Below are 138,581 nucleotides of genomic sequence, written 5' to 3' on the forward strand. Positions count from 1 at the left end.
GCAGCGCGTCTCCTCCCCCTCCCTCTCTCAACCCAGCAGAACGCCCTCTTCCCTCTCCCGCAACCGCAATCGACCCAAAAACCACCAAACCCGCAACCGCAAACGACTACGAATCCCCCAAAACAGACACGATTTCGGCCACAAATGGCCGAAATCCGCCGGTTAAGGCCACTCGGCCCTAAAACCGGCCGATTTCGGCCATTTGTGGCCGTTTTGGGGAAGGAGGGTTTTGGGTTTGGTGGTTTTTGGGGGCGAAGCGGTTGCGGGAAATGGAGAGGGAGGGTTCAGGTGGGTTAGGGGTGCGACGGCGTCTCCGGTAGTAGGTTCAGGGAGGTCAGTGGTGGGTTGGGGGGAGGGCAGTGGTGGCGCTGAGGTGGTGGCTGTGAGGTTTTTATTATTTTTTTTTAAAATTATTTTTTTTAAAACAAATAAAATGGTGACATGTGTCACCGTGGACCACACTTAACGGAATTTCTAAACGGAATCCGTTAAGTGGTGGTAATCCCCATTTTTTGTAACTTTATTTGGTCTTAAAATCATTTTTTTATGGGGGTGTTAAAAACAATTTTCAGGTTTTTATGAGGTGTTAAAATCTAAAAAATCCAATATTTAATAATTGCATTAAGTTAAATAATAATAATTGTAATTAGTAGCACTAAAACTTCATTTAACAAAAACATAATTAATAATAATTTGGTGATGTGTAAGAGAGAGAAATGTTGGTGGGGTATGTGAAAAAGTAGGAGAGAGATTGATGAGCATTTTTTTTTATCACTAGTGGGATAAAATTTGTTCACAAAAAATGCTCATGGTTGGGAAGAGAGAGAAAGTGGCTAGAGAGAGAATGAGCAAATTTTTTTTTTGCTCACTAGTGTGAGTGCTCTAACGAGGGGGGGTGAAATTTAATGGAAACCGTTAGGGTTTCCGTTAAAAGGTAGTGTTTTTTAAGAAAATTTAAGATAAAGGTAGTTTGCAGAAAAAAAAAAAAAAAAAAAAAAAAAAAGAAAAAAAAAAAGGTAGTTGTTTTCAAAAAAGTGTAAGAAAAGGTAGTTGTTCGGAAATTTTCCTATTTGTTTTGTAATATTCATTATTTGTATTATATTTCAATCATTTACTAAGTGGGTCGGACTGGCCTGAAAGCCTAGAGCCCCAGTGTGGCCCGTTTTAGAATGCCTTTGGCCTTGGCACAACACAGCCGTGTAAGTAAAGCCTAGTCCGGCCCGTGTCCGCCTCATTGAACAGGTCTAGTTGTGATACCTCCCAAATGGGTTATTAGTTCGTTCATGCATGCTTATAACTACAATCACACATACAAGTAATTCTAGCTAGAGCAATGCAAATTGAGTTTAAAAAGAGACCATATTGAATTCCAGATCAAACTTCAAAAATTCATCGTTGCACGACTCCACCATATTTACCAAGCTTTTCAAGTTCTTCACGGGGTTACCATTCACAGCAAGAACCTAACATAAATAAAAACAACAAAATTAAAAAATTAAAATAAAAAAAAAAAAAGTTTCACAAAGAAATGAAACCAAGATAAGCCAAGGAAATTCATTCAGTTGAACAATTACATCAAAATAAGGTATAATGGAATGCTAATACATAAATACCTGAGCATTAGAAAGATCTTCATATCCGATGTTGATATCAGGCACAAGAACCTATAGATATATATATATACATAAAGATACATACATATTCATGAAGTCGTGTTCAAATTGTTAGATTATAATTCAGAGAAGGAAGATACTAAACCTGAGATATGACAAGAAGCTCTTCATGTTTTGAATTTGCCATCGAATAGTGAAGTTTGTACACATGCTCAAAGGAATATTAGCCTATCAGTTCATACAGAAATAAACACTTTGTATTAATCATCAAATGCAAGCTAGGCAGTCTCTACACACAGTGCAAAATTGAATGAAGAAAACATACTGAGACCTCTGATTTAAAGTAAGGGACCGAGGCGATAGTAAAAACAAATCCAGCAAGTATGTAATATGATGGAGGTCCATCCTCAATACACACTGGAATGAGATCCTTGTCATTATCAAGTTTGATGTTAAATCCGTGCACCATTGAATCACGGAGTATCTTAATCCTTGCATTATCTCCTGTGTACTTCTGGGATACAAGGTAACTATAGTTTATACGCTCTCCTTGCCTGAAAGGAACTGCAAAAGGAATTCATAGGATTAATTGTGGATGCAATGTTTCATAAATCATTCACTATAAACACTTTCCAAGTAATAAAAAAAGTTGAAATTTGATGTAAAAAAATATACTACCTTCGTTAACTATTATGTGCAACAAATGAATATTTTATAAAATTGAAAACCCTGGGAAGAATACATTTCTTATTAGCTTGCATTAAAGTCGAATTAATCCCTCTGTACTGTCTCAAAATAGAGTGTTTGTTTTCCTTTATATTATAATGAGAAACGAGCATTTAATTTTGGGACATATGGAGTAGATATAATCTATTCATGGCTAAACTAGTCAGTTGTACCATACCTACTCTTAACATTTCTTGCAAATATCCTACATATATACATACATTATTTATTAGGTATTATGATATGTATGTCATCATCTTTTCTTGTTTGGGTAACTTGGTTTATAAAAATAGCCACTTCAAGATCTACCATACTTTCCCTCAAATTTAAACATGAAGTTTTAACTACAATATAGTTATATCATACTATGTACTTTCATATTTGATGTCACTGCTGCTTCTTGCTCGGTCGCGTCTACGATTCGCCGTTGCTATTTGACAGATAGAGGTAAGCTAAGCTACTTATTACCAGGACAACTATATATATAGTTCTGTCCAATGCATATACGTTACATACCAACTGGTTGCATTGACTTCTTTAATAGTGGATGGACATGTTTTGCTGAGTTTCATGGATGAATTTTCGAGATACTATCAAAAAATAAACATGCTCCCATACGTCAAAAGTAAGTTATTTAATCAACTCCATGTTTCCAAGCTTTTTCTTTGTATGTTTATCTCTGAAACTTTCTCCAATCTTTGATTTTATTTGAAGGGTTTGAAATGTGAATTTTATCAGTAATAAGATAGTTTTATGAGTTCCATTTCTCTTTTAATATTACAAGGGGAAATGGGTTTAAATTAAGGATGCATCGTTAATTCTTTATTCATATTTATCTCCTTTGTACGTCTATATCTGAAAAGACTTTAGCTTCTTTTGTGGCCAGATGGGATACTAGAGGTTACTCCCTCCATGTTTTTTTAAGTGTTACACTTTGATCGACACATAATTTTAGACAATTTAATTGACTTAAATAAAATAAGAGGTTAGTGGGGTAGTTGGAGTATTAAAAATTTGAAAAAGAAAAATAGTGGGATTAATAGTTTATTGAAAAGTAATGAATGTGAGAGGAGAAATATAATAAAAATACTATTAGGGGGCGTTTGGTTCGCGGATTATAGGTATGAGGTATGGGTTTAGAATGACCAAAACCCATACCATATGTTTGGTTGTCAAAAATATGATTTTTAAACCCATACCTCAAACCCATGAGGTATGGGGTTTAGAAACCTTGTGGGGGAGGTGGGTTTGGCTCATTCCATTCCCTTAGGTATCAAATACATGAAATTTAGGGATGATATTTCATTCTAAAATTGAACCAAACACATGGTATTAAGTATCAAGTTCCAACCCGATACCACCTTAACCCTATTCCTGATTCCAAACCTATACCACTCTGCGAACCAAACGCCCCCTTAGTGGGTTTGGGTGGGGATCATGAGAGGAGAGAGATATAATATTTTAATGTAGCTTTTTGCCAAAAAAGGAAGTGTAACACTTATTAAAACACGACCGGATTTGGTAAGTGTAACACTTAAAAAACACAGAGGGAGGATGATAAGTTTGTAAGTTTTGGTCTGATCTGTTCTCCCAAGGCCTATTGTCTTTGGCGGATATTGATCTTTATTAATATATTCCCGAGCCATTTCAAAAAAAAAAAAAAAGGCACCAACCTAATCAATCAATTGGCTTCTTGGAAAACACCAGGGCCGGCCCGCAGGGGTAGGCCTCGACTGCGACCGCCTAGTGCCCACGTCAGAAAGGGGCCCAAAAATTTAAAAAAAAATAAAATCAGTTTGCACAGCTGTAGAATTTTAGTTTTTACTCGTTAAAAAAAAACTACTTTTTAAAAAGATAATTACTGCATTTAGTTAGCAATTAACATTAAATTACTTAGATGTCAATTAGGTGGAGACTGAAATCTCATTGCATATTCAAACTTATCTCCCTCGGGAGACTGACAAATAATACCATCACCACATCCGGTCGTTGTGGCACTTCCATCCACAAAATGCAATATAGCCTCTTCACTTCTTCTTCTAAACTTCCGGTTTCTATGAGTATTTGCTCCAAAATATTAATCTTTTCAATTACACCGTTTCATATTTATTCAATTACCGAAAATATTATGCAAACTCTCCATTATTGTGTATGGAGACTTACTATTCAAATAATATAAGCTATTTTCATTGTCTTTATTTAAAGCTATTGCGTGTAAAAAAAAAAAAAATTGTTACGTAAAGGGCCCTTTTTTGACATTATGCCCAGGGCCCATAAATTTCTAGGAATGGGGCTGAAAAACACATACTTGGATAAGAATATACCCCTGATTATATGTAGCTCTACATATACATCAACTACATTGATTACATATATATGTATAGTGTATAGCTCTACTCCTAGCTAGCTAGCTTAATTCCTTGCTTGATTGGCTTATAAATATTTACATTTATTATTATTGACCATATGAGAAGAAATTTGCTAATTGATTACTTAGAAAAGATGACATCAAATACAAGGAACATAGTATGACATAACTATATTGTGGTTAAAAACTTCTTCATGTCTAAATTTGAGGTATAGAAGTAGATCTTAAAATGTGATGACTACCTAATCTGTAACACAATGAACTACCATAGTTAACATGTCACTACCTAATCTGTAATCGCCTAATAAATTATATCAGAACCACCAAAGGGCAGCACCGCTTTCCTGGTGGAGCATTAAGAAAAGCAGGTAGCGCCGCCCTTTAGTGGCCTTGATATATATAATCAATTAATCATGTATATATGGTCATGGAATGCCTAAATAAAATAAAAACACACATGTCTCATTGTTGACAACGCAGCGCTGGTGGCTAGCTAGTCGTCAAAACCGTTAGATCGAGGCTGGTTGTTGGTGACTTGGTGCAACGGTGGTTGGTGTTTCTAGATTTTCTAACAATTTTGGTGGCCATTGGAAGAATTTAAAGCTATTAACCATGTGGCCAAGCCTTGGCAAAAAAGAGATACTCTTTTTAGGGCTAAGGCACCAGACCAGATCAGGCCAGGACCAAGTTCAAGCAAAAAAAACAAAAGAAAAATGCCGCAATAAAACCTGCCCTTTCAAGCCAAATTCAAGGCATGCCAAAATTTTAACCAATTATTATGAGTTGTCCAAAATTCAAAAATAAAAGTAATTTAAGTTTTTCTTTTGACGGGAAAAGTAATTTAAGTTAAAAGAGTTCTATATTCCAACAAGTATTATTTTTAAATTAAATTCAATAGTAGCACAACTTCCTAGGCACAACCAATTTTGCATGGACTTACAGCTCGGACATGCGACCGCTTGGAGCATTTAAAGGTAATTTTCCACCCCTCTCCCCTTCCTAACCCTAAAATACCTCTACATAAGGGTTTTCGAGGGTGGATGTAAAAGGAGGGCGGGGGAGGGATTTTGGGGTTGGGTAAAGGGAGGTGGAGGGGTTTCAAGATTGTAGGTTGAGGAGTGGCAACAACTTGGGGGGGGGGGGGGGAGGCTTAAGAGATGAGGAATAAAAGCGAATACAATCTAAAATTCGAATTATTTAAATATAAGTGGGATTATTTAAAGAGAAAATGTGAAGGTTTGGACCATTTTTACCAAATTTTCCTTTTTAATTCTTACAATGCAAGCTTTGCTCAGTTAATTAAAACAAGAAATTTTACAAAATCAATTTGCTCAATTCATCACCAAATTACCACAGATTGTACAAACGAATGAAGGTGCTATTGTTTGTACGGTGCATGAGCTTGCCAAATAATATACTTTGGACAAAAAAAAATAATACGGAGCACTTATTTGTGATGATCTAATCTTTTTTTTTTTTCTTTTGAAGGAAGATGATCTAATCTTTTAGATGCAAAATTCAGATATATATATATATATATATGGTACATCATACGGAGTATAAACATGTAATTAATGATATGATACTTACAAAAATACATGTAGCTCATCACCCGATCACACTCAAAATTTTTTTAAAAAAACTAATAATAACAATAATAAAAAAAATTAAAGGAGGTAAAAATCAATATAATCAGTGATCACATCACAAAAATGTTTAAGGTCATGGTAAAAAAATTAAGCCCATATAGCTAAGACAGCCATAAAACCAGCACCAAGTAGCAAGGTAAGATTTGCTCCAAAGAAAAGTCTAGTGTTGTTTTGAACTTTAGGGTTCATAAAATCTTGAGCTAGAAGATCCACAAGTGCCATGTAAATCAAAATTCCGGCCGCCACCGCATCTAGCAACCCTTGAACAATAAGAGCAGTTGGACTACTTTCATCATAAACATTAGATATTCCGATTCCGATTGCAATTCCTACCGGAGTTGTAAGGGAGAAGAACAATGCCATGCACAAGGTAGATGCTGACTTGAAAGCTGCCTACATGATTACCAAGGATACATACATATATAGTATGCACAAATTAGAAAAATAATGTTCATTATGATATGATCATGCATACATTAGCATATTTAATTTATTACATAGATATAAGTGTTGTAAACATAATTTACCTGTACAATGCATCCACCAAGTCCTACACCCTCGAAGAATTGATGGAAACACAAAGCTGCCATGAGAGGTTTGATGGTGTCAAGGCTTTCAGAAGTACCTAGTGATATTCCTATGATTACTGAATGAACCACAATACCCATCTCCAACACCTGAACAATAATTCAACAGATAACATGATTTTAAAATTCGGTAGTAGATATAGGTGAGTAGATATAGCAACGGGTTAGGTATTGGCACATAGCGGATATATATTTTAGAAATATATAGGATGGTAAAATGTACAAATACAGCATAATAGGTGATAGGTGGTAGTTATTTTAGGAGAAAATAATCAAGAACAAAGGATGACAAAAAGTACCCACTATATACGACATTATAGCACACAAAAAATACTACTCGGATTAAGATAACTTATACTTTAATGGTACATTATATATACATAATAATACTCAAAATTGTACCACAGTAAAAATAAAAAATAAAAAATAAAATGTTAACATATAGGTGCTATGTTCCTTTCAATTGCCTATCTAACTCAACAGTACTAAAGACAAGTTGAAATTTATAATGTCCTTAAGTACTTTCGGCCTCTCTAATTTTATTGAGATATTATCGTATATTAGGAGATTTGATAGAATATTTCCTTATATTTATCTTTTATATTTTAGTTAATTCCTGATATCTTTGTAACTCTATATATTCCCATTGTTTTTCAATGAGAAGGCAAGCAATTCTATTCCAATTATTTTCTATTCTTCTCTATTTTATCATGGTATCAGAGCAAGACCCACGGTATGAGACCTCTAATGGTTTGAGTATATTGCCAGGCCCAAAGTTTAGGACCTTTAATGGCATCAAGTATTCTGGGCCAAAATTGAATTGGATCAAGTGATCCTTGAGTTAAAGAGACCTTACATGTGAGGGGGAGTGTTGAAGAATAAACCTCTCAAGTGTCCCACATTGGTTGAAGAAGAGAGAATTAAACACTTTATAAGGCTAAGGGGCTACTCCTCCTATTGCCATATGGTTTTGGGATGGAACCTCCTTGGACTTGTGAAGTGGACTCTCTCTCTTGGTTTGCGGGTGCGGCCCAGGCCCGCGTTTCTTCATGGTGACTTGGATGAAGAAGTTTACATGAAATTACCACCCGATTTTCAGAGTTCGGATCCTTCTTTGGTTTGCATATTGAAAAAGTCTCTTTATGGTTTGAAGCAAGCACCTCGATGTTGGTTTGCTAAACTCACCAAAGCCTTAAAACAGTATGGTTTCAAACAATCTTACTCTGATTATTCTTTATTCACTCATACTACTCGTGATACTCAGATTACAGTTTTAGTGTATGTTGATGATTTGATTATTTCTGGGAACGATTCCGCTGCATTGACTGTCTTTAAGGCCTACTTATGTGACTGTTTCAAGATGAAGGATCTAGGTCCTTTGAAATATTTTTCGGGGGATTGAAGTGGCTCGTAGCTCTGCAGGTTTATGCTTGTGTCAGCGAAAATATACTCTGGATATTATTTCTGAGACAGGCTTGTTAGGAGCAAAGCCTAGTGGTTTTCCCATGGAGCAAAATCACAAATTGGGATTGGCCACCGGCGAATTTCTTTCTGATCCAGAGTCCTATAGACGGCTTGTTGGTCAATTGATTTATCTTACTGTCACACACCCTGACTTGGCGTATTCAGTTCATATTTTGACTCAGTTTATGCAGCAACCTCGTAGTGAACACTGGGATGCTGCAATGAGGGTAGTTCGATACTTGAAAGGGACTCCTGGACAGGGTATTTTATTAAGCTCTGATTGTGATTTAACTCTGCAGGGTTGGTGTGATTCAGATTGGGCTGCTTGTCCTCTTACTCGACGTTCTTTATGTGGTTGGCTAGTTTTTCTTGGAAAATCTCCTATTTCATGGAAAACTAAGAAGCAACCAACAGTTTCTTTCTCTTCTTCGGAGGCCGAGTATAGGTCCATGTCTTCGTGTTCTAAAGAGCTAAAATGGGTGAAGGCTTTGTTATTGAGTCTTGGTGTGCAACATCCAAAGGCAATTAAGTTATTTTGTGATAATGAGGCAGCTCTGCACATTGCAAAGAATCCGGTTTTTCATGAACGTACAAAGCACATTGAGATCGATTGTCACTTTGTTCGTGATGCTATTACTGAGGGATGGCTATCTACTTCTCATGTTTCGACATCTTCACAGCTTGCTGACATTTTTACAAAGGCACTTGGGAAAACACAATTTGATTATCTTCTCTCCAAGTTGGGCATTTTTTATCCCCATGCTCCAACTTGAGGGGGGTATTGAGATATTATCGTATATTAGGAGATTTGATAGAATATTTCCTTATATTTATCTTTTATATTTTAGTTAATTTCTGATATCTTTGTAACTCTATATATTCCCAATGTTTTTCAATGAGAAGGCAAGCAATTCTATTCCAATTATTTTCTATTCTTCTCTATTTTATCAAATTTCCCTAAATGATTATACCCACTACCTAACTGACCCTATGCTATTGTATGACTACATAGTACGGAGTACATATTACGTCCTTATTTTATTTTACTTTTTTATAAAATAATTCGCTCCTCAATAATGCAATCACAAGAAAGTTCACTTCGATTTCATCAACAAGTCAACAACAAACTACGAGTCAATTATACAAATAATTATTTACACCATGAATCAACTTCGATAACTTATTACAAATAATTATTTACACTGAGTCAATTATAATTTCTACACTAAAAATCAATCAGAGTATTAATAGAGATAAATAATAATGATAATGATTTTTTTTTTTTTTTTTTTTTTTTTGAAACAAATGATAATGAATATTAATATTCATAACATCTCAATCAAATAAAAAACGACATGTATGAAAAAATATGGAATTATCAATTATATCCATCTTTTTTCAATAATTCTTTATAGAATCTGTAAAAAAAATCTTTATAGAAATTAAGTTGTTAGTTAGTAAATGGGTAATGCTATATGTAGCCCTAAGGGTTATAGATAAGCATTAAATATACTCTTGGAAATTGAATAAAATTAGGAATTCATGACAAAAACACGCGTAAATCAGTGTAATTAGTGTTTATATTTTCATGATTTCTTAACTTTTTACGAGTTTCAAGTGTAAATTTAATGCTTATATGTAGCCCTAAGGGCTATGTATAACATTTTCCTTAGTAAATTAACACACAATTAATCTCAACCATGTGCACAAAATATCATGTAATTTAAAATCTCATAGTTGCCGACTCCGATTCCTCCGTTCCCTGCAACTTTTGTGTGGACTTTAACCAACTAATAAAAACTCCTAATAAAACAACAAATTATTTTATTTACAAAAACATAAGCTAAAAAATAAAAGATTGCGGATAAATTAACATTAATTATACTGATCTGCGCGTAATTTTGTCATAAATTCTCAACTTATTTCTATTTTAAAAAGTATAATTAATGCTTATATATATTATTAAGCTTAAAAAAAAAAAAGTAAATTCAATTTTTTTTTTTTTGGTACGAAAAAAAAAAGTTTTAATATTATATATTATATAGATGGTATATTATATATTAAATAGATTCAACTTGATCTTAACCTACTGAAACACTAATTAATTAAATCAAAAACAATCACAAAAATATTATAATAATTTTACCTGTGAGGTAACTTTATATCTGATACGATCTAATTCGGTCAACCCTTCAGGGGTAGCACTTGGACCCGGACCATGGGCATGTCCATGAGTAGCATGAGTATGAAGATGTACATGCCCGGCATGATCACCACTAATCTCTTCATCCACGCTCGCCGCCACGGTCGGCTTCCCAAAGTGGACCCTACGATAGTGCCCGGTGGCGACCGCGTCAATCATCAAACTCCCTAGAGCCCCCGCCATGGCGGCGAGTCCGGTGAAGGGGAACTTCCCCCACGGACTCTCCTTAAGGCAAGGGCTAGTAAGACTTTCGAACGCGTCGGGTAACACGTGAATAAATCCCGTGGATAAAATTACCCCGGCCGCGAAGGTCTTTACTAGGAAAAATAAATTACTCTCGGGGTGTAACGCTGGGAAACTTTTTCCTACTATAGGGAGACATACTCCTAGGGCACTTGCCGCTAGTATAGCGGCAATTGCCCCGAGTTTATACTTTAAGGCCGCGTTTTTACTATTATTGCCCGTAACCTCGTCACGTTCACACGTACAATCACCCGCTACCAACGAAATTGGCAAAAGAAGGAGAAAAGAGATCAAAATAACGTTGTAAGATGTCTTGCTTAGTAACATTTTCGACTTTTTCGAATCTCGAATGAGGAACTGTGTGTTGTTGTGATTGTTTTTTGGTGTGTGAATGGAAGGTTTATTTGATTCGGATTTCACAACTTTTGTTTTGGGAGTTCTATGTTTCCTAAAAGTTGGTCAAAGAAGATACTAAAAAGTATTATATAGTATGGAGTATGTGTTTTTATATGAAATTCATCATTATTGTATGATGGACTATGACTTTTAATCGTACTTTTGGGATAGTGACATGAGTAAGCTTTTTGAGGTTTAATGGGACTGAGAAATCAATGGAAAAAGAAAAATAAAGGATAAATAAATACGGAGTTTAAGGGATTCTAAAACAGGAGTAGAAATAATGTTTTCAAATGTCGCCATTTACTCAATAAACAACCAGATTTTGTTGATTTTATAAGTAGAAATTCGATATCTTTTCTACTGGTCATCAAAAGTATGTCGACATTATGTGTTTATTATGTGATATAAGATTTTCTTTGTTTTGGAAACGAAAGTGGCTGTTAATTGATCAAAATATTCAATGCTATCCTTTGATTTGATAGTTTTTCTATACGTACTATCTTTTCATCAAGAATTCACCTTTTTTTTTTTTAAGGAAAATTTCTCTTTTTTTATTTATAGATTAAATAATAATATGAAGTACGTAGTTTGCTAGTTTAATGTGTTGCGAAAATAGAACAATGCTCGAACAACGCAAAAGCAATTTGATTTAAAAATTGGATTTTTTTTTAAAAAAGAAAAAAACCATTTAAAAATTAAGATAAAATAAAATAAAATTATTGCAAGGAGTATATCAGACGATTAGGTACATTTAGAGCTGTCAAAAGCTGACCCGATCCGAAATACCGACCCTAACCCGACCTATTAACCGACCCGTCTGAACCCAATGGTGACCCGAACCCGACCTAACCCTACCTGAAACCAACTCTAGACCCGAGTTGACCCGAGTATTTGAGACCCAAACCCGAACATTAACCGACCTAGAGACGACCCGACCCGAATGTAACCCGTAAATTATTGACCTGAACCGAACCCGACCTGAACCGAAATTTACCCAAACCCGTTTTAACCCGTCAAAACCCGAATTCAACCTGACTTGTTCCTAACCTGACCCGAATTCAACCCGACCTGTTCCTAACCCGACCCAAATTTAACCCGACCTGCTACAAACCCGAATCGAATTTCAACCTGACCTGTTACAAACCCGACCCGAATCAACCCGACTTGTTATTGATCCGACCCAAATTCAACCCGACTTGTTATTGAATCAATATGTATAGGTCGTTATCTCATGTTGGTATTGGAACGGAAATTGAATCCTAACTCTATTCCTTCAATATTTCACTTTGAATTTAAAGAGGTTAGTTTCACAACATGTTTTTAGGTACGAATTTCAGGGACGAAACATGTTTTCCGCAAATTATTGACTTGAACCAAACCCGACTCGAACCCGAGAATGACCCGACTTGGAAATGACCCGACTTGATTATAACCCGCAAATTATTGACTTGAACCGAACCCGACTTGAACCCGAGAATGACTCGACCTGATTATAACCCGTAAATAATTTACTTGAACCGAACTCGACTCAAACCCGAGAACGACCCTAACTCGTTTAAACCTGTAAAGACCTGAATTTAACCCGACCTATTTTTCACCCGGCCCGAATGTAACCGACCTTTTACTAACCCGACTAAACCCGACACAAACCCAATAAGATGTATGACCCGACGTGACCCGACTCAAGCATGACCCAACCCGAACCCGACCCGCATATGTTATGACATTAACCCGTATTGACCCGACCCGAGATGACTCGACTCACACTAACCCGACTCAAACCCGACCCATTTACCCAAATTGACAGCTCTAGGTACATTAGATCTCCTGTTTTCCGATAAAAAAAACTCCTCTTTTTCAAATGAAAAAACAAAACTAAAATTAAGGGTAATGCTATATGCAACCTTTAGGGCTGCATATAAGCATTTATTATACTTTCTTTTTTAGTACTAAGTTGGGAATTTATCAACAATTTACGAATAAATCAGTATAATAAGTGTTTATTTATTGTCAATTCTTTTCATTTTTAGCTTTTTTTGAGCTGCATATATCTTTTTCTTAAAATAAATCTTTCGCAATGTTTTAGAAAATATTGGAATGACATGTATCAACAATTAATACTTGTATATATATGAATAATGTTAAACCAAGAGGAGGCCAAAGCCCACCCTAACCCCCTTGGTTCCGCCCCCGGTTAGATTGCAAGGAGAGTGGTGACTTTGATGCATACTTGGGAAGAAAATTTGCAGATGAGAATTAATTACTAAAGCTAAGAAGAAAAATTACTTATGAGGAAACATGCAATGCAACTCCCTAGACATGCATAGCCCATGTTTTAGCCGACGTGATGGAAAGAAAAGGTCCGCTTGCAAGATTTCGATCGTCCCCGCTCTTATGGCTCTCCAAAAAAAAAAAAAAAAAAAAAAAAAATTCAAGGTAGCTCGTGTGTGTTCGTTAGTTTTGATTTCGATATGGAGGATGAGATGATTGCAATATACTCCGTACTTCCTTATGATAAGCTCGCTTTCATTTCATTATATCTAGTTGCAGTGTTGCACCCACGTTATACTATTAATACTAATTTGTTAAGAGAAGAAGAGACCATATTTTTACACTATTATTAAGTATCTATGCCGAGCCAATATAGAAAACGGTCAACACCGATCCCAACTAGAAAATAAATTTTTTAAAAATATACTGTTATTTAAAATAATTTTAAATAAGCCTAGGCAACCCGAACAAGAAGAAAGAAAGTTTGGTCCACAAACAAGGCTTAAAACCTTCCATACTAAAACCAATTGCAAATAATAGAAGGTACTCCTCTACCTTAAAAAGTGAAACATTCTCTCCTCTTTTTCTAATGTGGGACACTCACAAGTGGATAACAATGGGTTTCAACAAATAGGCATTTTTCTCAGCTCGAGATTAATTAAACTATTTTCATGTATATCTGTGGACGTAGGCACAAGCTAACTCATGTTTAATGAACCACATTAAATTCGTATTCTTGTCTTTTTTTTTTTTTACTTGCATCTGTTACAACTAGCATGTACTCCAAATTAAACATTAGTGGTATTTGCATCAAGAAAAAGAACAATATGTATAAAATTACCTGTGAAGTGACTCTATATCTGACTTGTTCCGCTTGACTTAGACCTTGAGGGACAAAACTAGTTGAACCATGAACATGGTGGTGAGCATCCTTAGCCTCCTCATCCGCGGCGTTGTGATCATCAAGGCCATGAGCTTTACGAAAATGGCGCATAGCAATGGAGTCCATCATCAAAGTCAGAATAGCCCCGGCCATGGCAGCGAGGCCAGTGATGGGAAAACTAGCCCATGGTGAATCTTCACCGAGACATGGGCTAGTTAGGTTCTCAAAGGCCTCGGGTAAGATATGGATGAACGCGGTACATAGGATGACACCTGCCGCAAATGCCTTAACTAGGAAGAATCCACCCTTATTAGGGTGAAGCGCTGGGATGTTTTTCCCCACTACAGGGAGAAAAACTCCCAGCGCACTCGCAACTAATATGACAACAATAGATCCAATTTTATAATGTAAGACACTTTTATCAACGACTTCTCCTGCATGCTCGTCTTTATCTTCTCTTATACAGGTGCATTCGCTTTTCTTCTCGGTGCTATGGCCAGCGACGAGGTTGAAGGTGCCGGAGAGCAAGAAGAGGGAGAGAATGATGAGAGCAATGTGAGATGGTTTTGACACCATGGTTAGTTGTTTGAGGAGTTTTTGAGATTTGTCAACGTTTGTACCTTTTTATTATGTTGAGATCAATGAGGGAAATAATGATTGTCATTTTGTCACCTTTATATATTGGATTTTGAATGAGGCAATGAGACATAAATTATGTTAATCTAAGTACTTGAATATGATAACATGTATTGTTTTATTTGTTTAATTATTTCCTCTCTTTCTATTTAGTTGACACGTTCAATTTTAGGCATACCTAATTAAGGAGGAGAGAGAATGATAAAACAAGTGATGTACGCTAGTAAATGCACACAAAGTATAAAACTTACTCAAAAAGGAAATGTGTCGATTAAAACTTCCTAAAAAGAAATACATATCAACTAAAAAAATAGAGATAAGAATTTTATAGGATACTAGGTTAAAATCTCGTGCAATTCATGATTGTTAAATATTTTTTATAATAATATAGGTTAATAGATAGATAGATAGGTAATCAATTAGCATAAATAAAAATAAAAGTAATAATAAAAAAAAAAAGCCTCACTATTGCAACTACATCTTATATGGCTTCAATTTAATTGTAATGTCGTTTTTATGTGTAAAATTGAATAACAACTACTCCACGCAAAGCTAAATATTCCTTAACTCAGAATATCTTAACAAATTCAGAAAATAGTACAACGCAATTGTTACTTTTTAAAGAAAGTCTGCAGGTGTCACCATGTCTTTATGCACCATTGATAGCAAACAACGAACATGATCACACGACTTTAGTTGTCATTGAAGCCACTTAATTTGTTATGTCACATGTAGTTTTCATGTAGGCATTATATTGTTAAGGATTAATTCGAAATGTTCTACCAAATTACTCTAGATCACCAATTACTCTTGTAGTCTTGTCCGATTCGCTTGCTATATGTCCAAATAACTTATAATGTTGGCACTTATTATCTTGTTTAATTATATGGACTTATGGATTATATACAGATTTTTCACCAAAATTAGCTTAAAATACTTCAAAAGTTTGATGATATATTTTTTAAGCATAAGCCATATTGGATTTAATTGTTCAAATCACTCGGAACTATTTTTATTCTAGTTAAATCATGTTATCGAATTATACTAGTTTTAAAATTAGATCGATTTTATTAGGAATAAAATAGGGGAATAGGGCTTTTAGCTTACTTTAAATCCATTTCCAAGGGAGAAAATTGAGTTAAAAACAAATTAAGGTCGTGGATTTTCAATTCATCAAAATTATTGAACCTTGTATCTTTAAGGAAAACACCACGTCATAAAACTTACAGTGATTGTTGACGGAGAAGAGTAATCTAGTGGCCTAGTAATAGTTAAACCATTAAATTCTTGCTTGATTTTTTTTTGCCATATATATTTAATTAATAATTTAGTACTCCGTATTCCGTATTCAAATAAAATTAGAGGTTTGGCCTGGTAACATTTAAAAGTTTGGTATTCAACTAAAAATAGAGAAACGGTACACAAAATCTGAATCACGCACATCTTAAATAATTTATTTTCGAAACTATATACTCCATACTTAATTTTTTTTTAATTAATTAAAGGCTTACGACATCTAGCATATAGTTCAAAATCTAACTTTCTGCGCGCAGATATAACTTTTTGTGCAGTTTTGATATACGAGTAGATCCAACTGAGTACTTGCTGATAAATGTACATTAATAATTACGAAATCATAAGGATGAAAGTCACACAAAGAAAGTAGGAGTATTAAATTGCGAGAAAGTACACGAGTACGCTTCTTACAAATCACGAAAAACCAGAAACCGGCAAAACCAAACATAGGAATTATGGAGTGGTCCATATTCTGCTGTGTATTCGACTACCCACAAGAGAGCTAGAGTGTCGAAAGAATGTCGTCATTTGATTATAATTAAACCAATTATTTTGATTTCCTTCAAAAAAAAAAAAAAAATATTTTGATTAAGCCGTCTAGTTAGCTTAGATCGATTATGGTTTTAATTCTTCGTTCTCATTTTATATAATACTAATACCGAGTACTACGTATAATGCAACAACACTCTAGCTAATTGATAATCTATATATTCAATAATCTCATACCCATTTTTCAAAAAGCTAGTTGTCTTGTATCATTATTTCTTAGTATTAAAAAAATGGTTGTTTTTGTTTTGTATTTATCCGTTTATATATGTATTGTCTATGTTATTTACTATATAGATGACTTTTTCTAAAAGCGACATAATCAACTGCATATGTACAACTAGCTAGTTATACAAGTAACTTAAATTAAAAAATAAAGACCGGCTTCTTCTTTTGATTGCAAAGTTATCATTTTCTTTTGCTTCTTTTACCTTTTGGGATTTCAATTTAAACCTTTTGCTATGGCAATTTTTAAATCAGCGACTTAAAGATTTTAACTTTAAGTGTTAACGAACAATTAAACTTACAAAATTTTACACATATCAATTATATCACATCTTAAAAAGTTCAATTTGCATGGTATACATATACCATGGATTAGGTAATGATTTGTTGATTTTTATAGTAATCATGGTACATCATCATTAATCTCCCTGGGATTTGCCTGACGTATTCCCTCTCTTTCCAAAAAGGGAAATACGATTAAGTTTTACTGTATGATAATCACAATTACAAGATGGGACGAGTCAAGTTTAATAGTTTGTCATAAATTAAAAAAATACATATGAGATAATACTGTTTCTATTTTTTTTTTTTTTTTTTTTTTTTTGAAGACATGAGATAATACTGTTTAATATCAACAAATTATATTAATAATAATTATAGATTGTTTTTAATCTGGCAAAGAATAAAATAAGTGGTCCAAAATTCGGAGTTTGACTAGCCAAAACAAGTGAAGTGTGTTTACATAATGTCGTCATTTCATCAATTAAACATGTATTTCTTCTTTATAATTACCTTATTTTCGATTTTATATTCGATAAGTCAACATATATGTCGATAGGATGACTTATAATTGTATATGTCAATGTTTGTCCTTGTGAATATTGTTGCAAACTAATAAAAGATTGAAAAATCCGTGTGAGCAAGCATTGAATGGTTAATAGTGTTATTTTTACAAAAACAATCATTGTTTATTTTTACAAAATTAATCATTGTTTAATTTTTTAAATTGGTGATTAGTGATAGGAATGTAGTTGTAATCTTGTTATAATATTGGTTTTCTTTTGCTTTTGAATCGTGCTATGCTATCTATCTACATAACTTCTCTTTTTGGTTCAGAAGAAATGTCTTTGTCTTATACAGCTGGTTATACGATTGACTCTCTCGTAATAGTGACAGAATCAAACACGCTAAGTCGCTAACAATCATCAAACTGAAGAATAATAATAAATAGTTATGTATGACTTTTTCTCAATAATTTGGAGACTTTTTTTTATGTGTTATAAGCCTGACTTTAAAATAAGTTTATAATATCTTATCAATACAATCAACTATTATCATTATCTTTTCTTGTTTGCGTGCTAGCTATTTAAAAAATAAAAACATAGCTATCTCCTAAACCTATAATAATCTTTTGATAGACTTTGCTAGGTAGATCTATACTTCAAAATCTACCCAATATTATCAATACTAAAAAGTAAACTCCTTGCTTTCTTTGCTTTCTTTTAAAACCTTCATGAACCCTCCCTAGCTTGGAGTGAAATCCATGGATTTCTTGTCATTTGAGGCTTCAAATCCTCTTTTAGACATGATGAACTGCTTCTTGCTCAGTTGTGTTCCGATTCGCCATTATTATTCGACAGAGGTAAGCTTTTTATTACAAGTAAAGCACATAATAAACACACCAAAAGAGTTTGATACTAACCTGGGTAAGATGCTATCATCCATCAGGAATCAGCTGAAAGAGTTTTTCTAGCATATGGCTTCACGCTCATTATTCACTATATTCCTTCCACCAAGTAGTAGAAGCAGAAGCTTCACGATCATCAAGCTTCAATCAAGAATGCTACTTAACTAACCTTAACAAGGTACCCTGTATGTCCCAAGGACTGCCACCCATTTCCGAGGATTGACCAACAGGTCGACTCCACTCGTGGACATACGTTGTTGAGCATTATGGACGCATTCTTAGAATATCATCGTGTAACTGAGAAAGCGATTCCCAAACTTTGATATTCCTTACCTCTCTGAAATTTACAATACTCAATTATGTTGCAGGAAACTACACCCACAAATTTTTATATATGGCTGGTCACACCGTGTGGTCAGGGTTATTCGAGTTACTCAACAAAAGTTACTCGAGTTACTCAGTCAGGGGTTACTCGAATTATTTGGTCAAGATTTACTTGAGGGGTACGGTTAGGGGTTTACTTGAGTGATTCGATCAAAGGTTACCCGGTCAGGGGTTACTTGAGGGGTTCATTAGGGTTACTCGGTCGAGGGTTACTTGAGGGGTTCATTAGGGGTTACTCGGTCAAGGGTTACTTGTGGGGTTATTCGATCAGGGATTACTTGGTTAGGGGTTACTTGAGGGGTTAATCGGTCAGGGGTTACTCGGGAGGGGTTACTTGAGAGGTTACTCAGTCAAGTAACTAGAGTAATCCCTGAACGAGTAACTCGAATAACCTCGGTCACACAATGTGGCCAACCACACAGAAAAATCCCTTTACTTGACTGGTGAAAATAGGCTATATGATGCATCATTGGTATTAATCTCTCACGTAGGCTTAGTTTTGGCACCAGTGGAATATAACCACTGAGGCACTGATCTCAATCGACCAGCTTCTTATTAAGTATATGCTCACTGTAAACTCTGGTCTCCAAATAAGTAGTAAAAGAGGGATTTTAAAAAACAGAGAATATGTTTCATATTTTCACTATAAAGTATAAACGGTTGGTTCTAACATATGTTGTACAAACTAGCTAGCGTAGATTAACGTTAATATCTCTTACAAATTACTTCATTCAAGTCTTCATCCAAAATTAATAGAAGAGGATAATAATGAATCCAACTATTACAAATGAACAAAACAGATGTGACAACTAATTTTGAATAGGAAGTAAATGTTTTTAGGATCGTTAATGGCAATCCATCTCATTGCTTATTAGTTATTAACCATTACACGAGGTGTAAATTATCAATGCCCACATGAAATTCAATGAAATGCTTGATTTGGACATATAGATAAAGAGCCTAGCTGCTTAGACCAAGAAAGGAAGAACTTCCTACCTCTCGGATAGTTATCATGTTGCTAAATTAATAGTTGTATTTACCATCAATGTGACAATCATAATATCGGACGCAAAAAAATACACAAAGCAATCAACTACAAAACTAGAATTCTAAATGAACACAATTTTCCAGTCAAGATAAACTTCACACAAATTAAGGGCGCATAAACAGTACTGATGGAATAATGTAAGCATGAACTGCTATAAGATACAGAGTACAAGCTTTTCCTAATAGAGTACTCCAGAAAAGTCGGTCCAACTGCCATCTGCAAGCACTGAAGTTCTCAATCTATATGTAAAACTTTGAGAATCCCTAAAATTGATTTCAATAGAACAGAAACCTACATTTTCTTTACATTGTAACAAAAACAAGATAAGTTATCTTGGTGATCTTCCTGTATCCATAAAGTGTTAAATTCACAACAGTATACCTCAAGAATTAGAATTATTTTTATACCCAGTATAAATATGTGCCTCAAATGACATACAACTCCCAGTTTCTAGTGCCGAATGTTTCATTCACAAAATTCAATAAATGAGATTTTCTTTCACCCTAAAATCATACTCCCTAGTATAAAAAATAATGGTGGAAGAAAGGAAAAGTTTAAACACAATAACAATGATAACCTAGTTTCCTATCCCTAGATCACTAATAATACACATAAGTGGGCAGAGAGGCTCTTATGATATATACCAGAATTGACTTTCACAAGCACCTAATCACGAATGCCAACGCTTGATACAACACGCTATTGGACACTGCATTATACGCGCCAAAATTGGTTCTTCAATGAATGAAGATAATGTAGCAGTACAGTCTTCACCTTGTGCGACTCTCACATCATAAATTGGTAGCAGCACTTCCACACGTTGCATGAAGAAACAAAAAAACAATCTGCCAATATGAGAAAGCAAAGGTCAGCCAGCCACATTTCAGACAAACAATGGTTTGGTGAGACGGTAATATACCGCCACCCCTAGAGGCAACAATTTGAAAAAAGATACAATAATGATGGATTTAAAGTATAAATGGAACAAAGACATATATAAGGACTTCTCACCAGGCACACCTTCATTAAACTGGAAGAAGTGCAAGCTCAATTTCCTGAAGTGATTTTCCCTTGGTTTCCAAAACATTCTTCTTGACATAAGCAAATCCTATCAAACAGCAGGTTGCGAAGAATGTGTACAAGAGCTTTGGCCCAAGTTGCTCAAGTAATCGCAAAAACAGAAGGCCAACAAAGAAATTTACCCCCTGCAGATGAATATATAAATGATTAGCGAAAAGGTTACATCCTTGCTAACCAAATCTGAGGAAAATATATAACAAATGAGCTACATTAAACATTAGTATAATGATTAATGGCAGATGACTAGGCCATTAAACTACATGATTTTATCCAGTCATGAGCATGAATCTGATCTTAGCAATGATCTTTATTTGATTATGCACAGGAATGACAGGAGTCACAGGACACATATGGCCACATACTTAAAATTCTTCAAACACAACTACGCGTACATAAGGAAGTTAATTGCCAAGAAGAAAACAGAACAAGAGATTAGAAAGCAAGCAAATTAAAGGTAGTACTAGTAGTCTAAAAGATTGGACACACAATATAAAGCACATTACCCAATGAACAGCCATGCAAAAAGCCATGGCTTTCGCCCTTATTCGATTTGGAAACATTTCTGACAAGACTAGGGACAGGACCAGCTCCAAGAGAAAAAGTCAGAACAACCCTGAAAATATAGTTAAAGCAAAATGAAAACCAGGTAATTGGACAACAAACTTCAGGCACATCTTGCCAACATTCTATTATATATTTTTGGAGAGATTTTCGGCTATTCGAACAGCATTTTATTGGGTCCATGAAATTGTTGAGTATCCAAGAAGAAAGATTCTTCTTATTAGTTGTGCCCCATTGCAAAAATGGAGTTCGGATCATCCCTCTTTTAGAAGGGTAAGTTTGAAGTGCCTTTATAATATAACTAATAGATCAACAGTTCAACACATGGTACAAATCACCAGTTCTTTATTTTCTTCTGAAACAACAGGCTGGCCCCTTTCAATGGGCAAGATAACCGAGGGATTTGGGCCACAACCCCATCACCAAAAGTAGAAACAAGAGAGGGACTACATCCTTTTCTTAAGCATACCATCTAAGTCACTAGCTTATTGATGTTTAACAATGTAATTACAGCAAGGGTGTACATGGTCGATGGCCCTGTAAGTGGAAACAGAACAAAATGCAAAGCACGTATAAAAAGTTATCAAATCAAACCATTAGTTTGTCTTCTACCTAACTTCCACTTTATGTATAGATGAATTTCATACTATTAGATGCTGCTTAGCCTAAAAATAATTATCATAGATAAGGTAATTCCTACTTGCTTTATAGAGCAAGAATTTTTGTCTTCGAAATTTCTTCTGGACAAGAAAATGAACAAAATAACAGTTGTGGTAGTCCATAAACTATACATACATAAGACCAAATCCAAATTGCACTAATCAATTCTCAGAGAATAATTTGATTTTCATAGATATATCATGCTTGTTTCTTTTAGAAAGCATTTTTTTTTATTTTGAAGGCAACATTAGCAATTTATAATTAAAAAATCATAAAAAATAAAACTTCCCTCGACAAAAAATTCCCATTTCTCTTGGGCACGTAGTCTTAGGAGGGCGTTGGTGGTGGAGTTTTGTATATTATACGTGAATCAAATATAATAGTGAGCATTTTTTACTGTTTATCAATTGAGGTGAGAAAGTGGGGTACATGATGCTTTAAGGGAGTAGAGAGAAAATCAATTTACAAAGATAATCAAAGAAAAAGAAATATTAATCATACATAGTATTATGTAGACTAAAGTCAAAGGAGTACTGGGAAGCTTTTTGTGGGACAAACAATAAGAGAGAAATGGGTTTTTTTTTATGTGGGACGGAGCATTATGATTATAAAACTTGGGATGAACCATTCTAGATAATTAAACAGTTTGCAAAATCAGAATGATTAAAAAAGATTAGTCGTTAAAGAAAGAAAGCAAAAGTTTTTTCACTTAAATTAAACTCAACTTAGGAAGGTATATTAGGAGTCTATTTACATAACTTGTTCCCCATTTTTGGTAGTATTCTTGTCCTAGGAGTAAGAGTAGAAGATCTTCTGTATTCTACTTGTTTAAGGAATGCTAGCAGTCCAGCACTATAAAAAGGTTAAAGGGGAGTTCTCTCATTTACTGATATATAAGCAGTCAGTTGATTTATGAAAAGTGAGATTTCTCTTAAAAATTTCTAGACCTTTAAATTCCTCAAAATAAGTTTCAGTAGATCTTTACTTCTCTTAGACACTTAGTGACATGCTAGTCATTCTAAACAAATTGAATCTAAGTGCTAAGTGGCCTTAGGTTTGGGTAGTGGTAAGTGATGATCAGTTTTCTTAATGCCCCAAGAACTTCATAAAATAATAGATGTGATGTGATATTGTAGTCATTACATTGAAAGTTAAAATTTTAAAAATTGAAAATAGTAGTAACCACATACTAAAAATTTGAATTTTATGTTCTTTTTACTATATGTTCTTTATTATAAATTGTATGATGATTAACGTTCTTTGATTTATTCTTTTACTTTGAACAGTAAGTTCTTTTTGAAGCATTGTCCCCATGGTGCATAAACAATTTATGGTTTATCAGTATTCATTATCAACCAGAATGATTGGAAAAGAAAATTTAAGCACCATATATCAAGCCTGCTTGCATGATCCTTAAACTTTTTCATAAAAAAGAAAAGGAAAAGGGCATTTTGAGACGGTTTTTCTCTCCAAAACCCCAGAATGGCTAATAAAAAAGGAATTTCATACTTTAAACTCGAAGAAAAAGTTGGGATTTATCTGGCTATAAACTTTCAGAGTTTCAGAGGATTTGGACTGCTGAGCGAATTCCAGGGATGAAAGTCAAATAACTGAGAAAGAAAGATCTTCCAACTTAGAAAATTCTTGAATCATGTTGCCTTATCCAACCCCGTCCTCTATTTATTACATTCTAACCTAACGAAGCCTTCCTACATAATTACTAAATTAATTTAAGGTAAAGTACTGGAAACTTACAGCAGCACGCCTCCAACAGACAGGTACACTGATGTCTCACGTGATACAAAGGAGCTTGCAGCAATTACTTGAAGAAACAATGACACGGCCTGAACACAAATAGACAAAGGTAATGGTCAAGGTCAGATTTAAATAGAACAAGCACTTCAGCAATTGGCAAAAACCCAAACACCCAAACTAATCAAGAAATCATCAATAGATATTTCAGTGATAGCAACAAAAAGCATGTATTTTAGTAATTCACCTCATTCCTGGTGATGGAAGCAAAAATGCGAACAACCAGAAATATTAGTCAGGCAAAACAAAAATATCTGAACTTCCTGATTTTAAACACATTATTTTTGAAACAAGGGTCTTATGCCTAAAGAGTTAAAGTGATGTTCAGGCTTGAAGGCAAATTCTTTCAATAAGATGTTGCTATGAGGTAGCAGAATTTACTAGCTTTGCAGATTACTAAAATCTTTACATAAATGCAATCCATTTGCCTGTTAATACATCGGCTTACCATGCCCAAAAAGCTACCAAGAAGCAGCAGCTTCCTTCCTAGTTTATCCATTAGTATTGTTGCAGTGCATGATCCTACAGCATAATTTTAAATATGTCAGTAAAATGTTGATAAATAACCAATCACATGAGTTTGCATGTGTATCTGGGAATCCAGATTTAAATTTTATTATCTCTTAGACAGCCCAACCCTCCACTCCCATAAAAACTAAAAAAATTTCAGACTATTATGGCAGATGAAAGATGAAACTAGCAATGAGAGCAGTGTCTACCTGATAAATTTACAACTGCCACAAACATGTTTGCTGTATCTGGTGGAACTCCAGCACTCTTAAAAACAGAAGATGAGAAATAGAACACAGCGTTGATACCAGACAGCTGCTGTAAAGCAAATAGGACAGACCCAATGAAAACAACTGCAAAATGAAGGAAAATATGAAATTTTGAACAAGTGAAATATTGACTGCATCAGCTTGTAGCAAATTTCTGTAAAAAGGTGATTTAATACAAAGGTCAACTACAAGTCTACAACTGTAAAAACCAAATAAAAAGCCTTACTCCTATGATGTCGACCATAAAATAGTTCTGAGAATTTGACCGTATCAGCCTCTTCCCCTCTATCTGACTTTGACAACTCAGCTATTGCAATCTTAACATGTAAACCTCCCAATAGCCTCTCAAACTCAGATTCAGCTTCAGCACTCCTTCCTTTCTGTGTCACACCAACAAAATATTGAATTCATAAGGGAAAGTCCCACAGGTTGAGTGTGAACATCAAACCACACTACAAAGAAACTTTACAGGTAACATCATTACAGTGAATCAAAAACACAAATATGGTTGTTGATATAAAGCTAAAGGATTTTCAGCCTCATAATCAGAATGAAGGAATGACAAACAAAAAGTTAGTGTGATGTATGAAGCATAAATAATATGCCACATAAGTTGCTAGTTCAAATTGGATTTTTAATTGCAAACCATACTCGAACATAAATGAAAGCAATTTTAGCATTTGAGTTATACAAGTATCTACTTAATTATTTCTTTCAAGAAGCTGCATCTTACTCCCAATACCACATACTGTCAAAACTCAAAAGGCTTTTTTTAACGATGGTGATTGAACCAGTAACGAAGTATTCTACCTTAAAGCATGCAACAACCCATATCATCTTAAAAAAATATTAAAAATAAAAATCGTTGCAAAAAAATAAAGAAATCAAAGCCATATAAGGCATTCTATTTCCAAGCATGACCCAAATTAGAAGGAAAGGGAGTTAGGAAACAGTAAAATCTTGAAAAGTCAGAGGTCATGAGGAAGCAAAACCTTGAAGAGCCAGTGAGGACTCTCTGCACAAAGTTCCATTGATAGAGCAAGTACTGCAGCAGGAATCACAGATACCCAGAAACAAACACGCCACCTGACAACAAAAGCAGACTTTAAATATGTACTGTTTTGTCCAAAACTAGCAGTGCAGAAAAACTGAAAACTCATATGAGCATGACTCAAAACTCTTCAGCTCTTCTTACCAATCCTTAGTATCCTTGGCAGGAATCCCAATAAAAAAGGACCCCATAAGTCCCAAGCATGTGGCAATTTGGGTGAAACTTCCAAACGTACCCCTAACATATGTTGGTGAAACCTGCAATTTACAAAACATGATTCAAACTGCTGGAAAATAATGGACCCATAGACTTGCTAAAGTGAAACATCTAATGCACCTCAGCCACATATAGAGCTGCAACAGCTGGGCCAAGTCCCATCCCAATTCCAACAAGAAACCTTCCAGTAAGCATGCCGGGCAAGCTACTTGTCATTGCACTGCACAATTGAGGACAAGGTTATATATGAGATTTCAAACAATGATACAGCTTAACAATTGTGTTAGTCAAAAAAAAAATCTTAAAAGAGGAATTTAACAATTGGAAGTAGTGTGGCCAACCATACAAAAACCACATTTTGTATTTAAAAAAAAAAAAGGCTAATCTCCTAAAAAAGCTAATTGATTTGGTAACATGCATATCTAATCTAATGTTTTCTCCCCAAACCATCCCAACGAGAGCAAGAAACAAGAAACCAGTAACGCTCATAAATTGATAATAGATGCATCCAAATTAGCAACCCATCAGGTGTCCCTATAATAATGGAGCCCTATTCAAGCAGAGAAATAAGCATCAGCACTAAAGTTAGTCAAAGACAAGAAAAGCTGGAGTATAACATCTCATCAATCGCACTGACCTCATTGAGGCCCCAACCATCAGAGGCAATGCACACAGTTGGAAGGACCTCCTTCGGCCAAAATAATCAGCTATTGATCCACTGAATAAAGATCCAAGAAATGCACCACCCAATGACATACTTACAACCAAACCTACAAGAAATAATTATAAAGTGTCAGTTAATTTTACACAAATCTTTAAGAAAGTTTATATAATGTATGCTGCCATGACTCCAATATCAACGATAAAAAACATTGTTCCTCAACTACCTAGAGATACAAGACCAACCAAACTGTATAAGAAAGGTAGTTGTAAGAAAAATTTAAAAAAAAAAAAAAACTGTGCCAAGAATATATGATTACCTTCAGCTAAGGTATTGCCACTAAAGCCAAGATCAATGGAAATACTTTCTAGTGTATCATTCACTACTCTGCATATGACAACAAACAAACAAAAAAAAAATAAGTTTCAGTAACACAAGAAGCACATTATATCTCATTATTATCATAATTTATTTGAATGATGCACTCAGTCATCAACCCATAAATCTACCAATAAACCCCTTCATCATACTCTTTCATGTTTCATCCTTCTAAAGAAGCTAGACTATGATAATATATGCAGTATATTTGATAGGCCATGTCCAAATATTTAACACCTCAACATTTTAAGAAGGCATACTAAGAATTTACAAATCAAAATAACTAAAACAATGCACAACGGATTACCCAATTGAAATTGGGGCTCACTACAAATCCTAACCCGATAACAAAACATCTTGAATTTCAAATTCGAGTCCAAATTGAATATAACGATGTTGAGAAAAAAACTTCAGAAAAAAATTGTGTTTTGAAGAAATCAAATGGTGACAAGTTGTAGACATAGACAATATGGATCTCTTTGCTGTTAAAATTAAGTATATGGAGAATTGGATTTGGATTAATAGAAAGAAAAAAAAAAAAAAAGGTTGAACAATTATCATTAAAAAAAGGTTTATTGAGAATTGGATTAAGATGCAACTACCAAAGTCCAAATTTTGAAAATTTTAACTTTCGTTCAATCAAATTGGAAAATATTTTACTAAAAAAGGTAATTCCATTCGGCTTGCTGACTTTGAACTTGATCCAGATTACTGACAACTACTATTGGAAAAACATTTTAAAAGGACATATAAAAAGTTCTTCTCACAAATTTTCTTGATCGAGCCTCAAGTTTCAGCACAACAATCACGACAGCTTCATCTCAGTAAAGAGATATGTCCTGAGGTGAAGATACTTAATGAGGTAAACTAGGCCATATAAGGTCAGATCTATAAAACTCATAGCAAGTCTTAAGAGAGTTTGATTTGATGCACCAAGCCCTTTCCTAGTTATCTAATATGGTTGTGTTCACTTCAAACATCTATCAGATGAATAGGTCTTGCTCATTATTTTTTAGTCAGAGATTTCCCCAAGACAATCACAGCATATATATATATGATCCTACCAAAACTCTCTTTGGGACTATAGTGCTCCACCCCAAACACCCCCCCCCCCCCAAAAAAAAAAAAAAAAAAAAGTTATAACATATGCTGTCACAGACACAAGTTTTAAAAATCACATACCCAAGGTGGTATCCAAACAGAAACGATGCGATTGTAGCAATGACAATATGAGGTAATGACTTTGACCATGGAGGATTTCCGCCTTCCTTCCCCAAACCTTGGAGACGGCCTACAATCAACAAAAAAAGCAATCAGGCAAAAGATGAGAAAATAACAGCAGGTCACACAACTCTATATCTACATTCTGAAGATGAAGGCTATTTATTCTCCTATCGCAAATGATTCATACTACCAGTTACCACCCCTCACCATTTCCCCCATTTCAAAATGTTAGGCTAAATATAGCTAACTTTAAGTATATACTCCGTAACTATTACTCCTTATGTAATAATATGCTTTTAATTATATTGCAAATAAAAATGATGCATATAAAGCTGAAAGTGAATATATTAAATTAAAAACTTAAAATGTTAAATGAAATATTAACTATACCAATCAATGCGTGATCTAGTGGTGCAATATCTATAAACTCGTTATCTCTTTTTATTTTTTACAATAATTAAGCCTCCAACAAACTCCGCTTACACAAAATTCTAACAAATTCAACTCTAACCACCTAAAACTCCATGTTACTCAAAGTGTTGCACTTTGAGGGAGTATAAACTTATGAAATGCACTAGATAATTATTCGGTGCATCGCGTACATTGGTACATGTATCATTTAATAGAAGTACAGTAAACATAAACTTTATCATAAGAGTAATGTATGTCAAATAACATCAATTTCTTCATAAAATTCATAAATTAACCAACTTGCAATATACAATTGCAATTTAAAACATAAAATATTGATCACAAACTACATATTTTGGCTTAGTATTAGGAATAAGAGTAACTAAACTAACCAGTAATCATTAGCAAGCAATTAGAATAATTATTAATAATTCAACATTCAAACATATAAACTTAATTAAAGTTACTTCGTATTAAGTACACTAACAAAATATAAACAATTCTCAAACAAAAACTTAACTGAAATGTAATTCATAATTAAAAATAAAAAATAAAAAGAAAAAGAAATTACCTTCATTAGTGTAATTACCATCTACATCTTTAGATGCAACACGTTTGTAAGTCGACAAAGCAGCATCTCCAACCGCTTGACGTCCTCGCATTTCCGCCGAAAATTGACGAAAATACCCTCACTAGATTCAGATTCAAAAATTACATACACTTTCTCTCTCCTTCTACTTCTAATCCACACTTGATCAACAAATTAAACAACCACATTCAATCAATCAACAATGTCGTACCTATAATTCGGCAAATAATGATGTAGACGAGATTTGATCCCGAGCACGAGAAGAGGAAAAAATGGATCGTGAGAAAGCTAGAGAAGTCGGTGTGAAGGGAGAGTGAAGAAAAGGTGAGAGATTTGGAGAGGTTTATGTTTTTTTTTTTTTTTTTTTTGGAGTTATATATACGCAAAGTAGAAATTAGCATAAATTGAATTTTTTTAAGAAAAAGAAAGATTAATAAGTGACAAAAAATGAGATTTGGAGGAGAGAGAAAATGGGAGTGATGTTGAGAACAGGGATGGGGGAGCGACTGACGCTTACGAAATCTAGAGCGGAAGATCTGTTGTGTAACTGAGGATTAACACGTGGAAGGGAGGTTTGATAGCGTTACATGAGGGTTATGGTTTTGGCAAGTTGTCAATTGATAGTTGGAGTGGAAGTGGGACTGTCACTGCACTTTTTCAAAGTGGACTTTCATGAAAAGTGGAGTTCTATCGTGAAACGCTAAACGTCGTCCTCAAATCTCTAACTAACATCCATATTGATAATCTAAAATTACGTTCTTACCCTTGTTATAAAAAAATTAACATGCTAACAATAACAATTATACTTATAACAAGTTTACAACGCCACCAACAATAACTAAAAAAAAATGATAACAATATCAGCAATAACAATAGCAACAAAACTAAGAACAACTATAATAATAATAATTCTATCAAAAAAAATAATTAATAATTAATAAAAAAAAAGTATACAGTAATCAACAACAACAACAATAGCAAAATTTTGGATAATGTGGGCTGGTAATCCTTGTTTGAAGTGATTCTTTGAATGTGGATAGGAAAATGCCAAATTCCAGTAAGATCTCGTGCTTCTTTACAAATTCATGTCGTATTTTTGTATCACAAGAACATATTACGCAAATACGAAATCAAAACTGATCGATTCAAATGCCAATTTTTTAGAAACACTATGGCAGAAAGGCCAGAAACGCCTAGATATTTCGAACCACCGCTGGGTGTTCGATATTTCTGGGCCGTTTCACCCTAAATGCCCAGAAATTTCGAACACCAGCTGTGGTTCGAAATATCTAGGCGTTTTTGCCTTTACTTATTAACGCCCAGAAATTGGAGATTCGAGGGTGATGCCATGCCTATGTTCCAAATTACCAGCGAGGCACAACCGCCATAATCTAGCATGAATTGTGGTGGGCTCAGTCGAGTCAGGCGGTGAGCTAGACGGCCTAGGGATAGAACCTACTATCTAAAAGTTAAGTACACTTTTAAGGGTTTGTTTAGTTCATCTTATTTTTTTCTTATTTGATTTGATCTAATTTGGTCTGATTTGATCTAATTTGTTTATCTAATTTGACCAAATTTTGACTTTATGTGTACAATTATCTATAAAGAAAAAATATATTAAGTGGTGTCTTATTGGATTCATAATAATGTGTATTTGTTTTAGCCTCGTGCAATGCAAAGATCCATAAAATAAGATTTAATAATTTATTAATAACGATAGTCAGTTAAAATAGAGTTAATTGAAATTAAATGGGTAATGTAACACTTTTTTTTTAAAGGGAAATTTGAATTTATTGAATGTCTAGTACACCTTTATAATTATAATTTTAAATTAATTTTAATGGAATTTTTTATATAAAAAAAATATAAATAGCTTTTTGGAGAGAAAATTTTTCACAAAATTATGCCAAGTGTCTAGATTACTTTAGTATTGTGTGTGTGTGTATAAATATATAACATTCATAATTTTTTTCATCACAAAATTAAAAAGATATTTGGTGATAAAAAACCGCACATAAAACAACAAAGTGTATTCTGTCAAAAAAGTTAAATAATTAAAGTTTGCCCAGCCCGTCTTGTGTGTTGCCGGCCACACCGTATGACCACTTATAAATAAACAAAGTAACCCCTATAACACTAACCAAGTATCTCTTGTAATACTGACTAAGGAAACCTATAACACTGTTCGAGTAACACTGACAAAATAACGAGTAAATCCAAGTTACTCAATATGAGTAACAATTGTGTTACTTAAGGGCTAAAATTGTCTTTTCACTTAATAATGTTTGGACAATAATGTAACTTTCTTTCTCTTTTCCCCTTTTCAGTTTTCACCATTTTCATCTAGTTTCTCACGCCTCTTTTTGCCAGTGCTCTGAAATTCTCCATTGAAGCATGGAGTTTGTTCTTCACAATTGAAATAACTTTAATTTTGAGGGTTAGCTTATGGTGACTTAGTCGGCCTTCCTTGTTAGCCTAATTTAGCTCGAACAAGGTTTCCATTTGCTTAGTCGGCCTTCCTTGCTAGCCTTTCATTGCAAAATTGTGCGTCGTTGCTTCGCCGTGCATGGTTGTCCAGTCGCTTTCGGTTGTAGGTTTAATGGAGGAGTAAAAGCTAATAAGAAAACTTTAAACACCTACCCTTATGGGTTAACCATGCCCTTTATTTCTCTATTTTTACCTAGGGTTTTCGTTGAATTTGACGGCGGAGTCGCCAGAAAGGGATGCTGGAAATAGTGGGGTTGGTTTGTTGTGGTGTTGGGTTGTTGTATGATTTCTTGTAGAGGTGATCAATAGGCGGGCCGGGCCAGGCCAAGGTCAAAAAAAACTTGCCCATTTCTAGGGTCGGGCCAAGCTTCGGGCAAGAAAACATGTGCCCAAACCCGCCCAAACTAGTCGGGCCATACAGGCTTTTAGGGCCAATTTTGGGCCAGACAAAAAAAACAACTAAAAATGCAAAAAATCCATTTCCCAAATTCGTCCAAACTTTTTTTAAAATCGGGCCGGGTCGGGCCCAACCCGATTTCGGGCGGAAAATTCTGTCCAAAACCCGCCCAAAATTGGGCCGGATCGGGCCGTGCTTAGTGTGATCAGCTCTAATTTCTTGGTGTAAATATGTCATTATAATCGAGAAAGGAGGGAGGAGGAAGGAGAGAGGAGGAAGGAGGGTGACTGGGTCAGCGACAAAATTAAAATAATAAAAATATTGTTAAATTTACTATTATTTACAATTTATGCAAATTGAGTAACAAAAATTGTTACATATATTGAGTAACCGGGGCTTCCCCCAAAGTAACCCCTTTAATACAAACCAAATAACCCCATTACACTAACGAAATAACTTTTATGATGACTGGCCGCACGGTATGGTTAGCCACATACGGAGTGTAAGAATTTGTGAAGATTGTTAGAACTTATTTTTTTTAACTGATTCAATCTTATATTTTCAGAAGTTGAAGTAGCCTAATATGCGATAAATGATTTTTGTTTATGTGAGTGATTAAACTTCAATAGCTTGACTGCTTGAATTTAGCTCAACTCAATAAATCAGAAAAGCCCTCAGCCCTGTTTCATCCGGACTCCCCTGGGCGACCGGCACTACTAGCCTACTATTCTCATTCAACCGCGGCTTCCCCCTCTCTCTCCTCTCTTTCATTTCATTCCACCCAAAAAACACCGACTTCATTGCCGTCGACAACGTACCACCACCTCTTCATTGCTTTCACCGCCACTCCCACCACTGACATTTGCTTTGGTGAGTTTATGCTTCGATTTTCGATCAGTTAGGTTTTCTAATTAGGGTTTATCGCTGTAACTTGAGTAATGTGTACTGTTGTTATGTAATGGGTTTTAATGATTATTTTTGAGCTTAGGGAACTACATTATTTGAGTTGCACACCAAGTGTTCGGTGAAATGCATGAATGAAAATGTTTTCATATTTTTGGGTTGTTGTCTACTTTTATTGATAGTAGAAGTAGAATTGTATATTTACGAACTGATTTCAGCTTAATTACACCTAAGTTTTACAAAAGATTGGTGCTTCAGTTTAAGACTTTCTGATTTTCCGGGGTTGAACCCTATAGTACATGAATTTAGGTCAAAAATTTGGATTGGAATTAGAGATTAGTCAATATGCATAATGTCATAGCTTTGTATATTGTATTGAATAGAAAACCGGGCTTTGCAGGAATTGGCTGAAGTATTCATTCTGTAGTGTAGCAAGTAAAGTGAGAATAGTGTTTCAAATTCTTACCATGTCATCCCCGAGAGTGCGGTTATTTGTACAATTTCATTTCCTGTTCATTTACAAAATCAAAATGAACCTAAGTGCATGTTTGTTATGAACAGAAAGGAAATATAATGGAAACAATTAAGAAGGTTTATAGTTGTTGCATGTTTGAGTTTGAAGTGAGTATTATGTGATGTTTTAAAACACTATATGATCGTTGTTGTCCTTGTTGAAGGATTTAAATATGGCGTCAACTGGTCAGCCACCATCATCGCTGAAGAAACGCGATTCTCCAGCCACAAGAGAAGGAGATCAACTTATTATAACCCCATTAGGCGCTGGAAGTGAAGTGGGACGATCTTGTGTTTATATGTCCTACAAAGGGAAGACTGTAATGGTATAGACTGCTCACAAACTTCTACTCTGTTAGCGGGACTAAATGTTTATACCTTATCTCGTTTTTGGTTACTTAAATCATTCATTATCTTCCTTCCAGTTTGACTGTGGCATTCATCCTGCATATTCTGGAATGGCTGCTTTGCCTTACTTTGATGAAATTGATCCTTCAACAATTGATGTCCTTCTGATTACTCAGTATGTTTTTCTTTCCTTATTCAGCTGATTTGTTCAGACATACAACTTTGTTTTAATTTTGTAAAGGTATTTGCATGCGTTGATTTCTACCTTTGTCCAATTGTTGTCTTGTTGGTAAGGCCTAAAGATAGTAGGCCATTCTCTAAACCTTACAACCAACTTAGCAGTGTTGTATTCTACTTAAAAATCTACAGTGCTCTTCTTATTACTCCTGATTTTTTTTTTTTTTTTTTTAATTTTTTTATTTTTTTTTTTAATTTTTTTATTTTTTGCCTTTTTGTTATTTCTTGCTTTTCTGTTGTTGTTTTTGTTTTTTTGTATAATTTGATTCATTCCATTGATCCCGCATCATACCTGCAGCTTTCACTTGGATCATGCTGCATCTCTTCCATATTTCTTGGAAAAGGTTTGTGTTTGCTTGATCTGTAATTATATACTTCAGATAACACTCTACTTGTACTAACTTATTCTCTGTTTCTATTATCAGACTACATTTAAAGGCAAAGTTTATATGACTCATGCAACTAAAGCTATCTACAGACTTCTTTTGTCTGATTATGTCAAAGTCAGCAAAGTTTCAGTTGAAGACATGCTGTTTGATGAGCAAGATATTCTTCGTTCTATGGACAGAATTGAGGTTGATTTTCTCTCCAAATTGCATAGGAATGTTATCATTGTTTTGGAAATGCCTCTTTTTTCCGTCTTTGTTTTAAAAATTAGTTTAGCATCTTAATTGCTTTTGTGAAGATGAAGGCCTTATTTGGCGACAAGGTTAGCTGTTACTCCTGTTAGTTGTTTGTATGAGCTAGTTTGGTTTGACTAGTTGCTTGCTATTTATGTATAAGTGTTTGGTAAATAGCTGCAAGCTAATAACTATTTAATTGTGTAAAATGATCAGTAAGGATATATCATATATTTATAGTTCTTATTAGAATATTAGTTCGAACAAACTTGTTATTAGTATTATTTGATCAGCTTTAAGATAGAAGAGTAATATCTTTTTAATTGCCACAAACCTATCATCAAAAAACTGATATTACTAGCTTTTTCAAAATTAGCCTTTTGAAGTCAAAACTTTCTAATTCCCCGCAGCCAATGATCCAAACACTCATATTACAGGTTTTTGAGTTAGTCAAACCTCTCTTTTTGCCCCAAACCTCTTCTATCCAAACACCCTCAAACTATTGAATTGATGGTGTTGTTATAAACTTATATTGAATTAATGATCTACTAGTCACCGTACTTTCATAGTCAATAGAGTTCCACATGGCTTACTTTTCCTAACAGATAATTATCCGGCAAATAGGATTTTATACTGGCCATTTGACTTCCAACTTACCCATTTTCTTACGGGTTAGCTCTTCTTGTATCTGTAACTTCTTTTGACCATCTTGGTACTTAGGTGTAGCCGTGTAGATTGAATCCACGACGTCTTAAGTCATGAATGCCAACATTATAGCTACAACACGCTTAAGGCCTTTTGCGGTGCTTAGGGCAATTGTTCTCTGGAACAACGGAAGAACTAAGAGTCTTAACAGATTTTTTAAAAATATATTTTTCATTTCTAACTAGGGGACTAATGGACTATGTCATCTATGTGTTATATATATTTTCCGTTTCCATGCTATCTTTTACCTATGCCTTCTAGTCTTTCTCAACCCTTTCCCCTTGGCTTGTTTTAGCTTTTCTGTATACTTCCTCCATTCTTTATTAGTTTACACGTTTTAACTTTTGATGCTATTCAAATGCCCAATTTTAACAATCTTTTTGTGATTTATGCTTTAGATAGATTATAGTCATGTCTCATGTGGGATTTTGTTAGATTCGCGTTGCTGCATACATTCAAAATGCCCAACTTTTTATAAGTTTAATTCATTGAAAGATATTTATGGTTGAAGTTTCGCATTGGCATACGTCATAAAAGAAATGTGTCAACTTGAAAAGAACAAAGGAAGTATATTATTAGTGTTGCCATTGTCATTATTATCATTGTTTATTGTTATTGTTTATTTATCATTAATGTTGTACTAGCATTTTTGCATTTAGTTATATACTCTTTCAGAAACCTAAGTATAACTTGAAAAAAGTACCAATACTCCCTCTGGCCTTATTTATGTGACACACTTTGTTTTTTTTTTTTTTTTAGTTAAAATACTATTTAGGCCCCTTTTTTGCTCACAGATATAAACAAATGTTAATAAATTAGATGTTGTTGGAGTTATAGTAATGGATGTTTTTTCAGAATATTAACTTTTTTCTTAATTCTTACTACTTCGTCTGTTTCTTTTTAGTTGCATCACTTTAAAAATTACAGCCTCCTACACTATTTTTGGAGATGAGAGAGTTAGAGGGAAAAAAAAATAGACCCATGTGATAGGAGAAATATAAAGAGAGTTTATTAATTAAAAAGGAAAGTGATGATCTATATTGAAACTCCCTTTTTTAGAAGGTGATGAATCTAAAAATCACAGGGGAAGTAATAAATAATAAAAAAAAATTTTATAGGGATAGGGGTAGTATTTAAGTATATATATATATATATTTTTTTTTTTTTGGAGTTTTGCACTTGAATTAAGGTGACAAAACCACCAAAATTCTAGTCTTATTGGAAATGTGAATGTAAGTTTGAAATGATGATAGCATTTGTAGAGGGAAAGGAAAGAAGGGGAAAACGAGGGAAGAGAAAAGGAAGTGAGGGGTGGAAATAGTGAGCTTCAATTTTCCTCTCAGAATTTCCCGATAATGGAGGGATTTGATTTATTAAATGAAAAAGGAAAATAGATCCCTCTAATTCTTTTCCCTTACCATCCAATAATGGAAAATTAATCCCTTAATTTCCCTTTCGGCCTTCCCTCCCTTAAACTTCAAATCTTTCTATCCATATATCGTGTTAATAATGGTAAGTGTTAGATAGAACCATTTAAATTTTATATTGGAATTGTAAAACTAGTGTTTTACTACATTTCACTTCACATTTGGAAGTTACTATTTAACACTCAACAGTAATTAGCAATGTTGCAGTAAGAATACATTCATCTTGATCTCTAGTCAAAATAATGATAATATAAATAAAATATTCTTGATCTCTCTAAGCTTTGCTTGTGCTGCGAATCCATGTTTTTTATTTGTTGCTTTGTGCATGATTAAGCCCCCCTATAAAAGAATTGAAGCATGGACATCTTGAGGAAGCATGCTGTAGGATGGAACTGTAGAACAACCATTTTTTATCAATCACATCAATGGAATAATTACCTGGGGAAAATGAATCTGGTTACTTAATTTTGTAGCGAAATATCATTGCATAAGTATTAGCTTGATTTTATTTATTCACTCTACATGGAATATTGTTCATTGATGACTTGTTTAAGACATTCCTATGCAGCGTATTTAAGAGTCTTTATATTGAAATGCATTCTGACATAGTGATAGGGTCAACATTGATAATTTATCATATCATCTGTAGGTTATTGATTTTCATCAAACTTTAGAAGTAAATGGAATTCGTTTCTGGTGCTATACTGCTGGTCATGTCCTTGGTGCAGCCATGTTCATGGTGGATATTGCCGGAGTGAGAGTGCTTTATACTGGTGATTATTCCCGTGAAGAAGACAGACATTTACGTTGTGCTGAGACTCCTGAGTTCTCTCCTGACATCTGTATAATTGAATCCACTTATGGTGTTCAGCTACATCAACCTAGGCACATAAGAGAGAAACGCTTCACTGATGTTATTCACTCTACTGTTGCTCAAGGGGGCCGTGTTCTTATTCCGGCATTTGCTCTTGGTCGTGCTCAAGAACTGTTATTAATTCTTGATGAGTATTGGTCGAATCACCCTGAGCTTCACAACATCCCCATATATTATGCTTCTCCTCTTGCCAAAAGATGCATGGCTGTCTATCAGACCTACATAAATGCTATGAATGACAGGATCCGCAGCCAATTTGAAAGTTCAAACCCCTTTGACTTCAAGCACATATCTCCACTGAAGAGCATTGAGAATTTTGATGATGTCGGTCCCTCAGTGGTGATGGCAAGTCCAGGTGGGCTTCAGAGTGGGCTGTCCAGACAGCTTTTTGACAAGTGGTGTACAGACAAGAAAAATACATGTGTCATTCCTGGGTATGTAGTTGAAGGGACGTTAGCCAAAACCATCTTAAACGAACCAAAGGAAGTGACCCTGATGAACGGTCTTGCTGCTCCTCTTAATATGCAGGTCCATTACATATCCTTCTCTGCTCATGCTGATTTTTCTGAAACAAGTGCTTTCCTTAAAGAGCTTATGCCTCCCAACATAATACTTGTTCATGGAGAGGCTACTCAAATGGGAAGGCTTAAACAGAATCTCATCGGCATGTTTTCTGATCAGAATACCAAAATTATGTCTCCTAAGAACTGCCAGTCTGTTGAAATGTATTTTAGTTCTGAAAAAATGGCAAAAACCATAGGAAGGCTCGCTGAGAAAACCCCTGAAGTTGGTGAAACTGTGAGTGGTTTATTGGTGAAGAAAGGCTTCACTTACCAGATTATGGCCCCGGAAGATCTTCACTTATTTTCTCAGCTATGCACAGCTAATGTTAACCAACGGATTACCATTCCTTATTCTGGTGCATTTGGTGTTTTGAAGCACAGATTAAAGCAGATATATGAGAGTGTTGAATCTGGGGTTGATGAAGATTCTAATGTTCCAACATTACGGGTACATGATTCTGTTACAATAAAGCAGGAGTCAGAAAAGCATGTGTCTCTCCATTGGTCAGCTGATCCAATCTGTGACATGGTTTCAGATTCAATAGTGGCTATGGTTCTAAATTTGAGCAAAGAGATGCCAAAAGTAGTGGTTGATTCCGAGTCTGAAAAAACTCAAGAAAGTCAGGAGAAGATGGAGAAGGTTGCCCATGCACTTCTGGTATCGCTGTTTGGAGATGTGAAGTTAGGTGAAGATGGGAGGTTGGTGATCACTGTTGACAACAACGTGGCTTATCTTGACAAACAGAGTGGTGATGTTGAAAGTGAGAATGAAGGGCTGAAGGAAAGAGTTAGAACAGCATTCCGACGTATCCATAGTGCTGTTAAGCCTATTCCTCTTCCTGTTGCGTAGCTGACTACTAACACCTAGACTTTTTTTTTATTTTAATTTGATAAGTCAATTGTGATATACAGGTTAGAGTATTTATGGTAAGTCTGTATCTTGTTTGATCTTAACTTTGTTCTGGACAGATTAAATGTCCATTGTTGTACATTTTTTCTGCCAATGCAGCTTGTTTTGCCCCTCTTTTTGTCCACTGTTCACCTCATTCTAATTCGAGAAAAATCAAGTTTATAAGCTTGATATACAAAAAGATGTAAATCAAGGGGTAGTATGGTCATTTTAGCTAATAAATAAGGAATAACTTTGTCATTCTACATAAACTTAGTCAATTTATCTACCGTACTTTTTATTTCTTAAAAAATGGTGGCTGATTTATCTACAATTGTTATAGGGTGGAAGTAGTTATCCTAAGTATTTAAGTTTTTTTTTCTTTTTTATTTTTTTACAAAAAACTTGCAAACAAACAAGCAGAAAAAACAAACTAGAAACGCAAATAAAGTAAATCTCGTCGTCGTGCCATCCTCGCCAAGCAATGAGCCTGAGCAATTGTAGGCCTTCAATTGTAGGCCTTGGAACTTTCTGAACATGACACACAACTATGGCCCAAGAACAACCAGAATCTCTTGCTGAATCCAACAGACGGAAATATCCTTGGGAAGCTGAGAGTGAAGCAGATCCACAATCGAAGTACAATCAGTAAGGATCTTTAAAGAGAAGTACCCATGTTGCCTAGCAGGACATAAAGCAAACAGACAAGCCATGAGTTCAGACTGGAACGCATAATTAGAGCTACAAGCCAGCGCCCCACCTCCTAGTTGCATACTAGAAGTCAGATCTAAGAAAATCCAACCGGTATCAAAAGTAAGACTAATACGACAAGCATCCAAAGCATTCCCTCGGAGAATAGCAGAAGACATATGACAAGAAAACCTAGGAGGAAACGTAGGACTAGGAACATAGCCAACCGACCTCGCCTCAGAACACCTATCCACCCAAGTAGAAGCCAGATCCATAATAGATTGAGGAGAATAAACCGCAGAACGAAACTGCATAGCATTTCGAGTAAGCCAGAGGGCCCATAACAAGTTGAAAAACCGATCTATTAACAACCAATCCTTATCATGAAGAAGTCTGGAAAGGACCTCTGGAAACCAAGTCTCAAAGGACTGATCCTGGGATATATTCAAGGCCGACCCACAAGGCCGGGCCTCCCATAAATTCTAGATAGAAGGACAATCTCAGAAAAAATGGGAAAGGGTCTCCACGGCTTGATGACAGAACCCACATCTGGAATCCATAAGAAAACCCTTCCGGTTAAGCACCAAAGCAGATGGCAAAGCATTATGAATAATCTTCCAAGAAAACATTTTCCACTTCGGAAGTAACGACGAGGCCCAGAAATACCGCCACCAAGACGAGTCAAGAACTAAAGGGGACCGCTGAGCACCATTTTCATCACACAAAGAGCACACATATGCTGTCTTTGTAGAGAACATCCCATCCATTGTAAATTTCCAATAAACAAAATCATCCATTCTTTCCTTAGGCCGTTCAAGACCCAAAATAAGAGCAGCCGTACGAGGAGGAAACAACCGATGAATCATACCCATGTTCCATGCATTTGAACGCACATGAATGAGATCAACAACAAAGGATGGGATATCCATCCTATTCACAAAATCTTTAAACTGAACTTGAATCTCAGGCACCCAACTGTCATTAAGAATACTAATGTTGGAGCCTGATCCCACCTTCCACACCAAACAATGCCGAAGGGTATGAAAACCCCCTAACACACTACGGCAACCCCAAGATGGCCTGGTCACCTTGGCTGTATCATGAGAAGACAACAAAGATGGATACTTTGCTCGGTACAACCTGAAAACAAGAAGCTGAGAATTGTGCATAAGCTGCCAGGATTGCTTAGCAAGGAGAGCAGCATTAAAGCAACTAAACTTTCGAATACCCAAACCTCCAAGCCCTCGAGGTAAATAAAGTGTAGAGGAAGGAGATAACACAACTCCTTTAGAAGAAGGAGATTGATAAAAGAAAAAAAAAAACCCGTATGCTCTCCCTCGCAAGAAAGTCGACCCCATCACTAATGCTGATCTCCAGCACTATGGCTGAGGACCTTATTTCTAAATGCTCTTCTCTTGTCTTGACAATAATGATGCTGGAGTGGTGCATTTAGGGGGCTGGGAAGGTATGAAATTAAAAAAATAATAAAAATAATAAAAAATTAAGTTGATCTTTTTTATAAACAAGCTGAGTAAAATATATCAAGGGGTTTATCTGACTTCGTTCTCATTAAGTTGGGGATATATTTGTCATTTACTACTAAAAGCATGCTATTAGGGTGTTCTTTGAGTTTCTAATGTAGGTAGTGAGGTAGGAGTAGGAGAAGGGGTGACAAAGCCATCAGACTGGCCAAAAATGCATTTTCTAAGGGTTTTGTGTGACCCTAGCTACTTTACACACTTTGCTACTAGGATGTCTTTTTGTTCAACTGATCGGTTTACAGTTTTACACACTTTGCTGATAGGGTGTCTTTTGTTTCGAAAAGACGATTTACAGTCGCGGAGTGGCTATCTAGGATGTGCTTCATGGTTGATAGGCAAGTTGACGAAGAGATGGTGTAACACCCCGACCCCAAACAAATTAGGGAGGGGCCTATTGTCACGAAATGCGCATCGAGGGCCAACAACTATCCCCACAGACCAACACAAGTCCTTCCGGCTCATTTTGTCCTCACTCATGCGCACCCCGGGAAAACTTCCCAGGAGGTCACCCATCCCAAGAGTACTCCCAGCCAAGCGTGCTTAACTATGGAGTATTCTTAGCATATGAGCTCCCTAAAAGGAAGATGCATCTTGTTGATATGAGTAATATATCAAACTCCTTTAAAGCAATCATGAGGGGTATTACATACACCCCCACTTGAGAACGGCAACGCCCTCGTTGCGCCTGGAAAGCTAGAGACTCCAGTATTACGCCTAACGGCAAGTGGGTAGCCAAAGTGTTACATCCAGTCTGGCTACGGCCATATGGCCCCAGAATTCTCCCCCGCTAGACGACTGACATAGGACTAATTATCCACGATCAGCACGCGGTCGCAGGGTTGCTCTGATACCATTTGTAACACCCCGACCCCAAACAAATTAGGAAGGGGCCTATTGTCACGAAATGCGCATCGAGGGCCAACAACTATCCCCACAGACCGACACAAGTCCTTCCGGCGTATTTTGTCCTCACTCATGCGCACCCCGGGAAAACTTCCCAGGAGGTCACCCATCCCAAGACTACTCCCAGCCAAGCACGCTTAACTATGGAGTATTCTTAGCATATGAGCTCCCTAAAAGGAAGATGCATCTTGTTGATATGAGTAGTATATCAAACTCCTTTAAAGCAATCATGAGGGGTATTACAGATGTTGGTGGTGATGATGATGGGTTTCGACTAGCAAACAGGGAGATCGGTGATGGCGGTGATGGGTTTCGAAGAGGAAATGGAGGATATTGGAGGAAATGGTGCTTCACCGGTGAGAAGATGGAGGAAGGTGGTGGTGACGGGCGGGTCCCGGGTTTATTTCATTAGAGAAAAAGGGGATATCTAACTTAACATATGAGCTTGAGCTTGCATTGTTGTTTTTTATTTACGATTCGACCACTAGATTATCAAACTTCATTGATCTAAGTTTGATGGAGCTCCCTTTTTTCTATATTATCACTCGTACTACATATACTTTTATACTCCCTTAATTGTTTTTAAGTGCCCCATTGGAGTTTAGCACGCATCACATTGTCACACATGCTGATATAGAACTTTAATTAATAAAATCTTTAATTACTAATAAGTATATTATAATAATTAAATATTAATAATCTATTCATTATCACGATTCCAACCAATACTCAAATATTTTTTTTCTTATGTATAATTCATAAACATTGTTTAAACTTTAAAGCATCAATGAGGCACTTGAAAAATAAATGAAGGGAATATTGAATACTACCTCTGTTAACTTTTAATTGCAACTTTGGGGTATTAATATTTTGAGGGTAATGTTATATGTAGCCTTAAGGGTTATATATAAGCATTAAATACACTCTTGGAAACTGTATAAAATTAGGAATTTATGACAAAAACACGCGTAAATAAGTGTAATTAGTGTTTTTATTTTTAAGATTTCTTAACTTTTTACGATTTTCAAGTGTAAATTTAATGATTATATGTAGTAAGGTTATGTATAATATTTTCCATATTTTAAAGTTACAACTAAAAAATTAATGGAGGTAGTATTATTGTAAACAATTCCGGGCTTCCGGCCGAAAACGAACAATCAAAAGATAGTCCACTTCCAAAACTCCCAACTTAAAAAATTAGGGTGGAAGGAAAGTAGTTATCTTGCGCAAATCACATCCAATCCATTTTTAAACCAACACCCAAAAAAATATTCGGCGACTTTTGTTGGAGTTGATGGCAGACAAACCCGACCCGTCGGAAAAACCCAGATTATTCACGCAATCATCCCACTTTCTGAGGAGAGAGAAAGTCTACCACTTCCTCAGGAAGAGAGAGAATGGGGAAGAACCCTTTCTCCTTCCGCCGGACAATCTCTCGTCGCCGGAATCGCAAACTTCCGGCGATGATGTCGCCGGAAACCTCGGGAATTGAAATTGTTCCGACGCCGAAAACCGATGAAATTGCCGGATCTTCCGCCGACGCTGTTGTCGTTGCGAGTAGTAGTAAAGTGAAGAAGAAGATGGGAGGTTCGAGGTTATGGATGAAATTCGATGAGTTTGGTGAGTCGGAGTTGTTTGAGTGGGATAAGAGTTCGATTATTAAGCGTGTTGGGATTCCGGCGAGGGATTTGAGGATTCTTGGTCCTGTTTTCTCTCAATCTTCTAATATTCTTGGTATTGATTTCATCTTTTTGTTTGGTTTTTTGTGATGATTTTGATTTATTTTATGTTGTTTTGTGTTAATTTGAGGTTATTAGAGTTTATTTTATGGTTGACTGATCTATTTTTATTTGTTTTTTGAGGTAAGTTTGAATTTTAATGTCTCGCAATAAATTAGTGTGACACAGTCTAATCACGAGCTAATCGTTAATTACCATAGTGGTATAAGTATAATCTTGTGGGATTATTTTTTTTTATTATGCAAAGTTGATTATAACTGGATTTTGATGTAGGTGGTCCACTTAATATGTGACTTGATGCAATGTAATTTGCGCGTTTTGAATACCAATGGAATAACTAACATGGGTTTAATCAAACTATTTTGTTCTAAATTGGAGGCAGTTGTGTATCTTGATTTTGTTTCTAATTATTTGTCAATTGTTACTTTGATCAACTAATAAATTTCCTTAATGCTTGCTTCTTTGGATTGGAAAAATATTGTTGCTTGTCACTTTAGAACACCAATGCAATAGCTAACCGGTCTTGAATCGAACTACAAACACTTAGGGGGCTGGGAGTAATTGCTAATCAGCTAGTGAAAGCGTGAAAGATATAACTGAAAATATGTTGAAAAACTTTGTAAACACCCGGTTTACACTAATATTAGTGTACATCAAGTAGTATAAGGGTAACTTTTAGCTAATTTTAGGATAACTTTTGCCTATTTTTGGGTAACTTTAAATATAATACAATTTTTATATAAATAGAGAACAATAAAAGTTTTATAAAGGTAATTTAATTACATTCAATCACTAATAATTGATTTTTAGTCATTTAAAATCTGATTCTTTACTAATAAAGCGTAGATAATTTTTATTTGTATTGGGTTACTTTTATGCATATTGGGGTAACTTTTATTCATTTAAGGAGTAACTTTTGTTCATTTTAGGGTAACTTTAACGGATGTACAATATTTTATTATACATTCGATTTTTTTAAAAGTTTGTCAAATATGTTATGCAAGAAAATTGGTTGAATATGCATTTATTACTGATTAGAGGACATAATCTTATTGCTCACTTTGTTCAGGAGGGAGTATTTCAGTTGTTCCATTTTATTTACATTACTCGGTTAATAAATGAGCAATGTGCTGACCTGTTAATTTAGTGTTGTGAGTAAGCCAGGATTAGGGATTTGTTCTCTTCATCAGACGCTAGGTATTATGGTTTGAACTATAATGGTCTACGCTCATTTAATCCAAATCTTTCTGGTCAGATGTCTTGATTTGACTAAGTTTTGACCGTATTTTGCACTTATGTATTATAATAAACATTGTGTAGTAGGATCTTGTTAGATTTGGCAATGTGTATAATCCAAACTTTAATAAAGATTTTTTTATATAACTAATATAAGCAATCAAAGATATTTGGTAACAAGTAAATGGAAACTCCGCACAAAACTTTGGTATAGTTTGATCTAATTTTGACATGAATGAGTTGTAAGTTTATAATAGGTTTGCCGTTTTGCTATAACCTTAAGTTTCCTTGTATTTGAATTTGTCTTATAGTAGTATAAGTAAACAGTGCTGTTACATGCAATTGTTGACTTAAATCTTATAGGATGATGATCAGGAGGATCAAGCTCAGTCAATGTTTTTTTTCCTGTATCTTTTTTGGCAGCTAGAGAAAGAGCCATGGTTGTCAATTTAGAGTTCATCAAGGCCATAGTAACTGCTGAAGAGGTGCTTTTACTTGATCCTCTTCGCCAGGAGGTTCTTCCTTTCGTGGATCAGCTTCGGCAACAGCTTCCTCATAAGAATCAGGCTATGAATAAATCAGAACTTGTAAATGATCGTGATAATAAAGTACATTCCACTGAGGCGCAGTGGGCACGTACCCCTGAAGCTGTTGAAGGTGAGCAGCAGGAGCTTCCATTTGAATTCCAGGTGCTAGAAATTGCCTTAGAGGTGGTCTGTTCTTATTTGGATTCCAATGTTGCTGAGCTTGAGAAGCATGCTTATCCTGTGTTGGATGAATTGGCTCGGAACGTAAGCACCAAGAATCTTGAACGTGTGAGGAGCTTGAAGAGTAATCTCACCCGCTTGCTTGCTCGGGTGCAAAAGGTAATACACGCTGGATTGAGCTATGCTTCTAAAATCTTACAGTTTTATACCTTTGTGTACAGTGTTTGAAAGTATTTTCATATTACTTCTTGTGTAGTAGTCATGTTAAGATGTAGATGAATTAGTATGTGATCATTGTGGAGCCATAGCCAATTTAATAGCTGGGAAAGAAGAGTATTATCAAACTTATTTAATCTTTCATCCTCTGTAGGATCTGTTTACAAATACACCTATATCATCTCTATATTTGTATACTGAAATCAGGGTCTGAACTTCCCAACTTGAGTGCTCACTGCTCTTGCTCTCATGGGGATTACTTGTGTAGGATTGTAGGTAGGTCACAGCTCTTTTTTCTAGTCCGCTGTCTTGAATTTCTCTTCTAGATGCTTGCTTACTAGATGGAATTTTAGATACCTTTTGGACGTCTAGGATTTGCTTTTCAAATTCAATGTCACCTAAAGCTTGATTCATTCTGTCAATACAGCCAATACACTTATGGAAAGTTGTCTTTCGAGTTCTTGGCAGTGCTGTGTAGTGTGCTTGTGATATTTCTTTTTTTAGAGTATCTGTGCTGCACTGCTGAATATGTTGTACCTTGTTCATTAGTTGCCCACTTTGCCAGCACTTATTTTCGGATTTTTTTTGGAAGCTCTATCTTTAATGAAAGTTGCTAGATCAGACTTTTTGAAAACTCTATCTTTTTATGAAATTGCTAGGGATCAGACTTTTGGGGTAAATGTCCTTTGCAATTCTCACGAATTTATTGTGTCTTTCAAAGCCAAGGTAAAGGTTATTTGCTGCAGCTTACATGCCACTTTTTTCTCTGTTTCTGAACTCAGCTGTTACATCGTGTCTTTGTAACTTGTCTTGGTCACGAACTCACGATCTTTGCTTTTATCCATTATTTTCCAATTTTTATGGTAGATCATTTGACAAAAATATAAAATGAGGTTTGTCACTAATTATTACATTCTTGGATGTACAATGTTTGTGGTCAGTGGTCACATCTTAATCCGCCTTTTAACCTATAATATACATGTAAAGATGCTTCAGTGTTGATTTTATGATGGATTGTACATATATTTTTGTTATCTTAATCAATAGCTTCTTGTGAACAATCCTTCATATTATCTTACTGCTGTATTGTTGTGTTCTGCTTCTGAATAAGTTTAAATCCTAATCTTTCAAGGTAAGAGATGAAATTGAGCATCTTTTGGATGATAACGAAGATATGGCTCATCTATATCTTACGAGAAAGTTGATTCAATATCAACAATCCGAAGCTTTAATGAATTCAGCTGCATCACATTCCATTGTCCCATCACAACATGCTCTTCATCGGAACAGCTCTCATCGGAGTGGAAGTATAATGACCAGCAACTACTGGGATGATGATGTTGAAGATCTTGAGATGTTACTGGAGGCTTATTTTATGCAGTTGGATGGGACTAGGAACAAGATATTGTCTGTAAGTATTGCTCTATATATGGAAGACCATAGCATTTTTTTTTTTTCTGCTTACATGCAATCATATTTATATAAATTTTTTTTCTTTTTGGTGGAGTAATTTGTGTGCTGAGATAGGTTTTCTAGCACTTGTAATTTTACCTGTGCTTTTGAGGGGATGTAAGGTTGTATATGCATTGTTTAATCTTGACTTTTCGGGTACCTGCGAAAATTCTGCATGGTTCTATTTTTTTTTCCTTTTCTTTTCTGTGATAAGAAAAGGCAAAGAGAGGGGCAGGAGGGTATCATCTTATTATTAGTGTTTTTTTGTTGTGGTGCCTTAAATGTCTTGTGTATGCTCTTAATCTCTTATAATCCATAAAGTATTGTAAAGTCTCTATTTAAACCCTTGGGTATTTGCTATTCTAAATATTATGGGAGTTTAGAGTTTGGGACTAATTCCTATATGCGAGATAGCTAGAGAGGGAGTTGGGAATTTTGGTAAAGGCGATAAGACTTCAAGGATTACATATCAATTGCGATTTACGAGGACAAAATATTCAGAAATGGTGTTGGTAACAAGAGGAGTATATCAGGTGATTTTCTCTCTGACTACAACAGGTCTGTAAAAGTAAAAATGGAGTCTGAAAATTGACGAAGTTACTCCACAGCTTAAGAATGAGATGGAAAAAAAGCTGGTGCATTCATCCATGTTTTGGGGTTTTTTTTTTTTTTTTTTTTTTTTTTTTTTTTTTTTTTGGGGGGGGGGGGGGGGGGGGGGGGAGCTCTTCATCTGTGTTACCCTGTTGGGGAGAGGGAGGACAATCATTAGGCCTAAAATTCCAAGATTGTGTGCTTTGAAAAATGAAAACTGACAGATTGTTATGGAGCTGCACTAAATTTATTTTAATTTACTGTGGGGCCGGGGACAAGTGGAATAGGGGGTTCCTTTTCTTACTGTATTTGCTGCTTATATGGCAGCATCATGTATGCTCGTTTTCCGTTACTTGTATGGATCTGGTGTGATGTAGCCTGGAGGGGACCTAGGGGTGCTTATTCAGCCTTTCTTTTTTGGTATTTTAAATATTTCATTGCCAGTTGGTTGGCTAGTGCTGGATAGATCTTTGGTTAGCACTCACTACCTCTAACTTTATCCCAGTTTCCTTGCTGCTATCCCATTGGGTTTGCTAAGAGATAAAAGCTAAGAAAATGACAAAAGAACAACTTCACTTGCCAAAACTTCTGTCTCTGAAAAATAAAAATTAACCTTTGGGGCAAATTTAGAGGGACAGATGGAGTATGTATGATGTATCAACAATATTCTGATCAGGTGTGCTGAAATTTGTGATTGATGGAAATTGATTAAGGAAACCAATTTGAAATTGAATAAAATTATTATTGATGTAGCAATCAGAAAAGGTATCTCTTTTTTTTTTTTTTTTTGATGAGGTGGGATATTATTATTTATTAAGGTGACATTTTGCAAATTTTGGTGGTATTTGCTTGTCATTATTTATAAATAATTAAATAAATATGCACCTATCTGTGCAACGATTCCTAAAAAGATTTATTTATTTGATGTATCCATGTAGGTTCCTTAATGAAATACTGTGATTTATGAATCTTGGTAGGTTTTGGTGTTGATGTGACGTGTCCTGTAATGCTTTAATGGGTTTAATCCCTCTCACAGTTGTTTTTATTTTTTGGTTGATTGAGAGGAGGGGGTGGGGGGGGGTGTTTGGGGGAGTAAGAGATGCATTTAACATTTGATTTGGTGTGAGTAACCGTGCCCGATTACCCCCACCCAAAACCTACACTACCTGATTCGAACCAACCTAGTAATCACTGTTTCTAATAATGATTATTCTATTAAAAATTACATATTGGCAATAGAACATAAAATGACCCGATTCAACCTGAATCTGAAATCAACCTGAGCGAGTCTTACCCGAATAAAGTTGACCTAGAACAATGTGATTGCTACCTCTGGGAGTGATTAACGCATGATGATTTTGTTTTCTTATTGAATAAACTAAGTCTTAAACTACCATTTGATGAACCTCATAGACCATAGTGGTTGTCAACAACTCAACACACTTTGTATGTTTTTACGAGAGAGTTGAGTTGTCAGAGTCAGAATTATGGCAGACTAACTCTAATGTAAATTATCTGTAAATTTCTCGTCTCACTTAAATTGAACTGCTGAAAGTGCCAAACTGCTTAATTTTCTGTCCTGAGTTGTATTTCTCCCTTACTGAGAATGATTCCCAGAAGTGTTTGCGGGTCATTATGTTCTTTTAGCTATCTGATAACCATGTATATGCTGCAGGTAAGGGAATACATTGACGATACGGAAGATTATGTGAATATCCAACTTGATAACCAGCGTAACGAACTTATTCAATTGCAGCTCAATCTGACAATTGCATCATTTGCTATAGCACTTGATACCCTCATAGCAGGATTTTTTGGCATGAATATACCATGTAGCCTATATAATATAAATGGTATATTTGGCTACGTTATTGGAGGTGGCACTGCCTTTTCTTTTCTGATTTTTCTCCTGATTTTAGGATACGCCAGGTGGAAAAAGCTACTTGGCTCCTGAGTCTTGACCCTGTTACATTGTAATTGTTGTTAATGACCATAGAGCATAGTTATCTCAAGGTAAATTGTCACTTTTAAATATTCCATCATGTATAGCATAATAACTACCTTTGATGAGGAAAATGAAACCTCTTACTGGATATCTGTCTCTGTCGAACACTGAATTATTTGGAGGTTACATGTCTCTGTTTATGATATATACTGCCATTCTGTTTATTTTTTTTAAGTTGCTGAAGTTTAGTGCTTCTCTTTAAAAAAATATCTAGTGAACTGGGCTGGCACTTAAATCTATCACAGGTGGATCTTTGTATTGACAGTAGATTCATGTGCTCAATTCTACTCAGTTGCTGAATTTGGTTCTGTTGAGTGTTGAGAAAAGACAGGACGGAGTATAGGTCTAGTGACTAACCAAGATAACCAAAGATTAGCCTTGCAACGATTCAGTCAGCACCTTTCATTTTGGTTTTCACCTTGATTTGTAAGTGCAGAGGGACTGCAGACTAGCTAGAAGCTAGAACAAATATGGAGTATAATTTTTTTTTTTTACTATATGTTAAATTCTCCTAATTTTCAATTAGTAGACCTTTAATGAATTCACCAAGATTGATTTTTGGAAAATAGGTAATCCTTTTAATCCCATATTAGTCTAAATTTTATCAACTTGGCAAAACTGACCAATACACAATACCCAACTTGAAACACAAATTCTACCCAAAATCACTTGGCTCAATTTGAGCCGACCTGGTTATAAATGTTACTAATACTTGTAATTATTAACTAAGCATATAGGCTATAAAAATGAGGAACCAATCCAAAATAAGGCTAAACAAGTCTTACCCGAATTAATTTAATTTAAATTGATTTGAATGACCAGATTGCCACCTCTATAAATGGAAAGATGGACACAGTGGGACCTTATACTTAAACATTGATCTTTAGTATTCCAGTGATAGAAGGGCAAGAATCCTCAAAGACCAAGTTTTTTTTTAATCAAATATCACCTACACAAATCCTTGAAACAAACTGGTCTTAACAACTGGACTTGAGACCAGATATGTACTTATGTGTAAGTTTCTTAAATGCACATTAAATACTTGCATATAGAATAGTCACAGCATCCAAATTAAGGTATACAGGCCTATTAAACCTCGAGGCATAGCCGCACAGGTTGTTTCTTTTAAAGCTAAGTTCAGTTTTGAAAACACAGATTATGCTTCAAACAATTGAGCCAAAAAATTTGTCATAGCCAACCCGAGATGATGATGATGATCATAATAATAATAAAAATATATTTTTTTAAAAAAAGAAAAAAAAAGGGGGGGGGGGGGGGGGGGGGGGGGGGGAGGAAGAATGAAGACAAATCAGACCAAGCCTCAAACAAGAACTACTTTAACTGCACATTAAACAATATACATCTAAATAACAAGGATGAATTGTCAGTAAAAATGCTCATTAGTCTATAGAGCTGTTTCACCAATAATGCATTACAAGTAACCTGTAATACATAACCTGTAATACATACTCTTACAGGTAACTATCCCATATCCACTCCTGCTTTTCTGCAAGGTTCTACATCTGACAATTGCTATGCGCAAAAGGCAAAAACAATGGGATAAACAAATTCTTAAATTAGTGATTGCTACATCACACGAGACAAATACCCTCCCCTTAACCACCTCAGGCAAGACATCCCCGGGAAAAAGAATTTCCTTCCATTCCAGTGATGGCCACCAGGTGCACAAAACAATAATAATTCAATGAAAATGAAAACTGAAAGAAGAAATTAGGTTATCCAAGATTCCAAGCTGCAGGCCACCTTGACGTCAAAAGGGACCAATCCTGCAGCAGAAATGACAGCTAAACAAGCGTGGCATCAGTGATTGAAGGACACAAAGCACATACAAATTCCTCTGACAATCCCAAGGTTCAAATACCAACTGGACCACTGAAGGAGTCAGGCCCTGAACTAGACTCCTTATGCTTTAAATTGAGATTTGCAAACTGCGAATCAAGATCTCTGCTATTTGTACGTCTGTGGCTAGATGACGGCCGCTGAAGTGGCTGTTGTGGCTGCTGCTGCTGCTGTTGGTACAAAGTCCGAAGACGGCCTATTTCTCTTTCCAAAACTTTATGCTCCACTGAAACCAACATGAGCTTTCTTAGCACTATTTAACTCAATTCTCATCGATTGCAGCAATTACACGGCACAGCACAGAAAACGGCCCATTTTATGTTATCAATATAAATACGGATTTTTCACCATATGCCCCTGAGTTTTTTTGTTTATTCACCATATAACCCTGAACTTTTTTAAATTCATCATATACCTCCGAGTTTTCACAAAAATACACCTTATACCCTTGATGACTAATGATTGTTAATTTCGTCACTTTAGGGTTAATTATGAACCGAAACCACCCTAAATACATTCCTCTACCCCCGAAACCAACCACATTCCTTTTTCCTACCGCCAAAACTACCCTAAATTTCATTTTCTCATCCTCAAAATTAAGTATACGGTTATGGCTATGGAGATTTAAAGTGGTTTTGAGGGCCGGAGAAAGGAGAAGAGTGGTTTTGGGGATGAGGAGGAGAGATCTAAGGTGATTTCGATGTATAATTAACCAAATCCTACTCTTCGTATTTTCATTAGGAGTATATGGTGAATTTTTTTAACAACTTAGGGGGTATATGGTGAATTTGAAAATTTTCATGGATATATGGTGAATAAACAAAAAAACTCAAGGGTATGTGGTGAAAAAACCGATATAAATATGTAATATACTAATATTTTTACCATTCTTCAGAATTGCTTATGAATAACAGGGAGCTCCAGGCAAACTTCAAATTTTACAAAGTCATACAAAGACACAAAGTAGCAATTAGCAAGAAATGATACGTAATCTCAAAACAGCAAGCTTCTTTATTAAGAGGGCAAAACTTTTAAGTAAAGGCTGTACTATTTTTATTATTAATTCACCAGAGGAAGAGCCAAAGTGAAGATTGAGATTTCAAAATTTTAGCAGTACAGCATGAATGATCTTAGCAGAAGAGATCAAAGCAAGATTCAACATTCATGAATTTTATCAGAGTACTCTGTACCAGCAGACCAGCCTCAAAGAAATGTATGATGTGATATGAAATGGTAGCATCTTGGACGGTTGGACCCACAATATGCGAGAGGGGTTGGCAATTTGGCACACAATACACATCATGCATTAGATTATCAACTATCATAGTAACTAAAATCTCTCCCATAACTGATACAAGTCCAACGAAATCATTCAGCATGTCGTTTGCACTGTGACCCCTAGGATCCACTAATTCAAAGAATAACTCACCCTCACTCCAATGAGTGATTTATAAACAATAATATAAAAAAAGTTATTAGAGGAATTTTCTAGTATACAAGCATCAAGCTTCTGACTGCTTCCAGACAATCAAGCATAACCAGAAAACAGAGAAAAGACTGGGTTAACAAAATGATGTCCTAGCTTAAGCAGCTTGTCTGACAATCACAATCTTTGACATCACCACATTACAAAAGAGAGCAAATTTATCTTCAAAATAGTTGACAACACTTACAGTATTTGATGAGCTTCTCCTGGGACAAGCTTTCCAAACGTTGCTTAAGAGCTTTATTCTCCATGCTTAGGATTAGATTCTGTTGATTGAGAAACTCAAGCTCTGCTGAAACTTCAGACCCCTCTGCCTGTAAAATTAGACAAGAAAATATAAAACCAGTGGCCTTTGACCTACCTTTTCCTTTCCCATAATTGCACAGGAGAGAAGAAAAGGACCGATTTGGTAAATTACTAAACAAAAACTTGCCTGTAATGCCTGTACATTATTTTCCAGCTCAGCTATGTACTGAAGCTTCCGAACCCTCGAACGTTGAGCAAATTGCCTACATTAAGAAAAGTTCAGAGAAAAATCTTGTGCTCAACATAGCAGTCAAATTAGCAGCTACCAGACCTAAGCAAGTTGTTTAATTCATGTCACCATTGTGGCATAAGGATCATTTAGTAACTCAAATAGGTACTCACTGCTTAATGTCGGAAGAGGCTTCCATTATTATCACTCTCATCACATTAAAACAATTGATGTTCAAAAAATTACAAAGCTATTAACATTAAAAAGTATATATATATATATATATATATTAAAAAGAAACATTGTAGAGCCTCAACTATCTCTAGTCTCAAGTTTTGACCATCTGAAATACGGAGTAGACAGATTTCTCTTTATGAACAGCTACTCAAATATTACGTTAGAATAGTCCTCTTAATTTAATTATTAAATATAAAAGTAAGAAACACCCTGTAAGGGTCAGTCATTTACATGAGGGCAAGCAAAAGGTTCATCAACGAAGATCTACAAATAGTTCCTAGCAACTAACATTGTCTATGGTTCTTATCTTTTTTAGCTTAGGGAATAGCATGATAACATAATCTTGTACACAACAAAGCACATACCAAACAATAAATCAAACTTTATCAGTCATGTAAAACAACGGAAAATTGTTTGAGGTCACAGATCAATAGATCACCAAATGATAAATGAAGAGCTTCATATATTTTCAGCTATGTGATTACTCAAGCAATAGGAGGTTCAGCATGTTACATAAGAATAGGCGGCACTATAAACAAGAATCTAAAAAGGGACAGGGATGATAAATTATTTATTTTTATTTTTTTTAAATGGTTATCAATCTACAAGGAACTTAGCACAAAAAACTAGATTAAAGAATAATAAGGTGAATAATACAATGTTACTTTTGAGTTTCTTTATTCTTTCTTTCTTCTCTCTCCTTTTTAACTCAGGGGCATGAGAAGAGGCATATAAGGGTGTTTATAAACACCCCCCCCCCCTCCTTCAAAAAAAAAAAAAAAAAAAATTAAAAAAAAAAAAAAGGCGAGAGCCGCTAACTATAGTCAGGAACAATTATTAATGAGATAGAGGCTTACTGCTTAGCACGTTTAGTATCATTTTCAGATGGAGTTTTGGCATGGGAACCATCTTTCTTTTCAGAAGCAATACCAGAGTCACTTTGGTATTGCTTCTCAGCTGGAACTGCATCTGCTTCAAGTGGAGCTGCAGACCCTCCTACACTTTGGGTCACGGCATTATCCCTTGATAAACGCAAGCCACTGGTATGATTTGCAGGAGCCAATTTCATTTCCAATGCCTTGTTCTTACGTTTCCCATAAAAGTTAAGGTCATGATAGAGTGACCCTTGAGGAGTTTCTTTGCTAAGATCAAAGTTTTGTGATCCCCATAATGGAGCAGATACCATAGGTCTGAACTTGTTTTGAATGTTTTCATCGTGCGACACCGTCATTGGTGCCATATAATCCATGCTGGGCATACTGCCAGCATCACAATAAGCAAAAGAATCACTTGATGAACGACGATGACCTTTGCGAACAGGTGTATCTGGCTCATTCAAAAGATCATCCAACCAAGAAGGCTGCTCATCTAAAAGGCTCTCTGACGAAGTTCTTTGATGATAAGCATTGCCATCTCTGCACTTTGAGGTAGGTTTTGAACCCAAACTGGTATTGGGTCCATAATCAGAGTAAGATGAGGTTATGCTGGGAAATGGACATTTAGGGGGAAGTAGAGAGTTCTTCCCATTCTGCATCAGATTTCTGAAACTTGCAGGCCCTTTGGGATTTGACATATCCTAGGTGCAACAATTACCTACAAAGTAATAGTTTTTTAGATGATCAATATATGAAATTGCTTTGGGAGAAGAAAGAATATTTGAATCTAGCTCATAATAGTTAAGAATGCCAAATGAATTAAAAAATCATTCTACAGAGTTTAGCATTCAACAACTACAGCAGGTGTCTCTTTTATTCTACATATTCCACATAATTTCAGAAGTATAGAATCAAGTAATATCCATAAATGAATTCAAGGTAGCTGATACACAATAGACCATTATTTGCGTAATAGCCACTGCACCAATGAGCATCACTAGTTTAAATCATGCTGTCAACCACTTTGTCATTACAGCATCACTCCTTTTGCATCACAGAAGTAGGAAACACTACACTCAAATTTCATCTCTACCACTAGAATCCTCCTATCTTTTAAAATCAACAAGATAAACCTTATAGGCTTAAAAGGTATATTAATAGGTATTCCTTATACGTCCCTAAATAATAGGCCATATTAGATTGAAGGTCAATTTTAAGGAATTGGGTTGTATTACCATGGCGATCCTTCTTTTTGTAACTTTTTAAATCATTACCATGCCACATACTTAGTTTTATCATTAAGGGTGATATGGATAATTTATAAGTTTTTAAACTAAACTTATATAGTTTATTACAATCCAAGAGTAGGATTGGTCTATTATTTAGGGATGGAAGAAGTCTAATACAAAATTCACATGGCTTATAGTTGAAGTTTGATTTCTCATATTTGTCAAGCCTAGAAGCTACAGCTGCAACTTAATACGGAGACACAACTGTTTGCAGTTCAAAGACTGTCAAACAGCCAACAAAAAAATTTGGTTAATGAAATATACAATTGGTATATTTCTAACACTCGCCAATCAACTTCAAGCTTCAGCTTAATACTCAAATCACTATACACTATACTAAAATCACAATCAAATTTCAATATTGCATGTCAGGGAAACCATTTTGAAGAACATGTTAGGCTTAATAGGAGTAGCATTGCTTGAGTGGCAGGCTCCAATTGAAAGGAACCGCACATAGAGTGTTTCATTTGGATACTGAGTTCTTTTTATAATAATAAGTCAAGGCATGTTTAAAGAAAATCGAAGACCCCAGAATAGACGCACAACGTGATAAAGCATTCGCATCCTTTAACAATTCTTCCATTAATGAAACACCAACATAATCCCACCAGTCCACCACACTTATCAAAAAGTGTACTCGTACTAGATTGACAGAATTTCAACATAAACTCTTCGTTTTTATATCTGAAAGAGGTCTTCGACATGGTTTTCCAAAGCTGATAGGCATTCAAATCCATGAGACAATCAATGATCAACATCAAACAAATGCTAGAGTAACAACTATTACTAACAATCAACTAAAAGGCTGAATTTCGCAGCTTAATGACACGAAACACCTTTAATTCACTCCTGTAACTTCTGGTAAACCCATAATTGACCCATAAAAATCTTTCTCCTCGAAACAAGCTCAATTAAAAATCAATTCCACCACCACAATTCATCATTTTAGGGTTCTTGGCACTATAAATCCTACATTATCCCTAAATTAAGCCAAAAATTTGACCTAAATTCAAATTCAACAGCACAAATTTCCATTTCCAAGTGCTTAAGTTTCTAAATTTGCAAACACAACTAATTTCTTAAGATAAGCCGATAATATAGCCTACATTATCAATAAAACAGTTAAAAAAAGCTGAATTTCAAAAAATATAAAACCACGAAAAAACGCTAAATACCTGGAAGAAAAGATTCCGATTAAACAAATCAATAAATTGTCAGCAAGGAGCTAGGGTTAGGTCGATGATGATAGATTATCGGAAAACGCCGAAAAACACGAATTCCAGAAGATTCCACGAATATTCCAACGGAGCTAAGATTGAGCTCGCCGGAGATTCCGTCGGAGGTTAAGAGTAATGAAAGAAGAGAGAGAAAATCGCCGGAAAAATTGAGAGTTACAGATCTGAGTAAATTTACAGAGAAGTTGAATTGAAGAAGACGAAGAAGAAAGAGAGAGAAAATGAAGATTAAGCTGAGAAAGAAGTTTACCCAGAAGAATAAGCGTCGAAAGTTAAGCGCCGGAAAATTAGTCGCCGGAAAAGTAGAGATAGAGAGAGAAAGTGGAATAGAGAGAGTGTGTGTGTTTGGGAGGAGAGAGAAAGAGGTTCTTGGTGTTTTTGGGGAGAGGGTGAGCTTTTTTTTTGTTTTTTTTTTTTTTTGGGTATGGGGTTTAGCACGTGATATTTTGATTAGATTATGATATTTTTTTGCCTGTTTTGTATTAATTGCAACAGTTTGTTTAGCGAATTAGCGTATACTCCATCCGTTTTTAAATACTTGTTCCACTTTTTTTTTTGTGGCCATCTTTAAATACTTGCTCTATTTTCTTATTTAGAAAGCATATACTAAAACTTAGTGCTTAGAGAAATAGAGCAAGAATTTAAAAACGGAAGGAGTACATTGAAGAAATTGTAAAGTTTAGACTAGTGAGGTGATAATCATCCGTAAGAGAGGATTGTTAGTGGAAATAAGATTAATAAAAATGATTTAAAGAGATGTTATGGAAGAGTTAATTAATAAATAATGTTTTTATAAAAAAAAAAAATACAATAATGTTGGATTCTTCTCGACTTTAAAAGTGATGCAAGTGAGAGAAAGGAGTGAAAAGGAGAAGTGATGTAATTAATCAGAAACAAAGAGAATCGATGCATAATGCATAAACCTTATTTGTAAATGTTACTTTATGTGTCCATAACAGTGTTTAAAACTACAATATATATTTCTATTTTTAAGCTTCTTATTATGCTGTTATACATAGCTCAACTAACAGTGAATACTATTACTCCCTCCGTGTTTTAATAAGTGTTACAGTTTGACTTTTTTCACTATTCACATAATGGTTTTGACTTGATTAATTTACTAATATATAAAATACAGATTTTATTGTATAATACATTGTTGGAATCGTTATAATGTATACTTTCATATTATAAAATTTCCTATGATTTTATTAACATATAGTTAGATAAACTAAGGGTTAAAATTGTATCTCGACATGCGTGTTTGGTCAAACTGTAACACTTATTAAATCAAGGGAGTATGTTTTTAATTAGTGTGGGGACCATAGTAAGTAGTGTGAGTCAATCTAGGCTGTACATATTGTTATCTAACGGCTGGAATTGAATTAATTATTTTTTTAAAAAAAAAAACAGGTGCCATTAAAAATAGTAAAAATTCGATAAGATTGGTCATTTGCAACAATTGCAAGCTGTCAGAATGTTTTGCAAATAAAAATTCGCATAATAAAAAATGGGAGTAGTATTTAATTTACAACTAATAGTAGGAGTATTAATAATTAATAAAATAATAAAGGGTTTAATACTAGCATGACTCTGTCACTATCTTCTGTCAATTCCTGCTAATAATTTGGTTTGGTTTTCCAACTTCCTTAGAAACTCAACAATTATTTGGTCATTGCCAGTTGCACTTCCCACTTGTGTTGATTTACTGTTGCTTTAGATCTCCACAATAACACCAACCCCTTTACCCTTTTTATAGTGCACAGAGGTTTTTTATTTATGAATTTAAATACATACTTGTTCATTGGAGAATACCTAATTTAAAGTACAATTAACCACAAATTTTAATTATTTTAAGTGTACTTTTCGGAACATGAAGTCTCTAAATAATAAGCTCACATTATAGTTATATTTTTTTTTTTTTTTTTTTTGCAAACCTAAGAGTGTATGATGTTATTAGCACTTATAGCAAGGAGGTATAATTCTTTCAATGATACAAATAATAAGCTCACATATATAGTTATATTTTTGACTTAGTTGGAGGGAGATGAGCTCATGTTACATTACTGATTTTAGAGTAATGCATGTAGTAAAATTGGTTAAAAGAGTGAAATTGGTGGAATATATTGAAAATGTGGTTGTATTATGTTAATTTGTTGTTTCCTAAAAAAAAAAAAAAATTGTTAGCATCCTCAATCCTCATCATGCCAATTTTTCGGCAACACTTGCAAATTTCAAAAAAAAAAAAAAAAAAAAATGGTAAATTGGCAAATATTGGTTCTATTGGAAGAGTTATATTGCTAAAACACTTTTTTTAAGGCCTTATTAGCCTATTAGGAAAACAATTTGTCGATAATTGAGGGATTATTTAACCCATGATTATGATTTATGAAACATATTTTTAGTAAAAGTAAATGTTGGCAATTAGCTGTTAGTTCATGTGACACTTTCATTTATACAAGCTAAAATAATTATCTCACTTTAAGTTTCTTGTTTCTTTCTTTTTTTTTTTTTTTTTTTGACAAACACTAAGTTTCTATATTACTACAAGTACCTATTACTGAGGCATTGACTTTTTAGACGTTGACTTTCATAGTTTTCTTTGTATATTGATTCTAAAGATCCACACTGTCTTTGGAACCAAAAAGCATCAAAGATTTAGGGAATAAATTAATGAGGGAAACTGCCAAAAGAATTGATAAAAAATATAGGGTGGTGGATTAGTGGTGGTAGATGTTGTGAGGTGAGAGATTGCTAGACTAGCCAAATTGACCGTAAAAAAGACGAAGAAACGCAGCATTTATAGCAAAAGTGTCCGAATAAAGGTGGAAATGAGCATAACCAATTCCTTTTTTTAATGAGACCAAACCAACCCCTGTTTTAATGGATCAACACCCAACCAACCCAATCTAAAAGTCTTCGAGGCTGCTGGAGTGCCGGGCGGTGTTTGAGAGGGACGAGGGAGGAGGTTATACCCTTTTTCTTGGCTGCTGAAGACTGGCAGATATGCAGAATAGTTGTTTCTGCATTCCGTTTCAGTTTTATCACGGCACTTGTTAGTTCAGTAACGACACTGTTATAAGTTTATAACCAAGGCAATACATATCTTCCTAAAATAAATCAAACGCAGATTAAGTTGATGTTCATGCAAGAACGAGGCAAAACAACCGATGCCATATCTTACATGCTTTACTGAAAGAATGAAGTTAACCTTCCACTTTATGCGTAATGAAAATAATGAAGATGTAACAGTTTTGCATAATTAGATACAATTGAGTAATACCCCCCAAAAAATATAAAGGCCAATCCTTATGGTATTCATGCTATACAATACAACACCCCAATTCTCACAAAATCTCTTCCAAATTAGTTGGAATTATGCTACAAGTGACTAGGATTGAATTCCTAAGGGTAATAGTTAGTATACATCAATACAGTTTCTAATCAAGCGAGGACGTAGATTCTTCCTGAAACACTCAGATAAATTGAAATGCTTGGCCTTGCAGGAATTTGGCGAGTTGTGAGATTGATACTACATTCCCATGGATGAAAAGCTTGATACAGACAATTGTTGAAATGATCATGCAACACCCATTTGTGGACTTAACATCTGAATCTGTGTTACATATACAAGTATAAATAGAGCATAAATTTGCAAGAATTGTGAAGGAAGATAAAATGATCCACACAAACAAGGCTGAGAGTACCTTGTTGACAAGTAAATTGACTTGTTCTCTGTACATTTCTTTCAAGTCCACGATATCAGCACGAAGTTCTTCCAGCTAAACAGCAAAAAACAGTTATAATAAGCACTTTCCTAAAATGTATTACAACCTCCGTTTCATATTTTTTGCAATTTTGGAATATTTTATACTTCACAAATAATACCTCAAAGTTGCAAAAAACATGGGACGGGGAAAAATGACTTTGGGGGGGAGGAGGCAGAGTGGTATCTATCCAAAATATGCAGATAGAGAGGATGGGCAGAAATCAAGCCAAAAGCTCATTTCCTACTTGAAACTGTAGTAGGCTGCTCAAACTCAGGCCAACATAAATCATGCTGTTTCTAGCATTATCTTTCATTACAATAGGCCCAGAACACTGGACTGACCATTTGATGGTAGCTTCAGCAAGATTGTCAAGTAGATCTAGGGATAGTAATTTAGCAGTCTATGACAATACCACAATGCTATATACAACTTTACTACTCGTCAACAACAATTAGTAAGGTTAATTCTGATAGGTAGCTAGAAGGTATTCTAGCAAAAGTAGAAATCTGTTTGAAAAATAATAAATAAATAACCTTCAAAGTTTAAACTGTATAACAGGCAATGGACTATAGAAGGCCAATTTTGATGCAGCAATAAAATAAAACAAAAATTGATAGACCTTTAAGTTTTGATCAACCAAGGACAAAAATTTACTCATAGCATCATACTGGTTTTGCAGTTCTTTTCAGCAAAATCTGAGCCAGTCCAGAGAGTGTGAATAAAGAAGAAATGTTACTGTCTACTTCACATTGTTTTACTTTCAAAGCTTTTGAATAAGACTTTTGTGAAAATTTTCAAATAGTAGTATTTGAAACTCAAATTGTTAAAACTCTCTCATATCGTTTTGATTCAAAGCTTTTGAATAAGATTTAAATTTATTCTTGAACTATATTCTGGACTCTTGTCATAAACAAAATTAATAATTATAACATATAAATTGTATTTTGAAACTTTTACTAAAAACTAAAATTTAACATTGTCAACAAATAGCATATTTGTAGCAAACTAATAAGCTTGTTTAGTAACACTATTAATCGATAATTGAGGGCTTATTTGACAAGTGAATGTATAACATGTTTGGTTGAATTAGAAGTTGGCAATTAGCTGGACACCTTTGTTTGTACTCCCTTTTTCTTTTTTTGTTCTACTCATTTTCAACTTTTTCCCATTCTTTTTTGTTTGACTCACTTTGTTTTATAAAATTTTAGGCATACCTCATAATACCATCTCCCACCTCCCCCCCCCCCCCCCCCCCCTCTTTTTATCCCATAATAATTATACCTTTCTAGTTTCCACACACTTCATATAAACAACAATAAGATGTACGGGGAGGAACTGCCCGAGAACAATTTAGATCTTGAAACATAAAATAAACAAATAAATAAATAAATAAAACCCTTATTCCCTGAGATTAGTATCCAGAAAAACTGGCCCCTTTGAGACATAAAAATTTCACATAAACTGAGGATTGTAGTTTTTTGAGTGGAGGAGAAAAAAGTATTACACCTTTAAGAAGCGTAGTTCTAATTCCTAAAATTGACTCAGTGGAAACAAAATGTAATTGCTCAACTGAAATCAGAGTCACTGACCAAAATCCACTAGATCAATCTAAAAGATAGATACATTCTTTGGCAGGGAGCAAGTGTTCAGAATCCATACTATATACTTTTGCTAAAATGTTCTTGAACCAATTCTCTCGCCAACACATGTGGGGAGATAATTCAAAAGGTCAAAATTTCAAGCTATAGCATACCTAAGTTTGCAAAATTCAGACTTAATGTCTTGGAATAAGTAGCCTGGTAAACTGGCTCACTAAGACCTTTTCCAAACAGTTCATCACACCATGTACAATTACATTAAGGACGTCACATCAATGAAAAAAGAATCACTTTGATAATGAATGTGTCATTTAACTAGTAAAGGATAAAACTAAATAACAATCACTACAGCACATATCTCCTTACTGCACTAAAGTAGCATAATTAACATACCTCCTCATCACGTTCACCCATCAGCTCTAGAGCGGCAGTATGTCTCCTTCTCAGAGACTCTAGCTCTGCCCGTATGCTGGGCAACATAGAAGCTTCACTCCGCAATTTCTCACACTGCAAAGCAGATAAAAAGTAAGCAAGACAACAACACATGAACCCATAATGTGTTTGTGGAAGAACAGTTGAACAAACCTGCTCAGTCATTTTAACTAGTTCTTCAGCAAGTGAGTCCCGTATAGATTCCAATGAAGCCTATAAGTACACAAAACTTAGAATTTAGAAATCAGGGAAAACAATACACAAGGACTGGTGCAGCCATTAAGTTGTTTTACTCTAGTGGTTTCTACCTACCAATGTTAATTACCATCATTTGATCCATAAATTGGCAAATTGAGAATTCTTCTCCAATAATATAATCATTAAAAAGTAAGAAGATCAAACATGCCACCATAGTGACGAGGGAATTTCTCTTAAAATTTCTAGATGGATAGGTTGAAAGTGATGCATGAGAAACAATTCATCATAATTTTTAACTCTTTAGGGATTCCAGCTTCAAATCATGAAGCTGTTGGGAACACAACTATAAGTAGAACTCAACATGCTATGAAGTGACCAAATTCTACCATTTAATATTCTTGTGTTGATAACATCAATGGGATCCTGACCATGAGAACAGCAGATATTTCTTTAGTTGAGACTTTTCATACATTCAAATTCATACTCAAGTACCCAAGACAATAGTAGAACTTTTAAAAAAAAAAAAAAAAAAAAAAAAAAAAAAAAAAGACAATAGTACGAACTAAAAAAAGTTGGCTCTTGAAGTCAAAACAGCATTAAAACATACCAGGCGAGACATATATGATGCAAGTTCTCCCTCCTTTTGTCGAAGGGCGGCTTCAAAGGCACTAGGTGTCATGCTCTTCAAGTAATAAGGACTCATGGTAGCCTCTCCAGAATTTCTCCGGTCTAGGAAAGAGGAGGAAGAGTCTAGAGAAGCTTGCAAGAAGAAGCTTTCTTCCATATTACCCACACTGCTGGCGCTTGAAAGTTTACGTGTTAAGTTCCCTGTAGACGTAAATTATATTAGGAAAAAAAATGGTCACTATTTTACAGGTAAATAACAAATTGATACCATTTTCAAGTGTCGATTTGTTCTTCATTGTTGGACTTTGATCTGACGCAGAAGAAGACTGTACATGAGCAGCCTTTTCCAAATCTAATCTAGCTGCCTTTTCCCGATCTAACTCCTATTATAATCCAAAAACAAATCAAAACAACTGAATGTGTGAACAGCAACACTGAAGATGCAGTGAGAATACATGATAGATGATAATCATAACCAAATGCCAACCTGCTGTAGAAGTTCCCTGTGGGCAAGGGCTTCTTGCAACTCATTTTTGTATTTTCTCTTAAGTTCCTTGATCTCTTCTTCTAGCTGTTTTGCACGACCTTCATGAGTATCTGCTATTTCCTTTGCAGCAAGGTATTCTTGCCGATTTTCAGCTGCTCTTTGTCTTTCTTTTTCAAGAGACTTATTAAGCTGTGTCTGCTCTGCTCTGAGGCATGAAATCTACAAAATGTAACAGTATAAGCTACCATCTTCTTTTCAAAATAAACAAAAGGCTATGCATTCCATTTATTGTCTATACTAAGATATAGGAACTTTACCTGAGCTTCAAGAACATTGATCCGGGAGAGAGTTTGTGATAAACGCTCATTTATTGATCGCTCTCTTTCCTCCGCAGAAGCAGCTTTAGCTTCTGCTTCCTGTAAAAGAAGGCTTGTAAGAAATGCTTAATAACAGTTGTGTAGAGGTGTTTAGAAGATGAATAGAAACCTGAAGCCGAGATTGAAGAGTTCTCTCTACAGCTACCCAAGCTTCAGCCTTGCGAGCAGACGTCTCCTGCAAGCAAAGAAGAATAAACATAATATTGGAAATCTTGTAAAACTTGTAAGCATATTTGCATCCTTCATTTTCCAAAAAGAATTTCTAATTAAGGGGAAAAACCTGCATAGCTTCAATTTGTCGCAGGAGAGGCCTAGTGGACTCAGGTAGTTGTGAAACAAGCTCCTCACACCGGCGCTCACTTTCCTAAGAAGCATCAAGAAAATAAGTAATATTGTTAGAAACTCAAATAGGCAGTCACCAGAATGCACTAGCACAAGTAAGGTAAGTTTTAATAAACAAGACTATAACAGACTTGGTATCGTTTCTGAAGGTCCTCAATATCTCTGCGTAACATGTCTTCCTTCGCAATTGCCTATATAATACAATAAGAAAAAACCAAACATATCATCTTCAAACAGTACCTCATAGGAAAAGCAAAATAATATCAGCTTGCAGATAAATTATATACACACTGATGTTTAGAAAAGAACCTGCTGCTCCTGATTGCTTAATGTCTGTCTTAATTCCTCGAGCGCTTGGACAAGCATTATTTCTCGTTCCTCGGCTTCCCTTAGACGTCCCTCCAACTCAGTCCGGGCTTCATTATTGGCCCATGACTCTGCCAACGCTTCAGCCTCTTTTGCTGCATTCAAAGCATTTGTATAATATTCCTTTTGACCTGCAAGCTCTGCTTGGTGCTTTTCAATCGTTTCTTGGAGCAACTTCTCAGTTGCAGCCTTGTCTTTCTTTATACTCTCCACTTTATTTTCTTCAAGCTGCACAAATTCAAATAGAAACGCTCAGTAAGAATAAACAGGACATCACACCAGAACCATCTTGTAGAACCAAAGCTTACATCATATAGGGAGATAACCAGAGATGTTAAATGGCATATACATACTACAGTTGCTAAAATAAGTGTACCCAGTTTAATGAATTATAAGTTATTATTATCAAATTATTACCAAACCAAATATAAAGATAATGAAGCTTTTACCATCCTTACCTAAAATATTGTCCTAGATATCTCCCCAAACCCCAAAAGAAATAGATGAAGAAAAAGTTTATAAAAAAAAAAGTTGCATGTTCTCCATAGAGGCCCAACGTAAGTTGAGGGAGGGGGGGGGGGGGGGGGGGGAAACACTCTTGCTTTTCTTTATATCAGATTCATCTAATGTTTCACTACACATGAAAATGTTGCAAAGAATTTTTCCCTGCTAGAGTTCAGTATAAATAAAGCACTTTTCAATTGCCATGCAAAATTATATCATGACAACAACACTGCAAGTTTTCTTGGAAATTTCAAGGTGATCAAGCATATAAGTAGGAGAGAGTAAGGCTAACAGCATAACATGGTGAGGCAAATGGGCAAGCAAACATTTGAATGTCAAAGCAACAAAAATAATAATATGTAAAAGAGAAATAGACTCACAACTGACAAACTTTGTCTTAAAAACAAAAATAAAAGTGCTGAAACACAATTTTACATAATAAAATTGATTGGAGATACAGAAATAAGAGTTATGAAATAAATTTGAAGCATTTAAAAAGCTGGTTCTGTTTTAAAAAATGTGATGCAATTCATGGGTGGTCGGGTCAGAGACCAAAAAAGCATCTGTTCTCTATACCTAAAATCCTGAAGTAATAGGCTTGCACTGTTGCACATATCATCGCTTCATCATACAATAACAATGTTAAAGTACTACATCTGATTTATCGGTGATTAAGAAAAGAAACTTATTAAACTCTAAACTCATTTGAATTGTAACCCACGAATCAATTACCTGTAACTTCGTAACCAATGCCTTCTTCTCTTCATCCAATTCTCTAATCTAGCTTTCACAAAAAACCAGGAAAATAGCAAATTAGTACCCTTCAATAATTGGTTGGCTTACATGAAAAAATAAAGGAGAACAGACTAACAACCTGAGCCCTTAATTTTCTCATTTGAGCTTCTTGAGCGGCTTGCTTCTTTGAAAGCTCTTCCCCTATCATGGAATACAGGTATATACAGATGAATACAGTAAATTTAATATGATCAGAAAGCTGCTAATGCAACTCGCCAATACAATTATGGAGAGAAAATTAGATTCAAGGGAAAATTTTCCAAAGAGAAGCTCTTGAAAGGTTCATCTTTAGTTGACATATAGTTGTTTATCAAGATCAAATGATATATTCAAATATAAAACTCATGTACATTCTTTGGGGATCCAACATAATTAGCCTTTAAATAGCTTAACTTATGATTAAATTGTTTCTGTATAGTGCATTCTAGAATAAATATGGGCTCTTACTACAGAAGAAGACACAGAAAATTTCCCATTGTGCTTTTTTAGCATCAAGCCCTTTCAAGACTCTTAGTGGACAAACAGCCATTAAATCAATTGTCAAATATTCCATTTAAACTTTTATCTTACCATTTGGTATACTCAGAGATTAGAAACTTTGGTGACCTGAATTAGGCTTGATTTTCTACAATATGCAACTCAGTTTAACTAACTCACTCTCTTCACCGTTTTAATCTGAGGCTTCTAGCTTAAGTTTGGAAACATCAATATGATTAACAAGATTTTGAGCCAAGAAATCCCAGTGTCAAGGCTACTTGAAATTCCTGACTTGGTTAACATAACAAAGAAATCAATACAAGAGCCCTCGTCAAAATTTCTCAAAGAAGGTAAAAATTTTGCTGAAAAATTTGGACAAAAGCAATAAGACAAACCACAATGATATCATATTAGTACACAACCAAAGAGAAGAGTTTCTCATAGTTCAGCTCTCACCCTCAGCCATGACTTGAGTTATAATTTCATCTTTTTCCTTCAAAAGAGCAGCAGCATCACTTCTCTTGTTCTGCTCTCGTCGTAATGTATCCCTTTCCTTGGTTAGAGCATAAACCTATAATCATGCACATGAAGAAAAGATATAAGCAAAATTACTAACAAAAGTGGAAGCCCAATAAAAAAAATTGTCTCTTGCTAAAGTAATTAGGACTACTTAGAGCTTAAAAGTCGGGAAACCTCAGTCAATAGTAATACAACCAAATGGCTGGTACCACTGTACCAGTCCGTTATAAGATTATAAACTCTGACAAATCAAAGACAAACCTAAACATTTATAAACCAGAGCTAAAATATCTAACTATGTCAAAAGAAAAGTTCAGAAGCAATAAACTCAAGGAGCGGTCAAAATAAAATTAAATAAATAATTAAAACAGCAAACCCTGGAGTTTAGTGCATAATAGAATAACCGTACCTTACGTTCAAGAGTTGCAACCCTTTGGTGATATTCCTCACGCAAAGACTCAACTTCTGCATCATTGGATTTCCGCTGTCATGGATATTTACTGTTTTTAGATAAACTTAGCAGATATAACAGTAACACATCTTCAACTAAAAGGAGCCAGAAATTAGAAGTAAAAACAAAAATTCTCCCAAGGGAATAAGCCTCTTTGATCAAACGAACAGAGAAAATAGATAACTGCAACTTGTGTGATAAAGTTACATTATATGCTAATATCAATATAGCTGACACAAACACTTCAACCCTAGAAAGACCTACAAAACTCAATCAAATCATGGAGAATAAGCAATAGATCTACAGTTCCAAAATATATATATAAGCAATAGATCTACAATTCCTACAGCAGAAATAATTTAGTAAGGGTTGCTGACATGCCCATTCAAAAATATATAATATATCCGATTCTTGGCAAAGTTCACACTTAATACTCGTAGTTTACCGACTTGTCACTATGTCATGAAAAAACATGGTACAGCCAAATTTCTTTACCACTCTCATCAATAGACTTTTCGTGTTAAATTTTAATAAATAGATCGTTGTTCATATAGAAAAAATGATGACCAGTAGATATGAACAGAGTTGTGCTGAAAATCTTTTTAAGCAATTAATTACTACATGGTAAATTACAGGATGAAGAGCTAGTAAGGTTATTCTCTATGAATCTTCTTTTCCTCAAGCCTCTTAATTCAGTTACTTTTCACAAAATAAATTCCAAATGTCGGCGGCCCAAAGCCCCCTATTCTCCACTTCATGTAAGCCAGTTCATATATGTAGCACATCATAATGCAACAACAAAGAATACTCGGTTTCACTGGTATCCTTACAAATTTAACACATCAAGATAAAGAGCTCTGTCTATGGAGTATGGATTAATAGGCCATCAAATTCCACAAACAAGCATTCATCTAAAGCTTATAAGTTAAGTAAGAAAATGATAACGGAATACTAACAAGCTGATCCAACATAAGAATCTCAGCACAAATTCCGTGTCAGATAATTTTAAACTTGACAGCTCATATATTCTAACAGATAAGAGTTAATCCTAGATTCTTTTCTTTGACATCCAATGAACAACCTAAGAAACAAAAAATCAATTCACCAAATGCAGATTACTGATGCAAGGTATTAATGTGGCTATGTGACATATTGCTACAGATAGAGAACAAGTAAAGCCAACGAGGCAGGCCAAGAGTCAGCCACTTTACTAAACCAAAAGATGAAATTCACATTTATGTTCCTTTGGAGACTAATTTCACTTCTAAGAGCACCTAACTGTGGGAAAGGACCTAGGTTCTAAAGGCAATATAAATTTCATAGCCAACCAATTTTATTTTATTTTATTTTTTAAAAAAAAAGAAAAAAAAAAAAAGCACATCAGTTAGATCCTGTTAATTCCTATTGCTGTAAGTATCGATCTCCAAATACCAACATATATATGAAATCTCATCTCTCCACTATGCTAGGTTATCAAGTTCCCTGATAGTCCTCTCAAGCCTCTATATACACCACATCAAACCAAAGCACGAGCAAGTGACAAAGGGCGAGCAAGCCTAAATAGACCAGGAGGAACCTCGTCCCTCTTTTCGAATATCTTTTTCAATTTAGGATGTATCATGGGGAGTAAGTTCTCCTTAAACTAACTAGTCTTTTTGAAATACACCAAGCAACAAAAACCTAGAAGGATGCATTGAAGTTTCTTTCCCTACGAATCCCCAATAAGGAAGAAAAAATAAACAACCAGCCAATGAAGAAACCTAGAAGAGAACTACTTGGCGTTTGTTTAACTGAGGGAGAGTAATAAAGGTAGAAATGAAAATGAAGCCTTGGAATGTCAATGGAACAAAAATTAAGTAAACAAAATATGAAAATAGTAGCATTTTCCATCTCTCTGACAAAATAAATGAAACGTATTTCAGAACTTTATTTTCAGTTTTCTTCTCCTAGACCCCAGAGCTTAATTTAGAGTTTTCTTTTTCAGATCCCAGAGTTGCTCTTGGGTACAGAAAACAGAGGAATATATGAGCAAAAAGGAGCAGTAACATAGTTAGAAGCTCACCCTTAAATCTTCCAAGACAGATTTTAACTGTTCATTTTCACCCATTAACCTCGCAATTTCATCGGCTTTATTCTGGAAAACAGTAAAATGAGAATTTGGTGAGTTTATAATCAGTTTATAAGACTATGAACAATTAAATCCAAATCTCTTCACAAGATGACAGATATAAGACATACTTGAGCCTGTCGAGCAGCTCCCTGCAATGCAGCTTCCATCATTTTCATGTCCTTCTTCACCTTTTCTAGCTCAAGGACAGCATCAGCAGAGTCAGACACATTGGCCACTGAGACAGGTCTATCAACCTTAGCATTTTCATCTTCTTTGAATTGCTTTGACTCTTCAATAGTTGTATCATGTGAATCACTTTTCTCAGTAGCTTGACCAGAAACAATTCCCTGGATCGCATTACTTGGAAGTTCAGCAGATGCGCTATCATTGACTGATTCAGTAGGACTTTCAGATTCAGCAATGCCAATACTATTATCAGTTTGCAAGTGCTCAATCAGATTTCCAGTATCAATTGACACTTCCTCTTGTTTAGGGATATCTCTGTCCACAGCGAGTTCTTGCCTGCTTTCTTTTGTCTCTACACCATCACTAGCTTCCCTAGTAATTACATTATCAATAGGTAGTTGTTGCACTTGATCAGCTAGATTACTTTCTGCTAATTCTGAATGTTCTGGGGATACCCCCTCAGCTACCCCTTCCTCATCAAGCTGTTTATTAGAATCTGTTATCCCAGCATCCTGGATTGTTTGTTTAGGTGAGGTAGCAGGCTCCTGTGCATCAGATTTGACTTCATCAGAATCCTTTGCCAAAGTGACCACCTCATCTACAGCTTCAGATGCTACATTATCTCTTTGCTCTTTCACCTCCCCCTCTTCATCAGCAGGAAGCACTGGCTCTGCAGCAGGCTTAACATCTGTATCAGGTACATCATCTTTCTTCTCCTCAACTATAGAGGGATCCTGAGTGCTTTCTGAAATCTCTGGCAATTCATCTTTACTCTCTCCACTTGCCTCATCATGCGAAACTTCACTGTCATCAGCCTCATCTGCATTTTCCTCTCCTCTATGACCCATAAATGCCATAACAGGATTGAATAGTGCAGTTCTATTGCTAGAAGAAGATTGTTCTCCAGAAACTGATACAAATAGTTAGCAAAAGAAGCATCAGCTGAGAACATCCCGCTCTTGCTATAACACAATCATTTATGCACTGATAATCAATGACTCGATGTGCAGGCTGAAAGACAAGTTTTAAATTTTAACACGAACATATCGTTTTTTTTTTTTTTTTTTTTTTTTTTTGGGTGAAAAAGAAAACTAAAACAAACTAGAAAAGAAAAGACGCAGACAAAAAGTGAACCAAAACAAAACAGAACAGCAAAGACAGAAAACTAGCAGATTACTAAATCACACATCCAGCTGTTCCGCCTCCATAGCTAGAAAGAGTTTTCAGGCCCCATACGTGATCTAGTACTTCCCCCCAAGTCCTCCAATAAAACAGCTCGAAGGTCCTCCAGGACTGCTCCAAAAACAGGTGGGATATTAACGTAGATCATGGAGAGCTTTGCACTGGCAAATGATATCAGTATAAGGAGAGTTGAGAGGAATAGGCTCCACTAACAAGGGGGCAACTATCTCCGAGTCAACCGTGAGTTAGACTCTATGTGTTATGGTGACCTCCATTCCAAACCATAATAAGACCTCGAAGCATTCCAAGCAGTTCAACTTTCGTACATGAACATATCCCACACCTTATCGCAAACATTTCGAATAGCTCTTCTATACTTCCAATAACACACCTTGCCCCTGCAGAACCTGGGTTACCCTTTGTAGCCCCATTGGTATTCAACCGTACCTATCCTTTAGTGGATGTATATATCCACTTATCATATTGCCTCTTTCTAATGCTTTTCAAATGTCTCCAATTCTAGTCATAATACAGCCGCCTGATGTAGGGTAGACTTACCCCTCTCTCAATACATCTTTCATTTCTCCAATTCCATAGCCACCAACATGTTACATATTGTATTGTTAAAATATAGGAAATTCTATTCTTTTTTTTTTACTGGTCGGAGGCGGGGTTACATTAGATTTAGGGATGATTTGGCTCAAACAACCACCACCTCCACTACTTCCATGTACTTTACCCACATCAAGATATAGATCTAAAAAAATCCTAAGGGAAAGGATCAAGAAACTCAAAACCACTATTCTACAATTATTAAATCGAACAACTTAGAGATCAAGCCTTCTCTTTACACTTTATAGATACAAAAGAAATGAGTAAAATTAAAATCAATCGTCAAGTGCTCCTATTGAAAAACAGAATGACAATGAATTAGAGACATAGCAGATGCTTTCATCACTGTCTAAAACTACTACAGTATCATAAATCAAATTGACTATAGGCTTTGAGTTGTAGTTCATGCTTTCATATAATCATAGCATCTAATAAATTATAACACATTGTTCAAGTGCCGCCTACATAATGCCCCTTCCATCTGGCTCAGACAAATCCCCTAATTTCCAAAATACAACTAACCCATGTATAATGTCAACAATTCTTCTGTTCCAAACACACTCCCTCACTCAAAATCTCCCTTCATAAAGCAGCAATAATAGTTTCTCACTAAACCAATCAAACAACGAACTGAAGACAAACCGTGTTCAACAGCTTAATCAGTCTGATCCCGCTATTCCCAGGATTCACATACCTTTTCTGATCTACTCCACATTCTACCAATTATCAATTCCATAACAAAGCATCTAATTACCACACAATTCCCACTAGAATTCAAGTATTCAACAAGAAACAATAATACTACATTACTACATCCAAATCAAATTCAAAATACAAAATTTCGAAATTATAATAAAAGTGAAATACCTTCATCGCCGGACTGAGGCTTATCTTCCAAACCAAGAGCACTATCAAAATTCTTCTCAATATTCTTGACACTCTCTTGAAGCTTATTCACAGCTCCCGAAAAATCCAAGTTTCCCAACGACACACTTTTCCCCCACCAATCCATCTTCCAAACTTCGATTCGATCACAAAATTCGACAATTTAACATCAAATTCATCACAAAACCCTAAAATCACAGCAAAATCGCAACAATCAAACATTATTTAACAATTAAATTATGCAAATGTGCAAATTGATTAATATAATACAGAAACAAAAATGAATAAATTAAGAGTGTGATTGAGAACCTGGAAATAATTGAGATCTAGGAAATCGGCAATAATGTTGCGGAAGATCTAAGAGAGAGAAAGAAAAAGGGTGAGAGCTCAGGTGTGAAGTCTGGAATATACAACCATGATCAGATTGAGAAGGAAGATGACACTATAATTAACACTCTGGAAAATAAGTTTGATTTTGGTGGATCCAACCCAATTTTTGTCACTCTTTACGCAGCAAAATTTGTTCGAAATTTTGTTAAATCAAAATACAGTAATTGAATTTTTTGAATTTTTTTTTTAATATATATATATACCTGGTAAAAAACTAAAAACTAGTTTAGCGTGTTTTGTGTGCGGCTGGTTAACCATGTGACCTCTTAGAAAAGACAATATAAACCCTATAACATTAATCAAGAAACCCCGACCCTATAATACGGATCGAATAACCCCTAAAACACTAATCGAGTAACCCCTGTAACACTGACGAAATAACCCCTGTAACATTGATCGAGTAACCCCTATACCACTAACGAAGTAACCTGCAGGGTGGTCGGCCACATGGTGTGACCAACCATAGGAATTTGTGAAACTAGTTTGTGCTCGTGTTATACACAAGTTATCTAAATTATCTATTTTAGATAACTAGCGTTCTATTTGTTTATTGATATTGTCGATGGAATATGATTGAGTACATGGATTAGTATACATTTTATTGGGTGGGGGGATTTAAGTGGAAATCTATTAGTATTTCGATTGTTTTAGTAAGTTTTGATGTAGGTTGAGGGATAGGGTTTTGGAAAACTCTCACTAATCTTTTTTGCTTTTATAATATGGATTTTACTTGCAATTATAATGGTGGAAGCGTATGCACGGCAGTATAGTGTTCGTTGTGAATCCGTTGAACACCGAATCTAAAACCAAATAACATGAAAACTAACTACAATGAACATATATAAGAGCTATAGCAAAAATGATGTTATGTTATTGGATTTCTTTTGTTTTAATCTTCATGATCATTGGCTTTATGCATACTTGATTTTCATTGAATGCACTGTATACGATGTGCATATGCCACCATCTAATAATTAAAATTTACAAATTGAAATACTAATATTGGTTTAGCACTTGACGAGACACTTAGGGCCTGTTTACATTTACTTAATTTCAGCTCCAATCAGTTCAGTTCAGTTCAGCTCTTAATTTCCCTTTCTCATAAAATATTTATTTCAGCTCAATTCAGTTCAGTTCAGCTCCAATCAGTTCAGTTCAGTTCAGTTCAGCTCAATTCAGTAAATGTGAACAGGCCCTTATACTGTTATACATGTTGATTTAGTTTGAAATGATAAAGGAAAATTCTCTTTAGTATACTTGTAATAATGAATTTTGCTACAAAAATGTAACTTTTTTTTAACACGACTTCAAATGACATGTAGTGCAACTTGTCATCTTCGTCACAACTCACAAGTAGGTCGTGGTTAGCCTTGTGGCCTTCTTCACTTCTTGTACACCTCGCATCATATGTACGACATTACTTGCGATAACTCATAACAAACAAAAAAACTTGATAACAACCGTGCATCATGTTCTTTTAAGCGATATATCATAACATACACAGCACGCTAATAAACCTTTGCCTATAACAACTCGTCTAACTTTGTGTCGTTTCTCTTTAAATTTTAACAATAAATAAAGTTATTATATTTGTTATACTTCATATATATGTTGAATTTCTTTTAATGATTGTAGTTCATGTCTACCTCTCACATTAGTCAATGTATCGTTGGTCAAAAGATAAAATCGATTAGACACACATCTTAAACATACAAAATAATATGACATATATTTTTAGTTCATCATTTGATCAATCCCTTAATCAATGAGATCGTAATAAATCAAATGAAAAAAAAAAAAAAAAAAAAAAACGAGGATAGAGGGAGTATGATTTAGGACAAGTTTTTTTTTTTTTGGGTTGTTAATTTAAACTTTGAAATTTGCCGACAAACTGATGATGCATGGCATTAGAAATCTTGCTCTTGATGTGGTACAGTGGTAGTGAGTGTTTTGCATAACCATTTGTTTTTTTTTTTTTTTTACACAAATAACCATTTGATTAAATATAGGTTTAGAGCATTAATTAATTTTCTTAGTTTTGGTCCAAGTACTAGGGATGGCAATATTAAGTGGATATCCGCTAACCCGCTCCACCCGCATAAAATAAATGGATGAAAACCCGAATTAAATGGATGAGAAGCGGATGACGGATGAAGCGGATGATGGATCGGATCGGATGTGGATGATATTTTTTTCACCCGCTAACCATCCACCCACCCGTTTAACATATATTAAATTATTAATCAAAGAATTTTACTAATAAAATATAGAATGTGCAAGAAAATTACTTGTCTTTTTTTGTTGCAAATTAATTTTTCAAACAATATGTTGTTATTGTTTCTTTTTTATTAATAAAATAAAAAAGTTGTTATATAAATATCCAAAAATTAAAGTTTATGTGAGTTTTTTTTCATTTTAGTACTCATCCATTTGTCATCCGCTCCACCCGTTTCATCCACGGATGATGGACGGACGGATATGGATGATGGGTGAAGCGGATGACGGATGGATGTGGATGGAGCAATTAGGATAATGGATGGATGCGGGTGAAGCTTCACCCGATCCAAATCCGATCCATTGCCATCTATAGGTCCAACCTTCGCCTCATTTATGGCACCGTATCAAACGTAGCTAACACAGTTACACAGCTATTCTCACCTTTTGCATCCTTTACCCAAAACTCCAAAAAGATTTTCATGAATATATATGCATTTATTAGGCAACTATTAACAATCAGCTCTCGTAGCTCAGTTGGTTAGAGCACCCGTTTAGTAAGCGGGAGGTCTTGAGTTCGACTCTCAACGAGAGCATTAAGTTTCTAATATTTTTATTGTACCATTTTGCAGACATGTTTAGCTCTATGTATACGATAAGAGTCGCACAATTATACTCACTTTTTTTTTTTTTCCACAATTACACATAGCGTTGTTTTAATTGTTGGAGTTAGTAATGCAACCGGAAAGGTTTTGTCTCAGGCTGAATCGGGTTGGGTTGTCCGACCGAGCAGGTGAGATTAACTCCTTGGTTGAAAACTCATTATTGTATAACTATTCGCTACACGGTTGTGTGGTTTTGCAGACGAACCTGTCTACACGGTTGTGTACCTTATTCTACATGACCGTGTGTCAAATATTGTTTGGAGTGGCTATCATTTGGGCCTAGTTAGGCACATCATAAACTGATAGGTGTTTGAATTTATTGGTTTCCTTATATTAGAACTTTATAAATACAAACAAGAGCCTCTTCAATAACAACAACTTTTGAAAAACCTAACACATTAAACACAAACCTACCCTTTTGAAATCTGAACAGTTCTTGAGCAATTCCAACCTTTGATTGTGAGTTTTGATGACTCATCTGAGGTGCATTTAAGCAAGGCTAGTGTTCTGGTAAATTAGACGACGTCCATTGGCAGTAGTCTTCACAGCCTGGACGGGTTGCTATCACTTGGTAGTATCTATCTGATTAATTGAGTAAGATGGGGAACAAAGTTGTCGGATGATCGCTCCATATCAGATAAGATCCTTCTCAATTTATTTAAGTTATTTTTAACTCTACATAATATATATTGTTGGGATTTGCTAAGATAATATTTTATATGCTTGTGATATACTTGATATTCATATCCTACATATTTGGTTAGTTACCTTAATTATAGGATATTGATGATATTATTTGATTGATTTGCATCTTAAGATCATGGTGAGATCTTAGGAGCAGTAGCTTGTACGATATAAATACATCAATGAAAGAATGTATGGGCAAGCTTTCAAGCCCTTCTCCAAAACTTTACATGGTATCAGTCCCTTGGGTAATTTCATACACATGATCTTGGCAGGCGATCAAGAGCCGCCATCACACACATTTAATCAAACCTCATCAATTCTTATTGGCAATGCTAATACTCCCGATAATCAAAGAAAATTCAATGATCACTTGTGGATTGTGGACACTGGTGCTTCTCGACACGTCACTTGCGTCTCTACTTGGTTATATAATACTCAAGATATATTTCACTGTCCGGTTGGACTTCCTAATGGCAAAACAATAATGGCCACTAAGGAGGGTTCGGTTCGTTTGTAGGCGAAAATTGTTCTCAAACATGTGCTTTTTGTACCACAATTGAGTTGTAATTTAATTTCAGTTTCTCAATTAAATGATGACATTCATTGTACTATCCGCTTTTGTAGGGAATATTTCAAACATCCCACACTTGAGCCCACTGTGATCATACACTTAAGTATGGTGGCGTCTAAAGGAAAGGAAGTTCACAGGGTGAAGGTTACACCCCTTCATGATCCATGAGATCGCTAACTCCATAGTGGTCCGGAACATTGACTAGATATTCGGGGATGAATGTACAAATCCAACCTAAAAGACATTGAACCTGCCCTAAAAATAGGCCTCTACTTTATTCTTCTCATATTCATTTGCGCTTTCTGACTAACATACAATCATTATATTAATTCTAAACCTGTTTAATCTATATTGGTTGAATATTACTGCACAAGCAAAACTATTATTGGCGATCACTTGAATTAAAATCATATTAGCCTAAACAAGATTATTAATTATCTTATGAAGCGTGATTACAAGTACAAATTCCCTTTAACCCTGTAAAAGAGGGCGTGATGAAGCAATAACAATAAATATCAAGCAACATAATATTAATTGATACAACAAATCATCATTATCATAATAATAATAAAGCGTAATAATATTAGCAAGATCCTAGGTATGATACTAACATGATTAATAACAAATCCTAGCATGTCACTAAACATTAAAGATCAAATCTTTAGCCCTAACATGACACTAACATGATAGAAGAAAATATGAAGCAACCTAAACATGATACCAGAAACATACATGATATTAGGAATTAATATAATCTAAGCATGATTTCTATATCAAAAGAATAATTAAGTAATTAAATTACTTACTTCGATGTCTCGTATCTCTTTCTATCAAAACAATACACACGTTAGTAACTTCAATGAAAATATTAAATCAAACAATTAATTTAAATAATTGAAATAGGGATTTGGGACCAAACCCTCAGAAATTATCAACCTTTCACGTCTAGGGCGAAGGCAACTTCGAGCTTGGCTAGATGTGTCTAGAACTCGTGAATGCGGTATTGTGTTTATGAAAAGGCAAGGCTTAGAAAATCAAGAGAGAAGGAAAGAATAAGCTTCTAGCTTTTAGAGAGAAGAGAATAGATGATTGTTGGTGATTTGAAAACGGGGAATACGACCCTATTTATAAGATCTTGCTTATTCAGTTCATATTTTGTCACAATTTATGCAGAAGCCGAGAATTGAACATTGCGAGGCGGCCTTGTGGGTAGTGCGCTATTTGAAAGGCACTCCCGGCCAATGTATATTATTACGTGCAGACAGCGAGTTAACTTTTCAGGGTTGGTGTGACTCTGATTGGGCTGCATGTCCCATTACTCGTAGGTCATTGAGCGGATGGCTTGTGTTTCTAGGTCATTCTCCTATATCTTGGAAGACTTAGAAACAAAACACCGTTTCTTTTTCGTCTGCTGAAGCAGAGTATCGTTCGATGGCTTCTATCACATGTGAATTGAAATGGTTGAAAGGTCCTTTGTTGAGTTTGGGTGTTCATCATCCAAAGGCGATCAAGCTCTTTTGTGACAGCCAATCGGCTCTTCATATTGCTAAAAATCCCGTCTTTCATGAGAGAACAAAGCATATAGAGATTGATTGTCACTTTGTTCGCGATGCTATTAATGATGGTATAATTGATCCCTCCTATGTTGGTTGGCGGATGTTTTCACCAAGGCTCTAGGCAAGTCAGAATTCGATCATTTGATTCGCAAGTCGGGCATTTTCTCACTAAGTGCTCCAACTTGAGGGGGGTGTGGGGATTTGCTAATATAATATTTTAGATGCTTGTGATATACTTGATATTCATATCCTACATATTTGGTTAGTTACCTTAATTATAGGATATTGATGATATTGTTTGATTGATGTGCATCTTAAGATCATGGTGAGATCTTAGGAGCAGTAGCTTGTACGATATAAATTCATCAATGAAAGAATGTATGGGCAAGCTTTCAAGCCCTTCTCCAAAACTTTACATATATGTTTATTATTATGTGCCCTAAGTGTGCATAATTTATTAGGAAAATTTGACAATTACCACCTTCTGTTATGTCCATTTTAGCAATTACCACCTTCTATTTTTTTTTTTGAAAATTACCACCTTCTATTTTCAAAAACATCAAAAGTTACCACCTTCTTGCCCCTCAACTATCACGTGACGTCATTTTGGACTCATTCTTTCCCTTTCCTCCCTATTTCCCTCACATTTCTCATTCCTAACTCGATTCTCATCCCCCTTTCACTTCTTTTTTCCCCAAACAATCAAAAAGACTCCAATTCATTCCTCCAAATCAAAATTGACGAACAATTATTGGTGGTTTGGGGGAAAAAAAGTGAAAAGGGAGATGAGAATCCAAATAGGAATGAGAAATGTGAGGGAAATAAGGAGGAAAGGGAAAAAATGGGCCCAAAATGACGTCACGTGGTAGTTGGGGGGCAAGAAGGTGGTAACTTTTGATGTTTTTGAAAATAGAAGGTGGTAATTTTAAAAAAAAATAAATATAAGGTGGTAATTGCTAAAATGGACATAACAGAAGGTGGTAATTGTCAAAATTTCCAATTTATTATCATGAAGTATTGTGTCGCAATGTAGGGGTTGAGTTTGTCTTTTGAGATGAGAACTTTTTGAGATGTTAGTCTATAGCTAAGTGCTAATTGTTTTGCTAAATTGCAAGTACCTTATTTCTGCTATTTGTTGTGTGCTTTGTTTAAACATGTATGATCAAGAGCTTTGCTTATTTTCCTAGTTGATCAGAGACATTATATGTTCTATCTTTTGATAGTACTAGTTGTTGGCTCACGCGCTACGCGCGGTTGTAATCCCCCGTATTTTTAAATATTTTATAAATGAAAATTTATTTTATTTATAATATTTATTTGTATTTTTCCGGATTTTATTTTAAAAAGTTTCAAATTATTTTGGGTGAAAAATTATTTTACATTATGGTTTTTAAGAACCATCATTAGCTTATGTCAATACAAATAAAGCCTAGTCCCTTTCATTCTTTTGTCCCATTATTTTTATGAAGCCCAATATTTCTACTTACCCTACTACTCTCTCTCCTATAAATACCCCATACATCCCCAAAATTTTCCCCACACAAAAGGTTAGTCTTATTTTCTTTCTTTTAGTCTTATTTTCTTTCTCTCTTTATTTTATTTCTTTATTTTTTTCCTTTATTTTTCTTTTCTTTTTCCTTTTCTTTCTTTTCTTTTTCCTCCTCCTTGTGGTTGCCCGCTGCCACCACCGGCGCCACCCTACCGCCGCCGCCCAGTCGCCGGCGACCACCAGCCAAGCCACCACCCGTGGCTACTCCTTCCTCTTTCCTCCTTTGTTTTTATTTTTTTTTTAATTTTTGCTTAAATTAATTCAATTTGTTTTGGGTTTTGATTAAATTGTTTGAAATTGATTAAATTAGTATGAAAAATTATATTTTGATACTATAAAGATTATAAATTTCAGATTATAATTGTTGTTATAATTTTCAGATTTTATAAATTATAAACCTAGGGTTTTAATTTATTTAAATTGGGATTTTAGGGTTCTAATAATCAATTAATTTGGGGCTTTTGTTCCTATTCAATTTATAATGATTAATTAAGCATAAAAACATGTTTAAAGGAAGTTTTAAGGAGTTTTAATTAAAGTTATATTGCTGAAAATTAATTTGGGTATTAATTTGTGATTATTGGTTGTTTTCTAGGAAGTGATTATTCTCTAGGAGACTTTTAATTGATTAAAAGTTGCACAAAGGATTGTTTATACGAGGTACGTACATGTCTACTTCGTTGTAAGTAGTATCATGTTTAGGTACCAAAAGGAAAGAACTTAGTTTCATATTTAGAGAACACTTGGGTGGAAATTGTTTGGTTATACATTTAATTAATTCATGTGATTATGTTTATGAGACATGTTTTGGTGAATTGATTATGTTTGTACGGAATTATGGATGCAAGCATGTTGAATTATATTGGATTAATTGTTTGTATGGAATGTTGATACAAACATGTTTTTATTGGATTGGTTTATTAACCATATTTTGATTATTGAAGGATTGGAATTAAATGGTTTAAGTGGAATGAATTTATTAATTATTCCACAAGGTTATTATTATTTTATTTATTACTCAAGCATGACTTGTTAGTATGTTGAGTAAAAGTGGATTAAGCCGAAATGGCTAGGTGGGTTGACTATATTTAACAATTTTGGATAATTTGGAAGTTTAAAGGAATTAAAGGTCAATTTGTGATGTGATCACCATTGTCCTAAATAAGATTAAAAGTGAATTGATGTATGATTGTTATGTATGGTCTACTTGAATGAGTCGGCTATTAATTAAATTGATAATCACGTAAAGTGAAACAAGGATGAGCAATAAAACTCTGGAAAGTGTGCACTTCTAGAGTATTGACAATTATGGGTTGGGGTACACGGTGGTAGCCCGTGGCTTTCCGAGGCTTGTTTGATCAACATGTCCTCTTCTCTTTTGGTATTTACATTTTTATTTTATAATGAAAGTTAGATGGTATCCTAGACTAACTTTGTCAAAATGGAGTCGCGCCCATTCTTGCATTGCGCTAAAATTTTATTTTAAATGGTCAATTGGGACCAAAATGATTTGGTGGGTTGGACAACCTCGTCTATTGCTTACTCCAAATTAAATTAATCAAATTAAATATAAAGAGTTAAGTGTTTGGAATTGGTTAGTAAGTATGTTGAGTCAATTGAATTGTCTAAGTGTGGAGTCTTGATTAATGAATTCGTGTTGTATGTTTATTTACTTTAATTAAATGAGCATGCTAGGTTTTGTACGTTGTAGTTTGTATGTACTCAGCTTTGCTGATTGCGTGCTTTTATGTGTGTTACTTTTGGTCATGACCTTCGCCTTTCAATGACCCTGTGATGATCCAATTATTACACTTGTATTATTGGGGAGCAGTATTGCACAGGTTAGCTTGATGATGTGAAGTTCGGGGATTTGACATACACATTGTCAAGGGATTGGTGTGATTGAGAGTATTCGTTCTTTGTGTTGAACTTATTTATGTTTTACTATTTTAATCATGTTTTGGGATTTTGAATATTGGTTTGGTTTTAATAAGGGCCTTTATGGTTCCAATTTGTAGGCTTTGACTTATTGGTTTTCTAAATTATAATATTTTAAGATTTAACTTGGATTTCCGCTGCGATACTTTGATAAAGCCTTAACGTTTTAACACGTGGCGGTAACATGCCAATGGTTCTCCTCTAATTTTTATTTAAAGTAAGTGGTTTGGAAAAGGAAGAATTATTGGGATGTTACAGCGGTCCCCCAATTTGGTGATTTAAACTCGGTAATTATTGTATAATTAGTCGTTGGTATGTGATTGCGTTATTTCTAATGTTTTATTGGTAACGGAGTTAGGTATAATTGTTAGCGTTGAAGAAAGAAGGAATTTTGATGGAATAGATTGTTTCGTTAATGAATTAATGTAATATTTGACTATTTGTGTGTGTTGATTATTAAAGTAATTTCACTAATTAAGTGAAATTGAGGTGGGATTAGATTTATTAGTTGTTTATCATGATAGTTGTAGGTGAAATTTGTAATCTATTTGCTTGTATTACATGTTGTAATTTTTTTAAGAAATGATGCATATTTAGCCCAAAAAATAAAGGTAGGCCAACGCAAATGATAGTGCTGTTAAACAAAAAAATTAAAGGTTTTTGTGTGTATGTGAAGCGTTTTAGTGTTCTGTGAAGTAGGGTAAATGTTACAATTAGTTGTGTGGAGGATTGCCAAACTGAGTGGTACAATCAGGGCGTTTGGAGGATTCACTACTACAAAATTGACCAAAGAGACCATATCAAAATGGCCAAAGAGACTACCTTAGGTGTGGTAGGGTGGTCTCTAGCTCACAGGTCTCCTAAATAAATGGTCTCTCTTTTTTTTATTTATTTAATTAAAATAAAAGGAGAGATCACTTATTTAAAATAGATGGTCTTTGGTACATTTTTATCTCTCTAAGATTATACATAAGAGACCATTTATTTGAAATATTTGGTCTATCTCTTGAATCCAAGAGACCAAATATTTATTTAAATAGTCTCTTATTTGAGGTCTCTTTGAACATTTTTGTAGTAGTAATTGACAAACTGGGTGGTGCAATCAGGGCGATTAGATGATTGGCAAACTAGGTGCGATCAGGGCAATTGGAGGATTGACAAACTGGGTGTTGCGATCATGGTGGTTGGAGGATTGGAAAACTAAGTGGTACGATCAAGGTAATAGGAGGATTGACAAACTGAGTGGTGCGATCAAGGCGATTGGAAGATTAGCAAACTGAGTGGTGCGATCAAGGTGATTGGAAGATTAGCAAACTGAGTGGTCCGATTACGACGATTAAAGAATAGCAATAATCTGAGTGTTTTGATTAGGGAGATCGATTGGACGATTGGCAACATCCAATTTGCCAAATTAAAATTGAAATTCAATAATACAAAACTAAACTTCAATGAATGACATAAAGCTCGGCGCTTTAATGGAAGTCCCAAATCTTACAAGAGGAGAAAAAATATTCGTTCAAAACCAAAACACACTTATCAAACCTACATCACTCGTACACGAGGAATTACATAAAACAAACATTTAATAATCAATCCAATATCATAATTAATTACAACAATAAATAAAATGAATAAGACCCAAGTATCAAAATTAAAATCAATGAAAAGTAGAAAATTATACTGACGTGAGGGGGCGATTGGAGGATTGACAAACTGGGTGTTGCGATCAGAGCGATTGGAGGATTGAAAAACTGGGTGTTGCGATCAGAGCGATTGGAGGATTGACAAACTGGGTGGTACGATCAAGGCGATTAGAGGATTAGCAAATTGTGTGGTGCGATTAGAGCGATTAGATGATTGCAAACTAAGTGTTGTGATTAGGGAGATTGGAAGATTGGCTGCCAAATTAAAACTGAAATTCAATGATTTACAGAAAGCTTGGTGCTTTAACGGAAGTCTCAAATCTTATAAGAGATAAAATAATTCATTGGAAACCAAAACTTGCTTATTAGACCTACTTCACTCGTACATGAGGAGACTGCATAAAATGAACGTTTAATAAATAATCCAATATCATAATTAATTACAATAATAAATAAATTGAGTAAGAGCCAAGTATCAAAATTATAAATTAACATCAATGAAAAGCAGGAAGTTATATCGGTGGGAGGGGTGATTAGAGGATTGGTAAACTGAGTGTTGCGATGAAGGCGATTGGAGGATTGGAAACTGGGTGTTGCAATCAGGGTGATTAAAGGATTGCAAACAAGGTGTTGCGATCAGGGCGATTGGAGGATTGATAACTGGGTGTTGCGATCAGGGCGATTGGAGGGTTGACAAACTGGGTGGTACGATCAAGGCATTGGAGGATTGCAAACTGGATGTTGCGATTAGGGCGATTCTTCTCTCCTTATCTCCCTTATCATGCATCTTTTTTTCCTGATTTTCTCCTACCCTCACATTATTTTCTTTAATATGCTTTAATCCATTCGATGACTCTCTTTCTTTGCCATTTTCTCCTCTATTTTATGGTTTCTTCACTTTCATTTTCTCAATTTTAATCCTTAAATTTCTTGCACAAGACAATTTCTTGAAACCACCTCAAATTTCATAAAATACCTAGAGTTCTATATGGAAAAAAATAATGGGAAATACATGCAAAAAAAAGAGGTCAAATTATAGGAGATGTAGTACTGGAAATCCCTTAATCTTCTTCACTATTCCTCTTTAGGCGTTTGTACGATGTTTAAGCCCCCGTTTTCTAACCTAAACCAGAACTTTCAATTTTAATTTTTTTTTTATTATTGAATTTGTATACTTTGAAAAATCTTTGATTGCCAACTTGATTGTGACTTTATTTCATAAAACAAACCATGAGTTGATAATGTTTTCTTAAAAAGCTTCTCTTCCTCAGTTTTACTTTAAAAAAAGGTTGCAGTTTGTGACCTCTCTTCTCCAAGAAAGTCCTCCTTCCTATGGGGAGTTCAATGTGCTCCCTGTCAAACACAGTCACATTCTCGTATTGTATGAGACTACATTCGGATTTAGCTGCAGAACATCAATTTTCACTTAGAGGTTGTCCACTGCAATTTAGCAAGAAGATTACATTTTGGATACTATCAGTTAGAAAATATTTGATAGTTTTAGATGAATTTTTTGATAGCAAGGAAAGTGAGAAAAATAAAACTTATGGAAGACTCTTGCTTTGGATAGTGATGAGAGGATCCATTCCCAGAACAAATGGTGTAGGAAAAAGCAGAAAGTATTTACAGCATTTCAAAGATAACATAAGAGAAACATAGGCTGTTTTGCCTTGTGTATAATATAACCTAAATGAACAACTAACACTACATTATTGATCTTTGAGGATCAGATTACATAATTACTACTAAATACTATATCCGAACTCTGGTTCCTCTTTAATTTGAATCTAATATAAAGGGTGTAGCTCTAACGATTCCTCATTGTTCTCAGCTTATCTTCTTCCTATGCCCTACTCAGTACTGCCTGTAATATGCTCCTCATGATGCTGCAACCACAAATAAATAAAACACGATGAATTGGTTGTCAAGGATCAATTTTTGATAGCTCCAAACAATGATCCCTACCGAATTATTTGAACCAATATCAAACAATATTCAAAATTACATGGCTCGAACAAAAATTGACTTAACCCGAGCTAAAAATTAGTGGGTATATCATTGATAACCAATCATAATAATCTACTTAATGAAAAATGAATATGAGCTGGGCCAAAATTAAACAAGGCGAATAAATCACCAAAATTGCCCCAAACAAAGTGCCTACGCTAAATCATCCCTTTTTGAGCATTCTAGTTCTAACAATCGTAACTCATGACAGTAATGAGGCCATCAAAAACTTTTCTTACAGGAAAAGCAAAGGGATTACCTGCTTTGCTTCCTTTCTCTCTAAATTTCATCCTGTAATAATAAGCAACAATTGTGAGACAAATTATAGTTGGGAACTTTTGGTAGTAAAAATACGCGCTTGAAGAGAAAAAAAAAACATTGAATTCAACAGGATACACAAGTTATTACCAGGACCAATCATTCGGAACAAAACCACATTGTTTATAAATCGTGTCAATAGCAAGATTAAGTACTTGCAAAAGCTAGGATTTGAGAAAAAAAAGTACAACCGGTATCAGAAAGTTTTGCCAACAAATTAGAATGGACATTATTCACAAAACAATTTGACTACCATTAATTTTATATTATTTTTTTTATAGAGCACATATTCACAACCAGAAGTATCTAAATCAAACTTCTTTGATGACAAATTGATAATTCACAGCAACTGCTTACATAAACATTATGCTTAATGAAATTTCTGTAGTTTGTACAGGGTTAGGCTCATCATTAGTGAGCAGCATAGCATCATAATCTTCCACTAAGATGAGAGCAAAGAATAGAATTGGGTCAAACTTGTCACCTTTTCATTGATGTACAAGAGGAATACTCAGAATAGAGAAGTAACGCATGTAAGGATGTTAATTGTTCCTGAAGAATCGAATTTGTGATTGTTTTCTCTTTACTTTATGTAAATATTGTAGAAAGGCTTGGCCAGTACTCAGCAACACTTGGACTAGAAATTATGGAAGAAATCAGACACAGAGAGATAATGAGCGCAGTGTTCTATGCAATAATATTCTACAGTGAAGCTCCTTCAAGAAAACTCATATTTGTGGCCAACTTTCAAAACACAAGTATAAGCATGTATAAACAAGATTGAAGAGTACCTCTTGAGACCTTGACCGAGGCTGTGTTTGGTTGGGAGGGAAATCATTTTCCTGGGTTACCAGTGTTCTCATTTTCTATTGTTTGGTTAGTAATTGGTGAAAATACTTTTAATTTCCCTTTTGTATTGCCACATTTTTCTACCCTTAACCTTACTTCTCTCATCCCTCCTTCTTCCTTTCCACTCTAACTTTTCTATCAAAGAGCCAAACAAAGGAAAACGGAGTTAAAAATTGGGATTTTACTTTCCATTGAAAATAAAATTTTGTTCAAAAAGCTTTCTTTTAAAACAAATATGGCCGTGAGTGCAAAACTAATAAAGATGAGTAACAAGAACAAGAATTAAGGTAGAGTACTCACGTCATCAAATCTGGCGTTCAAAAGGAAAAAAGCTTCCTTTGCTCTTCTGAAGGAGATTTTGGAACAAATTCGCATAAACGAAGCTGAATTCAGGGATTTTTGAACAAAAAGAGAGACCTGGGTTTTTTATACAACATAATCGAGGAAAATTGGGGTAAAATTGAAAAAATAGCCGTTAGTGTGGGGCCCCTAGCAATTATCCATCACCGGAGTTAGGTATGGTGGCAAAATCTAATTTTAATTTTTTTATGGGGTTATAAAATAAAAAATTTTATTGTGGAGGTGGTAAAAGCAATTTTTAGATTTTTGTGAGGTGGTAAAAGTCAAAATTTCCTAATACCAATAGTAAAGTTTCTCTAATTATATCAAGATTTTTCAGTCATTGACTTTGCTAGTTTCTCTAATTATATTTTCTGCTGGTCATATATTTCATTTTGTCTACTAATTTAATAAGCAAGGATGCACGCTGCATTACTTGTTTCAGTTGTTTGTTCTAATATATGATACTGTAAACTGTTACATACTTGCATTCTACTTGTAGCATTTTATGCAATAATCATAAGAAATACGAAGTATAACGGAAGTAATTAATTATTAGCTGACCACAATTTGTACTAAAATAAACTCTTAACAATTAATAAAAAGTAAAAAGTATTACTGTAACACAAACTATAATATGGCTTGTCCAAGAAGAGAATATAGGGTTCAAGCTTGCAATATTATATTACTCTTTTAGATTGAGGATCAACCACTGTGCCAACGAAAAGTATAGCCCCTGAAAAATCTTCCCTAATAATAAACATGAATGGATGGTCCGCCACAAAGTTTATTGGTGGTGGTGGCGGAGTAAAACTTCGCGCTGCCTTAGTGGCTAGCTGAACACGGGTGAAAGCCACGGCTTTGGTTCCTTCTTCATCAACTTCCACACGACATTTTTGAACCACGTTTGTAACAAAAAGCCCTTGACTTTCAACCGGAAAGTCAACGAATCCCATAAGATCCTTGTTATGCTTATCAAATGGCAATGTCAATCGTAATTCTTTCATAGGGTCCGAGAGTTGAACTTGGCATTCAAAATTAAACTTCGGTATGGAGAGTTTGGCAATTGATTTACTCTCGAGCTTAATCCTGTCCCTAAACATGGCCGCGTCTATATTGATGTTTTGCATTAGATTTGGCAACCCGTCCTTTTGTTCAGGCAAGAAAATGTACATTGAAAAGCTCCTAGCTTTTTCACCCTTTTCGACTTCTTCTTCGTTGTATAGCATCCTTAAGACTTGACATCCCTCGAAAGTTCCATTGTCGAAGCTCTTATAAGTTTGTTTGATGAAGGGGACTTGAACTTTGTTTCCATTGAACAAGTAAAAGTCTTCATCTTTAGTCTCTTCAGTTTTGAATCTGTTAACCCATGTTCCTTTGAAGTACAAGGCATTTAACAATAGCATCATGGTGTCTTTAGCAATCATGTTTTCCGAAATTATTTGTTTGATAAAGCCCTTTGATATTGATTCAGCCCAAATATTCACTTCATTTACCATTTGCTTCACTTCATCCTTCAAAAAATGATGAAATATGTTAAGGAAATTAATAATACAAATTTTTTTGCAAAAATAAGAACACATTAATGTTTAATAAGAGCAAAATAAGGTTTAATTTGTACTTCTACAGACTACATAGATCAAATTACCAAAATGTTGCTAGATTAGCTCAACTCTCAAGAAACATAAAGTCCAAAACACACACACACACACAAAAAAAAAGGAAAAAAAAAATTAAAATAAACTTGGAATAAATTGAAGAAGAGTTACATTACAGTGAATAATTGCTCCAGAAGGTCAGAATTAATTAAATATTATCTAAATAAACTTTAAGTTAACATAAATCTAGCTATTTGAATAGCTAAACCCGTTAAACATAGGTTCACCGTTCACTACAATTACTCCGTATTAGAATATCAAAAGATACCATATATTTGGCTTATTAATTTATTATTATGACTTATGGTTTAAGTTATGGGTGAACTTGCTACATATGAAACATTTTGTATCATCATCTAGCTATTTATTAATGATATTATTTTTTTCCTCCTAAAAAAAATTATCTTTTGTAATCTTTTTGATTTTCAGATAATGAATTTATGATACTCCTATTATGTTACTTTAATGCTCCAAATAAATGCTTCTATCAATCCATGGTTATATTCTAGCTTTTCCACATTGTCTTTCTCGTAAGACCATCAGTAATTTAAAGACTTTGGTTCTTATTAAAATTAAGTACAATATAAATCTTCGTACCTAATTAATGGTCCCAAAATACATTATACTTTTTGATGGATAGTTTTCAAATGGTTACAATAAAATTGTAGTCATTATACTAGATTAAATCTCAACCATTAATTAAAATTTGACTAATCTAAACCTTTAATTGGGATGACTTTTTTACAAAATAAAAAAAAAAAAATAAAAAAAAAGCAAACTACACGTTTTTATTTACAGTTTTTATCCTTCAATCATACTCTGTACTTTGTTTTGCTCCGTTCTCCTTAGCAATCCCACCTTATTGATCAAGGATTTATATTTGCAATTACTTTTTTTTTTTTTAATTTTTATAATGAAAATAGATTACAATTCCTCATACGTAGTACATGGGATGATGGGAGTTGGATGATTTTAATTTTTTTAAAGGCATACATGATGATGATGATGAATGTTTAATTTGGGTGGGAAACAATCCAAGTTATTAAATCTTAATTGTATAATCATCTGTGTTTACATTATGTCTATCAGCTTATATGTATATTTGATGAAGATGTCCTTTAATTTGTAGGTTGAGAAATCATAAATGGTGACAACCCAATTTATTTTTAGTATGAAAGACAAACAGTTTAGTTTTTTTTTTTTTTTTTTTTTTTTCAGTTATATTTTATGTCAAAAACAACTATATGAACGGACTAGATTGATTCATTAAATTTAAAGGGTCAAGATAGAAAACAGTTACAATGACTACATTTTTATTGTAGCCATTGAAAAGTCTTCCCTTTTTGATACAGTACCTTATTTTCAAGGTTTATGGTTTAGTCTCAGAAAAAAACATGGCTAACAAAAAAATATAACTTAAATTACACAGTAATTACCTTGTTATTGAAATCAACAGGCCAAGCTTCAGTTTTGAATTGAGTCCTTAAAACCTCTCGAAACGGAGGTTTTAAAGGGAACTTGTTATCAACCCACAATGTATTAGCAAAAGAGATTTCAGGCGCATCATCACCCTTTGATTCCTTAAGCACATCGGCTAAACCCGACGCCATCTCATTAAATTCTTTGACGTCGTTGCACCCAAGTAGCTCAAGTAATTGCTTTAGCGTCGGACCGTGACATCCTAGGGCCAAGATGTTAAGCACGGCGTCGATTGAAAGCGGAGATAATACCATGTTCGTAGGACTATTATTGTTTTCCGTAAGACTTTTTTGCAATACATGATTGGCTACTTTCAAGCTAAAGTTCATGATAGGGCGCCCACCCTCGGTGATCACCGAGTAGCGACGGTGTGTAGTGCACGGCTTTTTTTCTACTTGGATGCCTCGTGGAGCTTTGCCTCCATAGCTGCTGCGCTTACAATTTTTCGTTCTTGCCATTTTGTATGAAGAAAGACGGGTTCAACAAAAGAGAGAAAACTGAGTTTATGTAAGATGTAACGTATGAAAGCTAAAAATCTGTTTTTATAGACGATTAGAGATAATAAAGACTCAAACCCTAAAATAATTCGTTTAAAGAAAATTTTGAAAATTTGTAGTGATCTCTAACATCAGGGCCAGGCCCATAGCCGGCAGAATAATTTTTTTTCTCAAGGCAGCCCAAAAAATAAACTAATTACATATTTATACTCTCATTACTCTGTATGTATGTATGTTTATGTATGTTTCCTAAGGGTGTTTGCGGTGTGGTTTGAATCCTAAACCGCATCAAACCGTAAAATTACGGTTTGTATTTAATTTTTTCAAACTGCACTTCTAAAAAAATCGTATCAAACCGCAGGTGCGGTCAAGTTTGCGGTTTAACCATATTTTTAAAAAACCATAATTATTCTTTTTAAAATAAAACTTTTATTTTATTTTATAATTATAAATTTATTTCGGCACAACGTTGTTCATGACACCCTTATTGATATTTGTTTTAATTTACGTTGTGCCGATATGAATTTATAATTATAAAATAAAATAAAAGTTTTCTTTTAATAAGAATTATTATAATTTTTTCAAAATATGATTAAACCACACCAAACATAATTTAACACTTAATATGAGACACAGAAGAAGTATAATATATGCCGTATGTATACCTGTTGCTACCTTCCATGGGAGGGGTGACGATAACACTAAGCACTTGAAGATCCTTACTCGCAACCGAGGGATTGAACTCAGAAGATACATAATCAACCATTGAGGGTGCACAGAAGGGTTGACTAAACCTTAAAGGATCTTTACAGCGAGTCAAAGTTGACTTCATCATTTGAGCTTCTTTGGAATTGGGGTCCATAGAAAAAGGCCGCAAGTATTTGGGAAAAGTGTTGGGAATTGAAAGGAACTTTGGTTTGGACTTCATGTCTTGCCATTAAAAATGGGCCAAGATCCGATGGGCCTAGGTATTACAATTGATGGATTGTGCCTGGTTTTAGTAGGTCTTCTTGGCGGATGAACATATAGTTTGTCACATATGCATTGATGCGTACATGTTTCCTAATTAGCATCATTACCAATTGTACAATGATAGTTTGAAAATCTTATGAAAATTGCATTAGGCAAATTGATCAATCTTCTGTGGAGTACTTTTATTATTACTTATTGAATAAGGAAAATGCATGGCACTTTCCAAAGACTTATGTTATTATGATCACTTCATTTATTTTTTATTTTTTATTTTTTTAAAAAAAAATGATCACTTCATTTCTGTTAATAAATACTTCATGACTCATGAGGCTTTAAATAGGCACAAACGACTTAAAGTCCCTGTGTAGGGTTAGTGAGTCCCGTGCTAGGGTTTGAGTGGTTCTCTCGAAAAAGTATCATTTTCTCTTAGTTTTCTCAGCAATTTCCATCAATTTCTTCCTATTTCTTCCCAATTTTTTCTGGATATTTGCAACTATGGGTGACGAATTAATCAAAGATTGGGAGAAACTTAAACTTACAGAAGATGAAGGAGTAGTCTTAGGGGGCGATTATGTAGAAGTTGTAAGCGATGATACTAAGGCCAAATTAAACCTTACTCTGGTTGGAAAACTATGGACTGTTAAACCCTATAACATGGAGGCGATGAAGAAAACGCTGTCGAATGTTTGGCGATTGAAAGAAAAATTTGCGATTAGGATTGTTGAGACAAATTTATTTGTTTTTCAATTCTTCTGTGAAGAAGACAAAGAGCGTGTTTTGGAGGGTAGACCTTGGTTTTTTGACGAGAAACTGTTACTTCTACAAGAAGTTTTGGGCGAAGAACAACCATCGGAGATTGTTTTCCAGAACACACCTATGTGGGTGAGACTAGTAGATGTTCCTTTAAATAAACGATCCTTGGAGGTGATGTATGATGTCGGTGAATTCCTTGGGGGTTTCTTGGAGGCTGATGAAGATGAGCCTCTGGGATGGAGTGAATGTGTGCGAATAAAAGTCCTTGTGGACATTAATAAACCATTGAGAAGAGGACTCTTTCTAGCAATGGGGGATAAGCAACCTAGATGGGTTGATATAAAGTATGAACGTTTGGCTGATTTCTGTTTCTTTTGTGGAAGACTCGAGCATACGGAGAGGGAATGCCAGTACAAAGAGCAAAAAGAAGGCGAGGCAGAGAAAATGGTCTATCAATATGGACCATGGTTGAGGGCAACCCCGAAGAAGAAATCAAAAGTTGACTTGGTGGAGCGTGAGAAGGAAAAAGGTTATATGGAAAAACTGAAATACTCGACAAAAGTGAAGAAAACGCCGAATTATAATGATCCTGAGGCCATTAGATTAGGTCCTGTTAGTGCAGCAAGGAAGCTAGCCTTTTCGTCTCCTGTTACCACTGAGGGGAAGTGTGATCAAAGCCCGAGTTTGAAAGAAGCCAAGCTTGTGGCTGTTGCTGATAATAGTGGCTCGAAGATGGTGCTTAGGGTGGTAGGGACAGCGAGAAATGAGAAGGGGATTCACGCTGACAAACCAAGGAAGATGAGTCCTGGGGCAGGGGAAAATTCAGAGGAAAAATTGAGTGTGAATGTGATGACAGGAGGAGTGTTCGAAAGGTGCAATTTGAAGGAGGGTGAGAATATTGACTTTAGTGGGATGAATGCTGATAATGTTAATGAGAATCCTAGTTTGGGAGAGGGGTTTTTAACCTTCCAAGGAGGCTGTGGTGAGGTAGAAAAAGAAGGAAAGAAGTGCAAGAAACTAAAAGCTGTAAAAATTTTGAAAAAAGGGGTGAATGATAGCAGGGGGGTGGAGAGACCGTACTCAGGTTCTAAGAGAAGTGAGAGGGAGGAGGAGGAAAATGATAGTGACATGCTGGTAGACGGGGGTGACATTGAAGATTCGAACAAGAGAAGGAAGTGTATAGACTCTACTGTAAATGTGGCGGGCCCCACTCCATGGGCTCTCGGTGATCAATGATTTACACCCTCTCGTGGAACTGTAGGGGATTGGGGAGTTCCTCGGCAGTTACAGCTTTAAAGAATGTAGTTTTTCTTGAGAATCCCCAAATCCTTTTTTTATCAGAGACTAGATTAAAAAGTAGTGAAGTAGAAAAAATAAAAATAAAGCTGAAATTTCATAGTGTTTTGGCAGTAAGTTGTGAAGGGGAAGGGAGGAAGAGAAGTGGTGGTCTTGCTATTTTGTGGAAGGACTCTGTTGATGTTGAGATTAAATCGTACTCTTTGAATCACATTGATTCTTGGGTAAAATTTCCAAAGCAGGAAGGGTGGAGATTCACCGGTATTTATGGTTTCCCCGAAGAGGAAAATAAGCACAAGACGGGCACTTTACTTGAAAATTTGTGTGGTAGCCGAAACACACCTTGGGTGTGTGGAGGTGATTTCAATCTGATGTTGCTTTCTAGTGAGAAACAAGGAGGGAAAGATTTCAGAAATGATGAAGCCGAGATTCTGAGAAAAGCCATTGCAATCTGCGAACTAGAGGACTTGGGATATGTAGGCCATCCGTTTACATGGACCAATAATAGGGGTGGAGAGCACAATTTACAGGAACGGCTTGATAGATTTTTTGCTAATAAAGAATGGAAAGATTTATTCCAGGGCTCTTTTGTGTCTCACCTTTCGAAACGAAAATCAGATCATCTTCCCATTCTATTGTGCATTAATGAAGGAGTTGGTAGGAAAAAAAAGAAAAAGAAGAGGAAGCTTTATAGATTTGAGGAGATGTGGCTAAGAGATGAGTCGTGCGCTGATATTATAGCAAATACGTGGGATGGAGGAGGGGACATTTGCTCGAAAATAGCACATACTTCACTAAACTTGAGTGCATGGAGCCGAAACAAATTTGGGGATTTCATAAAGGAGATGAAAGATTGCAGAGCCCGAATGGAGAGCTTAATGGCAGAAAATCAATCAGAGAGCGTGATTGCTCAAATGCGGACTTTGGATGATCGTATGGATGAATTGGAGAGCAGAGAGGAGCTGTATTGGAGACAGAGGAGTAGGCAGGATTGGTTGCGGAATGGGGACAAAAATACGACTTTTTTTCACACGAAAGCTAGTCAACGAAAATCCAGAAACCACATCCGAAAAATTAAAGATGGAGCAGGAAATGTGTACGATGATGAGGAGCAGATTGCGGAGGTCATGGTAAATCATTTTTCGGAGCTTTTTTCCTCGGGTGGCCACGTTGAATCTGAAGAAGTTATTGCAAAAGTGGATTCCTCAATCTCGAGTGATCAATTTGCTGATTTGGCTGCCCCTTTTGATGGTGAGGAGGTTCGTAAGGCCCTCTTCCAGATGCACCCCACTAAAGCCCCTGGCCCGGATGGTATGTCTGCTATATTTTTCCAAAAATTCTGGAATATTGTTGGAAAAGATGTCATTTCTAGCTCGCTTAATTTTTTAAATAATGGAGGTGATATAGGTCCTATTAATCAGACACATATTGTTTTGATCCCGAAAAAAAAAGAATGTGAGTCTCCTGTTGATTATAGGTCTATTAGTCTATGTAATGTGCTCTATAAAATCGTGTCAAAAGTTTTAGCCAATAGACTTAAAAAAATATTGCCTTCAATTATTAGCGAGTCGCAGAGTGGCTTTGTTCCTGGTAGGTTGATTACTGATAATATCCTAGTTGCCTATGAGTGTTTTCATTTTTTGAGGAAGAAGAAAGTGGGTAAAAAAGGCTTTTTAGGCCTTAAACTGGATATGAGCAAAGCTTATGACAGGGTGGAGTGGGAGTTTTTAGAGAAGATGATGGTGAAATTTGGCTTTCCGGAAATTTTTGTGAATAATATTATGAAATGTGTCTCTTCGGCGTCTTTTGATGTTCTTGTGAATGGTCAACCTTCTCGTGAATTTAAGCCTAGTAGAGGTCTTAGGCAAGGGGATCCACTATCACCTTTTCTTTTTATTATGTGCGCGGAAGGTTTGTCTGCTTTGCTTAGAGATGCTGAAAAAAAGAATCTCATCCATGGAGTGAAAATTGGGAGACATGTTGAGCCTATTTCTCATCTTTTTTTCGCTGATGATAGCCTTTTGTTTGTTCGGGCAAATGAAGAGGAGACTGAAAAAGTTCTTGATATCCTTTCAACCTATGAAATTGCGTCGGGCCAAAAGCTGAATATGGAAAAATCGGAAGTGTCCTTTAGCCGAAACATTGATCGTGAGAAGAAAAATATCCTTCAGATGAAGTTATCCTTTAAGGCTGTCGAGGGACATGAAAAGTATTTAGGGCTCCCAACTTACATTGGGGGTTCTAAAAAACAGGTTTTTCAGAATATTCAAGATAGGGTCTGGAAGAAGCTTAAGGGGTGGAAGGAGAACTTTCTATCACAAGCGGGTCGGGAAATCCTAATCAAATCAGTCGCTCAAGCTATACCAATTTATGCTATGCAATGTTTTTCTTTACCGGTCACTATTCTTAATGAGGTTGAGAAAATGTGTCGGAATTTTTTTTTGGGGGCAAAAAGGGGATGAAAGAAAAATGTGTTGGGTGGCTTGGAAAAAAATGTATCGATCAAAAATTCAAGGGGGTATGGGCTTTAGAAACATGCTTCTTCTCAACAAGGCTATGTTGGCGAAGCAAGCATGGCGTATTTTGACCAATGAGCAGTCTTTGATGGCGAGGGTGCTTAAGGGTAAATACTTCCCTTCGTCAAATTTTTTCGATGCAAAGATGGTGGCGGGAATGAGTTTCACTTGGAGATCTATTTTGAGTGTGAGAAATGTAATTGAAAAAGGTGCAAGGAAGATAATTGGCAGGGGAAACAATATCAACATATGGAAGGACCCTTGGGTGCCTTCCCTGCCAAATTTTCGAGTAATGTCTAATAGAAGAGATGGTGAGGATATTCCAGAGCTGGTGTGTGATCTTTGGGAGGATAAAAAATGGAATTCAGATACTCTTAACAGCCTTTTCTCTCCGAGAGAAGTGGATGCCATTTCCAATCTCCCAATCCCGATGTTTGATGATGTAGATGAGTGGTCCTGGCACTACTCTAAGGATGGAAGTTATACGGTCAAAAGTGCGTACAATCTTTTGATTGAAGAAGAAGAACTAAGCAAAGAATCTTCATCAAATGTCCCTCTTCCTTTCAACTGGAAACTCATTTGGCATACTAAGATCCCCCCAAAGGTAAAATTTTTTGCTTGGAGGTGTGTAAAGGAGGCGATTCCAGTGAGATTGAGGCTGCAAGCTAGGGGTATGGATGTGGATTGTATATGTCCTATGTGTGGAGAAGTTGGTGAATCTACAATACATATGCTGCTCAAATGTCCTTCAGTGCTGCCGATTTGGAGATACTCAGTTTTGAGGCTCGAAAATATTGAGATTCCTGATGATAGCTTTCGAATGTGGTGTGCAAACACTTGTGGAAAAATAAAAGATTTGAAGTGGTGGGGCTCTTTTTGGTGTTTGGCTTGGGGAGTGTGGATGAAGCGAAATCAATGGGTTTTCGAGAAAAAATCCAAACCTGTCTTTGAAGTTATTCACAAAGCCATCAGTTTAGTTGGGGAGTATGAAGATGTTATGGAACAATCTGCTGTCGAGACACCAGCTCAGAGTTTGGGCTCGATCTGGAAGGCTCCTTCTGCTGGAGTTTATAAACTGAACTCTGATGCAAATTTTCAAGTTCATCAGCAGCTTGGTGTGGAGGTATTCTAAGGGATGAAGGTGGGGAGGTCTTTGTTGCTTATTGTGAGTCGTTGATGGGCAGTTTTGAGGTGGACGTAGGGGAGGCAGTGGCTATGAGGCAGAGCATGTGGATAGCAGTTGAAGCGGGCTTCAGATCTTTTGTGCTAGAAACCGATAATATTAAGTTGTACCATCATTTGAAGAAAGGAATCACACCCATGAACGAGTTTGGTAAGGTGGTTAATGACATTCTTAAGCTTGCTCGAGAGTGTCTTAGTTGTTCTTTTTCTTTTGTTAAACGAAAGGGTAATTGTGTTGCCCATAGCTTAGCTAAGTTAAGTTCCTCTTTTAGTAGTTTCCGTGTTTGGCTAGAAGAGTATCCTCCGGAAATCCATGGGGAAGTTTGTAATGACATTGATCTTTTGTTGGTTTAATAAATGCTAAGCTTGGAGTTGTGTCAAAAAAAAAAAAAAAAAAAAATAGGCACAAATCAAATAAGCTAATGCTAAGCTAAACCTTAGTATCATGACTAGGAATTGAAAGGAAGGCCCTGTTCTTTTGAGCTTATGGGCACAGCAGAGTAAGGGTCAGCTAAGCAGATTAGATTTCAGCAGAGCAGAACAAATTTCAAGGTAACATAATAGAGCAGAGCAGATTTTGGCAATATTATCAATATTATTATTATTATTATTATTATTAATAATGTTGTTGTTGTTGTTGTTGTTGTTGTTGTTGTTGTTGTTGTTGCTATTATTATTATTATTATTATTATTATTATTATTATTATTATTAATACTATTATTAAGTGCATATACCATTGATTTAGGTGAGTGAAAACACAAATAAATGTGTACCATATTTAGCATATGTTAATAGTAGAAAGATAAAAGACAATAGTTTAACATCTTCAAATTATTACAACCGCATATCAAAATAGGAACATAATTAGATAAGAATTTAACATCGTGGTGAATTAACTATCTATCGTCATTTTCATCATCTTCATTGTCGATTTGATCTTCGTTGTTATCACATATTTTAAAGTACACAATTTTTTTTACAGCTTTTTTATTCTTTTTATATCATTGGTTATTATCATTAAATAAAATTATGCATTTATTATTATTATTAAATATTAATTATTGCTTTACAAAAAAAAATATTAAGTATTACTATTCCCTAAAAAAATATTAACTGTTTGTTATTATTATTCTCGGTAAATAGTAGAAATTGATATTATTTTTAATTCAAAAAAAATAGAAATTATTATTATTATTATTATTATTATTATTTTGAAATAATTGTTATAATTATTAGAATTATTAATTAATAATATTATTAAATATTAATTCTTAATATTTTGAATTATTAATTATTATTATTGATAATTATTATTATTCATTATTATTATGAATGATAAATGTTAATTATTAATAATAATAATTATTATTATAATTATAATTAATATTCATAATTATTTATAATTATTTTTAATATTAATAATTATTTTAATTATTTAAAATAATAAATTTTATCATCAATACAATATTAATTATTATTATTGTTATTATTAAATATTGTTTGAAAATAGAGTAGAGTAGATTTCTTTTGAGCAGAGCAGCTCTAAAGAATGGGGCCGAAGTAAAGTAGTGGAAAAATTAACTTTGTGTAATCTATCCTTATCAACAAAGTAAATTAATCCACTAGGTTGTTGATTATCCATACATACATGTATGTTTACTTATAATTAGATGTTCTTAATCTTCTTGCTATAGTCTATGTATGGTAAGACTTAAGAGCATACCTAAGATGTAGAATAGTGGAGAAATTCACTTTCTATATTTTCATTCCTTAACATTAAACTTAAATACATGGTAATTATAAAGAAAACATACACTTGGTTACTAATTACTCATACTTTTTGCTATATAAATAGATGTTCTTAAACTCTTCTTACCATTAGTCCATGTATGGTAAGACTTAATAGCATAACTAAGTGGAATAATGTAGAAATTCTCTTTCTATGTTCCTTAACATGAAAATTAAACACATGTTAGTATACAAGGCACAAATAAACCCACTTAATTGCTAATTACTCCCATACATGTTTTTCTTAGACAATAAGATGTTCTTAATTTTTTTTTACCATGATTTATAAATGGTAAGACATAGGAGCATAACTAAGAAATGAAATAGTGGAGAAATTCAGCACCTTCTACATTACTTATTAGCATGAAAATCAAACACATGTTATTTAACAAATTAAAATAAACAAACTCACTTTCTAAAATTACTACTTGTATATAATAGCATTAGATTTTTCTTAGTCTTCTTATCATTTGCACAATATTTCTAAACAATTAGTTCAAAGTCTTAAAAAAAAAAAAAAAAAAATCCTTCTCTAATTCTTCAATTAAAGTTATCACTTCTTTTAATTCCAAATTCTCCAAATTATTTCCTAGGAAAAAAAAACCCTCCAAATTATCAAATATGATATTCATCTTTAAGAATTTTATACCCATTTTTATATTTATCACCTTCAATTACGTAATACGTATAAATGGGCTCACGTCAACCAACCGTCTTATAACAATTTTTCTTTCCCCATCCATTAGACCACTTTGGTACCAGGAACATGAGTAGAATCATGTTCAATCAAAGGTACCATTTAGACCGGACTACTTAGTCCGGTCCACATTCAAAAAACCCTCTCATAGTTTACTTTGGATGTGAAAGTCCATTAGCTGGTTATATTATACAAAACATTGGAGTTATTAATCAAGAAGCACCAAAATTTGGGGCATTAGTGCTATAAATTGAGATAACTTTATTTAAATTTTGTTTATTCTATTTTATTACATACATTGATTATACATTGATTAGGGAGTATTACATGTTTTACTTCCGAACAAGCATTAGTCGATTTTCAGAAATTATAATTGATATAAAAAAAAAAAATTATTAGATCAACGTGCACCGGTTATAGTAATAGCTTAGGTTGCTCCTATTTCGAAAGTAAGTAATTAGTTAGCCTTTGTTATTATTATTTAACTTATTAACATTTTGTTGTAAAATCTATTATAATATTATAAACATGATATTAATTATGTAATTTTCTATATACACAGTGTTAGCCGCATGGTTTAGGCTCAAATACCCTCATATTACGGTTGGAGCACTAGCCTTTTTGGCTGTTTTATTTTGACATAAACATTCCATCGGAGAACAAATTTCTTTCAATAGTGAGCCATGATTATAACGTATATTCAACCATTTTATTCTACTTAGTATTATGTAGTTTAATTTATTTTGGTGGTTGTGCTTGTCTTTATTTGAATGTTAAATACTTTAGTAAGATGTTTAGCTTATCTTTGTTGATGAATTGTGCACAATTAATACTCTAATAAGTCTTAATATTAGTCAGTAATTAATGTTGTTCCAATAGTATAAGATATATACACATCATATATAATATATAATATATGATATATAATATAAGACATATAATATATAATATAATAAGAATTTATTTTTAAATTTTTAAGCCATTATGAAAGTGTATTTAAATGAATTCTAATAATTTAGAATAATTATTTTATTTAAATTTGCTAAAGAATTACTCCGTAGCTAACCTATTCTTTGAAAAACAAACTTTGTCATTTGCTCAATACGTGTATTAATAATAATATCATACACTACTAATTAAAAAAAGAAGTTCATCTGTATCATATTTTGAAATTATAGACTTGTAGCGATTTCATTTTTCGGCTAGTTGTAGTAAATAACGCAATGTTCCATCCAGAACCTTTCAACTTAACCAAAAAAAATGACTACTATTACAATTTTAAATACCACATTCCTCCATGCCTTTATATATATATATATATATATATATATATATATATATATATATATATATATATATATATATATATATATATATATACACACACGCGCGCGTGAAGTTTTTTACATTTTTATAAACAAATTCATAATTATTCTTTTTATTATTTTGCTCTGTTCATTCTTTATCCCTTAATTACAACATGACATCCATTCAACTCTCAAACATTTTGGAAGTAATACAATAATTTTAAATGGACTTATGATCCCATTTAGTCATTTCGGGTAATTTTATCTTAATTTTACTTGTAATTATTTTTTTTTTTTTTTGACAAGATTTTCAATTTAATTAAAAATTATTGATCAAACTTGGAATTAACCTATAACTTTTTTCAATAGCGTATTAGAAGGTACATTGAAATCTGTGGTGGCTATAACAACAGAAAAATGTATATTTAGCGTACGTTTAATTTTAAATTGATGATATGATTATAAGAAATAAGTGCTCTAGGCTTATCAAGTGAATGTTCCAACAGTATTTTTTTTCTATTTTTTTTAATCTGAGGGTTAAAATGCTTAGATTTAGAAAATGAAGTCGATGATGATCCAAAGTGGTTGAAACACAAACAGAATAAGGAGATGAAGATACTTTTAAGTTGGATTAGAAACAACTATTCTTAGTCTAATAGTCCCCTATTAGGCTTGTGTGGTTCAGTTGTCTTGCATATAAACTTATGAATTAACTTATGATAGACTGCTAGTAACAAAAATTTAAAAAAACCAACCTCAATACAATAATTTACTATCTAATAAAAGACTAAGGCTTTGTTTAGTTCAACTTAGGGCCTGTTTACTTCAGCTTAATTTCAGTTCAGTTCAGTTCAGTTCAGCTCCAATCAGTTCAGTTTAGTTCAGTTCAGTTCAGCTCCTAATTTCCTTCTCTCATAAAATATTCATTTAAGCTCAATTCAGTTCAGTTCAGCTCCAATCAGTTCAGTTCAGCTCCTATCAGTTTAGTTCAGTAAATCTGAACAAACCCTTATTTTTACTTATTTCAGAAAAAATAAGTTCAGATCAGATCAGAAAAAATAAGTTCAGATTAGATCATCATTTTATGTGCAATTTTTTATCGCTAAATATCTTTAGTTTCGTAATGAAAATAATTATGAAAATTAAATATTAATAAAATACACATTATTACGAATTTAACAAGATCCCGCTTGATATATTTTTTTTCTTACAGATTATCGTGCACGTAAGGTCATAGTTAGGTCAAATCAGACAATAAGATCAGAATAGACCAGATCAGAAAAATTCAAGTAATCAAAAATAAGGTGAACCGAACAATAACACTTTATAAATTGTAATATACTCCCGTATATTGTAATTTGTATAATCAACCAAGTTGGAGCCAAATTAAAAAGCCCAAATGTAATTTGTATTATTATTATTATTATTATTTTTTTTTTTTTTTTGGTATAATGTATAATTGTCAAAGATCCTATTATTATTATTTTTTGACAGAAAAGATCCTATTATTAAAGATACTCCGAGATAATATCTTGACTTTCTTAATATTGTTTCTCAATTAATATTATTCATGGATTTTCAGCATATATTTAGTCTATATCATTTAACTTTAGATTGCTTAATTCAAGGAGAGTACATTTTGTTATTTTGTACTCCGTAAATTATATTTAGGTTTCCTTATTAGCACACGTACAGCTATAATTCTTTATTTACTTCTCCAAGTAATTCCTTAATTCTTTTTACCATACTTCTTCTCATATTCTCTTGCCATAATTCTTGCATGAGCTAGCCTATAAATACCCCTTCATACCTCTTATATTCTTCACACCAAAAACCCAATTCTCTTCTTCTCTCTTATTCTTCTTTTCCCTAAATTTTTCATACTTTTCTTCTCCTCTTTTCATACAAATATTATCCCGTATACCTTTGAAGTCAGTTTTCGGGCACTTCTAGTCAGTTTTTGAGGTATTGATGTTTCACAGAAGATTGTTCCTCTCGAAAATCCTTGAGGTTAGGCTCAAGAATCACCCAATTCGGAGTTATATTGAAGGAGTTATGACCTCTGCAATTTATGCCTATTCTTTCCAACGAAAATTCAATTATCTTTAATCCTATTCTTTATCTTCTTCATGGTTATTTTTCTAAAATACAAATACCTATTTCAAAGCTATAATTTTACATTAAAGTATTATTTTAAAAGAGTTTTATAGTCCATGCACATTAGATTTGAGTTTCTGTTGTGATAACCTTATGGCTATGTTACTTGCAAGGTGTATTCGTGATTGAACTTTGAAAGAGCGAAATATTGATTGATATTTGGAATCAAGGTTCTTGAGGTTCTTTTTGTGGTTTTGCTAGCAAGGATCAAGGTACGTTTAGGTGGCTAGATACCTTTGGAAGTGATTGGTTTGAATAACACGTTTTATATGATTTTATTGGTGATTGATTTGAATTATGTTTGGAGGTATTGATTTTAATATTTAATTTGTTTTAATAAAAGTATTTTGAATGATTGATTTTTAAATCATGTTTTGAATGGTTTGAATTACTTATGGTGTTTAAATAAAGGAATTGATTTTAAAAGGTTTGTTGAGTTAAATAAAAGGTTTTTCAAGGAAGAGTTATTGATTTTGAAAAGTTATTAATATGAGATTTTATTCTCAAGTATCTATTTAAAAGGTTTTGATTTTCAAAGTATGTGGAATTATTAAAAAGGAGTTTGAATTATATTGGAATTTACTGGATATTAAAAAGATTTATTGAACCATTGAATTATTATTATTAAGCATGTTGGTAATCCCACTATGTGGATTTGGTTTATTGATAAGGCCTTGGACTTTGTATGACCGGGTCTTTCCTCAAGAATAGCCTTGTAATATAAGGAGACTAGCTTGGGGGGTGTGGACACTTGGGTGAGGAATTGGATTAAAAGAAATTGGTTCTTAAGAAAAGAATTGGTTTTATTAACTATTATTTTGAATATTGAATCATTGGAATCGATTTTGGAATAATGAGTTTGGAATTTATTGGATTAATTATTGGAAATGATTTTTAAAGCATGTTTGCAAATAAATTGAGTTTACATTATCTTGCACTTATCGTACTTAGCATAATTTGCTAATCCGTATTTCTTATTTGTTTTGGTTCGCCCTGTTTACCTTAATGGTAAGCAGTGTTGACTAATTTCAGGTGGAGTCAATAATTGAACATATGGAGTCAATAATTGAGCATATGGAGTCCCGGGAATGGTTTCACCTAGATTAGGAAGTGTTGGTCTTGTGTCTTTATTTTGAGTACTCATAACAATGTTACTATTTTTATAAGTATTAATAAAAGAAAGTTGAGTTTCCGCTGCAAGTTTTGTTATTGAGTTAAGTGTTTGAGTAGCCTTGCGTAATCACGTGGCGGTAATACGCCCAAATTTATCTCTACGGTATAATTATACGTATTATACTAGTATTTCCGTAGAGGGAGATTTGGGGGTGTTACAACAGAGTTCGACACTAATTTTTACTCCATTTTTTCTATTAAAACTGACACGTTAGACTTTTTTTTTCACTATCTATAATATTAAAATTGATTGTAGTTTATTTATTTTACTTTTTTTTTTATAAATGTAATAAATTCATATTTTATCATTTTAAGTTGTTAAATAGATATTGATGTAAGGTTTTATGATTAAAAAAAATATATATAATTTTTTATTGATATTTAATTACATAAAACCTAAGTTAAACTATTGCATCGACATGTATGCAAAGTTTGATTGTGTTAGTTATTCACCAATGTGGGCAGCCACTATAAGGTTACTCAGTTAGTGTTATAGGGGTCACTCAATTAGTGATATAGGGCTTACTTTTTTTTTTTTTTTTTGAGGAAAATATAGGGCTTACTTATTAGTAAGTGTTATAATGGTTACACTGTGAGTGTTGTAGGGGATACTTTATTTGTTAATTATTTAAGAGTTACTCAATACGTATAATAAGGGGCTACTCTAATCTGTTAGTAAAATTCGGGTTAACTTGTCGGTATCATAGGCGTTACTATTTCTTTTTACAAGCGGTCACACGGTGTGCCAGTCGCATAGAAAATGCGTTGTATATTTTGTATATGTCGTCACGAGTGATACGTAAGAGTAATATGCATTTTTTTTTTTTACTTCTCTTATATCTGTGTACACATAATTTTTTTTTTCACTATTATATACTTGTCAGGGGTTACTCGAGTTACTAGGTCAGGATTATTTAAGGAGTTCGGTCAGAGGTTACATACTCGAGTAATTTGGTTAAAGGGTTATTTAAGGAGTTAGGGGTAACTTGAGGGGTTACTTAGTCAGGGGTTACTTGAGGGGTTCGGTCATGGATTACTCGATGGGTTACTCGGTCAGGGGTTACTTGAGGAGTTACTCGGTCAGGGGTTACTTGAGGAGTTAGTCGGTTAGGAGTAACTTGAGTAACCCGTGACCGAGTAACTAGAATAACCCCGACAACTCGAGTAACCCCTGTCGCACGGTACAGCAGGCCACATACAAAAAATTGTGATAAACATATCAAATGTTTATAAAAAGATGTGACTATATTCATGCTATATGTGAATATAAAAATTCCTATTTTTAAAAGTTACATGTTAAATTTCAAGTGTTTTACAGGTCATAGAGAAAAAAGATATGACATTATTTGTGATATATAAAATACAATATTATTACAATGATCATGTTTTTTTATAATAGAAATTATTTTTCCAAGCATATATTGAGTTCACAAAGTTTCATATTTGGTTGGATACACCTTGTGGCCAAGATTACTTGGTCAGGGGTTACCTGGTCGGTCAGAGATTACTTGGTCAAGGGTTAGTTATTCGATCGGTCAAGGGTCACTCAATCAGTTTGGGGTTACTCGGTCAGAAGTTACTCGTGTTTTGGGCATGTGTTAGCCGTGCCAGTCACACAGAAAAAGCGTTGTATATATTGAGTTAGTGGACAGAGTTTAATCATTTTTAAAATGAGGTGGCCAGTGACACAAATAGAAATGAGAAAAAAAATGACTTAATGTAAAGATTGGTTATCAGTAGTTCATTGATTGAGTTGATTTATATTTAAAAACTTTACATTCAATTTAAGAATAAAAAAGTTGTTTTTAAAGTAGATATCATTATTTTAAGAGGTTAAAAATGCATGATTAAGACATCTATGTAAGTAAATTCATTATTACTCATTAAATCGTTTTATCTTAAAATTTTGTAAATGAATATAAGTAATAAGATTTATAAGCCGTGCATCGCACGGGTGCTATGCTAGTTGTAAATTGTAATATACTCCCGTATATTGTAATTTGTATAATCAACCAAGTTGGAGCCAAATCGAAAAGCCCAAATGTATTACAGTGTAAAAATGGGATTCAAGCTCATTCTAATGTAATTGGGCCTCCAATTATGTTGAATGTTTTACTCTTTTAGACGATGTAAAACATATAAGTAGCTTATTAATAATAAGTCATGAATCATACCTCTGCCTTTCAAAAAAAAAAAAAAAAAAAAAAGAGTCATGGATCATACTTTAACGAATGAACGATGAATAATGAATGGATCAAGTTCTAAAAATATATGGTATTTCACTTGTTACAAGTCCTTACAACTAACCTAGAGGTGATCAACATTGACCCGGCCCAAAAATAGAGCGGGTTTAGTCAAGCATAAAAATGCATTTTTTTTGTTAAAAAGCCCGAACCCGGCACGAAAAGCCCGCTTTGGTCCGGCAAATCTGCTACTTTTTGCAAGTTTGGACATGAGGTATCATGTTAAGGCACAGTCCGGCCCGGTTTTTTTTATCACCTCTAACCTAACCAGAGCAAGTCGGAGAATCATAAACAGTGAAAAAAAAAATATATCAAATATCAAACTAGAAAGGTTATTGGTGTGAGAAACCGAAATATCACATTTTCCTAAATGTTTTGTCAAAAAGATGAAAGATCACATTATTTAATTTAAAGTCTTAAGGTTATTTTTTATTTTTTTTGTTTTTTTTATGAAGATGATTCTAATATGAAAATAAAAATTATAACAAGATTATACTCCCTCCGTTTCAGAATGATGTTCCTGTTTCGTAAATTGATGTAAATTTTTATCCATCTTTAACCGCAAATATTTTTAATCTCACACTAACAAAAATTATAAAAGTTGGATACTAATAATCTACTCACCAAGATGAATCAAACTAGATCCCATATAATTATATTTATTCTTATAGATTAAGAAAAATTTAGAAGATTATCTCCTTTTTAAAAAAAGTCAAAAATTTTGTCAAAAAAAAGTCAAACATTCCAAACAAGAACATCATTATGAAACGGAGGGAGTAATAATATTGCAGTAAATAAAAATTATAAACAGTTGAAATTATGAAAATACAAATGAAGATTATTCTAACAAGATTGTTGTTGTTGTTATCATAAATTTTTTGAAACAAGTAGAATGGAATAATCCACTCTATGTTTTATTGGTTAAATTTCATTCATTGATTTACAACATTCTAATTAAGAAATAAGAGGGGAGAAATAGAGGATAGCTCGAGTAGCTACTTATTCATAAGTAGAATCCTAAGTCTCATATATACATTTGGTAGAAATTAGATTAGAGAGTGAAATGAGAATATTTAGCATCTATACTCCTACTGTTTTACCACCTATTGGGGGCCTAAGGGCACGTAAAAAAAGGGTGGGATTTCTCTAGTCCAAAAAGACAATATTACCTCCAATATAATGACGCGTATTTTTCTCTATTACATTTACATGCATGTAATATGCAATGATAAACGCGTAAACTAGTTAATTATTCCCACATATCATATGCGGAATTTAAAAGTTTCTAATCTTACATCGACTAATATAAACAAGGGATTGGGAATATATAATGAATCCAAGAATTTTCATTCCCACATTCTAAATGCATTGTAAATTACTTCCTTTATCTTTTACTAAATTTTGTAATTTATATATATATGTATAGAAAAAGTATTCATAAGGCGGATCGTCAGCGCGTTCATCGAGCTCATCAAATAGTTAGAGAAGCGACGGTTAATTTTATTTGCTTTAGTATTAATATGTAATTTGTTTGTATCCTTGTCAAAAAATAAATAAATAAATAAAAGTAAAAGTATCTATACGCCAAAAAAAAAAAAAAAAAAATACACACCTTTTGAGTACCAAAAAACATAATAATAAATTGTTAATTTGTCATAAATCAAAATACTTTACACTTCATATCAAATTCAAATTAAAAAGTATTATCATTATGCATTAAAGAAAATTATACAAGTAGAAATTTCTTTAAATGTCATATAAAAAGGAAATTCATATACCATACTCCTTCACACTTTAATTTTATACAGTATTACCAATTTCTATTTAGTTTGTACATCATCAAAGCAACGACTTTTGAACAAGTTTCAAAATGTAAGACAAATTACCTTTAAAACAATTTAATTATTTCTTGAATCATCAATAATGGATTTAATTTGATGTTTACACAATACAATCATTCAATACCAATTTATAAATGGCCTTATATTTGAACAAATTTTTTAAACAAGGGTCTAAAATACAATTAAAATGACAAAATTCGCCTAGAGTTTAAGCTATCATTAGCTTAACCATCACACAAAATGGCTATTAAGGGGTGTAGGGTACGTAAGAAGGGGAGTACGCCAGCGAATGATCGTCCACAGAAGAAGAGCACGAAGGTGAGTAGACAGGAGAAGGAGGAGGCGAGTACGATGGCTGAGACGGCTCCTCGGTGTGAATAGGAGACGGCGGTGGTGGTGGTACGAAGACAGGAGATGGTAAGGAGTACTTGGGAGACCACGGTGAATATGCTACATCATGATCAGGTGAAGAATTAGTGTAATGTGGATAATAGTAAGTACCACAGTAATTGGGAGATACCGGGGAGTAAAATGGAGACGAAGGAGAGTAAACTCGGAGTTCAGCTGGTGGTTGTGGTGGTGGTGGTGGTGATATTGTAGGGTGATGATCATTAGGCAGGGTTGAAATAAGGCATTTTGGTAAGTTGGATTTTGGGAGGGTAATTGGTGGTGGTAAATATTGTGTGGTTTTTGAGGTAATGTTGGGGCCTCGTGAAGGCGAAAAGGCGGTGGATGGTGGTAGTGTGGCGGTGTGGGTAGTAGCGGTGGATGTTGCGAGGGTGGAGGAGGATTGTAATAGTGGTAGTGGTGGTTGTTGTTACGGTAGTAGTAGGGTTGAGAAGGCTTCATGAGTAAAATGGGTGTGATTTAGTTTTGAAGTTTTTTTTATTTATTTTTTAGTTAAGGCTTAAAAATGAGGGAAAAGTTTCACCCCTTTGTATATTTATAGACGAAGGAAGGGAGGGGAGCGCTGAGGCGGTTTAATGTTGGGTCCATAGCGAGTTGGGCTCATTGGGTTTATGATTTATGGGCTTGAGGTTGATTTAATACGCAAAACATAATTTTTATTTCCACCAAAGCCCGATGATTTAACTCTCACATAAATTAGGGTTGAAAATTGAATACTCCCTCCATATTTTATTACTTGCTCACTTGTTAGAATCATGTCAATGAATAGATTATTAATTTTCAATTGTTATAATTTATACTTATTGATAATTAAATATATTACTGATCAAAAATCTATACCGACATGCGTGTCCAAGTAGACAATGAGTTGAGTAGGGCTTGACTCTAGCTCAAGGCGTCTATTTGAATTTTTCTTGCACCGAAATTCAAAGCATGAGTTTCAAGAATCAACCTCAATCTAAATACATAATATTGGGGTATATATTTTTTACAAACAATCTGAATTCATAAACTAGCTAATAAGAATGTAAAAGATAGAAATTGTCTTGAAATTAACGAACAAAGTAACAAAAAAATGCTAAGCAACATTGTTCAAGATTTCTGTTCAAGTGTTCAACATTAAAATGTCAAACGAAACTTCATAACTCATAACATATCATGATACAGAAAATTCAACAACATTATTGCTTTTAACATTAACATCTTATCAATTATTAACACTAAACTGCCATAAAAATCAAAGGTGCCTTGCTTGTTTTTCTTTTCTTGATCTACACCTTAAAGGTGTCTCCCCTTGTCTCTTACACCGTGAATAAACTGGTGAAGATGGAGTGTATTCAGGAGATGACAGGGTGTACTGGGGTGATTTAGGTGTATATTCAGGAGATGATGCCCAAGATGGTGTATACTCAGGTGTCTTGGACAAATAATTAGGAGACGACGGGGTGTATTCAGGTGACTTTGGTGTGTACTCAGGAGACGACGGAGTGTATTCAGGTGACCTTGGTGTGTACTCAGGGGACGACGGAGTGTATTCGGGTGACTTTGGTGTGTACTCAGGAGAAGATGGGGTATATTCGGGTGACTCCGGTGCGCATAGAGGTGACTCCGGCGTGTATACAGGAGACGACGGGGTGTATTCAGGTGAGTAGGATGAGAATCTTGAATATGGGGAGCATGAAGGAGAAAAATTGGAAGCTGCTGACTCCATTATTATTGAAAAAAGGTTATTGAATTGCTTGTATCTGGGAAAACAAATAAAGGGCACTAAATTTGTGGAGAACAAAGAAGGTTGAATTGCTAGTTTCAGGAATAATAACAAATCAACCGCCATAATATGTGGAGTATATATAGAATTTGCGTTACTGATCGGTTACTTGTATCTTACAGATGAAGTAACATCAAATACTTAACCTAATATGGATTGAATTTGCTTGGTATCCTTTTAGACCTTTTTTTTTTTCTTTGTTTATCATTTTGGTCATTAAATTATTTCTTTCACTTTATTCAAAGAGATACTCTAAAAAGTTTCCTTAAAAAAAACAAAGAGATATTTTTGTAATTGTTATGCTTGTGAATCTATTACTCGTATAATAGTAATAATAAAAGTTTTTTTTATATAGATATAAATTACACTTTTTACAAGAAATTAACCTTGTAAAAATCAATCATACTGCATAATTGTAATCCTACCCCTCTTTATAAAATTCATTTCTTAAAAATATAAATACTCTGTAATACAGGTTATAGGTTTCCCAAACCAGGTTATAGGTTACCCAAAATTAGTTAAAATTAGTTCGTGTAGAACATTTGGACATTGCATAATATAATAAAAATACTGTTTATCGGGTGTATCCAAAAGATTTTGTACGAGTAATACATTGTGATTGTTTCGTTAATCTAGAACTCCAAACTGGACCATAGCTCCTACAAAGCAGAAACTTAGGCAAGTACTACTATGCTATACCATGTATCATGTCACTAAGTAATATGCTATACAATAAAGGGCTTAATCTTGGTCGTTCGAGTCCCAGAGGCCAGAGCTAATGCATCATACAGCAAAAACCGAGATAAACACATCAATACCTAATCAACAGATGATGGTACGGTGTCCTTCACTGGCCCAAGATGTTTGATACCGACTTGTTGATGTTCCTAAACAGCTCCTCTCTATGATAACGCAAGGCCCCCAATGAAAATTTCAAAATTAGACAGAGTTGATGAAAAGAAATCAGGCAATAAATAAAGAAAGGATGAAGAATAAGTTGAAGAGAAACTTTTACTCACCTGTCAGGCTTGAACAAGAGATACCGGTAAATAAACCACTGGAAACAAAAAATATTACATATGAAGTTATACATCGAAAACCAATTAGGATCAACCTAACATCAAACAAGAAGAAGAAGAATAAGGGCAGAGGTTTTTAGTATATAATATGATCACTAATCAGGAGAGTCTCTTCATCATACGACTAGAAGGTTAGGTAAAATTATTGAGGTTTTAAGCATGAAATTGAAGAGTGAAACAACATATGGGTTGCTGCTATACATGGCCTTCATCCATTTCCCTTATGTCTAGTACATGTCTCTTAACAAAAAAGATGTGATAAGAAGGATTGGCCATCATTTAGAACAACATTCGGCCAGTGTAAAGAAAGTTTTAGAGATTTTACCGTGGGAGAACAATCTACCCAACTTCTCAAATCACATAAGTATATGATTCTATAGACCTACAAACTCAGCCACCCTAACTTCTTTTAATTACTTGCACAAATGAGAACTGATGTAGCTCACCTAACAGCAAAATTCATCTATCAATAAAGCATTGAAGGGGAAGCTTTGCCTTTTGTTTTGAAAGTCTTTTGGTTATGCAAACATATGAATAGTAACAAATAGTCATGAGCTCATGACTGTTAAAATAAGAAACCAGAATCATAATTTAAGGTCCAATGTCCACATTTCCTCTCCTGACAACCCCGCCCCCTCTCCCAGGGCTTCTTGTTTCTGTGATATCATTCAGTCCAGACACAACAGCTTAGCAGTCTAGCTACCACCAATATGAGTCTCATAAAAATTAATCAATCACCAGATAGAAGGTTGAAGTTAGATTAACAGATTGATATAAATATTACAGAGTAGTCAGTGCCAACACTTGCAAGTTTTAAGCAAGCATAGTAGGATATACTTACCGAAGAGAACAATATCCCAACAAATTCCAAGAAACCTGGAATTAAAGGAAGCTTGTCGACTGCCTGTTCATAAAACGGATATAACAGAGTCAAAAGAAGGGAAATCCGAAAATCTGTTTCTTAGCCATAATTCAAAGCCGAAAAGATGACTGGTTGCAGATCAGTCCACATTACAATTTGAAACTCAAAAGATGGATCAATGTCAAATTATAACTTATCTCTAAAACTTCAACCTGATGAATTGAATATCAGGATTAATGCATAGAATAAAAGAACTGCATCTCTAAAACTTATAATCATCTCATGTTAAGAAGCAACATCATCAAAAGACAACATGTGATATCAGAGTCCCGAGGATCTTACGGCCACAGAAAATGCTCTTTCAAAGAACTTAAAGTTGTACAGGATCTTGTGCCTCAAATTGAAATATTGAATCTTAATTGAGGAGAATAGAAAAAAAAATGGTTAAAGAAGGCAGAAAGATCCACCTCTGAGTATGCCTTCAGAATCTATATAGAATTGCAAATCACAAGTTCACAACTACAGAACAGTTACAAAATGACATGAATGCCAAGAAAGTGAGAGAATTGCAAAAAAGAATCAGAAACCCAGATTCCAAGAAGTGTTGAGCAAGACTAGATAAATATGACCAAATTGTACAAAAGTTATGTAACTCAAAAACAATCAACATCAATAAAATTTAGGACAATTATCCATGTCTCCATGATGACAATGAAATTTAGAATATTCTCAGATAAACCCAGTCATCACGTATGGTAATAGAGGTTATTGTATTTTGCCAATGCACAAAGCAATACTAATGCCATTAAATAAAAAAAAACTAAAAAAAAAAAAATTCCCCTCTCCCTCCTCATTCTACATCTGTCTTTCACGGTTCTGATTCATCCCAAGCTACGCCTTCTTTCCCCCATCTCCATACCTCTTCATTATCTCTCCCTCATTACCATTCCTTCTTCCTCTCTCTTTCTCGTCATCTCCAAGATAACCACAGTATACATTATAGCCAGAAGGAGACCCTAAAATCATTGTGAGCAAATTTCATCCAAGCAAATGAAAGGTTTCCAGTAAGATGCTTAGCTTTTTGAAAGAAACAGCTTTTAACATCCAAGTCAATATCATGAATGCAACACTTCGGGACTTGACCAATGTAATGCCTGATTTATCAACAGTAATCATGATGAACATTATTGAATGTTTTCTTTAGCTTGTTTTACAATTTTGAAGAGAGAAAGCCTGTCAAAAGCTTGTATAATCTTTTATTATTGCTGCTATCCAAAAATTAATCACGATTATCTTCTTGTTCCACTCATCTTTATCTTTACACTTTAAATACTGCCGACTTATGGCATTCTATAACAGAATAATACAAGATAGATGTTTTATTAACTGAAAATTTGTGCAGAAATTGAAAGAAAGAAGAAGATGAAAATTTGCATTTAAATCTAGAAATTACAGGTAATACAAGCTTTCGAGAAGCTTGTTCATCATGGTTTTTCTCTCATTAGTCTTCACTTTATATAGCCTTCTTATGTCTTAACTATCAGAATTTGAAAGAAAGAAAGAAGAAGATGAAATTTTGCAATAAAAACTGGAAATAACAGATAATATAAGCTTTTGAGAGGCTTGTTCATCATGATCTTTCTTCCATCGTCTTCTCTTTATATAGTCTTCTTATATCTAAATACCAGACTAGCTTTTCCTAAAAGCTTATTATAACTGATTAAGTATTGCATTGCCTGCACTACCCCTTTCCCTTAAGCTAGTTCATTACAAAATGTCAGCTTATGTAAGAAAATATCAATCAAATTCCCATGGTAAAATAATCTCCAGGCTTCTCTATACTTCCCCCTTCATGTTTTATTGGAAAAAAATCTATACTATCTATGGACATCTCCAGAGGTACTGTTTACAATACTTCTATTTTTCAAAAAATTTCCCTTTTTACCCATAATTGGGAATTGTTTGTCAAAAACCAACAGATAGATTATCAGATCATTAACTACTTTAAGGTATTGTCAGAATGGTAAAGTCCTAGTCACTTAGTCAGAGCAAAATAAAAGAGAGCAAGTACAATATAGAGTATACAGATCTTCTCAGTACAATCCTTAAGTATGGTTCTTATTTCTTAAATATACCCACGCACTACCATGCTTTAAGCTCACATAATGCAAAATAAAAAGTCCATAGCACTAAAAAAAATTTAAAAAAAAAAAGTCCATAGCACTTACCGCAATGACATTAAGTGAGGCCCAAAATGCAATAACAGCTGTCAACCCCAAACCAATAACAGCAATTCGATCTTCAGGGCTATCCCACTGCATCAACAATAGTCCAAAAAGTTACACATTTGAATGCCAAAAAAAAGGGAGAAGAAGTTAGAAATTTGGTATTGATTATAAGTAGTTAGTTGTGCTAGATGGACCAGCCGACCAAAACAAAAACAATGTTTAACTTTCAAGTTTCAATTCTACTTGCATTAATTTAGGAAGGTATCTCTTGAGAAGGTAAATACTACATGACCATCAAAGTGGACGCAGAACAGAAGGTAGGGAGGGTGCAAGAGGATGCTCACAAGATTCTGAACTGATTTGACAACATTCAAAGACGTTGAAGAATCAGAACTGTCACTTGTTGCTTTCACAACAACCGCCACACGGCCTCGTCTTTCTGAAAAGAAGCACCCATCAAGATAAGCAAGAAATTTAAAATATACATGATTCTAAAAGAAGAAGAAGAAAAATAGAAGTGGTGTACATAAACTACAGTACATGAACATGATATATGAAACACGAGCTGAGCTTGAGAAAGGATTCCCATTGGGTTGGGGTCCAGGTTTCTTAAGCCATTTCTAACCAGTTGTGAATAGTTTCTGGTGTATTAACATAATAGACATAAATGCAATCGAAATACATAAATGCAATCGAAATACATTAATGGAAAGTCTACATTACAGACAAACAATTCCAGTTGAACATTTTTTCCTTTCTGCAAGTGTATCTTCATGCACTCCTCTATAACCTCAGCAAGTCTAGAAATGGACCACTCCTCTCTTAACTTACATCACCTTTTTCTAGAAGACATGTATCCAAAAGGCAAGAACTGGTTTTCTATTGAAGCTTCCAAACTGTCTTACCCTAATCTTACCATTGACTTTAATCTCTTATGGATGATAAACACCAGAGGTAACAGGAGATAACAGTTAGTTATTACTCTGCCATATTACATTTTGATCAATATACACTCTCATGATATGCGCCAACAATAATATAGGCATTTAGGATGAATCCTCATCCCTTAACTCACTTCATGTGTCAAAATACATAAAATGAAAATTGAGACAAGGCATATGGTGTCAAGCCTAGAAATGGGCTTCTGAGAAAGCTTTTCCTTGTTCCTATACCTTATCACTGGCTATTCATCGGCCAATTTAGTTAGCCGTGGTGGTCAACTTCTCTTTCTGATCTGCTATTTCTGACTTTGTTACTCTGGTGCCTTCAATGCCAGTACATGAAATTTTAACGGCAAGCTTATAAGTTTTGTGGGTTGGAATTTAGGAATGTCAGAGAATAGTATCTAATTATGACTTCATCAAAATTTGTGTATTTAGACACCTAGAACAGCAACTATAGGTTGGGTTTCAGCCCCAACAGTCTGTAATCAGACGATATATTAGATTAGGTTTTTGCTATCTTGTTAAGGTTGTCTACAATTGAGTTACATGAGATCTGTTGATTTCCCTCTCTGCTTGTAGTCACTTCATCAACTCAATAGCAGCTTCAGTCTTAAGATGCATTACAAGCAATTTCATAATACCCCCAACGTTGCAAATTTAGTTATCATATTATCACATGCCTATTTCTCTTTATTATGTGAGTAATAAATGTTATTATGTTAGAATAGGCATGTAAATAAGGGACGGAGGGAGTAGTTTGAATTACACCATCACCGGACAATTAATTCCGAACCCAAATAGTAACTCACAAGCAAACAGTTAGAGTATAGAATTTTCCAAATCAGAAAACAAAATGAACATTCATCAACTGCCAGGTTTCAGTAACAACACATAATCCAAAAACAACTACATTCACAGAATAAATTTCAGACAATGATTAACAAATTACAGCTTAATAAAAGGCAGTAAACAAGAAGAAATTGACCTGGGAATGCACAAACTGGAAAGTTTGAAGTGGGTTTCAAAGAGGGTTTTACCCTATTCATCAAAATGGGAAGAGAAAGATTTGCAATTATAGAAGCCATAATCACAATCCCACAAACCTGTAAAAATTAAAGGAGTGACAAACTTTAGATAAAATTCTACAAATTATATAATTAACAAAAAAACAGAGAGAAATTATGTGAGACGAAGAAGATGAATTTGCCTTTGTTGTTTTTCAGTAGAGTGAAGTTGAAAATAGAGATTGTAAGCCGGAGACAGTATAGAGTGGAAGAAGACAGGTTGAAGAATTTCAAAGCGTTTGAGTGGCTCATATTCAACACACCTCACCACGTAACTCAATAGTCAAGACCCACAAAATCTTTTTCCCTAGTGTGGTGGTAAGTGTAAGTAACACTAGTAGCAGTTTTACCCTAAAAATTTTGTTTTCAAAATTAGGGTGTCCGTTATTTGGATAAAAACCGAAATCCAATTTAATCCGAACCGAATTTTTAATTTGGATTGGATCCAAATATTAAATCGAATTGGATCGGATTGGTATTTTTTGAAAATTCGGATTTTCGGATCGAATCGGATTGACCTTGTTTGGATCCAAAAAACCGAATTAACCGAAATATAAAACCATGCTTTTTACAAATGAGGATTGTTTAAATTAATCATGTAAAATTATGTTAATAATTACATCAATATTTATTATGTATTACTATGTTTTCAATACTTGTATAATCTTGTACAACTATGTTTTCAAGACTAAAATTTTTGTAATTACTTTTTATTTTTATAATCACTTTACGCTCTAAATATTTGCAATGTATTTTAATTTGGATTTTCGGATCAGATCCAAATAACCGAATTATGATTCGGATAGGATTGATAAGAAATTTGGATCGGATCGGATTGGATTTGAAAATCAAAAATCGAATTTTATTTCGGATTGGATTGAATTTGGCCTAAATCCAAACTGAAAACCGAATAGTCACCTCTATTCAAAACTTCAAACCGCTAATGATACCGCTAAAATCATTAGCAATTTTACCCTATTTTTATCATAAATGGTGTAACTTTTAGAATATTTAACTTTGTCAGTTTTGAAACGAGTGTGCCAATGTCCCTTAAAAAAATAAAAACAAAAAATTTGTTATTCATATTGTTATTTGTTACATATTGATATTTTGTATTCAAAATATCACATAAAAAATTACATAATTTTTTTTTTATTATTTAAATACATAATGAAAACAAATGGAAAGGAGAGCCACGTGGCGTTATGAATAGTTGCATGGGTGACGTGGCGTAGTGAGGAGGGTTTACATGACACGTGAACGTTGTTAGAAACACTTTTTAATAGATTAGTACAGATAAGAAAAATTGTACCTTGCTCAAGATTATCTATTACTCAATTCATTTCGTAATAATCACAACGCTTTCCTCTCACATTCGTTTCATAATAATTGCTTTTTTTTTTTTTTTCTTGAACAGGAAATTGATAACTTTATACAATACTTTATACATTGACGGGGCTATCTCGTCGCCGACGAACATCGCCGGCCAATTTTGGGCGATGCAATGCAGCTTCCGACAATCTTCCAACATTGGTAACCTTCTTCTTCATCTTGATTTTACTTCAATTTAGCTAATTCGTAATTGCATATCAACTTTTTTTTCAATTTACTACTGTTAAACTGATTTAACTTAGAAAGTAGGGTTCTTTTGCTTTAAACAAAGAATTTATTTGCTTACACAATCCTTCTTATCGAATTCCGGTTTTCATTTCACTGAGCATTATGTTTTTCGAATCCAGTAGTTTAATTTTGTTGCTATGTATTAAAACCCTAAACAAATTACTTACTATTTTTTTATGACATTGCTGCTTTTCTTGCATTAGGTTCAAGTTGTGGATTACTGGATTGAATTCTTGTAATTAGTCCAGTGAAACGACATTTTACGATTCTGGGTATTGACATTGTGATTGATTGGTTATTGGATTAATCTGATATTGTTTGTGTAATCATCATTATGGTTGGTTTATGAAGTTCTTGGTCGAGTTTACTGATGATGGAGATATTCATGTATGTTTATATACAGAACCGAGGATTATTGGCTGTTGTTTATGTTGTTCGAATGTCATTGAATTTTTACCACAATGTGGTATTACTTGGTTTAGTTTCCTTGATTAATATGTTGGCATGGTATCAGCAGAATTATGCTGTGGTTAAGAATTGACGGGTTGAGATGCTTAACTATCGGAAAGTATTGATTTTGGTGAATGCAGGGGTTAAAGAAGATATATGAAGTAGAGAAGCAACTGGTGGTTAGACTGTTGTGATTTTCTCTTTTTGGTTTACTTTATCTCCTCCTTAAAGTGAGATCTTTGTGATGGAAAAGATACTCAAATCCTATAATCAATTCTCAGAATTTTAAAATTAAAATGAAGGATTTTCTCTCCACTGCTGTTTGGTTTGAACGGAGTTCTGCAGCAGCTATCCCATTTCAAGATTCTCGTTTTAAAATCCTTTCAATATTGTTGTTTTATAGACATTTGTTAAGGTGGACAATTTTGATGAGTTCCCTGGTCATGTTGTTGATTCCCAAGCTCTTCAGATGGACTGATGGAATATGTTATTTGCCTGCTAGTTCATCCTGGGCCTTTGAGGACCCAAGAGTATATATCATCAATCAAACATGCTCTATCAACAAACCTACTGGAAGTAGTAACTCTATTTTAGTGCTAGACTATTTCTCTGTGAGGACGCGTTGACATCAGTACAATGCTTATAAGATGACCAGCAGCCACGCCTTTTGTTGGTATTGGGAGACTTTAAAGTTTCGATTTCAAATGGTTGGTAACAACTTTGTTTAAGGCTACTGAGCTGGCTTGGTGAATTTGTGCTGTCAATAGCTGCCTTTATTGGTGGCTCCCTGATAAGTTGTTGAAATCTTCATGTTGAGAAGCAATGGTATCCTGTAGGTGCTTGGTCTTGGTTGAGTTTAACTGAATAAGCGACAAGGGTATACACCAGTGCTCGTAATTTTGAGAAATTTTAGCATCAATGACAAGAAGAATTGACCTTGCAATCCTCTCATTATTGTCATGCTTACCTGCGTCATCGGTGCAGGTAATCTCAGTCCCGTGAAGAATTATTCTATTTCTCAGCTCTCTACTGTATTGACTTTAATGTCAGAATTTATAATTACTTGTATGAATCTTGCAATACTTTCGTATTTTCCTGTTCTTGGTGTGGTTCAAATTTTGTTAGGAGATAACTCTTGATTTGAAAATTGCAGTATTCGTTGCAAACTTGTTGACACCTTTTCTATGTTAACCCTTACAACAATTTCTGTGCAGTACTCATCAGACAGAAACTTCATCATCTATTTATAGATTTGCCTGTTTATAATGAAAATAGCTAAACTCTCATGCTAGGTAGTGCTTAGTAGCCTGTTTTGTTTTCTCCGACTTGTTATTATTAATGTCTTAGCTCACACTCTTCACAGACAGACCACATTTTTTGACAGGATTTTCTGGTAATAGGAATCTTTTTGTTACTGAACAATCGTCGTCTTTTATGTTTTCATGCTGCTTCAATGCAGTGTTATTGTGATGAAGAAAGAACCTATTTAGACTTTAATTACACTAATTAAGATGCTTAATTAAATCTTTAACTTTTGTCAGAATTTTCTGTGCTGGAATTCTTACTTTTTTTTTGGAAGATCAAATTTGATATCACTGGTGTTAGTCAAAATTACAGTAGGACTGCGATTAGACAAATTTGGTGCGAAATAGTGTGCCATTTGAAATTTTCGTACTTTTTGTTGCTACATAGAAACATTTCAAACTATGGTGAGTTGGTGAATGTTTTATGTGTTGACATGTCCCCTCTGGGATTGTGAATGGATTAAGTGATTAACAAACGACTATAAGTTTTGGACAATGGAAATTAAGTGTACTTTAGAGATATAAGTATGAGACTCTGTAATCTGACATCCTACAATATGATGGTTGGTTTCTACTATACTTTGCCTCCAAGCGGTCTAGCAATCCAGACTGTAATTCCTTAACCCAAAAACTTGTTCGCATGATTGCATGTTACCTATATTTGAATCTCCCATGCTGATGGTCAGTGGATGCTCATACTTGTTCACATGAGCTTTGGCTATTCTGATTTGTGTCTTGACTGATCATTTATAATTTAAGTTTCTAAATCATCAGGATTATTACTGGACACTCAATATCTATAGCTTCTATTATTTCTCCTCCTAGACTAAACATTTTAAATGTTTGACTTCTTTTCTCATAGTTCCCTTACACCTCTTCTGTTTATTAGGTATGTACTCCCCAAAGATATATAGTGAATAGCCTATGTGTTAGTCTTGAGCACTTAGGATTTTAGGAGTAAGAATTGTGACATATACAAAACAGGTGGCTGAATTATGCTCTTCATTCAGTAGTTATGGGGAAAATACACAATATATTGCAACTTCATTTGTTTTGTGCATCTATTTTCTTCTTTGACTTTCAAATGTATCGAATTTCTCTGATCATACATGTTTAATATCAAAATCCATGTTACCCTGGCCTAATATGATGTTGTGGCCTATAAAGAGTGTGAAAGGAGCCTTTGAGTTTAGGCCTCTAACTACGTTTTACTAGAGTAGATAAAGAGGAAGTTAGCTGGAACCAGTGTGGCCTGGAACTGATCGCTATTATGGAATGTAGATCACCAGCTAGGTCAAGTAACTAAGCAAACCAACTACTACTAAATTCTTTAAGAAAACCAAATTTGGCTGCCTAGTGGCCCTAGTCTGATTTGTATCAGTCCTGAATCTCCTGATCCACAATTCAGATCAATGAATCAAGTTCAGAATTGCAGATAAGCAAATTTGGCAACCCGTAGGATTGTCCTGGGATTTTAGTTACACCAATCTAGATAGACAGCAAGCAGCCTCATGACAGTCACCAAAGCAAAAAAAGAAAGACAAGGAATCACTTGGGGCTAAGGCACCTTCAAAAATGAGTTGGTAGCTTAGTCACCTCCATGCCTACATTGCTCTTTCAAGGCTTGAATCACAATCTGTGCATCACCCTCCACTTCAACCTTTCTTCAGTCCATGAGTGATCTTTAGCCAAAGTTTCACCCAACTTAGGTCCAATTATGAAAAACAAATTTGTAATCTGATTTTACAATATAGTTCAATAGGAATTATTTGATTTTATACTGGGAACTGAGAACATATATCTTTGAACTCTTTATAGTTTGTAAAAAAGAAAAGGTCACTGATAAGCTCATAAAAATATTTTCACTGTGCAAATGTTGGTACCAGCTTTCAGAAATTGGGCAGTTCATCAATTTGATCTATGTTTTCCAAAACCCCAATATTAGCTTTTTAAAACTGAAAATTTAGTTTCAGTTATTGCTGGTTTTAATTGCTTAATACGGAATATTAGTTTCTCTGCCTTCTGAAGCTAACCAAAACAATATGCAACTTTGTTCAAGCAGTTACATGTTTCAATATATATAAGCTTTAGCTGGCAGTATTAGTCTAAATGGCAAAACTATACCTGCCTTCTTTTTTTTTTTCTTTTTTTTTTTGGGTGTGTATTTGTTGAATTTTGCTAATTGATACCTTTCATTACCATATACAGATATTAGGTTCTTGGCTAAAATTACAGCATATTCAATGTGCCAGAGTGCCACACAGAGCTTAATTTTTTAATTCCCGTGCTTGTAAAAGGTTTGTCTTGTTCATAATTTTAATTGAACTTAATATTTCTACTACTACTATTTCACATGCACCAACACAAGGGCACAACGAATAGGATTCTCATTCATGCTTAAACAGGCAATTTTTTACTGTCTGTTCAAATTACCTTTGCTGCATTTGTTTTTCACAAAAGATGGCTTGTGAGATGCCACATTTGTTTTTCACCAAAAGATGGCTTGTGAGAGAAACGTAACTCATGGCTGGGCCACTAGGCTCTCCACTGTCGGGCTGTAATTCAAGTTCTGACCGTTTGAACATTAAATTGTCTTTGGTTTCCATACGTGTAAAGATATGCATCTCATCCCTATTGCTCTGATAAAATCCTTAAACTTTATAACTATTGCTCATAATCCTAAGAAAGTGTAGTGAATAGTGAAGGAAATTGCATGTGTTTTCTGTTGTGCAAGATGTCCTTTTGCAGATTTGGTATATTCATTCCGTGCTTAATATCATGACTAGCACTAATGCTTGCAATCAGAAATTGGCATTTGATTATGGTTGCATACGAAATATGGGCCTTCAGCAACTGGTATCTTTAGGCCCACCCTCCAATGTTTCCTAGCTGCTGGATGCTATAAATTGAAGCTTCAGCATTGTATCTGACCCACTATAATATTCAGTGTTCTGTAGTGTACTTACTGCATTTTACATGTTTGTATACAATTTATTGCTTAGTGAGATTACTGAGATACACTTTACATGTTTGTATAGTAATAATTACTTTGTAATCTAATAAGTTCTGGTATTGGGATTGGGTTATAATTAGGAGTTATTCATTGGATTATTGACTGAATTGGACTGTTAGTTGGGACTGGTAGATGATCTTTGCCTACTTGATCTTTATTAATTATGAGCATCGTGAAAACTAAAAAGCATGATCACTGCTGTGGAAACTCATATTCCCACAATGGAAAGAAAAAATAAAAATTTGGATTTGGTGAAAGATCGAAGGGCATTTCGTGTCCGAAACTATTGCTTGTTTTGCCACACTTTATGTGGAACACGGAATTTGCACTTTGAGCTTAATCTTAATAGATGTTGATTGTGATAAAAATTGTCACCTTAATTAGCTTACTTAACCGTAGTACAAGCATCAATACTTTCTTAAACTATTGTTTCTTTCACTGTCTTACGTTTTCCCCTTTTCTGGTGTCATGCTCTCAATGTTTATGTTTACATTCACCCTTTCTGAATTACATTAACATAACAACTTTTTTCCTTTCTTTGTCTCTGCTTGTTGCTCACAGTATTGTGTAATTTGTGTTGATGTTTGATTGGTATCATTGCATATACAAACTTGATGAGTAGATTTGGAGTTAAAGAAATTGTGTTCTGATGAGATCTCTTTTAGGTACCTGTTGTGCTGCATATACTTGACTTGAGGCTTCTTTATCAATATTTCCTTTGTATCCTTACCTGATCTTTAGCTAACATTCATATTGCTTTTTCACCATGTAGATATATACCTCTTTTGAAACCTTATATTTTTCTTGTTAGGTTGGGGACTGTATCAAACTTATAGGTTTTTATGTTATTAATGTCAAGAGAAAGGGATGGAGAGGTGGATCCGGACATGACTTGTTAGGTTGGGGACTGTATCAAACTTATAGGTTTTTATGATAAGATGGTGGACCCTAAGGGATGCAAAGGCTAAGGTTTTTACAGAAAAGGTAATTGAAGAAGCGGATTGGGATGGAGAGGTGGATCCGGACATGACTTGGTTACGAATGAAGAACTGTTTCCTAAGAGTGGCCAAAGAGGTCTTAGGGGAAGAACTTCGATACAGAGAGATACTTCGTGGTGGAATGAAGAGGTGAAAACAGTAATTAAGCAAAAAAGGGAATGCTATCAAGCCTTAGGAAAATGTAGGAGTGATGAAACCTTTGCAGCGTATAAGGAGGCTAAGAGTAAGGCAAAGGCAGCTGTTCGTCAAGCGAAAGAAAAGGCATATCAGGAGGTTTATGAAAAACTTGATTCCAAGGAGGGAGAAAGGATCATTTATAAGATGGCAAAGAGAAGACAAGAGGCAAGGAAGGATATTGGCATGGTGAAGTGTGTCAAAGATAAGAACCAAATGGTCCTAGTGCAAGAGGAGGACATCAAGGACAGGTGGAAGGGGTACTTCGATGAATTATTTAATGGAAGTAATGGAGTTGTGATAGGAGATACCTCTGTGAGTGATGAAGAAATCAACATGGAGTATGTGCGAAGGATTAGGAGAGTAGAGGTGGAGATTGCACTGAGGAAGTTGAAACCTAAGAAGGCGGTTGGCCCTGATGGGGTACCGATAGAGGTGTGGAGGTGTTTGGGTAAGATTGGTATTGATTGGTTAACAAACCTTTTCAACAAGATATGGACGGCTACAAGGATCCCACAAGATTGGAGGAAGAGCACCTTGGTCCCGGTTTATAAAAACAAAGGAGACGCTCAAGATTGTTCTAACTACCGAGGAATTAAGCTTATGAGCCACACTATGAAGCTGTGGGAAAGGGTGATTGAACAAAGGTTGAGGGCATACACAAGCATTTCAGATAACCAATTTGGTTTTATGTCTGGGAGATCTACTATGGAGGCAATCCATTTGATAAGACAAATGATGGAGTTTTATAGGGTAAAGAAGAAAGATCTTCATATGGTCTTTATTGATTTAGAGAAGGCATATGACAAGGTGCCAAGAGAGATACTTTGGTGGGCAATGTTGAAGAAAGGTATCCCACGAAGGTATGTAGACCTAGTTAAGGATATGTATCGGGATGTGTCAACAAATGTGAGGACATGCGGAGGGTTGACAAAAGATTTCCCTATTACAATCGGATTGCATCAAGGGTCTGCATTAAGCCCTTTTCTTTTTGCAACGGTTCTAGATGAATTAACTAGACCATTTCAAGATGAGGTTCCATGGTGTATGTTGTTCGCGGATGATATCGTTTTGGTGGATGAGACTAAGGACGGGGTTAATGTTAAGTTGGAGCAATGGAGGCAAAGGTTGGAATCTAGAGGGTTTAAGCTAAGTAGGAGTAAGACTGAATATTTGGTATGTCGTTTTGGCACTCAGAGGGGGACAAGCAATGAAGTGGTGAGTTTGGATGGAAAGGATTTGACCATGAGTGAATGTTTTAAGTATCTTGGGTCGATCATCCAGAAGAATGGTGACATTGATCAAGACGTAACCCACAGAATTAAGTCAGGGTGGCTTAAATGGAGAGCGGCCACGGGAGTGTTATGCGACCGCATCATTCCCCTACAGTTGAAGGGAAAATTCTACAGGACTGCCATAAGACCAGTGTTGCTCTATGGTACAGAATGTTGGGCTTCTAAGAAAGAGCATATTAAAAAGATGGAGGTTACGGAAATGCGCATGTTAAGGTGGATGTGTGGAAACACTTTAAGAGATAGAATCAGAAATGAGGTTATTCGCAAGAAAGTAGGTGTGGCAGACATTGCAGATAAATTAAGGGAAAATCGTCTGCGTTGGTTTGGACATGTAAGACGGAGACCCGTGGGTGCACCGGTGCGAAGAGTGGAAGAGTGGGATCATGGAGGGATTAAACGAGGAAGAGGGAGACCAAAAATGACTTGGTTGGAAGGAGTGAGGAAGGATATGAAGTGCATGGATTTACGTGAGGATGAAGTTTTGGATCGTAAGGGATGGAGGAGAAAGATTTATGTTGATGACTACACGGAATAATCATATTTGGTTCATGTTAGCCGACCCCACTTTTGGGATTAAGGCTTTGATTGATTGATTGATTGATTGAATGTCAAGAGAAAGGGACTAAACATGTTCGAGTTTATATAATTAGCTATGGAAGGGAAGTGGTGGGTTTGTGTTTTTCTTCCTAATCATTTTAACATTAGGATATGTTTTCTTGATAGGGAAAGGAAAGTTTATAAGTCGTTCCTTTCCCTCTCCCCATATCTGTTTACACACTGTTAGTCTAGGATTATGGAGAATACCACGGAAATCGTTCTGGCTGTGGCGAACGGATACGCAATGCTATTAATTAGTATCAATGTTATTAAGACCTTAATAACGTGTCGTAATGGTCCATCTAATGGACGGATGAAGTTTTGGTCCAGGACCATCCAATAATTATTCAAGGAATAGGGTTTTTTTGGAGCATAGAGGAGGGTTGTTGCTATTAGTTTCAATTAATATGAAGGGACAAATATAGGTTGAAGAATTTATTTCCTCTGAAACTTGAGCTATTGTGGCCTGTGATTGCATTCATGAATGAGTGACATATACATGTACGGACAATCATCAAAGCCATTGTTCCTATAAGCCCTTTTTCTTTTGTTAAATTGTGGTCACATTGTTTGTCTTTTATTTGCAGGGTCTCTAAATATCTTTTGCGCATTTATTCCACATTCATAATCATCATTTTTATCATCTAAAGGCATATAATTAAGTTTGGTACGTGGGTAGTTTTTCATCTGCTTGTCCAAAACAACCATCATATCTAATTTTCAAGACATCAACTAATGACTGTTTGTTGAACCTCAATAACAAAGTTAGATTGTTTCTTGAAAGGAAAAGGAACTCAGGAAGTTTATTAAATATATGATCTTGCCAGTATCTTCATTAATTGCTTATAAGAATTACCGTCACGGCACTCATAATTAGTCCCAATTATTGTCATTAATATTAATTTTTTTTTTAGCTGGCTTCACTTATTGTCAAAACTGTGAGATCACCCCGGTAATCTTGAACTATAACAACTTTTGCAGGTAATATTTGCTAGGTTTGGGATGTCATGCATAGTCGCGGTAAGATCAAAAACCTTGAATATGTCCATGTAACCACTTTTGCAGGTAATGTTGCTAGGTTTGGGGCTGTCGTACACAGCCGCGCTAAGATCAAAAACCTTTACAATACGACGGCAGTCGGTTGATGCCTGTTGCCATATTAATAATGCTTATTAGTTATTACAAATTGATATCTTGAGCATATGCTAATCGACCTTTTGTAATGTTTGGTACATTATGTTTCAAATTTGTTAGGTTTATCATTATGTGGAAGACTAAGGAGGAAGATGGTGAAAGGCTGAAAGCAAACAGAGACAGTTGGAAAGGAAGAGAGAGAAAGAAATAAAAATGTGCACCAACTTACTTCTTTTTCCATTAGATTAACATAAATCATATATGGCGGTTGTTACACTGATCATATATTTGTATTCTTTGATAATTACTATAGTTTTTGTATCAAATCAGATATTGATGATTTAATGTGATGGAGCTTTCGTTAGTTTATGTAATGTACTACTGAGTTCTGTGTACAATAAATATTGAAGGCGTGGGTCATACTCATTTGTCTGCCTTATTTCTAGTTTTTCTACATTTCATAAATTTACCACCTATTATTATTTCTCATTCTCCTCGTGGGTTTTGTTTTTTTTTTTTATATTATGCATTTGATGTCTTTATCCTCAAAATAAAATTGTATGATGCCTAATATGTTAACGTGGATGACTTTGGACAGGTCGAGTTTAGGGTTTGGACTACTTATATCTTAAGTTCTTATTGAATTACCGTCATTATCTGAAATAAGTTATTGTATACTCACATTAATTGTTCAAATTACATTACATAATCACTAGCTAGTTCTAATTGCATACATTATTGCAATAGAACATGTAATTAATATGACACAGATGGCTTTGATTAGGTAGACTTTAGGGTATGGATTACTTGTATCTTTACTACTTATAAAATTATTATCATTATTTGAAATAAATTATTGCATACTCACATTACTAGTTCAAATTATATTAATGAAATAAGATGAGTAATTGAAATGTGATGGAAGGAAGGAATCCGATAATAATTTTCCATTAAATTGGATAGAATATGACATTTTTGATGTGTTTTCTAAAATTTGCAATATATAACAAGATTCTAAAGAAAGAGGTGGGGTGAGAAGATGAGAGGGAAAGATCAAATGTATGACACGATGTTTAGTCATTATGATGGTAGACAATCCTTAAGAAGAAAAGCATCTCTTACCCTCCAAAACAATAAGAAAAAAGAAAAGCATTTTCTACTCAAATAAATATTAGTACTAAACTACTACGAGTAGTTATTTTGTTGAAATTGGTTAAATTGGGTACAACGTTACTTAATGAACTATAGACCTATAGTGTTTGTGTATTATGTTGTCCGTGTAAACCTTTAAGAAGTAAGCTCTATACTCTTCATGAGTTGAAAATAAATTTGAGAATTTAATTAGTGGAGGTATATATACATATACATATATATACTACCTCCGTTTCGTATTAGTTGCAACTTTGGAATATTTTATATCTCACAAATAATACCCCGACCCCAAACAACTATCCCCACAGACCAACACAAGTCCTTCCGGCGCATTTTGTCCTCACTCATGCGCACTCCGGACTACTCCCAGCCAAGCACGCTTAATTATGGAGTATTCTTAGCATATGAGCTCCCTAAAAGGAAGATGCATCTTGTTGATATGAGTAGTATATCAAACTCCTTTAAAGCAATCATGAGGGGTATTACAAACACGGAATACTACACTTAACCAAATATTCTAAATTGAATTAATTTGTGAAAATAATATAATCAATAATATGTACTTGTATTTTTTTTCCAATGAAAAAAGTGTGTAATATATTCTTGAGTTTATTATATTTTCAAAAAATTGAATTTTATAACTTTTACTACTCCTTATTAATATGTCAAGCATATATATTTATGGTCAAATAAAGTGTAAGAATGGAGCTTCGTTGAGATTCTTAAGGGCTTAGATCCTCTTAAGTACAAAAGAATATGTTGCCTGAAATATTTATACTACGTATAAAAAATTGCGTAACATTGGTTAAGTATTTATATTTTAAATTAAAGGTTCGATGAAGGTTGAAACTTGTTCTCCTCTATTTTAGTCCAAGATCTGCCACTTTTCAAGTTATGCATTGACAATTCTGTTCGATAAATATGAGATAGGTAAAGGAAAGCTTTCCTTCATTTCTTAATACATCAAACAAGTTGGTTTTATTATACCGTCATTAAAAATCAATTTGTTGCATGTGTTGAGAAATTGAGGAAGTATGTTACTATGTACAATTATCAATGACTCAATAACTTGATACTAAAACATATACCGAAAGTGACACATGTCAATTCTTGATGCTGTTTTTTCCCTTCAAAACCCCCCTTTTTATTTTAATCAATTTTTTTTTTAGAATATTTGTATAATCAACTATAATAATATTTCCAAATATTTAATAATCATCTTTATAAAAATATATTCCTTTTTTTTTTTATTGGTATTCTTAATTCTTCTATAAACATTTACCTATTTTTTTTTTTTTTGAACAAACCTAAAATATTATTTCAACTCTTTAATAATTATCTTTAAATGGAATATTAGATTTTTTTTCAAAAAGTAATAATAATACACGCATCATTAATTTGGTACTCCATTTTTAGATATTTTCAACACATTTAATCAACTACTCATTTTTTCTTCTCAATTTTAGTTTTAATATTTTTTCCCTTATTATTTCATGCATTTCTCTTATACACATTGCATTTGTTTAGTCTATGTATACCCGGTCACTAGCTGTTTTGACAAATTAATTGTGGAAAAAAAATATTACTATATTGTGCATCTCACGGGCACTAATCTAATAGTGATAAATAAATCAATGACCTAAGTTGCTCGTAAACTTTGTAAACTCTTGATTTAATGAGGTAACAAGTAATGTTAATTAATGCTTACATGTTAGAACAAGTAAACTAGTAAAGTTAGCAATAAATCTACACCAAAACTTTATTTCTTGCCCTATCTTTTTCCTTTTACATACAAAGGTCAATAACGATCCTTTTACTTGTGTGACGACATGAAAAAAAGGTTTAAAGATTTGTACAACTAGTATGAACTATGAAGTATCTCAGTTTCATTTCTTTAGATTTACTAAAATAGACGTCTTATGCACATTTCATCACTTGGATACTTTATACGAAAACACCAATTTAGTGAAAGTAGTTAATGTATTTTTGGTCACTCACTTTTTTCATCTTTTCGTGTTTGTAATCTTTGCTCTTTCTTTCATGGTCTTTCTGGTCGTTTTCTACTTTTCCACCAAGTCCCTTTTGCACAAGTCAAAGGATTGTAATACAAGACAACTAGAGATAAGTTTGTACTTCGTATCTAATTAACTAATTGATCGTGATACAGGTTAATTAATTAAGAGCACTATCAATAAGTCTATCTTTGGAAATAAATTATGAAACCGTGTTTTAATTTTCCTAGCTAAATCGATGAATGAATATGGAATAAACACACCACATATAATATTCGGTCCTATGCTTAACATCTCCTCTGTAAATGATTAACTAGATATATTTAGTCCACAATGTTACTTTAGTTTCTTTGTTCTACATTGTTTTTAGTCTGATTGAACCACAAGGCAATACAAATTACCCGGGGACAGGAAGATTTGAACCTACGATCTATATTGTACACAAATCGTCAACTCTAACCACTAGGCCAAAATCTCATTTGGTATTTTCTTTGTCTTACTTTGCTTAACGAATTAAATGTAAAAGAAGACATGTTGCATGGCATGAGTGGGAAAAGGAATGAACGAAGACTAGTGATCAACAAGAAGATCAATCAATTAAAATGGATTTCCACTTTCGACATGGTTGTTATGCTCATATGCCATGTGATCATTAGTTCATTACAGCTTATTATCTACCATTCATAACAACCAAATTGATAGTCTAAATTAGCTCTAATAACTATTACTAGTATTAAGGAAAGATTCTTTCTAGCATTGTATTGGTAATTTGTACTAGTAATTCATATCTCTAAGTATCTCTAACATGTAAACATCTTCATGTTTGGACTTAACTTCCTTTTTCCTAAAAATTAAATTATAATAATATTATAATGATTATATTTTTTTTTTTCAGTATACCGAAAGTTAGGGAATTATTCCCTTAAGATAAAGATTAAAGCCTAATTTATCAAAAAAAATTACTACAAAAAGAAAATATTATCTATAAAAAGGATTGATATCCTGGTAATTAAACTTGCAAATAGTGACCTAAAGAGACAGCATATAGTATCCTTCCCAACATTTTTTAAAATCCACCGGAAGGGTAGCATCCATGGTTACAACCTCACCGCACCTAGGTGGTTGCATTCGCGCCAAAGCCTACATATACTTAGTTAATACTTAATAGGATGTCGCCCTAGCGGCCGAGTTTTAAAAAATTAGACCACACACTCCTAATCAAAATTATTGTCTTAAGTAAATTATTATTGGCACACACATAGTTCAAACTATTTTAATATAGGAACATATAATTAACCTACAAAGCTATATTAATTATACATTTATACTTCGTAAATGTTTATCTTATTGTACAAGAATACAAGATATATAACCATAGCATATTTGACCGCTATATGTTGCTTCTATTCTGTGATTGGTCTAATTCTCTGGCCCCTAAAGTGATTTATTGCTAATACAACAATTGGATCTAGACCTAATTTTTCATGCATGTATTTCGTGGGCTTATTATAACCATTTCTATAGGTTTGTTGTTTGTATTCTCTGTGGTTCATAATTTTTGGTACTTGAGAAAAGCAACTAATTAAATTTTCGAGGGACCAACTTAATAAAAAATAGCAAGAATTTATATAATTGAAAATAATATATACAGAAGTACTACAGTAATTTTTTTTGGTAAGGAGAAGGGTCCTATTGAATCAGAACCTCTCACAGGTCCTCTCGGCCTAGGTTAGCGGAGTAGGCACTTTAGGAGTGGGGGGAAGGGTAAGGGAATCCCGGCCTACCCCAAAGTGCCTTTAGTGGGGTTTAATCCCGCAACCTCATGGTTGTGAAATGCAAACCTTACTACTAGACCAAACTATGCTTGGTAACTACGGTATTATATACTACATCCGTTTCATAAAATGTGCAACAAACTAGCTTGCATAATTCCCAAGACAAAATTTCTTTAACATAGATTAGGAAATAGAGGGGCATGTGATTAATTGGATGAGAGAGAAAGAGAACTCCACCAGTTCACCACCGCCAACACCCATATACTCCACCAGCAACACCAATCGGCTGCACAACCACCACACAAACACCCACGCCACCTTAACCACCATATACCCACCCTGTCACCACCACAAGCTTTGAAACATGCCCAAAATCCACCTCACCCACCTTGTAACCACAACCACCCACCTTACCACAACCACCCAAAACCCACCCAACCAACTCACACCACCAGCAACACCCCACCCAGTAACCAACCTTTCACGGTCTCATCACCACCAAGATTTGAAACCCCACATTACTACCCCTAAAATAGAAACCCCACCTCGTCACCACCAACCAAAACCCCACATCACCAGCCACCACCAAACAAACCGCAACGCCGTCACCAGCCAGCACCAACGAACCGAAAACTAACCAACATCACCAGTCACCAACCAACACCAACTAATCAAAACCATAACTCACCACCACCAACGAATCGAAACCCCACCTCACCACCACTTAGATCTAAAACCTACCTTACCACCACAAAGATCGAAAATGCACAACCACGAAGACCTCAACCTTATTGGTTACAAAAAATTATCGAATCCTACCCAAATTAATTGCGAATTGAAAACTTTGAAAAGGGGAAAGGGAGAAGAGAATGGGCAGCGAATCGATGAGAAAGGGTGGTGAATCGATGAGAACCGGTGGCTATGATGAGAACGGCTGGCGTGGTGAGAGAAGAGGGAGAAGAGAGAGAAAAGTATTGTTGGTGGTTGAGAGGGAGGAGAGAGAAAATTTAGGTGATGTTGGTGGTGGAGGTGGTTGTCAGGGAGGAGAGAGAATGTGGGTTGGGGTTTTAATTGGGGATAAATTAATTTGGGTTAATAAGTTAATATGTGGTTTGTTGAAGTTAAGTAAAATTAAGTAAGGGTATGGTGGTAATTTTATTAAAAAAATTTACTAAAAGAGGAAACTTTTAGTTTGTTGCAGATAATGTGTAGCTTTCGTTTTTGAAAAATGTTGCAGATTTTATAAAACGGATGTAGTACTTGTGTTGAGCGTATGACTTGCTTATAATAGTATAGTTAGGTAGGTTGGATTAAGATTTAACATACACTTGCTCCATTTTTTTTTATTGTTTTTGTTAGAATCTTACTACTATTCACAAATTATTAAATCATCTATATTGTTTCTAAAATATAAGAAAAATTATAGTCACGCATGATATTATTCATCTTAATAGATATTTTTTAACAACGAGTGTGTTCGGCAGTAGCTTTTAGGTATCTTTTAGTGGTTTGACCAAATCAGACTTAATAAAAGAATATAAGTGTTTGACAATGTAGTGCTACAAGTAGTGTTTAATGGTAGAGATAACTTTTATCAAAAGTTAGAAACATTACCTTTTAAAGATTAGAGGTCGTAGATGTTGAAAACGGGCTGATATCTAATAACTACTATCACAGCTAACATCTACCTTCACAGCTATATTTTGCCAAAAACGCTCAACGTCAACCATGTATAACTCTTACTCTCTCTCTCTCTCTCTCTCTCTCTCTATATATATATATATATATATATATATATATATATATAATTTTGGTGAGAACTTTATAACTCTTACTAAATGTATAATGATAGACAATTATGTTAAAAAATGGAGTGCGTTGGTATAGTAAATGACACCCATGCATATTTACAATAAGAACATTAAAAGAAAAATATAAAATATACAGTAAAATAAAAAGAAACCGATCGAAGGAAGAAGTTTATACGAAGTATTTAATACAGAGTACTTATGAGCTCCATCCAAGTTATACAAGTATTGATTATAATAATGTTAAATCAAATTAATTTTATGGTTAGTGATAAATTTAATGCGATTCGTTCCCTACCAAATTAAATAAACTTTCATAATTACAAAATTATGTATAAGGCTATCTCTTTAGTCTATTTACTTAAATTACCTTATTTTTTCTTAAGGTTATATGAATTTCCTCAATTTTATTGACATTATTTTATTACTGATTAAAAATTATTTTTATTGATAAAAAAAATATTATACGGAGTATTATTTAAATGTCAATTAGCTTATTTGGTTTAAGTATTAGGGGCAATATATTAGTACCTAAGACCTGGTAGGGTGGTATCAAATTTTGTCTTGCCCTTGCAACTCTTTTTACACCAAAAAAAAATAGTAATTAGTTTATTAAGTACAATAGATCTTAATTTTGACTAATTTAGATCAATTTTTACTAGACAATACTTATTTTTACACATTATAATTAATTTTTAGTGAAAACTACTCCTTTTATTTCAAAATAATTAAATCATTATTCTCTTTTGTTTATTCCAACGAACTTAGGCCCGGTTCTTTTAAGTTGTTCCGCTCTGCTCTACTATGCTAAAATCTATTATGCTCTGCTTAAAAATAATAATAATAATAATAATTAATATTAATTAATATTAATTAATAATTATAATTTATAAGTTATAATAATAATTAATATTTAATAATAATAATAATAATAATAATAATAATAACAAAGTGTGTAATAACTACACAATTTTTTTTCCCACTAATTTTTTGTAGGTTGTATGACTTTGTCTATAATAATAATAATAATAATAATAATAATAATAATAATAATAATAATAATAATAATACCGATGTGTCCACTAATTTTTTTTCCCTATTTCTGGGTTGGGTCAGACGATGAACGCGAAGACATACCGATGTGTGCTGTGCTACCGAATGGGTGTTCCATTGTTCTCTGTTTCGACGCCATGCTCTGCTTGTTCTCGGGGTTTTACTGGGGATATTTTCGGCGACCACGCGGTGTCGTGTGCTGGTATTGTGGGTATTAAGCATCGGCATAATGTTGTTCGGGATACCCTTGTTGATATTTGCTACAGATTTGGGATTTCAACAAGAAAGGAGGTTGATATAAGATTGTCTGGAGGGAATGACGGAGCCTTCAGACCTGCCGATGTGTTACTTTATTCATGGGACCGTGGTCGTGATGTATGTGTCGACTTCATAGGGTCTTCTCCTTTGACACAGACAGGGTTAGCTGACTTTGTTCCTGGACGGGTTGTGGCTGATGCGGCTCATCGGAAGCAGGTTAAGTATGACGCTCGTTGTCAGGCTGGATATGGTTTCATCCCCTTTTCCTTTTCTTTTCTTGGGATATTAGAGAAAGAGGCTGTTGTGTTGCTGAAGCGGGTTCAGAGGTTCTCGACGATGCAAGACATTGGGGCTCGTGCGGCAGTTCATATTTTCACTGGGGTAGGCTTTGCTATAACTAGAGGAGTAGGAGCCCCAGATTGTATCTCGGGTTCTCACTAATTTATTGTAGGTTGTATGACTTTTGTTTTTGAGAGATGATAATAATAATAATAATTAACAACAACAACAATAATAATCCACGAAGTGTGTAATCACTGCACAACTTTTTTTCCCAACTTTCAACCATGAACCTCTAAATAAAATCCGATACTTAAAATTTATGCACTCTATATTTTTCCTTAAAAAAACTTCCAAATTTAGTATCTTCCTGAACTATTCTAACCAGTTCAATACGTGGTAATTCATAATTATTTTTATTATTACAATATATATATATATATATATATATATATATATGTATATATATATATAAGAAAAAAGAATAAGACAAGCATCTTTCACATTAAATTTTTTTTTTTTAACAAATTTTATATCATTATGTATAATACATATCTCGTGCATTAGTACATGTACATTTTATTAGTACTCCATAATAATAATAATAATATATATAAATAATATATATATATATATATATATATATATATATATATATATATATATAACCAAGTTACAATGAGAACCAAGGGTAAAATAAGAAATAGGAACTAATCTAGGCCCTTAGATCATGTAATCGGACGGCTCACATGCTTCCCGTGTCATTAATGACATTTTTGTAATATTTTAACTTTATAAAGTAGTTTCCAGTTTCATTTCTCAAAAGTAAATGAAAATTTAGTAAAAGTAAATGAAATCAGTCTTAACGTAAATGAAATTGCCTTAAAAGTTAAAAAAAACTGGAAAAAAGTTTGAAAACAGCGAAATTACGAGAATGCCATTAATGAGAGCG

At 34.4% G+C, this 138,581-nt stretch overlaps 11 protein-coding genes, 1 long non-coding RNA gene, 1 other non-coding gene and 1 pseudogene across 14 annotated transcripts; 5 read left to right on the forward strand and 9 right to left on the reverse strand.

The window, feature by feature from the left end:
• Positions 1 to 1,346: 1,346 nt before the first annotated feature.
• LOC145588974 (protease Do-like 9) lies at positions 1,347 to 4,482 on the reverse strand. Its single transcript, XM_081645557.1, has 5 exons — positions 4,458 to 4,482; positions 1,939 to 2,177; positions 1,759 to 1,824; positions 1,614 to 1,664; positions 1,347 to 1,463 (listed from the first exon to the last, which is right to left on the reverse strand). Exons 1-5 carry the CDS (start codon positions 4,480 to 4,482, stop codon positions 1,347 to 1,349), a joined length of 498 nt encoding a protein of 165 aa, XP_081501683.1.
• Positions 4,483 to 6,329: 1,847 nt separating this feature from the next.
• On the reverse strand, positions 6,330 to 11,537 carry LOC145587963 (zinc transporter 1-like). The gene is made up of 3 exons (XM_081644609.1): positions 10,554 to 11,537; positions 6,884 to 7,033; positions 6,330 to 6,749 (listed from the first exon to the last, which is right to left on the reverse strand). The coding sequence occupies exons 1-3, from the start codon at positions 11,178 to 11,180 to the stop codon at positions 6,444 to 6,446; spliced, it is 1,083 nt and encodes a 360-aa protein (XP_081500735.1). The 5' UTR covers positions 11,181 to 11,537; the 3' UTR covers positions 6,330 to 6,443.
• A 2,343-nt stretch (positions 11,538 to 13,880) lies between these two features.
• On the reverse strand, positions 13,881 to 14,982 carry LOC145588975 (zinc transporter 1-like). Its single transcript, XM_081645558.1, has 2 exons — positions 14,365 to 14,982; positions 13,881 to 13,922 (listed from the first exon to the last, which is right to left on the reverse strand). Exons 1-2 carry the CDS (start codon positions 14,980 to 14,982, stop codon positions 13,881 to 13,883), a joined length of 660 nt encoding a protein of 219 aa, XP_081501684.1.
• A 5,605-nt stretch (positions 14,983 to 20,587) lies between these two features.
• LOC145589695 (putative plastidic glucose transporter 3) lies at positions 20,588 to 30,180 on the reverse strand (annotated as a pseudogene). The gene is made up of 15 exons (XR_014101790.1): positions 29,862 to 30,180; positions 29,633 to 29,753; positions 28,609 to 28,717; positions 27,368 to 27,435; positions 27,025 to 27,157; positions 26,508 to 26,607; positions 26,316 to 26,428; positions 26,113 to 26,206; positions 25,347 to 25,500; positions 25,061 to 25,204; positions 24,790 to 24,863; positions 24,285 to 24,373; positions 21,812 to 21,921; positions 21,240 to 21,433; positions 20,588 to 21,073 (listed from the first exon to the last, which is right to left on the reverse strand). The product of XR_014101790.1 is annotated as a putative plastidic glucose transporter 3 (transcript).
• A 3,002-nt stretch (positions 30,181 to 33,182) lies between these two features.
• Positions 33,183 to 39,752, forward strand: LOC145589694 (cleavage and polyadenylation specificity factor subunit 3-I-like). The gene is made up of 6 exons (XM_081646375.1): positions 33,183 to 33,404; positions 34,115 to 34,276; positions 34,376 to 34,473; positions 34,834 to 34,879; positions 34,961 to 35,110; positions 37,937 to 39,752. The coding sequence occupies exons 2-6, from the start codon at positions 34,124 to 34,126 to the stop codon at positions 39,572 to 39,574; spliced, it is 2,085 nt and encodes a 694-aa protein (XP_081502501.1). The 5' UTR covers positions 33,183 to 33,404; positions 34,115 to 34,123; the 3' UTR covers positions 39,575 to 39,752.
• A 409-nt stretch (positions 39,753 to 40,161) lies between these two features.
• Positions 40,162 to 41,661, reverse strand: LOC145588976 (uncharacterized). The gene is made up of 2 exons (XM_081645559.1): positions 40,888 to 41,661; positions 40,162 to 40,785 (listed from the first exon to the last, which is right to left on the reverse strand). The coding sequence occupies exons 1-2, from the start codon at positions 41,659 to 41,661 to the stop codon at positions 40,162 to 40,164; spliced, it is 1,398 nt and encodes a 465-aa protein (XP_081501685.1).
• A 2,266-nt stretch (positions 41,662 to 43,927) lies between these two features.
• Positions 43,928 to 50,857, forward strand: LOC145587964 (magnesium transporter MRS2-4-like). Its single transcript, XM_081644610.1, has 4 exons — positions 43,928 to 44,481; positions 46,146 to 46,588; positions 47,778 to 48,056; positions 50,364 to 50,857. Exons 1-4 carry the CDS (start codon positions 44,145 to 44,147, stop codon positions 50,640 to 50,642), a joined length of 1,338 nt encoding a protein of 445 aa, XP_081500736.1. The 5' UTR covers positions 43,928 to 44,144; the 3' UTR covers positions 50,643 to 50,857.
• Positions 50,858 to 52,017: 1,160 nt separating this feature from the next.
• On the reverse strand, positions 52,018 to 58,556 carry LOC145587965 (uncharacterized protein At4g06598-like). Its single transcript, XM_081644611.1, has 6 exons — positions 58,401 to 58,556; positions 58,091 to 58,314; positions 55,609 to 56,344; positions 54,469 to 54,548; positions 54,227 to 54,349; positions 52,018 to 52,779 (listed from the first exon to the last, which is right to left on the reverse strand). Exons 3-6 carry the CDS (start codon positions 56,322 to 56,324, stop codon positions 52,568 to 52,570), a joined length of 1,131 nt encoding a protein of 376 aa, XP_081500737.1. The 5' UTR covers positions 56,325 to 56,344; positions 58,091 to 58,314; positions 58,401 to 58,556; the 3' UTR covers positions 52,018 to 52,567.
• Positions 58,557 to 61,321: 2,765 nt separating this feature from the next.
• Positions 61,322 to 74,596, reverse strand: LOC145589696 (golgin candidate 5-like). Its single transcript, XM_081646376.1, has 20 exons — positions 74,378 to 74,596; positions 74,051 to 74,256; positions 71,332 to 72,299; positions 71,156 to 71,227; positions 69,052 to 69,126; positions 68,580 to 68,694; positions 67,726 to 67,787; positions 67,584 to 67,631; positions 66,291 to 66,575; positions 66,113 to 66,172; positions 65,920 to 66,003; positions 65,749 to 65,814; positions 65,580 to 65,678; positions 65,263 to 65,481; positions 65,044 to 65,158; positions 64,756 to 64,976; positions 64,104 to 64,163; positions 63,912 to 64,025; positions 61,858 to 61,932; positions 61,322 to 61,766 (listed from the first exon to the last, which is right to left on the reverse strand). The coding sequence occupies exons 2-20, from the start codon at positions 74,193 to 74,195 to the stop codon at positions 61,731 to 61,733; spliced, it is 2,919 nt and encodes a 972-aa protein (XP_081502502.1). The 5' UTR covers positions 74,196 to 74,256; positions 74,378 to 74,596; the 3' UTR covers positions 61,322 to 61,730.
• Positions 74,597 to 77,194: 2,598 nt separating this feature from the next.
• Positions 77,195 to 77,268, forward strand: TRNAT-AGU (transfer RNA threonine (anticodon AGU)). Its single transcript has one exon. It is a non-coding gene; the product is annotated as a tRNA-Thr (tRNA).
• A 10,208-nt stretch (positions 77,269 to 87,476) lies between these two features.
• On the reverse strand, positions 87,477 to 92,185 carry LOC145588977 (serpin-Z2A-like). Its single transcript, XM_081645560.1, has 4 exons — positions 91,889 to 92,185; positions 89,484 to 90,308; positions 87,697 to 87,770; positions 87,477 to 87,579 (listed from the first exon to the last, which is right to left on the reverse strand). Exons 1-4 carry the CDS (start codon positions 92,183 to 92,185, stop codon positions 87,477 to 87,479), a joined length of 1,299 nt encoding a protein of 432 aa, XP_081501686.1.
• A 6,956-nt stretch (positions 92,186 to 99,141) lies between these two features.
• On the forward strand, positions 99,142 to 99,501 carry LOC145588978 (uncharacterized). Its single transcript, XM_081645561.1, has one exon. It carries the CDS (start codon positions 99,142 to 99,144, stop codon positions 99,499 to 99,501), a length of 360 nt encoding a protein of 119 aa, XP_081501687.1.
• Positions 99,502 to 113,084: 13,583 nt separating this feature from the next.
• On the reverse strand, positions 113,085 to 119,001 carry LOC145589697 (protein CURVATURE THYLAKOID 1C, chloroplastic-like). The gene is made up of 7 exons (XM_081646377.1): positions 118,851 to 119,001; positions 118,629 to 118,746; positions 117,044 to 117,138; positions 116,700 to 116,786; positions 114,451 to 114,513; positions 113,550 to 113,587; positions 113,085 to 113,432 (listed from the first exon to the last, which is right to left on the reverse strand). Exons 2-7 carry the CDS (start codon positions 118,726 to 118,728, stop codon positions 113,378 to 113,380), a joined length of 438 nt encoding a protein of 145 aa, XP_081502503.1. The 5' UTR covers positions 118,729 to 118,746; positions 118,851 to 119,001; the 3' UTR covers positions 113,085 to 113,377.
• Positions 119,002 to 119,964: 963 nt separating this feature from the next.
• Positions 119,965 to 125,357, forward strand: LOC145589698 (uncharacterized). The gene is made up of 3 exons (XR_014101791.1): positions 119,965 to 120,240; positions 120,531 to 121,761; positions 124,290 to 125,357. It is a non-coding gene; the product is annotated as an uncharacterized LOC145589698 (long non-coding RNA).
• The last annotated feature ends 13,224 nt before the right edge of the window (positions 125,358 to 138,581 follow it).

This window comes from Chenopodium album, chromosome 17, assembly GCF_948465745.1.
Source record: "Chenopodium album chromosome 17, dcCheAlbu1.1, whole genome shotgun sequence".
Lineage (NCBI taxonomy): Eukaryota > Viridiplantae > Streptophyta > Magnoliopsida > Caryophyllales > Amaranthaceae > Chenopodium > Chenopodium album.

Bases quoted from the DNA above. Each gene is read 5' to 3' on its own strand.
- LOC145588975 (XM_081645558.1), bottom strand. From the start codon at position 14,982: ATGGTGTCAAAACCATCTCACATTGCTCTCATCATTCTCTCCCTCTTC. The intron at 13,923-14,364 runs GTAATTTTATAC...TTTATTTTCTAG, and splicing joins GATATAGAGTCACTTCACAG to TTGGGATCGGTGTTGACCGT.
- LOC145587963 (XM_081644609.1), bottom strand. From the start codon at position 11,180: ATGTTACTAAGCAAGACATCTTACAACGTTATTTTGATCTCTTTTCTC. The intron at 7,034-10,553 runs GTAAAATTATTA...ATTATTGTTCAG, and splicing joins GATATAAAGTTACCTCACAG to GTGTTGGAGATGGGTATTGT. The intron at 6,750-6,883 runs GTAAATTATGTT...GTAATCATGTAG, and splicing joins TTGGTGGATGCATTGTACAG to GCAGCTTTCAAGTCAGCATC.
- LOC145587964 (XM_081644610.1), top strand. From the start codon at position 44,145: ATGGGGAAGAACCCTTTCTCCTTCCGCCGGACAATCTCTCGTCGCCGG. The intron at 44,482-46,145 runs GTATTGATTTCA...CTTTTTTGGCAG, and splicing joins TCAATCTTCTAATATTCTTG to CTAGAGAAAGAGCCATGGTT. The intron at 48,057-50,363 runs GTAAGTATTGCT...TATATGCTGCAG, and splicing joins CTAGGAACAAGATATTGTCT to GTAAGGGAATACATTGACGA.
- LOC145589694 (XM_081646375.1), top strand. From the start codon at position 34,124: ATGGCGTCAACTGGTCAGCCACCATCATCGCTGAAGAAACGCGATTCT. The intron at 34,277-34,375 runs GTATAGACTGCT...TCTTCCTTCCAG, and splicing joins ACAAAGGGAAGACTGTAATG to TTTGACTGTGGCATTCATCC. The intron at 35,111-37,936 runs GTTGATTTTCTC...TATCATCTGTAG, and splicing joins GTTCTATGGACAGAATTGAG to GTTATTGATTTTCATCAAAC.
- LOC145588974 (XM_081645557.1), bottom strand. From the start codon at position 4,482: ATGGAGAGTTTGCATAATATTTTCG. The intron at 2,178-4,457 runs GTAATTGAATAA...TTCCTTTTGCAG, and splicing joins GAGTTTGCATAATATTTTCG to TTCCTTTCAGGCAAGGAGAG. The intron at 1,825-1,938 runs GTATGTTTTCTT...TATTCCTTTGAG, and splicing joins ACTTTAAATCAGAGGTCTCA to CATGTGTACAAACTTCACTA.
- LOC145587965 (XM_081644611.1), bottom strand. From the start codon at position 56,324: ATGTCAAATCCCAAAGGGCCTGCAAGTTTCAGAAATCTGATGCAGAAT. The intron at 54,350-54,468 runs GTTTTTGTTTAG...TTTTACAGGCAG, and splicing joins TGTACAGGCATTACAGGCAA to AGGGGTCTGAAGTTTCAGCA. The intron at 52,780-54,226 runs GTAAGTGTTGTC...TGTTGGTTTCAG, and splicing joins GGAGAAGCTCATCAAATACT to TGGAGCATAAAGTTTTGGAA.
- LOC145589697 (XM_081646377.1), bottom strand. From the start codon at position 118,728: ATGGCTTCTATAATTGCAAATCTTTCTCTTCCCATTTTGATGAATAGG. The intron at 116,787-117,043 runs GTGAGCATCCTC...TTGTTGATGCAG, and splicing joins TCAAATCAGTTCAGAATCTT to TGGGATAGCCCTGAAGATCG. The intron at 113,588-114,450 runs GTAAGTATATCC...TTTTGTTTCCAG, and splicing joins TTGGGATATTGTTCTCTTCG to TGGTTTATTTACCGGTATCT.
- LOC145588977 (XM_081645560.1), bottom strand. From the start codon at position 92,185: ATGGTATTATCTCCGCTTTCAATCGACGCCGTGCTTAACATCTTGGCC. The intron at 90,309-91,888 runs GTAATTACTGTG...CATTTTTTGAAG, and splicing joins CTGTTGATTTCAATAACAAG to GATGAAGTGAAGCAAATGGT. The intron at 87,771-89,483 runs GTAATATAATAT...CTCAAATCCTAG, and splicing joins TTGATCCTCAATCTAAAAGA to CTTTTGCAAGTACTTAATCT.
- LOC145589696 (XM_081646376.1), bottom strand. From the start codon at position 74,195: ATGGATTGGTGGGGGAAAAGTGTGTCGTTGGGAAACTTGGATTTTTCG. The intron at 68,695-69,051 runs GTACGGTTATTC...GCATGATTATAG, and splicing joins TTGCAACTCTTGAACGTAAG to GTTTATGCTCTAACCAAGGA. The intron at 65,159-65,262 runs GTTGGCATTTGG...GGATTATAATAG, and splicing joins ACAGGGAACTTCTACAGCAG to GAGTTAGATCGGGAAAAGGC.
- LOC145588976 (XM_081645559.1), bottom strand. From the start codon at position 41,661: ATGGGGTCGACTTTCTTGCGAGGGAGAGCATACGGGTTTTTTTTTTTC. The intron at 40,786-40,887 runs GTGCTTAACCGG...CCTTCTATCTAG, and splicing joins ATGCTTTGCCATCTGCTTTG to AATTTATGGGAGGCCCGGCC.
- LOC145588978 (XM_081645561.1), top strand. From the start codon at position 99,142: ATGGGCAGTTTTGAGGTGGACGTAGGGGAGGCAGTGGCTATGAGGCAG.